At 44.4% G+C, this 144,179-nt stretch overlaps 2 protein-coding genes and 3 non-coding genes across 5 annotated transcripts; 3 read left to right on the forward strand and 2 right to left on the reverse strand.

Annotated features, from left to right (window-relative positions):
- Positions 1–5,082: 5,082 nt before the first annotated feature.
- Positions 5,083–109,003, reverse strand: ITSN2 (intersectin 2). Its single transcript, XM_049784465.1, has 39 exons — positions 108,943–109,003; positions 97,865–97,957; positions 95,331–95,394; positions 92,626–92,789; positions 91,091–91,297; positions 90,881–90,974; positions 89,918–90,057; positions 86,909–86,972; positions 85,160–85,297; positions 84,512–84,597; positions 83,250–83,512; positions 81,310–81,459; positions 77,309–77,449; positions 75,876–75,963; positions 67,814–67,953; positions 66,758–66,838; positions 59,806–59,942; positions 55,126–55,262; positions 54,059–54,159; positions 52,065–52,240; positions 51,412–51,556; positions 50,036–50,241; positions 48,185–48,249; positions 44,848–45,014; positions 41,896–41,941; positions 41,684–41,805; positions 38,490–38,586; positions 37,401–37,592; positions 18,077–18,198; positions 16,568–16,674; positions 14,454–14,637; positions 12,949–13,047; positions 11,113–11,280; positions 10,605–10,817; positions 10,315–10,436; positions 9,864–9,946; positions 7,236–7,319; positions 5,678–5,851; positions 5,083–5,420 (listed from the first exon to the last, which is right to left on the reverse strand). The coding sequence occupies exons 1-39, from the start codon at positions 108,971–108,973 to the stop codon at positions 5,263–5,265; spliced, it is 5,049 nt and encodes a 1,682-aa protein (XP_049640422.1). The 5' UTR covers positions 108,974–109,003; the 3' UTR covers positions 5,083–5,262.
- LOC126025191 (U6 spliceosomal RNA) lies at positions 39,315–39,418 on the forward strand. The gene has a single exon (XR_007501234.1). It is a non-coding gene; the product is annotated as a U6 spliceosomal RNA (small nuclear RNA).
- On the forward strand, positions 94,306–94,441 carry LOC126025364 (small nucleolar RNA SNORA72). The gene has a single exon (XR_007501374.1). It is a non-coding gene; the product is annotated as a small nucleolar RNA SNORA72 (small nucleolar RNA).
- A 29,767-nt stretch (positions 109,004–138,770) lies between the features above and the next one.
- Positions 138,771–139,602, forward strand: LOC126024279 (proline-rich protein 2-like). Its single transcript, XM_049784673.1, has 2 exons — positions 138,771–138,790; positions 138,888–139,602. Exons 1-2 carry the CDS (start codon positions 138,771–138,773, stop codon positions 139,600–139,602), a joined length of 735 nt encoding a protein of 244 aa, XP_049640630.1.
- A 2,412-nt stretch (positions 139,603–142,014) lies between these two features.
- On the reverse strand, positions 142,015–142,116 carry LOC126025126 (U6 spliceosomal RNA). Its single transcript, XR_007501172.1, has one exon. It is a non-coding gene; the product is annotated as a U6 spliceosomal RNA (small nuclear RNA).
- Between the last annotated feature and the right edge of the window lie 2,063 nt (positions 142,117–144,179).

The following is a 144,179-nucleotide window of genomic DNA, read 5'->3' on the forward strand; positions in this document are numbered from 1 at the left end:
CTTTTTCTCCTTCGACTCTCAAACTGATGAGAGCCTCTAGAAGGATTCCGCCCATTTTCGGCGTATTAGACTTACCCCAGTTTATTACTTTTCTCTTCTTCAAACAAAACCACGTAACTTGAACTAGCTAGTCCTGCCTCCCAGTTAGAGGGTGAAATAAGGGAGGCACCAAGACCAAAAAGATGCAAGACTACTAAGTAGTAGGCTAGGCACAGAGGGGACCACATATTCTAGCAGCCCCGGGGGTGAGGGAAGAGGATATGGAAGGTAGAACGAAAACAGAGGTGTAGAGAGGACAAATTGGTGATGGGAATCCCCCCTGATTTTATGTAAATATGTACCTAAAATATTATTGTCAACAATATGTAAGCCACTATGATCAAAATAAAAATTATATTAAAAAAAGGATATTAAAAAGCTGGGGAGATACACACTGTCACAATAGGGTAGGAGTGATGGCTTAAAGGGCAGGAGCCAGCTGGAGGCCCAAGTTCGATCCCTGGCACTACTGGTGCCCTTAGGATGGTTGCCAGAGCCCTGCTTGTGAGATGCCCCTCAAAAAGACCAGAACCAAGATGGCATGCCCTTCCACCCCTTTTCTTTTTGAATCAGATCTCTTGGCTGGGCAGGTGCAGTGAGACACCAAGATGGGTGGGTGGGTGAGAGGGAGGCCCTTGAGATTTCAGACTTGGAGTCAGGACAGGCTGGGAGGAGCGGGATCTTCAGGAGTAAGGGTCCCCAACCTACAGCCCATGTGCTACATGAGGCCCAGCATAGACATTTACCTGGCCTGCAGGTGTTTTTGCTGCTGCTGCCTGCCCTGCTTAGTAGCTGACTTGTCCCGGTTCTGCAGTGCTCATGGTGTGGGATGTGTGCCCCTTTCTCTGACTCCCCTTCTTCTCTCAGTCTCAGGCAGAGGGTCTTCAAACTATGGCCCACCAAAAACAGGCTCATAGTTCCCATTGAAATGATGTTAAGTTTGTTGATTTAACTTTGCTTGTTTTTCATTTTAAATATCGTATTTGTTCCCATTATTTTTACTTCAAAATAAGATATGTGCAGTGTGCATAGGAATTTGTTCATAGTTTTTTTTTTTTTTTTAAATGGGGCCAAAACAATAGCACAGCGGTAGAGCATTTGCCTTGCACGAAGCTGATCCAGGATGGACCTGGTTTAATCCCCGGCATCCAATATGGTCCCACCAAGCCAGGAGCAATTTCTGAGCACATAGCCAGGAGTAACTCCTGAGTGTCACCAGGTATGGCCCCCCCCAAAAAACAAACAAAAAAACTATAGTCCTGCCCTCCAATGGCCTGTGGGACAGTGAACTGGCCTGTTTATAAAGCTTGAAAATCCCTGTTCTAGAACATCCTCCCCCTACACTTCCTCCCCTTTGTCCTACACTGTCCCTTTCTCCCTTTCCTCTCCTCCCACTTTCCCTCCTCTTCTTCCTTCTTCTCCATTCTCCTCCCTCCTCTTCCTCCTCTTCCATACCTGGCTGGTTCTGTACTCAGGAATCACTCCTGGCAGTGCTCTGAGGACCGTATAAGATGCCAGAGATGGAATCTGGACTGGCTGCGTGCAAGGCAAGCACCCTACCCACTAAACTAGGACTTTGGCCCATTTTAGAGCTTTCTGCTTCAAGAAGCATCAGGTCCCCAGGCAAATATATGTGTGGCCCTGGAGCCTGCACACTGCTGAACCAGAGGACTGAGCACATGGCTTCTTAGGGGCAGCTTCTCCTTCCTGCAGGGACTCGGGTTCCAGATTCCCAGTGAGCTCTGGGTTCGTCAGTATTATCGGCAAGGCAAGGCCTGTGTCCCCACTTGTCATTGTGCGGCTTCCCCTCTTGTCTTGGTAGCCCTAAAGGCCTCTGCGTGGACAGCATCGAGTTGCTGGATGAGAAAACTCGAGCTGAAAGGAGCCAGGCCGCTTTCGAGCGTTCGTTTCAGGCGTCCAGGATCAGCGTAGGCCATCGGCGACTCGACAGAAGGGACATGGTGAGCGGTCGAGGCTGTATGGCCACTTCCCCAGGCAGCCTTTTCTTGCTCAAACTCAGAGGATCCCAGGTTGGGGGAGGCTTGTGGCCTTCAGCTCCCTCTGCCAGGTCTCCCTGGAACCTTCTAGCCCACTGGAAGGGCTCAGGCCTCGTCTGAGCTGGGGGAGAAAAAGTGGCCCCTGGGGATGGGCTGGTGGAGGTCTTGGGGCCGCCTCCTTCCCTGCCACTCTCTCTCCTGCCCTAGATGTGGGGCAGCAGCTGGCAAAGACCCCGATCCTTCGTGGTCCCAGAAGCTCAGCACTTGGAGCCCCCAGGAAGGCAGGTGATGACCTCAGAGGCCCTGGGCCAATATCTGGCCGCCCTGCAGCTGCGCCAGGAGCCCAAGGGCCAGCAGCCAATAAAGACCCCCTGAGCTCTACAGTGTCTCGCTCTCTTCTGTTCTGCAGGCTCCAAAGAGCTTGGGAGGGGCTGGCCTAGTGCAGCGTCTCAGGAGTGTCAGGCCCCCAAACCCCCACCCCACCTCCCGTAGAACGGGACCCTCTGGCTCAAGGTGTCTGCTCTTTCCAGGGATGTACATGGCGGAGGGGGCCCTGCTCATCACACTATAAGGAACTTCCTTTTTCTTCTTTTAGGGCACCCCTCCATGACCCCTCTCCTGGCTATACTCTGCCCCTGGCCTGTTGCAGTGCTGCTCGGCTATCCCATGGTGCTGGGGATTGAATTTGGGCCCCTGTGCACGCAACTCTGACCCTAGGTGCGAGTCCTAGGTGCAGATGTGTTTGCTTCTGCTCACACAGCCATGGACAGACTCCGAAGGACCCTCTGAGTTCTCACATGCCCAGTGGTGATGTGGGTGGTATGGGTGGGAACTCAAGGTCCCCAGGGGCCCGGGAGAGGGGTCCTTCCCGGAGGGGTCATCGGAGCCATTTCCTACAGACTGAGCCAACAGGAACAGCCATAGGCTGTGGTTTCAGGGGTCTCCAATGGCCTCTCCTGCATCACCACCAGCTCTGGCCCCAGTGCACAGACCTACTCCAGGCACACACTTCACCAGTGTGTGTTGTGCTCGGCAGCCGGTCTCCCCTTCCTTAAACAATCTAGTTTGGGATTTGCATGTGTGTTTGCACGTGTGCTGTGCATGTGAATTACTCAGCAGTGCTCTGGGCTCACTCCTTGTAGGGCTCAGAATCTATCTTGTGCTGCCAGGGACCAAAACTATGCATTGAAGTGGCTAATGCAAGGCTCCTGCACTCACTCTCCAGGCCTTTTGTGGACATTTTGGCCAGTTTTCCCAGGGATTGATCCATCCTGGGAAGAGTAAGCGATGGACTGGAAGGGTGGGGAGCTAGTGCAGGGGTTCAGGTTTTTGTTTTGCAAGTAACCAACCCCAATGGGATCCTTAGCACCGTATGGTTCCCTGAGCACCAGTAGGGATTAGTTTTAGACACAGAGTCAGGAATAATAGGGTCCTAAGCCACTTCAGGTAAAGCTCAAAATACATTGCACTTACTCCCTAAAGAATATTTTTACATTTTTGTCCTTTCTTTGCCCAGTGATCTGGTTATATAGAAATGGAGGATGCTGGGCTGGAGCGATAATGGCCAACCTGGGATCCAGGTTTCCTCATGGTCCCTTGAGCACCACCAGGCTTGATTCCTGAGTGCAGAGCCAGGACCACTGCTGAGCATGCAGCACCCTAAGCACAGCTGGGAGTGGCCCCCAAAACAAAGAGAAAATGAAATAAAAAGAAAAAAGGAAAAGAGGTGGGGGAGTTGGTGTGGGGTGAAGCCTCTTGTTCTTCCAGGTCCCAAAGACTTGCTTGCAGAAATCAGAGTCAAGTGTTTCCCCTGACCCAGGCACTCAATGTACCAGACTTGACTTGGTCTCCAGCGCTCTAGCATGTTTGTGGCTGTTGTGTGTGTGTGTGTGTGTGTGTGTGTGTGTGTGTGTGTGTGTTTCTGGAGCTGGAGGGTCCTGTGGGACACTGGTCTGTGCGTTTTCTCTCCTGAGGCTCCGACTTCCCAAGGCCTCCCAAGAGAGGTCTCCCCTCTGGCCGTCAGTCCAAGGCGTGTCTTTCCCAAACCCTACAATCATTTCCTCTCAGGTAACCTCCTCTGAGCTTCCTGCAGAATCAATCAGTCCAGCTGGGAGACATGTGACATTCATAAACTTATATATTTTAATCCTCTCTCTGTACATATTGGCAATGATAAAGCTTAAAGAGGCAGATCCTATGAAATACGCAAAAAGGGGGGAGGCATTTACATAAATAAGTTATATACTTCAGAAAATTAAGGTTGAAAAAATAACTTCCACATCATTAGAGTTCACAGTATTTGAAGTAGAATCAAGCTTCCCCCGGGGGTCCCCAACTCCCTGGGCTGGTCAGAGAACGGGGACCCGGGAGCAGGAGGAAGCGCAGCACAGCACCCGCCCGGGGCTGTGTCCAGTGTGCGGAAGACCCCGGCCTCACCTCCTGAGTAGCTGCAGCCGTAGAGGCCACAGGGCTAGGATGGCTCCGGCCGGCCGCCCCCAACCGCCTGCGGTGGGCACGTGCATCCCAGTGGACACATCCACTGCATCGGGCCCCGTTTCCACATAATACTCTGAATAGCCCTGAAGTAGAAACGGGCGCCAGCCAGCCCAGCCGGCCTGTTCGCACTAGGACAAGGCACCGCGTCAGGTCTGGGTTAGAGGGGGAGGGAGGTCGTGTTGCATAGATTCTAGGGGACAGCGTGAGGCCCCGGGGCACGCATGCAGCCCAGAATGGAGAAGCCGGATGCTCCTTGGGGCTGGGAGCCACCAGGCCCAGCTGGCAGAACTCCCAAGTCCCTACAGGAGTTTTTCTTTCTTCTTCTTCTTCTTCTTCTTCTTCTTCTTCTTCTTCTTCTTCTTCTTCTTCTTCTTCTTCTTCTTCTTCTTCTTCTTCTTCTTCTTCTTCTTCTTCTTCTTCTTTTCTTTCTTCTTCTTCTTCTTCTTCTTCTTCTTCTTCTTCTTCTTCTTCTTCTTTCTTCTTCTTCTTCTTCTTCTTCTTCTTCTTCTTCTTCTTCTTCTTCTTCTTCTTCTTCTTCTTCTTCTTCTTCTTCTTCTTCTTCTTTTTTTTTTTTTTGAGACACATCCGGCAGCACTTGGGGGTTACTCCTGGCTCTGCACTCAGAAATCACTCCTGGCAGGCTCAGGGAACCACATGGGATGCCGGGGATCGAACCTGAGTTGGCCGTGTGTGAGGCAAAGGCCCCACCGCTGTGCTACCGCTCCGGCCCCTACAGGAGGTTTTTCTGCTCGAAGAGTTGCAGGTCGAAGCGGACCCAGACCTCCCCAGTAGGAACTTCGTGCAGCAGGAGCCGGCGAGTGGTCGGGCCTTTGCTCTCCTGCTCCGTCCGGATTTTGGCCACAGGCATCTCAGTGCGCCCCAGGAAATCTGGGGGAACAAACCGAGAGAAGCCCTCCTTACCCCACGGGGCCCAAGAGAATAACCAAGGAGCATCTTTGAAGATTCCTGGGAGCCTCAGGCTTGTGTTTTTCGAGGCAGCCCATCCAATGGCATGGGGGTCTCCCCACTCCTGGGTGTGTGTGTGGCAGGACCTGAGCAGCACCCCTGGTTGTCCCAGCCCGATAAAGCCAAGCACCCTAGCTCCTCCACTCCAGTGGCTTTTCGGGGCCCCAGCTAGCCCTTACCATCGGGTGAGAACTGGTCCCTGTCGAACACGGTGAGGCACAGCACGTCTTGGTGCAGGTCCTTGAGGAAGAACTGGCAGGTGAAGTTCCACTTGGGGCTGAGTGTGTCCTGGAGGGTGCGGGTGGTGTAGGTCTGGGAGCCCAGGCTGATCTCGCAGTACGGGTTGCTCTTCCCTGTGGGCCGAGGAAGGTGCGTGTCAGCCCTGCAGGGACACGAGTGGCCACCGGAGCCCGAATGGCTGCCTACGGTCTTGGTGGTCCCCAGCTGATGGGCTCATAGTGTGGGTGCAACCAAGTGGCCCTTGGTTGACTCACCCCATGCCCTCGGTGCCTGCACAAGTGTGCAGTTAGTTGCTTTTTGTTGGTTGTATTTTGGGGTGTTCTGGCCACAGCCACAGGGTGGTGCTTAAGGACCATCCTGGCTCTGTGCTCAGGAGGGACCCTGTTCAGGGCCAGGGATTGAACTCCAGGGTCTTACCCAAAGTGACCACATGCCAAAAGTGCCCTGCCTCCTGTGATATTTCTCCAGCACCTTTTTGGTTTTGGAGGGGTCATGCTTTTCTCTTTGTTTTGCCACACCCAGCAGTGCTCAGGGGTTATTCCTGGCTCTGTGTTCAGAAACTGCTCCTGGCAGGCTTGGGGGACCATATGGGATGCCGGGAATTGAACCCAGGTCTGCATGCAAGGCAAACACCCTACCACTGTGCTATCTCTCCAGGTCCAAGATAGTGTGTGTGTGTGTGTGTGTGTGTGTGTGTGTGATGCTTAAGTGTGCTTAGTGTTGTGTATGTAAATATTTTAGGGGATTATTATGTTACTGACCCTACCCTGATAGGTGATTATGCCCCACCCTAGGGTGGTACCTGATTCTGCTTCCACCATTGGGTGGTACCTGATTCTGGGGGATAAAAACAAGGGTCTGTGGAAGGTGAGAGGCTTTTGGCTGGAACTTATGCTGAGTCTTTGGACTTCAGTCTTGTCCACTGAATAAAGCTAATATTTCCACAAGCCTGACTGTCTGAGAGCTGTTTACCCGCCGTTTCACCTCAGAACTGTTGGCTGGACAGGGTGGCAGACACGTGCTCCGAGCTGGAGGGGAAAGACCTCATCCTCCATCCTTCCATCAGTCAACCGCTTCAGGGACTGACTTGCAACACTTAGGACTTAAGTGTGCTTAGTCAAGACTTAGTCTTGGCTGTGAGATCAGGGATCACTTTAGGTGGGTTTCCTTAGGGCAATATGTAGTGCCAAAGACTGACCTGATGTCAGCAGCATGCAAGGCAGTGCCTTACAACTCCTGTGTTATTTTTTGTGTTTTTTGGGGTCAGACCTGGTGATACTCAGGGATTTTCCCTGGCTCTGCACTCAGGAATTATGCCTACTGGTGCTTGGGGGACCATATGGGATGCTGGGGATCAAACCCCACGTTCTAGGCAGAGTGTCCGGGGCTGTGTGCCAGCCCACAGGGCCTATTCAATGCCACCCAGAGAGTCAAAGCTCTTAAGTCTCAGAGCCCAGAGGGGCAGTTCCTAAGCATGCACAGTGAGGAAGCAGTTACCGTTGGGTTTACAGGCTTTCAGCTCAGTGGCTTCGATGATATGCACCATCAGACGCCCGATGCCTGAAGTCTTCTGTGAGCGAGCTGTGACAGAGGAAGGTGCAGTGATGACTGTCCACACAGCCCCCCACTGTGCAGCCTCCAGCAATGACCCCTTCTTGGACCCTCAGCACCTGGAGTTAGGCCAGGCACCCCTCCAGGCCTCTCCTGCCTCCTGCTGGAATCCCAGCCATGGGGCATGAGGCAGCTCGTCCACTCCGATCACCCTCCCCTGGCTATGCAAAGAGATTTAACAGGCAACACAGGATATGTTCAGCTCTTCACAGCAGCTCCCGGTAACTGGATACAAGTCAGGCACAAGCTCCACTGTTGGCACTGCCAGGACTGGATGAGGAGGCCCTCATACAGTCCTTCCCCATGGAGGAAAAGGAGATTCTACATGGCTACAGACCCTGGAGTTTCTAAAAATCACTGCCCTGCTCTCTTACAGGCCAGCACCCCTACTGAGGACTTCCAAAAAGGCCTGAAGGATTGGGCTGAAAACTGCTCTTCTTTTTGTTTTTGGGTCACACCCGGCAGTGCTCAGGGTTACTCCTGGCAGGCATGGGGGACCATATAAGATGCCGGGATTCAAACCACCGTCCGTCTTGGATTGGCTGCGTGCAAGGCAAACACTATATTCTGCGCTATCTCTCCAGCCCTGAAAATTGCTTTTTACATAGAAAGAGATGGGACAGGAACTCAGGTGTTCAAAAATGAACAAAATGGGGGCCAGAGAGATAGCATGGAGATAAGGCGTTTGCCTTTCATGCAGAAGGGCAGTGGTTCGAATCCCGGCATCCCATATGGTCCCCTGTGCTGGCCAGGGACGATTTGAGCAAAGAGCCAGGAGTAACTTCTGAGCGCTGCTGGGTGTGACCCAAAAACCAAAAAAAAAAAGAAAAGAAATAAAGAAAAAGAAAAAAAAAAAAAAAGAACAAAATGTCTGGAGCGAAGAAGACATTACAGTGGGTAGGGTGAACCCAGCTTTGATCCCCGGCATCCTATATTGTCCCCTGAGCACTGCCAGGAGTAACCCCTGAGCACCACTAGGTGTGGCCCAAACAGTACCCTCCCCCCATAAAAGAACAAAAATTCTTTTTTTGTATGTGTGTCACACCCGGCAGTGCTTAGGGGTTACTTCTGGATCTGCACTCAGAAGTCACCCCTGGCAGGCACGGGGTGCTCGGATTCGAAGCACTGTCCTTCTGCATGCAAGACAAACATCCTACCTCCATGCTATCTCTTTAAAAATCTCATTAAAAAATTCTTTTTTAGGGGCCGGAGAGATAGCATGAAGCTAGTGCATTTGCCTTGCATGCAGAAGGTCAGTGGTTCGAATCCCAGCATCCCATATGGTCCCCTGAGCCTGCCAGGAGTGATTTCTGAGTGTAGAGCCAGGAGTAACCCCTGAGTGCTGCCGGGTGTGACCAAAAACCAAAAAAAAAAAATTCTTTTTAATGTTTAAAAAAATCTTGGGGCTACACATGCTGCTGTAAGTTCAGGGACCACTCCAGCAGTGCTAAGTATATGGTGCCGGGGATTGAACCAAGGCCACTGCATGCAATAGATGTGTCTTATCCTCTGTATGGTCTCTCCTGACTTCTCAGCACCTTCTCCGGAAGGACCCCATGTGCCCCCGACCCTCCAGGGCTCGGCATGGGACGAGCACCGAGTGACACTCTGTGGAGGTCCCAAGAACCGAACACGAAGAAAAGACACCACAATGTCTACAGACTGTGGAGCGAATCGTAAGAGCAAACATTCCCGAGCCCGATTAGGGATCATTATATGCTTTTTTGCTGACTTCCCCACAGCAGGCCCTTCAAGTACCAGTACAATCAGATTTGATTAGTAAAGGTTGGTTCACCCAGGCCTTATATTTAACAAAATAAGGGAAACCTGAACGAAAGCTATAGCTATGGCTATAGCAAGGGGAGCCAGAGCAGGGTGTAAAGTTTCAGAGACCCTGTTACTGGTAACCCCGGTAACAACAATATGTAGGGGGGATTGGACTGGATTGATAAACTGTGCTCCCAGAGGCAGGGAGGGCACAGCCCTGCACTGAGCCAATGTGTGGGTGTGTCTATAGGGCCAAGTTGCCAGGAAAGGCAAGGTTGGTATGATGGCAGGCTCAGTAGGAAAGAGGGGAGAGACACCCTGGGGGTGTTTTTTCCCTGCACCTGAAAGAGGAATGGGGCAGCAGCTGTTCAGTCACGGCTTCCGCTGGGTCCCAGGAAGAGGGGATGATGGGGACAGGGAAAGACGTAGAGGAGGGCGTAGGGCTCCAGAGAGGCCCAGGGCATGTGGGGAGATGGGGTGTCTGACTGAGGCTCTGCTGGCTGGGCCAGGGAGTGTAGGTTGAAGGACCCAATGCGTGAGTGTGGGCAGAAACCCGGCCATGGAGAAAGGTGGGCTCAGGGCTCATTCTGGGTGCCCCACTCAGTGCAGCAGGGGGGGATCTGGGGAGACCCTGAGAGGCCCAGAACAGCTGCAGGGCCAAGCCATGCACCCCAGGCCTGACCTCTGGCGTCCTCAGCTCCACCCTGGCACTGCCCCTCACTCCTGAGGCTCCCTGGCCCCGGCTACCTTGATAGGCCTTTTCCCGCTTCTTCTTTTCGGTGTCCATGTACAGCTCAGACGCCGCCTTGATCTTCTGCACCCAGGCCGTCCTGGGGAGACGCGAGCGGAGCCATTGGGGGATCCCCACGCACAGCACCCGGCCTGCAGGAGCTCTGGAGCCCTGCCCCCCAGGAAGTGCTAAACAGCCCCCAAAGCAGGCCTTGGTTTAATTGCCAGACAGCTTAACTGGGGAGTGGGTCTGAGCACAGTCCCAGTTGCTACCACCCTCGGGGCAGAGAGAGACACAGCAAAGGGCCAAATTCATAGGGGTCAGAGCAGAAAGTGAGGCGCAGGTTCTGCCTCGAGGAAGCAGGACAAGTGAGGCACCTGGCACCTCTCCACGTGGGGCCCCACCCTCGAGTTAGGCCTCTGGGATGCCTAGCAGAGGGTATGGAATGGGAGGGGACCTGACCCTGACCTCTCATTAATGTTGTCCGTGCGTAGCGTGTAGACCCGGTCGATGTGGGAGATGTGGAAGACGGGCTCATCGCTGGACGGGTCGGTGGGCAGTTTCACCAGGACCTCATTCAGGAAAATGGGCTGCAGGAAGCAGGGGAATGCTGTGAGGTCGGGCCAGGCCGGAACCCAAAGCCTGTGTCTGTCTGCTCCCATGAGGCTGGCTGGGCAATGGGGACTCGTAGGGTCTGTGGCTTGGGAGCAAGGCACAGGCCTCTGTGGGGTCCCAGGAGTTCCCCCTTCCCCGCTCACCGTCTTGTACATCCGGAGCTGTACGTTGCACTTGGCGCTGAAAAGCTTGTCAGGGCCCGAGTTGGCGAAGGGGCGGGCGGCGCAGGTGAGCAGCAGGAAGTCGTTGAAGAGCAGCGCCTGCAGCTCCTTGTGGCTCTTGGTCTTGTACAGCTTCCCGCTATGCAGCAGCTTCCGCGGGCCCAGGCAGTTGGTGAGGGAGTTGAAGATCAGTTGCTAGAGAGAGAGAGAAATAAGAGTCAGAGAGGAGGGAAGGAAGGATGGCAGCGTGAGTCTTAGCACACACAGCCTGGAGAATTTCACCTGTTGACCCACCCAGCATGGAATCTTCTAGGTGCGCCTGGAAGGAGTCCATCTAAGCATGGGCCCTCCCTTCCTGTCAAACCTCAGTTCCAGCTTGTGAAGGATGACAACAACTTGTCCCCCTAAAGAACAGCCAGATCCCCATCGGAAGGGAGAAGGGGGCTGCACAGACACTGCTGTCCACCCCCAGCACCCTCCAGCTGCTCACCTCGGCCAGCCCGTCACACTGCACGTGCGCCTGGATCCATTCCAGCCGGTCTGAGTTCTCCTTCTCCCTCACGCCCTCGTTGACTTGGGAGCACAGCTCCTCGGCCTGCTCCAGGGCCAGCTTCAGGGATGAGTGGTCCACATGACTCTCTGGGGTGTTGTCCAGGATCTGCAAGGGAGCTGGGTCACGTGGGGTGCAGTGAGGCGCACCCTATGGTGGGGAGCACCGCACTGGGTCTGCCCCTCAGGGAGCTGATCTTCTTGCCTGTCCTGGGAGTTCCTGGGCAGCAGAGTCTGGGCACCTCACTGAGCTGCCATCTGACACGATGCCAGCTCCTGCTACTAAATTCACCAAGTGTCCTCAGACGGGTTGCCTGAAGCCTTGCTGGCCTCTGAGCATGGGGGGAGTGATGGCTCAAAGAATGGGAGAGGGAGGTTGCTCTTCAGGCCTGTGCTCCCCTCGGACACATCTCTCTCTTTGCTGCAGCTATGTCTGGTTCTTATCTTTTTTCCTTACCCTGGAGAAGACCATGTCCGCTCCTGACAGTATATTTCACTTCCCTCACATCTTTCTAAGTAACTTCTGTTTGGTTAAAAATTATTTTCCTGCAATGGACTCATGCAAATATTATATTCTAAAAATTGAAAAAAATATAAAATTATTTCATGGTGGGGCCAGAGCGGTGTCGCAAGGTGTAAGGCATCTGCCTTGTGTGCGCTAGCTTAGGATGGACCGTGGTTTGATCCGCCGGCATCCTATATGGTCCCCCAAGCCAGGAGCAATTTCTGAGTGCATAGCCAGAAGTAACGCTTGAGCGTCACCGGGTATGGCTCAAAACCCCCCCAAAATATATTTTATGGGGGCTGGAGCGATTAGGTAGGGTAGGTCATTTGCTTGGCATGCGGCCAACCTGGGTTCAATCCCTGGCATCCCATATGGTCCCCCATGCCTGCCAGGTGTGATTTCTGAGTACAGAGTTTGAGTAACCCCTGAGTACGCCAGATGTGGCCAACCAAAAAAACCAAATAGCAGCAACAACACAAAACTATTTTATGGTTTTTGATCTATAAAAAATTCGGAACAGCAATGACTTCCCCCTTCCCAGGAAGTCTGAGATGAAATACATCCGGAGCCTGTAGGGAAAACATTCCATTCATTCTGTGGTGACAGGGCAAGAGGACAGAGTCCAGAGCATAGCCCTGTGTGGTCACTAGTAGTGAAACCCAACAGGGAGACCCATCTCTTACCCCAGTCATTGGGCTCACAGTTCTGCTTACGATCCCCAAATGGGACGACACCCCGAAAGCCTATAATTTCCCTAAATGTTATCTGGGTGGTGAATGTGGCTGGCTGGATGCTCTGCCTGTGACTCCCCAGAGTGACTCTCCATGGGTTTGTGTATGGGGGGTGGTCCCAGCTTTCTGGGGTGTCATGGTATGGATAGAATTTGAATTCCTTTCTGAATCTGACGAACTTCTGAAAGAAGTGTGTGACGGGGGTCCGTGGGTGAGTGCAGTTCACTCATGTCTACTAGTGCCAACCCAAACACCAACGTTTATGCCAAGCTCTGGGGAAGGGTACAGAGAGGAAGTACTGCTGGGGCCTCCTAAGACATGGGGGGAAAGGAGAGAAAGGGCTTTGTGGGCAGAGAGGCCAGAGTGCAGAAGCTGCCCTGGACTCCAGATATCTCGGATAGCCACTGTGTCCAAGACTCACTGGTGCTTGAGGCTAGGGCTCTTTCCAGGCAAGTGGGGGACAGGCTGCTCGAGGACCCCAGTGGCCCCTTTAAAGATCTGCCCCAGGGTCCAGGTGATGTGGACTGGGCCCTGCACTCACGCTGCGTATGAGGAGTGGGTAGCGCGTGATCCTCTGCATGGGCTTGAGCAGGAAGCTAGACAGCGGCATCCCCTTGCAGCGTGGGTCCGAGGCCAGTTTCTGGAGGAGATAAGGTGAGGCGCTGGGGGAGGGTGCTGGAAACCTCACCCCCAGGGCTCCAAGCATTCCGGGACGCACACCTCCTCCCAACCTTCACACCCAGACCTCTCCCCGCCTGCCCCTCCTTTCCTTCCCTCCACTGGACAGGGACACTGGGTCCCCCCGCATGCATGTTCCAGGGGTTCACTTCTCTCCAGGACAACTGTGTCTGCCACACCACATAGGCACTGGCACCTGGAGCCTCCATCCTAGTCAACTCTGCCCGAGACCCCTTAATGCCAGCCCCAATTCCTCTGCTTCCAGCCCTGGCTCTATACACTCACTACCCAGGAGTCACCCCTGAGGCTCAAATAGTGGTGCCACCTCTCTGCCTGCCCGGCCCACTGTCCCCGCACACGCTCCTTTGCTTCAGATTCTTATTTCTGTTATTAGTCAGTCCCAGGGATCAAACCAGGGCCTCACACATACAAGCAAATAAGTGCCCCCAAGCACCTGTTCACTTCATCATTTCCTTCTTTCAGATTTTGGGGTCACTCACACCTGATTGGAGTGCTTGGGGGCTACCTCCGCTCTGTGTGGGAAGGTCACTCTGAGAGGTTGCTCCCAGGGAAGCTTGGGGACCGCATGGTGCTCAGGCTCTACATGCAAAGCGGCAGCATTGTTTATCGAGCCCTCCCTGGTTTTAAGTTCTGTTTCTGGGGATGTTTTTTAGTTTTTGGGTCACACTCGGCAATGCTCAGAATTTACTCTTGCCTCTGCGCTCAGAAATGCCTCATGGCAGGGCTCAGGGGAATATATGGGATATCATGGAGCTGAACCAGGGATGGCCACGTGCAAGGTTAAGTGTTCACCTGCAGGACTGTCTCTCTGGTCCTTCAGTTGTTTAATCTCATTGCATCTGATGCACTATTTTATATTTTCTCTGGAGTAAGATTGGTAAAAAATTTAAAAATGAACATTCTGGATGTATTTTTTGGAAAATACAAAGCCTTAAGAGAACCAATGCTGTAGGCGCTAGAGAGTTAATTTAGTACAGTGGAGAAGGCACTGGCCTTGCATGTCGCCAACCCCACTTCAGCCCCTGGCATTATTTTCGGTTACAGAGAACAGCTAAGAATCCCTGCAGCACAGACAGGGATAAAACCTGAGCACAGTCAGGCTGTTATTCCAGAACCAAACCAAACAGACGCAGCACAAACACCGCAATTGGAGCCATATGTGGAAAATCCTCCTCCTCTCAGTGCTGGAGAGAACTCGGCCATGTGCTCAGCCAGCCTGGCTTGGCCAGACTTGTTTTCTCTGGAAAAGCAAGGGGCTCCTGTTCCTCATAGCACGGGCTGCCTGACAGGCTCTGAGTCCTCACCTGCAGCTTGTGTGGAAGAAATTGTGAGGCCCACACGAGTTACCTTGAGGAACTCCTTGAAGTCGGCATCCTCGTCCGTCTTCTGCTGCAGCAGTGCTGCCCCGTTGAGCTGGCAGCTGCAGAAGCGGATGTAGGGCTGCATGTGTGCCAACTCGGCTGCCAAGATGTCCCCGATCATCTGTACAGGCATCTTCTCACCTCCCGTCTTCTTCCGCACCCGCAGGGCCCTGCCACACAGCAGCTGTCACTTACCTGTGTTTTTGCTGGTGGTTACTCCTGGCTCTGCTGCACTCAGGAATGACTCTATTTTTCTTACCATAAGATGCCCCTCCCCCCCAAGTGTGTCTTATGGAGCAAATGCCACCTGGAGTTGAAGTCTGAGTGCAGGGAAGGAGAGCATCTAAAAACTATGTGTGTCTTATGGTCAGGTGCATCTTATAGAGTGAAAAATATGGTACTCCTGGCAGTGCTTGGGGAACCGTAAGGGATGCCAGGGATCGAGCCCGGGTTGGCTATGTACAAGGCAAGCACTTTCCCCACTGTGATTCACCTTCACCGATGGGAAAGTGCTCTGGAAACAAGGGGAGATTGTCCAGGGATGAAAGCTTCATGGGAGGGAAGCAGTGGGGGATCCTAACACACACCCTGAAGCTCAAGCAAAAGCTGTGTAGGCCATGTGGACCCAGGGAAAAGTCTCACTCACTTCCGTTCCCTTTGACAACTGCTAACTGAGTCTTGGCTGAGTTTGCATACTCAGTTCCCCACCAGGGAGCTGGAGCCATGGAGGAGTGGAGGCAGTACGTGCACCCAGGAAAGGCACTGAGGTGTGGGAGACCTAGCATCCCACATATCAAAGGAACTCTGAATGAATTTTCCACCACCTGATTCAAGCCATAAAGTTTGCATAGCCCCGAGCCAAAAGGAAACTCTGCAAATAAATTTAGCCCAGCACACAGAATCTGGCTTAACCAGATTCCTTAACCTTTCCATGGAACCTGTTTTTGTAACTGCTCTCAAGCATGTAGTTATAGATAGGTTTTTGTAAGGTTTAAACTGTGATCCTTACTGCTTGCACAAAAGAAAGATCTAAATGAAAAATAGGCTAAACAAAAAATTGTATTTGCGTAAATATCAATTAGCTATTTGTTTAAAGATTTGCTTCCCCTCCCCCCATCCTGCCAGGTTCCTCTTTATCCTTCCCGCCATCAAAATGTGTTTATGCTCCCATTGGTTAAAATTGTTGTACTTGTACAAATCTGATTGGTTTATGTTTCAATCCTATGTTACTACCCCTCCCACAGGAGCAGGGCATAAAAACCCTGCTCTCCCCTCATTAAAGCCTCTTGACTGGAATACACCTTGAGCGTCTTACTAACTTCTGCAGCTTAATTTTTTAGGTGTTCACAAAAGAGCTTAACACTCGCGAATTATTTGTAGCTGCTTTCTGCCTTCTGTCCCGGTTGAGAGAAAGCTGCTGGCCAGAATTCTCTCCCAGTAAAGGACAGGAGCAGAGGCAGTTATACTGAGGCCCCAGGGGACATACAGTTTCAGCCACCTCCAGGCCTAACGGGCAAACTGTCCCAGAAACAAAATTCCTGCAACTGCCCATCCTGCTGGCCAAACTGGGCCCACGATGAGCTGCGCTTCTCTGCTTATTCTGGCTTCTAGCTAGTCTGGGGTCTGCTGCTAACCATTATGTGCTTTTCTTTGATCACAGAATTTTCCTTGTCACATGGCTTTACGTTCTTCAAGATGAAGCAGTTTATGGTTTCAGGGCATGCCATAAAATGATAGTAGAACAGGGGCCTGGGAATATAGTACAGCAGGAAAGGTGTTTACCTTGCACAGGGTTGGACCATATGGTCAACTGAGCACCAACAGGTGTGATCCCTGAGCACTGTCAGATGTGGTTCAAAAACAAACAAAAAAATGATAACAGGGGCCAGAGAGATAACACAGAAGGTAGGATGTTTGCCTGACATTGGCGGACCTGGGTTCAATCCTTGGCATCCTATAGAGTCTCCAGAGCCTGCCAGGAGTAAGTAACCTGAGTGCTACTGGGTGTGGCCCCCCAAAAGATAAAAAACAGAAGTGCAGAAAATGGCTGAATGCTTGGGGCTGGAGGTGCCAGTGGCAAGGCCAGTGTGCCCAACTCACTTGAGTAGCTTCGTGTTGGACATAATAAGTTCCTTCCAGTTCACAAAGATCAAGGCCGTTTCTCCTTCCGCGAGGAAGCCTGACTCCGCCATTGGTTTCTGGAAAACCTAAATACAAAACACATGCAAACAAGACAGGGTATGAATGGATGGCCCCAAATCACACACCAAATCTCAACAAGCATGTTTTAAAAAATTTCTATGCTTGTGAAACCTAGATGCCTCATTTCCCTCCAGTCTCTGAACCGCTGTCAAGGGCAAGTCTAGGCAGCAGCCTGAGAATGAAATGGGAGAGTCTAAGGGCAACCTCCAGGGCTGTTTCAGAGGTGATTGTGCCCTCCACATATAGCGCCAAGCCTGCAGGACTGAGGAAGCAAACCTGGCCAAGTCCTCAGCACTCTGGAAGCAACCAGAAACAGAGGCAGAAGGTCCAAGCACAGCAACAGAATTTCAGAAATGGATTCCACCTCCAGGGATTAGTTTGTTTTTTGTTTGTGGGCCCCAGATGGTCTAACTCCTGGCTCTGCGCTTAGGGAACTCCTGGTGGTGCTTGGGGCATCATATGGGATGCCGGAATTCAAACTGGGGAATACAAAGCAAGTGCCTTCCCCACTGTGCCACCGCTTGGGCTCCTGGTAGCATTTCTGGGGGCAATGGTGAAGAAGTGCGAGTGTCCCCTCGTGTCTCTCTCATTCACTCTGAGGTGTTCCCCAGCTCTCCCACCTCATTTTGCCTGTGACTTCCAGGCCAATGGCCCACATCTGTGTTTTGACGTGATTTGTGTCTGAAGCAGCGGATGTTCTAGTTCAGCGCTCCCTTTCCTCTCGAGTCAATGTGTCATGGCCCTCAGCTGAGGGAACCACTTTTAAGGAGTCACTTTAAGGGCGAGCAGGTGAACCCACAGCCCAGCAGATGTGGCTGGTGGTACGGTGCCCTGGGTGCCAGTGCAAGGAGCTGAGACTGTGCCAACCAAGGCTGCTGCTCCACCGGCACAGGCTGGACGGGCCAGACCCAGAAACCAGCTTCTCTCACAGGACCCTGTCCCGGACTGTTGGTGGGCAGTGTTCGTCCCCCAACAAGGCGAGGGGCACTTGTGAGTAAAGCCTGTGTCTCCTGACACAGACATGGCTATGCAGCTGCCCCTCCTTGTGGAAGGAGCAGAGCTGGGAGGGGTCCCGGGGAAAGCTGAAGGAGCTCAGGGGCTTCAGCAGCTCCTGCTAGTCCAGCCCTGACCAGAGTGGGGGATCACACCCCTCTGCTGGCCAGATTCGAGCAGGGTCCGGCCCTGTGCCACCTCCGACCAGTCACTTTATCACTTAAGCCTACCTTGCGGAGGGGGTGGTGTCTCTGCAACACCCCACCTCTGTGCTTCTACTAGCCCGAGGATGGGCCTGCATGAGAGAATGGGTGGTAGGTGCGATGTCCAGGCCCTCCAAAAAGAGGGGTGTGTGTTTGTGTGTGTGTTCCAGGGGTCCCGTCATAGGCCGCACCCCAACCTCGCCACACTAACCTCCACCACCAGCTGCAAGTCGCTCACATAGCGCTCCTCGGTCTGGATCAGCTCGTGGATGTAGCCCTGCCGCTTGCGCTCCATGGGCTGCATCGTGTCCAGGGACTGCAGGTCGGCACACCCTGTGAGGAGAGGGCGAGTTACTGAGCAAGGGGGAGCAAGGGAGTTGTGCCCAGTCCACCCCTGCTTTCCCCCAGCATGCAAAGAGCCGGCCCCGTGGGCCTCCTGGTGCGTGACTTCCGGAATCAAGCAGGAATCGGGGAGCTGGACCTGCGGGGCACTCTTGAGGGAATCCCTGCTCAACTCCCTTCTCTGGGGTTCTCAAAGACCGAATCATGAACCAAACCTGCGCAGAAGCCCTGCAGATCCCCAGTGCGGATCATGGGCCATGCGCAGACACGCTCTTCTGGCCCACTGGGGGAGTTTTATCCGGGGAAAGACTTGCTTAGCTATGATTTTGGGGGCAGTGTAATCTTTTGTGGGGGGTCTTCCTGGTGAATGCTGGGCCAAGGGTGCAGCACTATTTCACACCTACGTGATGCTCAAGGGCTACACCTGGTGATTTTTGAGGGCCCATGTTACTGGGAATCAAAGTCCACCGGCTATGTATTAGGCAAGTGCCTTATCCTCAGCCTATCTCCCCAGCCCCAGAGAGAACACAGAGCAGTGGAGACAACAGAAAAACTCCTGAAGTGGGAGAAGCAAGGAGAATATTTTTTTAAATTCATTATTTTTTCTTTTGGGGGGAATTCCTGGTGGTGTTCAGGGTCTACTCTCAGGCAAGGAATTTGCGGGGATCATCTGGTGCAGGGGTCATGCCTGGGGTTCCTCCTGCTAAGCTAGAGAGATAACACAGTCAGAGGGTGCTTGTCTTGCACACAGTCACCCCAGGTTCAATCTCCTGCATCCCTTATAGTCCCCGAACACTGTCAGGAGTAACTGCTGAGTGCAAAGCCAAAAGCCAAAAAACCCCTGAGCACTGCTGAGTGTGGACCCCTAAAAAGTATGCAATACACTCCAACTATTTTTTGTGTGGGGGAACCACATTTGGTGGCACTCAGGGGTTATTCCTGGCTCTACGCTCAGAAATCGCCTCTGGCAGGCTGGGGGATCATATGGTATGCTGGGAATCGAACTAGGGTCCATCCTGGGCCAGCCACATGCAAGGCAAATGCCCTACCACTGAGCTATCACTCCAGCCCTTGAACTCCAACTCCTAAGTATCTCCTCAGCACCCTGGATTGGGGGTTCTTGAGGTGAGAGAGAGAGAGCTCAATGGCTGACTTCAGGCTTGAAGTGGGAGGCCTGGGTTTGGTCCCTTGTCCCACTTATAGTTCCCGAAGCACAGTCAGGAGAGGCTCCTGAGCACTGTTAGTGTGACCCCCAAACTAAAAACTAGATAAAAAAGAAATGAACAGGGGGGGGGGGATGGCGAAGTGGCGCTAGAGGTAAGGTGTCTGCCTTGCAAGCGCTAGACCGAGGTTCGATCCCCCGGCGTCCCATATGGGCCTTCCAAGCCAGGGGTGATTTCTGAGCGCTTAGCCAGTAGTAACCCCTGAGCATCAAACGGGTGTGGCCCAAAAAAAAAAAAAAAAAAAAAAAAAAACCAAAAAAAAAACAAACCAGAGGGCCTCTTTCTGACTGCCGTGGAGGTTTTGTTATTGGTTACAGAAATGTGCTGACAGTCCTCACTCAGAGACTGTTGGTTTTTCATGTACACCTTGCCACCAACTGGAAGGAAACTTCTCCCACAGTCAGACACAGATGGAGCCAGGAGGGTTCAGTTAGGTCAAATGAACATGAGCTTATGGGGAACCATTTTATTCTGTTCTGCTTGACCTGGGAGCCCCTACAGGGCTGACCCAGGTCCTGCCAGACTGCCAGGGTAGAGATGAGGGCAGGATGCTTGTGGAGATGGCCCACCCTGAGTGATAGCACAAAAGGATTCTGACCTCTCTCAGTTGACTCAGATGAAGTTCCTGCTATTGGCTTACAACTTTAGCTCTAGAAGTTTTCCAGCATCTGCCTAAAACATGCTTGTGTTTGAGCCCCTTACATGGAGTCCAGGTCTGTGGAGCTGCTCTGGCCTCAGCCAGGCATTGACATGAATGGGCCCACCACCCTGCCATAGCACCCCACAGGCATGGAGGCTTTCCAGAGGTTCTGTCCTCAACTGATGTTTCTTATTTTCTGAGGCTCGAATGTATACATTGCTGGCTTATCTGAGTTTTTGTTTTGATTAGTTTTGGGGTAGGAGGTGCTCAGGGGTTACTCCTGGTTCCACATTCAGGAATCACTCCTGTTGGTGTCCAGGGGACCACATGGAATGCCAGGGATTAAACTCAGGTTGCTGTGTGCAAGGCAAACGCCCTCCCTGCTGTGGCTATCGCTTTGACCTCAACAGGCTGCTGGCTTGATCAGGATGAATGTAGGGACTGGTTTGTACTTCCCCCAAATCCAGTCCTTGGCTCTCACTGTGTTCTGACCCAAATCTCACCTTGCCTCTGCCCTATTGCTCTCATGTGCCGATATTCTTAGCTTGATGTCAACAAATGATGCTCGGCTCTTTCACTCTGTTTCTCTAAGTCCTCCTGGGTCTGGACTCCTGCTCCCCACCAAATCTTTATCCTTGGGGGTTTCTGCTTGTCTTCGTGGTTTCCCCCAGGCTAAAATGATGAAGTGTCACCCTCTATACCCTTAAGTAGAGAGGCTCCTTCTGTTAGTCCAGCTCCCTGCTGACAATTTGACATCTGCCAGATGTTCCACTCAAGGAAAAGCCCTCAGCTCTTCCTGACCCTTCCCTAACTGGGGGCACCCCGGCAGTGCCAGGCAGCATGTGGATGCCAGACTTATTTCCCAAACAAACAGAAGAGAATCTATAATGATTAGATCCAGAGAAACCAAGTCCACCTGAGAGTATTCTGCAAATACAAGGCAGAGGCAGCAAGGAACAAACAGGGTAAAGATGAAACACACACGACATGCAGGCGATGCTCGCTAGCTCCAGTGAAGGTAAGAGGCTAAAGCTGTCTTTTAATAGAGACAAAGAGAGACTGGGCAAGGGATGTGCTTATGTGGGAGGCCTGGGTCTCAGGCCCAGCACCGTTGGTTCCCCAAGCACAGTGTGACCCCAAAACAGAACAAACAAAAGATAGCCTTAAATAGATTTTTTTTTTGGGGGGGGGATAACCATACTCGGTGATGCTCAAAGATTACTCCTGGCTCTGCACTCAGAGAGCACCTCTGGCAGTGCTCGGGGGACCATATGGGATGCCAGAGATTGAACCCTGGGTTGGCTGTGTGCAAAGCAAGAGCCCTCCCTACTGTACTATGAATCCAGCAGCCCCTCTCGAAGGGGTTTAAAAAATTTAGCTCTGTGCTCCTTAGAGTGACCTGGACACCACAGAGGGGACTGTGCTGAGTGAAGTCAGCTGGAAAGGACAGATACAGAAATGACCTTTCACATGTGGGATTTACTCAGCCAGGTAGCAGCACAAGAACAGAGGCAACACAATAAGAGAACTGATGTGTGTGTGTGTGTGTGTGTGTGTGTGTGTGTAGGTTGAAAAGTGGGTTCTTGGGAGTCTGGTGGTAGGTGTGATGTTGGACTCAAATACATGGGAAATTATCAGTAACAGTGATCTTCATCACAACCTCAATCAAGTTAAAAAGTGAGGCCTCCCCCTCCAAAAAAAAAAAAAAAACAAAAAACAAAAAAAGAAAGAAAAGTGAAGAACAAGCAGGAGAGATAGCACAGTGGTTGGACATTTGCCTTGCATGAAGACAACCCAGGATGGACCCAGGTTTGATTCCCAGCATCCCATATGGTCCCACAAGCCTGCCAGGAGCGATGAGTACAGAGCCAGAAATAACCCCTGAGCACTGCCGAATGTGTCATCCCCCCAAAAAATATGTGAAGAACAAAGCCAAACACAAACTACATGCCATGATGCTTGGAAACAAATGTCCTCGGTTGCGGAGCAGTAAGGAGAAGCCAGCAGGAGAGCCTGAGAGGAGAGTGGGCGCTGGAGATTCCCGTGAAGAACAGTGACTAATCCCATGGGCTGAGTGTCGCTGTGACTGTGTGCAGCTCAGAGGTGAAACCATGCTGGGCCCTGCGCCCAGAGAAACGGGCAGCCAAGATCACATGGGACTCTGGAGTGAGACTAAACAAGGGGCTCAGATGACCATGCAGGACACCTGCTCTGAAAGCTTCTGAGGGCAATGAGATCTTCCTGTTTGGCAGACAGAGCTGTACCCACCGTGAAGCCACACACTTGTGATTTTGTTCCTATGCATTACATTATTTTTATTTATTTTTCTGGTTTTTGGGCTACACCCGGCAACGTTCAGGGGTTACTCCTGGCTCTGTGCTGAGAAATCACTCCTGGCATACTCAGGAGACTATATGGGACGCCAGGATTTGAACCACCATCCTTCTGGCAAATGCCCTACCTCCATACTATCTCTCAGGCCCCAAGTGACATCATTTTTTTTTCTTTCAGTTTTTGTGTCACACCGGGCATCGCTCAGGGGTTACTCCTGGCTTTAAGCTCAGAAATCGCTCCTGATGGGCCTGGAGAGACAGCACAGCGGCATTTGCCTTGCAAGCAGCCGATCCAGAACCAAAGGTGGTTGGTTTGAATCCCGGTGTCCCATATGGTCCCCTGTGCCTGCCAGGAGCTATTTCTGAGCAGACAGCCAGGAGTAACCCCTGAGCATTGCCGGGTGTGGCCCAAAAACCAAAACCAAAACCAAAAAAAAAAAAAAAAAAAAAAAGAAATCGCTCCTGGCAGGCTCGGGGGACCATATGGGATGCCGGGATTCAAACCACTGTCCTTCTGCATGCAAGGTAAACGCCTTACCTCCATACTATCTCTCCGGCCCCAAGTTACATCATTTTTTTTTTTTTTGGTTTTTGGGTCACACCCAGCGGTGCTCAGAGGTTACTCCTGGCTGTCTGCTCAGAAATAGCTCCTGGCAGGCACAGGGGACCATATGGGACACCGGGATTCGAACCAACCACCTTTGGTCCTGGATCGGCTGCTTGCAAGGCAAACACCGCTGTGCTATCTCTCCGGGCCCAAGTTACATCATTTTTTTTTTTTTGGGGTTTTTGGGCCACACCCGGCATTGCTCAGGGGTTACTCCTGGCTGTCTGCTCAGAAATAGCTCCTGGCAGGCATGGGGGACCATATGGGACACCGGGATTCGAACCAACCACCTTTGGTCCTGGATCAGCTGCTTGCAAGGCAAACACCGCTGTGCTATCTCTCCGGGCCCAAGTTACATCATTTTTAAGTGAAGCTGACAACTCTTGAGTTGGACAGACTACTGAGAGTAGGGGACTTGCACACAGCAGTCTGGTTCGATCTTTGGTATGATACTGAATCTCTGAACATTGACAGAGGTCAGTTTTGAGCACTGCTGGGTGCGTGTGGGCTCAAACCAAAGGAAATTGATTTCACTTTATTTACTTATTGGGGACGTCTGATGGTGCTCAGGGGTTACTCCTGGCTCTAAACTCAGGAATTACTCTTGGCAGGCTCAATTGAACCATGAGACACTGGAGATCTAGCCTGGGTTAGCTGTGTGCAAGGCAAATGCCCTATCTGCTATTGTTCTGGCCCTGAAAATTATCTTATATTTAAACCAAAGTGAAGTAACCAAACTAAAAAAAAAATAAAAGAAAACAATCTCTTGTGTTCTTTGCTGGCCCCGTCAGGTTCTAAGTCAGGTGTGTTTGCTGGTTTGAGTATAGGCTGTCACCTGGTACTGCAATCTATCAGAACACAAAATAGATGATCTAAAAACAGAAATGTTCTGGCACTTCGCTTCTGCATGTGACACTGTTACAAAGGCAAGTGGACAGGAGAACTTAATTACCTTTAGTCTGAATTTGGATCTACGGTCAAAGGTCTCCAGTTTAAAAGTAAGCAAACCCCTGGTAATGGCAGACAAAAGAGGTCTCAGCTGTGCTGAACTCAATGGGGGAAGCTAGTGAGTTGGTTGGGAAGGTGAAGAAAAGAAGGTACAGAAATTCCCCCAGAGGTGGATCTTGGCTCAATTTCCAACTCTGCTGCTTATTAACTCTGAGACACATTCAAGTGCTGAATTATGCAGTTTAGTGTGTGTTTGCTGGTTTTCTAATATTTCTAATATTTGTGTGCCAGACATGGGAGTGGGGCTTCCTAACTCCTGTTTCATCCATGATGCAGGCCTTAATCCTTTTTCTACAGATGAGATGAAGGCTTGGAGACTCAGTGCAACTGCCCGATAAGCTCAGGTCAGCTTCTCTCTGACCCTGACTACTGCCCTTGACAAAAATAGCTTTAGGGTGTCTCTCTTAAAGACACTTTTCACCCTCTACAATTGTGCTTATCGAAACATTAAAATATGACAAATAGGGGCCGGAGCGGTGGCGCAGCGGTAGGATGTTTGCCTTGCATGTTGCTGACCTAGAACGAAATGTAGTTCGGTCCCCCGGTGTCCCATAAGGTTCCCCAAGCCAGGAGCGATTTCTGAATGCATAACCAGGAGTAACCCGAGTGTCACCGGGTATAGCCCAAAACTCAAAAACAAACAAATAACAACAACAAAAAAAGAAAACAAAACCATGACAAATAGCCAGCACATCCATGAGAAGACACTCAGCACTGTTAGACATTAAGGGACTGTAGAACAAATCATAGCGTAACCACAGGACAGGGGTATGTAAGGCATCAGCCTTACATATGGCCAAAACCCTGGTTACAGAGCCAAGGAGTGAGCTCTGCCAGGAGTGATCCTCAAACCCCCACAATCACAGAATCACAAGTGTTGGTGAAGATGTGTACTGTTGGGGGAAGAGAAATGGTGGAGCTTTGGGGCTGCAGAGATAGTTAATGGGTAGGAGTTGCCCTTGAACATGGCAGACCTGGGTTCCACCTGGGACATCCCATAGGATCCCTCAGAGCCAACCAGAAGTGATCCCTGAGCACATCCAGGAATAAGCTCTGAGCATCACCAGGTGTGGACCCCAAACAAAAAACAAACAAGCAAAACCCAAAGAACAAAATGAAATAAGAAATGGTACAGCTTTGATGGAGTCTGGCAGTTTCAAAGTGAAAGATAGAGATCACCCTTTGACTAGGAGGGTCTGCTCCTACATAAGAACTCAAGATAAATCCAGGTGTGTGTGTCCTCGAAGGATCTCAAACACAAATGCCCATAGCAGGTTTTTCACAATATAACCGAAGTAGACATAAACCAAATGCCCACTAGATATGGAAAAAAAGAAGGGAAGCATGCAGAGAATGGACTATTTCGTCATAAAAGAAATGTAGTAGCCAAACCAGAGTAACATACCTAAATGCAATGGGGGTTCAGCTCAGGTAGAGCTTTGGCCTGTGTGTATCAATCCTGAGTTGCCTCCCAAACTAATTCCCAGTCCCCAAGCTTTTGTACTTGGCCTTCACTCTCTCTGTTCTGTGTCACTCTAATTCTCTCTCCTCTCCAAGCCCCAACCCCCCTCTCTAAGTCCCACATTCTCCATATAATTAGTATCCTCCTGCAATAAAGCTATTTTACTAGAGTAAAATAGAAACCAAAACACAAAACAGGAATAAAATATGAACCAGAGCACCTTGAAAACATTTTATGAGGTAAGTCCATTAAACCATCCACATACTTTATGATTCTATTTATATGACAGAAAGGGTCAGAACAAATGAGATTTTTAGTAGCCGCCAAGGGCAAAACCGAGAGGGGTCTGGGGATAGGAGGAGGGGATAAGGCTTATTATTTTTTTTGGATGAAATGTTCTAGAATTATGGTGATAGTGGCACAACTCTAAATATAGTGAAAGCCATTCAACTGTATGCTGTCAATGGGTGAACTGAATGATAGAGGAATTAAAGCTATTGCAGAAAACAAGTACTCACAGTCCGCTTTTTCTTTTTGGATGCTAGCCTTTTAGGCCACACCTGGAGGTGCTCAGGCTCAGTTCCCAGGACATCATATAGTGCTAGGGATAAGTTCGAATACCAGTCTTTTTTTGGGGTAAGTGTTGAGAATAGGACCCGGGGACAAATGGGACCCTATTATTTTAGATCACAACTGTTATTTTGATTTCTGGGACACATTTATCCTCAGAGATCACTCCTGGCAGTGCTCAGGGGCCCTTATGAAATGGTAGGGATCAAATCCAAGTTGGACATGTGCAAGACAAGTGTTTTACATGCTGTACTGTCACTTTAGCCCCTCTCCTAAATGTCATGTAACCTTTACCATTAAGAGGTAAAGGGATTTGAGGACCTTCAGAAGGCACAGGCATATAAAGAATACTCCCTTTTATTGACAAGAGATGGCTGTGGAACCAGAACTTCACTGTTTTATAAAAATGATGACACTAGCAACACAATATATATATATATATATAAAGTTTCTGGGCCACACCTAGTGGTGCTCAGGGATCGCTCCTGGCTCTGGACTCAGAAATTGCTCCTGGCAGACTCAGGGGACCATATGGGATGCCAGGGATTGAACTCGAGTCCGTCCTGGGTTGTCCACATGCAAGGCAAATGCCCTCCTGCTGTGCTATCTCTCCGGTATATGGTATTTCTTTTGTTTTTCTAGAACCACTGCCTCTTTTCCGCAGGGATGGGATGGAGGAGCTCCTTTTACTTGGAAGCCCTTAGCTATTGATGTATCTAAGATCTGGTTCCTCTCCTAAATATACCATTTCTTTGCATGGCTCATGGACACATTCATCCCAATAGCAGATACGTGTCTCCATGCTCTTCTCCTCAGACCCCCAGGTCTGATACTTTGTGGTCCTGACCACTCATCTTCCTCTGTGCCTCCTTTGGCCCCCCATCTGATTTTAGCTGCAATCATTATTCTTCCTTCTCATAAACACAAAGTTGGTAACCAAACCCATTCTCCAATCTGCCCACATCCTTTATACCCACACTCCCACCACTTTTCTGTTGGAACTAATTCTTAATGGTTTCTTGCTTTTCCCCACATTGATAACACCAGTCCCCTCTGGAGAGCTCTGAAAAAATTCCCATGCCTGGAGCTAGGAATTTCGAAATTTCCAAAATTTGAGCATCACCATCTTTTTAAAGTAGGCGATTCCAATGAGCAGCAAGCCCTACTGCCTAGGCCCTCAGTCTGCCTTTTAGCCTCAACTTTTACTGTTCCTGGCATTGCCCTTCCTTTTCAGCAATAATGCATGTCTCATGATCACACCTTCCCACCTCCGCCCAGGCTGTTCCTTACCCTTATCTTACTTCCCACCATCCCACCCTCCATCTGGATTGTTTCGTAGCACATGGAACTGGTGAGCTGCTTCCTTCAGTTGAGTCTCCAATTCACCAATGCCTGGCTCAAAGAGGTATTTCTCCCATGGTGGCCAGCAAACATCTCTCTCTCTGCCTGCTTAGCTGCGTTATCATGATGCGATTTGTGCATGCCTACTCATCAGGAGTTACCTGGGACTTGGACCATATGACACTCATTTTCCTGTTCTAGGACTCTAGTGACTGGGACCAACCAACTCTGGTTGGTTCCATTCAGTATTTGGTGAATGACTCTCAGATGAGGAAAGGCTTTTTTTGGTGCTGATTGACTGTAGGTGCCAGAGATAGCATCTAGACCTCAATGCATCCAAAGGTGTACTACCACTGAGCCACACAGTCTTGGCCCTAGAGAGAAGTGTTTAGAAAAAGGAGTTATTTCTGCTTCACTATAGATAAGCGGGCTGGATTTTGGCCCATATTTTCAACTCAAGGTGAAACTACCAACTCTTGCTCTTGTATTCCAATTCCTTTAATAAAGACTCTTATTTTAGACTTACAAACTATAATTTCTCATTCCATATTTGCAATGAGGATTTATTTATTTATTTTAGGTTTCTGGGCCACACTCACTGGAGTTCAGGGGTTTGCTCTGGCTGTGCTCCTATGCTCATATTCTGTTGTGCTGGAGTTGGTCACAGGCAAGGCAAAGTGCTTTAACCCCTGTAATGTTTCTTTAGTTCAAAGATGAACTTTTCTCACCTTCTTAAAAAAAAGGGGGCGGTTACAATAACATAGTGATTATTATTACTATTTTAGAACTTTGGATTCCAGCCACATGGTTTACCTTATCACTAAGCTATATTAATTGGCCAGAGTAGTCAATTTATAAGTATAATTACTTTAGGTTATATTTTCCTGGGGGCCTCACACCACACAGGGTTCTAGTAGGGTGCACTCTACTCCTGCAGGTGCTCAAGCCCATGTGAGCCTCCCAAAGTATTGATTGCTCTTTATTTACCCTTTGGGTCATCTCCCTGATCACAGGTCAAAGTTTCTGTTGCTTTGGTGATACGCATGATGGTCTCAGACCAACCATCTCACTGTTTACCATTTAAAACTTCTCTTGCCTCTTGTCTGATAAAGTGATTTACTGGCCTGTGACCCAAGGGAGGAGAAATTCCAAAGAAATTCAATCCCAGCTACATATAAACAATTTAAAACAAGCTTTAAAGGATCCTTCAAAAGAAATACACAATACAAATAATGGAGTTTGTGTCCTTTTAATAAACACACTTGCATAGTTATATTACAATTTTGTAAAAATAAAAACAGTTTACCTCATGCCAAGCGTGCCCAGCATTTGCACAATCTCAATATTTTTAACACTATAGTTTTCAAGACACACAAAATAAAAATTTAAGGCAAAAAACAGCACTTTGCAACCATTGAATAATTTATTACATTACAGTAGCATCACAGCAGCATCCAATAATGCCACGTGGGGCAAAAGTCTCTCAGGATTTTCATTATAGTCTCTATTTACAAGAAGTTGTAACTGAGTAAAACTCATTCTACGAGAACTTGGCAAGTAAAGCTTTGGACTGGAATTGGCATTTCTTTCTCCACTTTTCCTCCCCCCACCCAATTTATTTTAAGCAATCAGCATTCATATCGTACATTAGGGTACGTGCTGACGAAGCAAACACACTAAAAAAGTAGTTCCAGCATTTTAATAACTGTATTCATTTGATAAGATAAATTTTAGAAATTACACCATGGTTAGGGTTGATTCCAATTTCCTTAAAAAAAAAATCAGCTTTGATTTTAGAACTGATTTTACTTTTTCATTACGAGAAAACTTGTTAGGTTTAATTAGTCACATACTTTAATGATCATCAGATAGTATAATTTTTAAATAAAAAGATATATTGATTCTCTATCCTCTACAGGATATGGATTTACTCACTTGGGTCCCCCTTTACAATTCCGTATATATGACAGTCTCCTTTTCACATTCCTTCCTAAGCAAATTAAAAGCGGCCTTTTATATTGAATTAGGAAGAAAGCAAGGACATGGCTGCAAATGAGGTATTGCAAAGGAGTGCATGCACTTTTAAAAGGACTTCAATAATTATTTTATGTCATACAACTTCCTTTACTTGAGTTTTCTTGCATATATGTGACAAAATACCTAAATAAGGAGAGGTATTTTGGGATATACATAAATTCATTTCCCAGGCTGACATTCAGTGTAAATACATCGTTATGTGATTTAGTCCATAGGTACCCGATGAATGCATTATTTTCAAGCTGGTCACAGATGCTAAGCACTCCCTGAATACCGTTCTTAATAATTTTAACAATCAGTGTCAAAGTGAAGAGCTATAAAAATCTTTTCTTTGAATCAGGATAGTAGATAAGCTCAACTTCAAAATCAGAGAGATTATGTTTACTAAATCATATTCTCATATCCTATTATCTATAATCTGACTTCTGACCTCAGGGTTTAAATTGGATTTCAAGTAATCGTCATTTCTCTGAACTCAGCAAGGGTGCAACTAAAGCAGAAAGGTCAGAAAATAGGGGCCAGAGCGATAGAACAGTAGGTAGGGCATTTGCCTTTCAAGCGGATGACCCAAGGTTCAGTTCCCGGCATCCCATATAATCCCCTGAGCTTGCCAGGAGTAACCCCTGAGTGCCTCTGGGTGTGGCCAAAAATCAAAAACCAAAAAAAAAAGAGAGAAGTAGTAGTTTAGAAAACCAAAGGTGAGATTGGCCCCAGCCCTATGAAAGGCAGGGGAATCTTGCAGACACTGTTGGTGCTTCTCCCTACAATGACAGCAGCTAACGCATTCTCTACCTGCAAGGTGACATTATTACTGTCCTACCGATGCCACATTTTTAAATGTCTCACAGAGGTGGCACATAGAGGCAATCTAAGAACTAGAAGTCCCTGCTCCAAGGAGCACACACATACATACCCATGCCCAAGAGCAGGAAGTACTTTGGGACACAGATATCTGGACCTTGTGAAGGTCCGAGTAAACTGCTAATTCTTTCCCAAGTGCTGTCGAGTTAGGACTGAAGCAATGAAGTTAGGACTGGAATCATTCATTTATGATGACAGGCACAGGAACATAAATATTGCACAAAATATGCCTCCAACTTTAAACACAGAGATATGAAAACAGTTTCACTTTTTCTTTAAGAACTCTGTGAGGGAAGAAGGGAAGAAGACTGGTTGAATGTACACCTGTCCTGATAATACCCTTGACAGTCACCAACAGCAGATTGCACTGCACTGTGTAAACATTATTCATTGCATAAATTTCTCTCACCGATTGCCAAATAGAGTTTAATACTGTTTGCGAAATACTCTTTTTTCATTTCGGTTCATTTCTCTCTCATGTGTGTGAGTTCCCACAGTTATACACATTCATAATGTTTATCTTTAAGTGTTTCCCTTTCAAGGAAAAGGAAAAAAGGCCTATGCCAAAGGTGCTTATAGGATTGAAGAAAACTTTGGACCAGAGATATTGGGATGGCAAGATAGATCAATCTTTCAAGTCTCAAAGAGGTTTCCAGAACATAAAGGAACAAAAGCTTCGTCATTCCATTTGCTTGCCCAAAGTTATTTTTTTGTGGGGGTGTGGGGGAAAGGAAAGAGGAGTACACCTGATAGACTTTCCGGGCTTAATCCTAAGCCCTCTGCTCAGAGCTCACCTCCTGGCTCACCTGACTCCTGATTCCTCTGCTCAGGGCTCACTCTTTGCATGGTTCAGGGGACAGTATGTTCCCTGCTGCCAGGACTGAACCTGCTCCAGTCAGCCACATGCAAGGCAAGTACCCTATCCGCTATCATCTCTTACTAAGGTAAAACCAGCCTACGTGCTTCAGGTGACCTGAAACCCTCAAGGAGTTCTTGTGACTTTTACTAGATACCTTCAGTTAATGCCAGCCAGCATCCTTTGTGACCTGGGACATGTTGTAACCTAATTAAAATAGGTAACATGAATTGACTTCAGAACATATCAAGTGATAAATGCTGTTTAAGCGAGGGCAAGTTTCTAGCTTACAATCACAGAGTCTTTTAGTCCTCAAAAGCCACCTGTTTTTAGTTTCTCAGTAAAGCAGTAGCAGCAACATGTGCTAGCACCAACAGAGCTGTTGAGGAAGGAGCCGGCTCAGGGCAGAGACCCAGCCATGGCGGTACCCAGCCCAGGCCACTTTCCCATCAGAGGTGAGGAAACCCCTCCATTCCCCAGGGTTATTGCTTCCCCTTCAAAACACAGGAAATAGAGACAAGAGTTACTGCAAGTGCTTCTCAGACTTTGGACAAGCGTAAACAGTGGTACTTGCATTGGCATTAGAAAGTAATAAACAGTGCACACAGAGGAGCGAATCGCATATTGAACCAATGAAGCGCTCATCGTGATTGGAGCTAGATTAGACATAAGAGCAAAATGAGGCACACTTCATCGGAACCCATTACGAAATATACACGTTGTAGCAACAGTAGAAAAAGCATGGCAGCCCGTTCCAAACCGGCAAGGACAGTTGGTGCAAATAGTGGGTCTTTGTGTGTTCAAACTCCCACCACGACAGGGCAAACTCAATGTGCAATGCTAATGACCCTGGGATTGCCAAATTCAAAAAGGAAGAAAACTGCTCAAGGATGCCAGAGGAGAAAAAACCGCAGGGAAAGCCACACAAAAGACCCACTATACCTTGAGATGGTTACAAATAAATTTTAGCAGTAAATTAGAAACACAAAAGAAATAATCCCAAAGGTGGCTCTAACATTCAAACGAAGTTAGTGATTTGTGTAGGAGAGAATTGACCAGGGCTGCCGCCCTGTCTCCACGCTAGAGTCAAACTTGGATAGTGGGTCTCTGGGGTGCTTTCACACTGGAAGACAACACTGGGTCCTATAAAAAGAAAAACGAGGGAAAAAAAAATGAACATAATGCAAATTAAGTGGGGGAGAGAAATCTGACTTAGACATGCAGCATCAATTACACAAATTGGGACTATTCAGATTCGCGACCTCTAGAGAAATGCTGATTACTTAGAAAACTAATACTTGTCAGGCCGACGAAACATTACGTCGCAATGTAAAAGTCAGCCAGTTTTATGGACACAAGGAATTTGACCAGATAGTTCATTTCCAAAACATGTGTTTTGGCATGTAATTACAATGACTTCAAGTCAATTCCTGATTTTCTCAGGTTGAGCATTTTCTTACCTTTTTAAGTCATAAAACTTTAAGTTAATAAACTCAAGCATAATGTGAGTCAACTCCACAGCTATCAACACAATTTACCCTATTCTTTATTGTCTTAGGAAAAATAAAGCTAGATGATGACTCCTCAGTTTTGAAAATGATCTCAAGGAAACAAAATCAGTTCTCTACTTCTTGCTCTCCAGGGTGATTAAAGCAGTTTTGTTTGAGCCACACTTGGTGGTGTTGGGGTGAGGTGGGAGCTATATGCCTGGCACAGTTTCAACAGGAAGAACAGAGAGCCTCAGAGGAATCTAATTGAAATGGTCCTCACAACTGCCGAACTGAGCCCTTTTGTTCCAAGTTGCTTGATGAACCTTGGTTCATCCTTTTGGGTACAACAATAAAGTAACTCACTTTTTAGACATAATAAAACCGAAGAAAAATAAAAATCAGACTCCCCAGTCAGATGTGTGGTAGCAGACAAGTCACTGGTGATCCCTTCCTAAGGAAGACAGCTTGAAAACTACTCCCTTTTTAAAACGAACAGTCTCCCCAGTTCTCCATAGGTGAAATGAAGATGGACTAAGTGGTACTCTGTACCCGCTCCCAATACCCTTTTGCTTACTGCTCAGAATGTGCCTTTCTGGCCTTTAGTCACAAATCCTCTGTGGAAGTCTTTTCCCCATAAATGCCTAGGGGATCTTTTTCCAATACAAATTTGCGAAAACATCCATTAGAGCAGTTGTTGCACCATCTAAATCAGGTCGGGGACTCTGGTCCAGGCCATCTGCCTGTACTGTGCAGCGTGTGGATGACGTTATGAATATCCCCGTGGCCCTTGGGAGAAAGAAGTTACCCCATCATTGATCTAAATGCTAAAGCTCGTGAGATCAGCTACTTTTCATGTCTGCATCTTAAATGCCTGGTTATGCTTATGTAGACACTCAAAGAATAGTTAAAACAAATGAGCAAATTTCTATATTTTGGCAGGGGCAGGATTACTTTTGGGCCATACCCGGTAATGCTCAGGGGACTATATGGGATGCCAGGGATCAAACTAGGTTGGACACATGCAAGGCAAGCAAGTGCCCTACTGGCTGTGCTATCTATCATTCTGGACCCTGAGCGAATTTCTAAACACTGAGGAATGCAAACATTAAACATCTTCATTAAGTAAAATCTAAGGCACTCAGAATTTTTTTCCTTTAGCATCTGCAGTGAACTGATAAATGGCTTTTCCTTTTCTTATTTTTGTGTTCCAACACTGCTAGATTCTTTTTCATTCAGGAGAATTTGAAATTGGCTATTTTTCTAGAATTGTTCTTTCCAATACAATAGCAACCAGCCATAATGATATATTTAGGCTTATATTCTTATAATTAAATTAAAATTTTAGTTTCTAGGTCATATTTATTTTGGTAGGCTAGTCAAGTTTAGCCGTGGGAGTGGAGAAGGAACAAAGAAATCTGTAACTGGCTGTGATCAATTAATTGTAAATACCACTGCACTTGGACCAGCCTCTAGGTCATATTAACCTCACTTCTGGCTTTTATTTTGGGGGGGGCACACCCAGCAATGCTCAGGGGTTATCTGCTGCTCCACAGTCTCAGGAATTACACCTATAGGTGTTCAAGAGACCATATAAGATGCAGGGGGTTAAACCCAGACCATCTGTGTGCAAGGCAAGCAAGCACCTTCCCCGCTGTGCTATCACTCCAGCCCCAATATCAGCCATACTTTAAATGTTCAGAATACATGTGGTTAGTGGCCAGTGGCCTTGGCCTCCTCATGCTGTGCTAACTGGACTGGCTGCCCAGCTCTAGGCCAATTCTTCTCACACTAAAAGATGAAGTAGTTTCTGGCCAAAAGCAATTTCCAAGGTCAATATGTCCCAGTGCAATTAATTTATGACAATTCAATTTCTGTGTGTTTTTTTATTCCCTCCTCGAAGGGTTGTTTCTTCCCATGTTACTGGATGCCATCCAAACTTCACCTAGTGGTGCTTGGAAGGCCACGTGGTGTCTGAATCACACACACTCTGCCCCCTCGGTGATCTATTTTCTGTATCATTCATGTACAAACATGTTCTGGCAACCAGATTTTGGGCTTTAAGCTATGTACTCTTTAAAAGCAATGCTGTCAATTAAATTTCTAGGAAGGTGATTTTTCTAGGAGGTGGTTAGTGTTTTGAATGAAATAGATTTCTCTGGCAAAAAGATTAAAACTCATCTCTAGGGAATCTGAAAGGATTATTCTAGAGGAAGTAGAAAGAGGTAAGGAAATGCTAGGAGCTATGATTCTGGCTGCTCTTATTAGGACTTTAAACTTCTTTGTTTGCTTTTTGTTATTTTTCTGCTTTTGGACGGGGCCATACTCCATGATGCTCTGGAGATAATAAAGGATGCCAATGATTGAACCTGGATTGGTCATGTACAAGGCAAGAGCCCTACATGCTGTATTACTGAGGCTGCCTGAAACTATGCTTTTGTTTTTTTTTTTTGGGGGGGGGCCATACCAGCTGTACTTAGGGGATCATTCCTGGTGGGGTTCAAGGGACCTTATGTGTCAGGAAATGAACCAACAAGGTCAGCTGTGTACACTATCTCTCCAACTATAAAATTTGTATTAGGTGAGACTTCATTGGGAGAAAATAAAGTGCTCCATCACTGGAAAACACAATAATAAAAACACTTTCGGGAAATGACTTTCTCGCATCATAGAATGGCAGGGGCTGGACTTGGAGAAAGTGCTATCCAGATGCCCTCCCGCATTTTCAGCTCAGGGCCCCACACCCAGAGGCTGAACTGTCTCTCCCTCTCTCAGGCCCGGGGGTGGGGGTGTACAAAAGGTGCTTCTATGCCATTTCTAATGATCAAATAAAGCGGCAAACACCTCAAGAGCCATATCATAAGTGGCCCATAAACACCAGCATTCATTTTTTTTTTGGTAACCCAAATCGTTATAATTTTTCTTGATGCTTTTCCTAAAATTCTGAGGAAGTATTAATGATGTTCAAACCATAGAACTGGTTTCCTCCTAGCTCCAAATTGAAAAACTTAATTACTTTAACTAAAGGAAAGGAGGTTCCAGGAACCATCTTCACAAGTTCTAAAGTGAAAATAAGAGACACGAGTATTTAAAAATTATGCTACAAAATAAATTAACTCTGGCACTGAATTCTTAGTATATCTTAGCTTTGACTGGGTCACTATTATCAATATGTCCTTAATAACAAGTTCTAATGTCACAAATATGGTAAAAATACAAATCACAATGCATTTTGTGAGAAAAAGTTCCACAGAAAATATGTGTGTGTCTGTGTGTGACATCCATTTTATAAGGTTGAAACGTATTCCCAGATATTGTTTGTGTCTTAATTTACAATTACACTGTTGTTAAATATAAGGTAAGATCATTATAGAAGATACTTTCACTGAAAGTCAAGTTCATGCTTCGAGATCTTTTTTTTTTTTTTTTGGTTTTTGGGCCACACCCGTTTGACGCTCAGGGGTTACTCCTGGCTATGTGCTCAGAAATCGCCCCTGGCTTGGGGGGGACCATATGGGACGCCGGGGGGATCGAACCGAGGTCCGTTCCTTGGTAGCGCTTACAAGGCAGACACCTTATCTCCAGCGCCACCTTCCCGGCCCCATGCTTTGAGATCTTAACCCTTGTGCTAATAGTGAAACATTTTAATTCTTCATCTTTTCTACCATGAGGTATGGAAATAAAAACAAAACAACCAACCAACCAAACAAACAAAAAGCCCCAAACAAACAAAACCCAAAAACCACCTCCTAATAAACAAGCATTTTAAGTGAGCTTTAAATTTTCCTAACCTGGATGACACGTATATATGTAGAAATAAATAATTAGTGGCCAAATTGATGGCATATAGTAAGGGAAATTCTGAACAGGTGTATAGGGAGGTGGTAAATGTAGTGATCAAGGGAAGTTCCAGTCCAGACAGCTGTCATACTAAGGAATCGGTGAAAAACTTAAATTTTAGGGGCTAGAGAGATAGCACAGTGGCAGGGCATTTGCCTTGCATACAGCCAATCCAGGATGGACGGTGGTTTGAGTCCTGGCATCCCAAGATGGTCCCCTGTGCCTGCCAGGAGGGATTTCTGAGCACAGAGCCAGGAATAACCCCTGAGCACCACCAGTGTAACCCAAAACCAGAAAGAAGGAAGGAAGGAAGGAAGGAAGGAAGGAAGGAAGGAAGGAAGGAAGGAAGGAAGGAAGGAAGGAAGGAAGGAAGGAAGGAAGGAAGGAAGGAAGGAAGGAAAAGGAAGGAAGGAAGGAAGGAAAAGGAAGGAAGGAAGGAAGGAAGGAAGGAAGGAAGGAAGGAAAGGAAGGAAGGAAGGAAGGAAGGAAGGAAGGAAGGAAGGAAGGAAGGAAGAAAGAAGGAAGGAAGGAAGGAAGGAAGGAGAAGGAAGGAAGGAAGGAAAAGGAAGGAAAAGGAAGGAAGGAAGGAAAGAAGGAAGGAAGGAAGGAAGGAAGGAAGGAAGGAAGGAAGGAAGGAAGGAAGGAAGGAAGGAAGGAAGGAAGGAAGGAAGGAAGGAAGGAAGGAAGGCAGACTTAAATTTTTTTCCCAATAAATTTTCCTAATAAGATCTGAAACTAGGACAAGAGGATTAAAGGAAAGCAGAGGAAGTTTAGGTCTGGTGACAGGATTTCTTTTTTTTTTTTCCCTTTTCCCCATTAACGAACCCACAGAGTAAGCGGTGCCTTAAAGGCTGACCCAGAGAGCAGCCAAGTCAGGCCAAGTCCTGTGACGTGCTAGGTAAGAGGTAGAACAGAGAGAACTACTCACACTGCTGACTTGGGTCCGAGTCCGTTGTCATCTTCACGTAGTTTGAAGGGAAGAGGCCGGTCACCCCGTTGATCTCTCCTTGCCACCAGTCAGGATCATCTTTGTTCAGGACGTTAATAAGCTGCCCCTTGGAGAAATTGAGCTCGTCCTCATTGTTTGCTGTGTAGTCGTACATGGCGATCACCTGACAGACTGCCAAAGGGGAAAAAGATGGTTCACACCAATCACTATGCAAGAACCCAATGCTCAAGTTTCCTAGGACTTATGTTTCCCTTCAGAGGCTCTGAGCCACCAAATGCACCCCCGTCCCTGGTTATCAAAATTAATAATTCTCTGAAAGCAGTTTTTCCCCGGGCTCCCCGGATAGCTAGTCTGGAGCAGCAGCAGGTTGCTGGGCCAAACACTGGCAGCCAGGACCAGGTCGCATGTGTCTAGGAGACTGTGGGCCCCTGCACACTGCTGAGGAGTCCCTGACCCCTGGTCCCTGCCCCTCAACCCATGTGAACTGCTGCCTCCCTCCCCCCAGTGTTGGGGTTGAAGCTGGGGTCTCAGTCAGACACCCAAACCAAGTATTTTCCTGCTGAACCCTATTGCCAACCCAGAATTGCTCCTTCTAAGAAAGGACGATTCCACTTTGAAAACTGCCCAGTAAGGTACAAGTCTCACTGAACAACTGGCTGCTATTAAATAGACTTTTGAGAAAGGTATTCTCAGAGGCCTATAACTCTTAGACAGAGAAACCATAGACATTGGAGGGGGGGGGGGTGTGTGCCCCTCAAGCGATGCTCAAGGGACCTGAGGGCCAATCCCAGCAGTTTACTACCCACCAGACCCGAGGATGGCCCTGCCACTTGGTGCTCTGCAATTTTGGTAACCCAAATTGTTACCAATATATTATAAATTGTTACCAAGGTACCAGAACCACCATGGTCACAGCCTGCAGGATTTGAAAGGCTTAAGGTTCCAGGCACCAAACGGGTGGGCATAGCTTCAGGTATGCTCTTAATATTGTCCATCTCATCAGCTCAATCGAAAGTGCTGCCAAGCTTTAATAAAATGAAACAAAAACAAGTGAACCTGCTCTCATACCAGGATGAAAGGCAGGAGTCGTTCTTTCACTGCTAGGACCCAAAAGCTTCACATGGCTGGCCGGAAACCATCCTTTCTGCCGCTTTTTCCCTCTGGCCTGTGAAATTAATACGAGGAGAAAAATAAAAAGTAATTATTGAGACATATAGTGCAGGGGTGAAGCATTTGTCTTGCATGTGGCCAACCCCAATCTGATCCCATCATGTATGGTCCCCCAAGCATTGCCAGGAGTGATTCTTTTTCTTTTCTTTTTTTTGTTTTTGGGCTACACTTGGTGACGCTCAGGGGTTATTCCTAGCTATGCATTCAGAAATCGCTCCTGGCTTGAGGGGCCATATGGGACGCTGGAGGGACTGAACTATGGTCCGTCCTAGGCTAGCGCAGGTAAGGCAGACGCATTACTGCTCCGTGCCACTACTCCGGCCCCAGGAGTGATTCTTGATTTAAGAGTTGGATGTGATTCCTGAGCCCCCAAATAAATAAATAAATAAATAAATAAATAAGTTCTGCTGAGATAATCTACAATCTAATAATAATATGTATGATATATGTGAAAGCTGCTATACTCACAAAAGCTCTCATTATAAGAAACATTATTTATTTGTGGGTTAGGCTTGACAGCACAGAACTCCTTCTAGTGTTCAGGAACCATAGGACATTGGGAATTGAATGCAGGTTGAATACATGCAAAGCATTCACCCAGACTACTGAGCTAGCTCTCCAGCCCCAAGGAAACAAATTCTGACTATGAGTTATGATGGGGGTTAGAAGATATTTTGGTAACATTTTACAACATATCATGTATCAAATTCCGACATTCTAGTAGTGCTTCAGCAGCACATATACTAAAATCGGAACGATACAGAGAAGATTAGCATGGCCCCTGCACAAGGATGACACGCAAATTCCTACATTCTACACACTCAAGTTCCTTATTTTCTATCTGCGGTGCTCAGGGCATCATTTAGGGTGCTAAGGACCAAACCCAGATCGGCCGCATGTAATATAGCTGTCTACCCACTGTACTATCTCTCTGGCCCCTTAAAACTTTTTATTTTGTTTATTTTGGGGGGGGCACACCTGACAATGCTCTAGGCTTACTCCTGCTCTGCACTCAGGAATCACTCCAGGCAGGACTCAAATGTGGTGCTGCAGATAAAACCTTGATCAGTCACATGTAAGGCAAGGGCCTTACCTGCTGTACTTTTGCTCTGGCCCACCCAAATAATTTCATGTGTCACTTACTCATCACTAAGACAACAGCAAAATCCAACCTTGGCTCTTGTCTTTGGCCTCTGGGAGATCATCTCTAAACCTCTGGGATGTCCTGACTGCAGAGTTTGTTTTCCTGGGGACCTCGAGCAAAGAGTCTAACACTGGCTGACACTGGGAGCTCAGCTTTCAGTCTTGTGGAGTCCACTCAGCCTCCAGAAGAACCAGAGACTGAATGCACCACACTGGTATTCAGCTGTGTCTATGTGACAGGAGAACTCTGGACACCAAGGTTAAGGGAGCTTCTCTGGCTGGCACTGGCCTATCCTTCCATTCCCCCAATGTTGACACGGCCATGATAACAAAGTAGAGGAGAGACAAATGCTCTGACCTGACTGCCTGTGACATGATTTCTCTGGGCAAACATTCATCTATCTCTTTAACAACTCACACTGAGCGTATAGTTGGTCTCAGTGAACAGATGACCTGAGGGTGGTCTGGGGGCTCCCTGAACTCTGCCATCTGTCTACCGAGTCAATAGCGAGCAAATAGAAAACTCAACATGCCTCAAGTGTGCTGCTGAGAAGGGAATCTAGAGAAACCTGCTTGGGGCCTATTTCAAACACTCTTATATACCATAAAAGTTTTCCTAAAATACTCTTAGGAAGTCCAAATCAACCCTTAAAATGGGATACATAGAGTACATCAAGAAACCAGAAATGATCAGAAATTAATCAGGAGACCAAAAATGAAATTTGTGGAAAGTTGTGTTTCCCAGTTTCTTGGGTCAATCTTTAAAAGCACTTCAGATGACCCTGAAGTCATGCCTTCAGGAAACTGTGACAACAGTCTCTATTTATTTATTTGGTTTTTGAGTCACTCCTGGTGATGCTCAGGGGTTACTCTACACTCAGAAATTGCTCCTTCCAGGCTCAGGTGTCCATTGGGGTTCCGGGAATCGAACCACCATCTGTCCTGGATTGGCCATGTCCAAGGTAAATGCCCTACCGCTGTGCTATCTCTCCAGCCCCTATGGCCATAGTCTATAAAGCATTGCAAAAGTTAAAATTTCATACAGTTATCCAAGAAGATTCTGGATATTTATTTTGGTTTTTGGGCCACATCCGGCAGCTCAGGGGTTATTCCTGGTTCTATGCTCAGAAATCGCTCCTGGCACGCTAGGGGGATCATATGGGATACCTGGATTCAAACCACCGTCTTTCTGCGTCTAAGGCAAACGCCTTACTGCTGTGCTATCTCTCCGGCCCCTAGTTATTTATTTTTATTTATTTATTTATTTTTGGCCATAGGTGGTGGTGCTTGGATTACTCCTGGCTTTGCACTAAGGAATCACTCCTGGCAGGCTCAGGGCCCAAATGGGGTGCCGGGGACCAAACCCACATGTGCAATATGCAAGGCAAATGCCCCACCCGCTGTGCTATCATTCCAGCCCCTAAAGAAAACTTATTCTTTACTGATTATGGACAGGGAAAAGACTAGAAAAATTAAATAAATAATAAAAATAAATCATGATCATTATTGTGTTGCTGTTATTTTTGTTCGGGGACCACACCGAGTGGTGTGCAGGGGCTACTCCTGCTCTGTGCTTGGGAACTGCTATGGGTGGTGGTTCCAGGGAGCAAGGCAGGCCTCCTACATGCAGAGCTGTGGCTTGATTCCTCAAGTGGGGATTAAGGGATCAAGGGAGCTTCTCTGGCTGGCTATTGTCCCACTCTGGCCCCCTCTTTGGCAACACTGGGTGGTAGTCATGATCTACTTCTTGGAGTGGTGTTTGGGGGTAACTCCCACTGGTCCTTTAGGGATCATGCAGTGTTTCAATGAGCAAACCCAAGGCTTCACACATGTAAGGTAAGTCCTCTGCCACAGAGCCACAGCGCCAGTCCATGTGGTTTAAAAATTATTTTTAAAATAAATGTATGTTACTTTTATGAAACGAACTGATAAGTGTTCAAGACCATTACCTGTAACTCCCCCTGCCACCAACCACTCGAATTTTTCTTCAGTATTAATATCAACTGTCCTGGTGCTAGGCTCAGTTGTTCAGAACCAGAAGCCACGTATGCTGAAGTTACTTGAGCAATCTCTGAAAGAGGGAGGAAAAAACCCCCAAAACTGTAACTTCAAAAGGGCAATAAACAGTGAAGCAAGTTTTCAGTTTCATTATTATACATACCAGGTTTTTTGCTTAATGTTCCGGACTTGCTGGCACTGCCAAGACTCTGTAAAGGAAAACACACTCATCAATCATTTCCCAACAGTCCAGATGTGAAAACACGATGGTTGTTAGCAATTAGAAATCTCAATTTCCCTAAAACTCTGGCTTTTATAAGATCAGAATGACCATTATTTAACATTAGCCAGATAAGCTGAAACACCAGCACTTTGGGGAGATCTGGTTCGTACATGCAAGTCGATGTTGACATCCACAGGTTCCATAGGAATTCAGATCTTTTTATTTTATTTTATTTTTTTGGTAGTGGTGCTGGAATGAAACCCAGGGCCTCCCAAAAGCAAGGTTTTTGGTTCTATCATTGAGACCGAGATATTCAATTTCATGGCCCATGAGCCACATGAGGCCGGCCAAGGACCTTTAATTAATCTGCCAGATGTTTTTGCCGCTGCTGCCTGTTCTGCTTAGTGGCTGACTCGTCTGGGTTGGAGTGTGCATGTGTGGGATATGTGCCACACCCTTCAAATCCCCTCTTTCTCTAGATTCCTCCTCTCACTCTCCAGCAGGAGAGGAGTCCTCAAAATACACCCACCAAAAAAGCAGGCACATAGTTCCCATCAAAATACTGGTAAGTTTGTTGACTTAACTTTACTTGTTCTTCATTTTAAATATTGTGTTTGTTCCTGTTTTGTATTTTTACTTCACAATAAGATATGTGCAATGTGCATAGGAATGTCTTTTTTTTTTTTAATATAGTCCGGCCTTCCAGTGGTCTGAGGGACAGTGAACTGGCCCCCTGTTTAAAAAGTTTGAGGACCCCTGGATTAGACAAACCCATTTATCAGTAGGGTTAGTATCAAAGTCCGCCGCATACAATGTGTTCAGTATATGTAAAGGCATACGTGAGTTGTGCTTCTGTCATAGCAGAAGCAGTATTAGTATTAAAAAGTACTTGGGGGCCCGGAGAGATAGCACAGCGGCGTTTGCCTTGCAAGCAGCCGATCCAGGACCAAAGGTGGTTGGTTCGAATCCCGGTGTCCCATATGGTCCCCCGTGCCTGCCAGGAGCTATTTCTGAGCAGACAGCCAGGAGTAACCCCTGAGCATCGCCGGGTGTGACCCAAAAAACAAAAACAAAAACAAACAAAAAAAAAAGTACTTGGGCTGGTTTTTTTTTTTTTTGCATGTTTCATTTAGATATGATCTAATAATAAAAACTTACACCCAGAAGCAGCTAAGATGTTTGATTTTACAAAATAAACTGAGCCGACCAGTTTCCTCTTCTAAGAATTTAAACAAGAGGCCAGAGAGATAGCACAGTAGTAGGGCCCTGAACATGGCCAACCCAGGACAAATGGTGGTTCAAATCCCAGCATTCCATCTAGTAGTCCCCAGTGCCTGCCAGGAGCGATTTCTGAGCGCAGAGCCAGGAGTAACCCCTGATCGTCGCCGGATATGACCCAAAGACCAAAAAAATATGTATATAAAATAATAATTTAAACAAGAAACAGGAAGAAGCTAAACAAAAAAAAATTGGGGGATAGGGGACTTTAGAGGGGGATTTTCACTTCTGCTGGTGCTCAGGGGACCATGCAGTGTTAGGGAAAACCCAGAGTTCCGGCATACAAAGCATGTGTACATACAAAGCCTTCTGAGCTTGCTCTCTGGCCACACAAGTTTCATTCTCTTTTTCTTCCCTTTCCTTCTTGTTGCACTAATACTATGGGCCACACCAGCCAAGGTTTGGGGTGCTGGGATTGAATAGTGGTGAGTGTTAAGCAAGGCTGTGTTCTACCATTTGAACCTTGTTCCTGGCCTGAGTTTTCTTTTTTTTTTTTTTCTTTATTTTTTTTTTTTTTTTTTTTTGGTTTTTGGGTCACATCTGTCAGTGCTCAGGGGTTATTCCTGGCTCCAGGCTCAGAAATTGCTCCTGGCAGGCACGGGGGACCATATGGGACGCTGGGATTTGAACCGATGACCTCCTGCATGAAAGGCAAACGCCTTACCTCCACGCTATCTCTCCGGCCCCCTGAGTTTTCTTTTAGTGGACACTGCTAGAGAACAAATTGGTGCAGTTGGCAGTAGTCCAGGGGTCACATTTACTGGGGGTGGGAACTGGAGAGAGAGTACAGAAGGTAGCCTGGGTTTGATCCCTGGGCATCCATATGGTCTCCCACTAGGAGTGATCCAAAAACAAAAACAAAAACTCCTCACACCACTGCTATACTCTATGATTCAGAGGAGGGAAGGATGCAGATGCTGTATATATCCATATACCATAGGATGAAAGAATGATAGGATAGTCATCATAATGACAGCCTCAGCGAAGTGATGTGCACGATTTTTTATAGTGGGTCTTTGCAGGTACCCCAAAATACTTAAATCTCAGCTACCATTAGACCCGGTTCTAATGATGGTTCAGTTAAAAACTATGGGGCCACACCCAGAAGTACTTCTGGCTTTGGACTCAGGGATCACTAATCACTACTACCAATGCTCAGGGGACCACATGGGATGCTGGAGATCAAACTCAGGTCAGCCACATGTAAGGCAAATGCCCTACCTGCTATATTATCACAGTCCCATAATTTTTTAAATTAAAATTTTATTTTTAAAAACTGGGGGGGGGCTCCTATTAGAATTTCATAAAATCCTGTTTCATTTATTTCTCTGAAGAGGATTCTAATTCTTTAGTGGCACAGCCTTAAATAGTTAGGGCAGCTTAACCACAACAATATACAAGAGTCTGCTTTGTACAAGAATCTTGGGGTGGGGGGGTATGTGTCATAAGTGGTAGGGAAGAGACATTGTGCAGGTGAGGCATTGGTTCAATTGCAAATACCAACTGTCCCCAGAGCCCAGCTAGGTGTGGCCCCACCAACAGCAAGAAGAAAACAGATAGAAATGCAGATTTACAAAAATAGGAATGATTCCGTTTCTATAGCAAAACAACTACCTCTTGATCTTTCGGCTTGACATAATTTGACGGAAAAATCCCAGATCTATCTCCAATACTTCCAGTCCACCATTCTCCATCTTTCTGGGTGACCAATATCTCTTCACCTTCAGCAAATGTCAGATCTCCAGGTTCGACACTTGAATATGGATAAAGTGCAATATACTCTGTAAAAAAATAAAATCAAATAATTATTTTAAATTATTTTAATTAATTTATTTTATTTTAAATTTTTTCCAGGCCACACCCATTTGATGCTCAGGGGTTACTCCTGGCTAAGCGCTCAGAAATTGCCCCTGGCTTGGGGGAACCATATGGGATGCCGGGGGATTGAACCGCGGTCCTTTCCTTGGCTAGCGCTTGCAAGGCAGACACCTTACCTCTAACGCCACCTCGCCGGCCCCTATTTTAATTGTTTTAAAATTACAAAAGTAAAGAAAATCACATCAATTCCTAAGTTCACTGTAAAAAAAAAACATGTGACTTAAGGAAACTCAAGATCTGAAGTTAGAAATAAAAAAAGGAAGCATTTAATACTTTCTTAGTAAAACATTTTAATATCAATTGTCATTATATTTTTTCTTTCTTTTTTTTTTTTTTTGGTCTGGTGACACTTAGGTGATACTCCTGGCTCTATGCTCAGAAATCGCTCCTGGCAGGCTCGGGGGACCATATGGGATGCCGGGATTCGAACCACCATCCTTCTGCATGTAAGGCAAATGCCCTACCTCCACACTATTTCTCCAGCCCCTGAATCTATATTTTTTTAAATAATTGGGAAGGAAAGAGAACCAGGGAAAGAACCAGGTATTTTTAAACTGACTTTGTTTTTCATTCCTGTGCTTACTATAACTTAGAAGAAATAGCAAGTATTCAGGTTTTAGAAGTCTCCCTCCACATTTTGTCCCTTTCTTCTGCTCTTTTTTTCCCCTGGCCATACCCAGATGTGTACCTGGTGGGGCACAGGGGACTCTATAACATACTAGGGATTGAACCCACCTGCTTGGCAGGCACCCTAATCTCTGTACCATGTCTCCAGCTCTTTTGATTATCTTCTAGTTTTATTTATGTTTGCCAACAAGAAACTTAATTTCTTAATTTCTCATCGCTAATTTCTTCTCATAACAAGTCCCATTGTGAAACTTTTTCCTATTCATTTCCTATTCAAAGCACTTTTACTCAATGTGGCTGATTTTATAAAGAAAAAATAACACCCCTCAAAAAGGACTGCAAGGCTGAGTAATGCTGCCGTGGCGGAAGGGGCTTCCCCTTCTTGCACACTACTAGTTGTCCTGCCGCCTTCATGCTGGGCTCACTCAGGCCAGTCCCTAGTCCATGCCCACAGGAGCTCTCTTCCTTGGATACCAGACAGGTTCCCACTGTTAATTTAAGATCATTCAACAATGCCACCTCTGTGGATTCCTAGTTCTGACTCAAAATTGAGCATTTGATCACTGCTTATGGCATCTGAAAAATGCGTGCCTCTATTTTCCATTTTCTGCTGCAGGTTCATGTCTTTATTTTTACCTTTTTTTCAGAAAGAACTCCTAACATACTAGATTTTAAGTATATGGTAACTTAAGTAATGGTAACTAATATTACCAATGAACTGATTTTTTAGGCCCATACTTAGTGATGCGCAGGGTTCACTCTAGGCTTTGCCCTCAGAAATTTGCTCCTGGTGGTACTCAAGGACCTTACAGGGTGCTGCAGATTGAACCTGGGTTGGTCATGTGCATAGCAAATGCTCTACTCGCTGTACTGTCACTCTGGCCACTGCTAAATTAATTTTAAAATATGACTAATAAAGCATATTTTAATATGCATTAATTTTAACATTAACATTGGAAATACAGAATTCACTCTTAAGCCTGAGTGTTACTAAGTAAAAATATCTCAAATAAGGGTAGATGATCTTTTACCCTTTAGCAGGTTCAAAATAATTTCAAATATTTAAACAGAGGGCATGCACTATACACAGAAGACCCAGTCCACCGTAGGACCATCTGAAGCAACCCCCAAGCAGGCAGCTGGGAATAGTCCCTGAGCACCACCAGAGATGTGGCTTGAGGCCCCCAAATATTAATAATTTATAAATCAAATACAAAGGATTATACAAAAACTTTCTTTGTAATCTTTATAACATATACCTACATTTCAGATCCAACTGATCATTTATTTACTAACTTAATTTTGGTTCTGGGCCTCACACAGCAGCGCTCAGGACTTACTCCTGATTCTGAACTCAGGAGTCATTCCTGGTGGTGCTTAGGGGACAGTATAGGATGCTGGTGATTGAACCTGGATCTGTCTCATGCAAAGCCAGTAAGTATGCTGACCATTGTATTATCGCTCCAGCCCTACTTGAACATTTATGTGGCACACTATAATTAAAAAGGAACATATGGAATTTTCCATACATGACCATTAAACATATGAAAACTCCTTATCTCTCTCTCTCTTTTTTTTTTTTTTTTTTTTTGGTTTTTGTTTTTTGGGTCACACCCAGCAGCGCTCAGGAATTACTCCTGGCAAGCTCAGGAGACCATATGGGATGCTGGAATTCAAACCACCATCCTTCTGCGTGCAAGGCAAATGTCCTACCTCCATGCTATCTCTCTAGCCCTAACTCCTTATCGTTTACATATATACAACCTTGAAATAATCTAGGAATAATAATAATAAACAATAACAATAACATCTTCAGTATATCTCATTATAACACTTTGTTTCTGATCTTATTTAGTCAGGAGTCTGGGATTGGCTTGGTACAGAAAAAAAGCAAGGGCAATCTATAAATTTTAGTACTGTTTAAAACACACACAAAAACACACTTTAGTTTCTTTTTTTCTTTCTTTTTTTTTTGTTTTTGTTTTTGTTTTTGGGCCACACCCGGCCGTGCTCAGGGTTACTCCTGGCTGTCTGCTCAGAAATAGCTCCTGGCAGGCACGGGGGACCATATGGGACACCAGGATTCTAACCAACCACCTTTGGTCCTGGATCGGCTGCTTGCAAGGCAAACACCGCTGTGCTATCTCTCCGGGCCCTCTTTTTTTCTTTTTTGGTTTTTCGGCCACACCTGGTGACGCTCAGGGGTTACTCCTAGCTATATGCTCAGAAATTGCTCCTAGCTTGGGGGACAATATGGGATGCCTGGAGATTGAATTTTCAGTGTTGATTTCTAATGGGCTAAGTATTTTTAGACATTTAATCCCTGTATCCTCCATATTCCTAAGAAATAAAGAGGGACAGGTTTTCCTAATCCAGGGACACAGAAGGAAGTTGAATAACAACTATAAGAAGTCAAATTTTAATTTATCAACTGGCAAGAGCTTACCTTCCCCAACTGCATAGGTGGTGGAGGTAGGTTTCTTGTTTACAGCCGCATATAAAGATTCTGGTCTGCAAATAAACACAAACAGATTTCTGTTTTTGTTTTGTTTTCTTTTGGGGTAACATCAGGTGTTGTTCAGGGCTTACTCCTGGCTCTGTGCTAAAGGAGCTCTCTTGGCAGGACTTAAGGTACCAGTGTGATGTGGGGATTGAATCTGGGCCAGGCAAGTGTAAGACAAATTTCCTGCTCTACTATCTCTAAGCCTGAAAACTTTTTTGTTTGTTTGTTTGTTTTGTTTTGTTTATTTGCTTCTGTTTCCTGGCCACACCTGGTAAGGTGTCTTACCCACACTAGCCTAGGAGGAACCTGTGATTGGATCCCCAAGTGTTCCATATGGTTCCCCAAGCCAGAAGTGATTTCTGAGAGCATAGCCAAAAGTAACCCCTGAGCATCACCGGGTGTGGCCAAAATACCAAACAAAAACATAAAAAAGAAATAAAAAAAGAATTACTTCTGGCTCTGCACTCAGGAAATACTTGTGAAGGTGGTTGAGGGAGCATATGAAATTCCAGCAATTAAACCTGGGTTGGCAGAGTGCAAGACAAGTGCCCTACCAAATGGCCCCAAACATATTTTAATTTATTTTGGGATTTTGGGGGGGGTTATATCCAGGTGTTCAAGGTTTACTCCTGGTTCTGCACACAGAAATCACTCTTTGCAGGCACAGGGGATATGAGATGTTGGAGACCAACCCAGGTAGATCTCGTGTAAAGCCAAGTGCCCTACTTGCAGTATTATGCCATCAGCCCCTCAAATGCCTTCCTAAAGGAGCTAAAAGACACCAGCACACTGATTAAAGGGCAATTGTTTGGCAAAGCACATAGGGGGATTGGCTTGGTACAGGAAAAAAGCAAGGGCAATCTATAAATTTTAGTACTGTTTAAAACACACACAATAACACACTTTAGTTTCTTTTTTTCTTATTTGGTTTTTCGGCCACACCTGGTGACGCTCAGGGGTTACTCCTAGCTATATGCTCAGAAATTGCTCCTAGCTTGGGGGACAATATGGGATGCCCGGAGATTGAACCATTGGATCAGCCGCGTGACAGCAAACACCTTACCACTGAGACACATTTTAGTTTCATTTTCCAGCACAGGTATTGTTTTAAACTTCCAATAATGCTTAACTTTTCAACCTCTGGCACCCCATATGGTCCCCAGAGTCTGACTGCTAAGAGTGATTTCTGAGTGCAGTATAAAATAAGTCCTGAGCACTGCAGGGTGTGGCCCCAAAACAAACAAAATAAAGTGTTGACGATCAAGTAGGTTTTGTTTTTGTTTTGTTTTTTTGGGTCAAACCCGGCAGCGCTCAGGGGTGCCTCCTGGCTCTATGCTCAGAAATCGCTCCTGGCAGGCTCGGGGGACCATATGCCGGGATTCGAACCACCATCCTGCATCTAAGGCAAACCCCTTATCACTGTGCTCTCTCCGGCCCCGATCAAGTAGGTTTTTTCCATACTAGTTGTCCAAAAACTTAAGAGCTGAGGCTGGAGTGCTAGCACAGTGGGTAGGATGCTTGCCTTGCATATGGTCGATCTGGGTTTGATCACTGGCATCCCACATGGTCCCCTAGCACTGCCGGAGTAATTCATGAGTACAGAGCCAGGAGTAACCCCTGAGCATCATCAGGTGTGTCCCCTTCCCCCCCAAAAGCAATGAGTCTAAAATGTTAAGAACTTTAAAAACTTTAGGAATCTGAAATGAGATGAAGGCATTTCAAAAATAGATGGCTGATTCTTCAGTGAAAGAACCAACCACACTGTCCATCATGTAAACACACAAACATGCTCACTCTTTCCGCTTGACTTCATTCCCAGGGATGATCCTGACGTAAGATTTCGGAAACCATCCTCTTCCTCCATGCACCTCCCCAAACCACCAGTTTTCTTGCTGCTCCAAGACAGTAATGACGTCGTGCTTTGAGAAGTTCAAGTGGTTGTCTTTTTTTGCGGTCCAGGAACAAAGGGCCTGTGCTTTTAGGTTTTCGACAGCCTGTCCCTGTGAGTAGAAAACCACGTTAAAAGATAATGGCCGCCATGATTTCTATTTGCTAGCATGTGTTGAAATCCTACTCAGTTTGGAGCAATTGTCAATTGGAGGAAATATAATCTAAATCTAATAAGCCTATAACTATTGATGCTGTACAGGGCCAGGTAGGAAGTTTAGGGGGGTAAAGTGCTTTCCTTCCATGTAGCCAATTCAGGTTTGGTCCCCAAATCACACAGTTCCCCAAATACCACTGGGAGCACTGCCAGGAGTGACCTAAGACCCAACACCTCAAAACAAAACAAAACCAAACAAAACAAAACACACAAATCCAACTATATATGACAGTGAACCATATATAGTTATTTTTCTATATAGTTGCTATCTCTCCAGCCCATGGAAAAGTATTAAGAGGTTTTTCAGATCTTGGATAGTATACTGCTAAGCATCCACAGTAATTCTCTTAAATCAAAGTAATTTTTGGTTTGTTTTTATTTTGGTCACGTCAGCTATAATCAGAGCTAACTTCTGGCTCTGTGTTCAGGGATCACTACTGGTGAGCTTTGCAGACTATATGTGGTGAGTGAACCTGAATTAAGAGTATGCAAGGAAGGTACCTTACCCACTGTACTAACTTTCTGGACCAATAAATCATTTATAAGAGTGATTATGATTTGTTGAACTCACAGCCACAGAAGTCCTTTGCCTCTTATCATAGTTTGATATGCTATAGAAATATTTCCCCATTTTATCATGCAAGACATTTCTGAAGACTGTTTTGTTCTTGGGCTACCCATAGCGGTGCTCAGGGGTTACTCCTTACTCTGCGTTCAGAAATAGCTCCAGGCAGGTTCAAGAGACCATATGGGATGCCAGGGATTAAATGTAGGTGGCCGGGGTCAGCCACGTGTAAGGTGCTGTGCTATTGCTCTGACCCAGATTTTTTGTTTTGTTTTGTTTTGTTTTTGGGCCACATCCAGTGGCGCTCTTCCTGGCTCTGCATTTAGGAATCATTCCTGGCAGGCTGGGAAGACCATATGGGATGCCAAGGATTGAATTGAGGTCGGCAGCATGCAAGACATTGTACTATCATTCCAGCCCCATTACCCATTTATTTTTAAATAAAAGAATGAATCAGAAGCCAAGTCAGAGGATGCAGCACTTAAAACACTCAAGATGTACCTGGCCATGAATAGGTGACACAGATCCAGGGGACACAGTGCGAGTAAATGCTGATTTCTTCTGCCATGAAGCATTAACGGTTAGTTTTGAAAATGATACGTTTTGATAATCAGTCCCCATTGCTGGTTGATTTGAAGAAAGTGATCTGGAAATATAATGCTTGCATGTAAGTATATTTCAATGCTTAGAATCTAAGGAGCACTACCAGTTTGTCAAACTACACAGAACACACATTGTATTAAAACCCACGTTGTGGGGCAGCAACGGTGACAAAGCGGTAAGGTGTTTGCCTTGCATGCGTCTGACCTAGGATAGACCGAGGTTCTATCCCCAGGTGTCCTATATGGTCCCCCAAGCCAGGAGCAATTTCTAAGTGAATAGCCAGGAGTAACCCCTGAGCATCACAGGGTGTGGTTTTTTGGTTTTGGGGCCACACTCAGTGACGCTCAGGGATTACTCCTGGCTATGCACTCAGAAATCACTTCTGGCTTGGGGGACCATATGGGACGCCAGGGGATGGTCAACTGAAGCCCGTCCTGGGTCAGCTGCATGCAAGGCAAATGCCCTACTGCTGTACCATTGCTCTGGTCCCAACAATGGGTATTTAAATATCTGAAAAGCACTATAAACGTTATTACTGGCTAAACACTTACTCTGAAGAAGTTGAGGTAGCAGGTAAAGATACTGTGGGAGGAAGTAAGGCCTTCTTAGGAGACAAAGCCTTTTCACTTGACGGCACTTTTTCTACATAATTGCTTGGAAACCAGCCAACATTTCCTTGAAAACTGCCATAAAACCAACCAGGTTCTCCAATGGTTTTTTCATCAACCTATAGGATCATAATGAAGGATTAACAGCACTCAGAAGACCACATACCGACAATGAAAAGAGATGCAAACTACTATGCAGTAGCTCTGTTTTCAGAATTCAGTCTGAGACATCTTCTACAAAGGAATAGATGATGTATCTCCAGGAAAACAGTGAATTGTGCTTTCTGTCATAGATGAGTTTGTTTTTTAGAACTTGATAGAAATAAATCATACACTCAAGGCTGGAGAAATAGCATTGAGGTAGGGTATTTGCCTTGTATGCAGGACTGTGGTCTGAATCCTGGCATCCATAGGGTCCCCTGAGCGAGCCTGCCAGGAGCGATTTCTGGGTGTAGAGCCAGGAGTAACCCCTGAGCGCTGCTGGGTGTGACCCACCAAAAATATAAATAAATAAATAAATAAATCATACAATATGCATTACTTTTTGGGGGGGTTGTGTGTTTTGTTTTTGGGTCACACCCTGTGGCACTCAGGAGTTACTTCTAGCTCTGTGCTCAGAAATTGCTCCTGACAGGCTAGGAAACCAAATGGGGTGCCGGGAATTGAACTTGTCCGGGAATGCCGCATGCAAGACAAACATCCTACCACTGTGCTATCTATAGCTCCAGCGCCATAGTATGCATTTCTTTTTATTTTGGGTTTGGCTTCTTCCTTCACTTGGCCTACATTACAATATAAATTTCTTTTTACTGCTGAAAAATATTACACTGCACATATGTATCATAACTTATCTCATATACAGAGATGTTATCTGATCTTATGAGATCAATCCATGGTCAGCTGGCTGCAAAGCACGTGCCATATTCCCTCTACTATCCTTCCAGACCTCCAACATTATTTGTGAGCATAGGGGTAACAAATTGTTCCAATACCATGTGTCGGAAAGATATCCCATTCTATATTTGGCTGTTGTAAGAAAGAATCTACATATATATAGTCCTAGATCTAGTTTCTTCTACTCTCATCTATTTTCTTATCTGGAAGCTGAAACGCTTATAATTAACCATAACCATAAATTTAGGTAGTATGGAAACTTCAAATGTCTTTCTTTTTTTTTTTTTGGTTTTTGGGTCACACCCGGCAGTGCTCAGGGGTTACTCCTGGCTGTCTGCTCAGAAATAGCTCCTGGCAGGCCTGGGGGACCATATGGGACACCAGGATTCAAACCAACCACTTTTGGTCCTGAATCGGCTGCTTGCAAGGCAAACGCCGCTGTGCTATCTCTCCGGGCCCTCAAATGTCTTTCTTAATATTTTTTTTTTGGATGGGAATCAGCTATCAATTTCTATAGAAGAGCCTGGTGAGATTTTGACTGAAATTGTTTTGAATCTACAGAACAATTTGACATGAAGAATTCTTTTCTTATCAATACTGAATCATCCATGAACAGAGTAACAGAATATACCTTTCCTCTTATTTATTTGGACCTTTAAGCTTTTTCAACAGTATTTTGAAAAAATTTTTGGTTTTGTTTTTGTTTTTGGATCACACCTGGCGGTACTCAGGGGTTACTCCTGGCTCTGTGCTCAGAAATAGCTCCTGGCAGGCATGGGGGGGAGGGGGACCATATGGGAAGCTGGGATTCGAACCACCATTCATCCTGGATAGGCTGTATGCAAGGTGTGTAGAGCCAGGAGTAACCCTGAGCGCTGCCGGTGTGACCCAAAAAACAAAACAAACAAACAAACAAAAAAAAACAAAACCAAAAAAAAACGTGTCAGATTACTGTAAAAGAAAACAGTGAACCTTATTGTTACAGAAAGTAACCTATTACACTGTACTTCACTTATGATAAGGAAAAGAATACTGTTTCCTACCTGTATTATATCTCCAGAATTGAAACTCATCTCATCATGATTCCTTGCTTCGAAGCGGTATAATGCTCTGTAATTCACCAATGTGCTACCAGCTGGCACAACTAAAGAGAAAGAAAGTGTTATTATTTTCTAGTTCTGTGTACACACACTTCTGGCAATAATTTAATAAAAAAAAAAAAAAAAGACTGAGCTTCAGGCAGTATCGTGAGGCCTGTTAGATAGGATGTCAGTGTTCTGTACAGTGGCAGAAACAATACAAAGCATCTTCTAACAACTGGCCTGTGCAGGGCTTGGTACAGACAAAGGTCCGGGAGAGGCACAGGGAGGTGGCAACCTGTGCTGACCCCTCCAGAGAGAGGCTTAAGTGGAAGAGACGTAGTCTGATCCGGAGGCTCAGAATGTAAGGGATGGGGAAAAACACAGAAAGGGAGACCATGAACGAGAAGACAGGCTGTCAGACAGCGCTGATTATGAAAGAGCTACAGCCTATCGGTGTGGTTCAAAAAAGAGAACAGAATTCCCAAAAATACTTGACTTTGCTCATTTATCAAGTGATAAATATAAGCTTATATGACATTTTAGCTCATAAAGTTTCAACAATTCCATCACTGATCAATCAAGTTTCTAAACTTGTATCCCAAAATGATAATGTTTATTTTGGAAATGGACTCTGAGCTGGAAGAAAGCAAAGTATAGCTATCTTCTAAAAACATTTAATGTGCACAAATTTTTAAAAATAAAGTTTAGTTGCATCAACTGAATAAAACATTTAAAACTATTTACTTGAACTATAAACCCATGCCACGGTCTTCTCACAGAAAAAATGAAGTTAGAGAGGACAATCTGTTTTTCTCCATGATTTTTAAAGAATTCTATCCTCAGTCTGGTTTATTAAGCTTACTCCTTGTTCATGTTTGATTTAGACGAAGTATTTTCTGACCCCGAATTAACGTCTATTTAAATTTTCTTCTATTTTTATTTCTTTTCATCAGAAAGTCAGTGTTTTTCTTTACTTTTGCTATTTCAGAAAAATCTATTATTATTATGATATTGAGCCTTAGCCTTACATTGTTTTTCTTCAGTTTTCCGTTCCTCCACTTGAACTTTTTCTTGCATTCTTTCGTCCTGGAGTCGCTTTTGCTTTTCTTCTTCCTCTTTTCTAAGATTTTCTCGCCATAGATTTTCTTTTCCTTGCTTTGCTTTCCTTTACATTAAAAAGAAAAAAAGAGTTTGCATAAGGCCCTATCACTTATTTTCATACACGCACAAAAATAGAATGTCTTGTTCCTTCTATATTTTTTCTGTAAGTGGGAATAGTTATCAATGTCTTGAATTTCTGCATATGACATAATAAATGTGTGTAATAAAATGCATATATTTATATAAAATAGTAATATATATGCACATGTTTATATAAAAATGTGGCAAGGAGATTTTAGGAGGCCATGGAGAAATTGGGGACCATGAACAAAGGAGGAAAACAAACAAATTAAGTAACCAAGAGAAGAGTCTGAACAAAGACTGGTGAGCCTCACTGACATTTCCCGCCCCTAAGTTCTTCCTACAGTCAACTTGCCAACTCCAAGCAAAGGAGGAAATGAAACCATTCAGAAAAATATTTAAGAGCTAATAAACAATCCCAAAACAACAACAACAAAAAAACACCTCCCAATAAAAATTAAACAAACAAACAAAAAAATAAAAACCTCAGGGAAACAGCTCAAAGGGCTGATGTGCCAGAGGTCCAAGTTAGATGCAGGCCACAGGGCATTGCCCCTGAGCACTGCCACATGAGGCCCCAAAACCAAACCAAAAAACAACCCCCACCCAAAAACCCTTATGTGAACTCCCACCCCAAAACAAAGAATCTTAGGGCCGGAGAGATAGCATGGAGGTAAGGCATTTGCCTTGCATGCAGGTAGGAGGTTTGAGTCCCGGCATCCCATACAGTCCCCTAAGCCTGTGAGGAGCGATTCCTGAGCACAGAGCCAGGAGTAACCCCTAAGCGCTGCTGGGTATGACCCAAAAATCAAAAAAACAAAAACAAAACAAAGAATCCTAAATAAATGTCCTTCCCTTTTCTTCAGAGTCTTTGCAGCAACTATCTTGCAGGGGCCGGAGAGACAGTGGTAGGGCGTTTGCCTTGCACGTGCGCAATTCGGGACATATACAGGTTTGGTTCCCGGCATCCATATAGTCCCCCAAGCCTGGCAGGAGCGATTTCTGAGGGCAGAGCCAGGAGTAATCTAACCCCCTGAGCACCACAAGGGTGTGACCCCCCTCCCCCCAAAAATGAACTACCATGCAATTTTCATTCTCCCAATTCCAGTTCATAACCTTTGTTTCGGGGATTAAGTTATTGCTACGGAAATAGGAAATACTCTGGACAGATGGTTTGTGTTCTATATTACTGCTTCAGTCTCTTGTGTTCTTGCGTTCATCCACAGAACACTCCCTATCTGATCCCTGCTTTGATACATGTCTCTGCATCTGCACTGTTTTCTGGCTGATCCAGCTCACATCTGGAGTCAGGCTTCGTTACTTTGGGATTAGGATTTCTGTTTGTCTACATGGTTCTTCCTGATCTTATTAAGATAATAACATTCTCTGAGCCTCAGCACATGCTATCATGGGCAGTGGACACTTGCACTGAGTTCATTCTAGTATGTGTCCCAGGGAATCTTGGTTAATTTCCACATCTTTACTCCCACAATTCCTAAAATCTGAGATGATTAAAAAGAACTGTAGGTCACTTTTGTCATCAATCCTTCCTCCTCACCCCCCAAATTGTCTTTTCCTCTTCCTGGCTATCATCCTTGACTCGGCATCTTCTTCATCCTTTGCAACAACACCCAGAGCCTCTGCCACTTCACAGCCTACTTCCTCCAGCACGATCTGTTGCTGACACTGGCTCTGCTGGGAGGACTGTGTTTCTCTTTTGTTTTTTGGTTATTGGGTTATATCCGGCAGTGCTCAGGACTTTACTCTTTCCTGGCTCTGAGCTCAAGGACTCCTGGCAGGACTCAAGAGACCATATGAGGTGTCATGGATCGAACCCAAGTTGGCAGCATGCAAGGCAACCCTATACCTGGTTGGTTGTACTACTTAGTGGTCCTGCTCGTACAGTTCTTATTTTAACCAGTATTCTCGGTAGATTCCCGACACTTTCCTCCTCCTGAGATGACCCAGCCTAGCCATTATGTGAATTCTCATCATGCAATATAACACCACATCAGACTTTTTTTTTGGGGGGGTCACACCCAGCAGCACTCAGGGGTTACTTCTGGCTCTGCGCTCAGAAATTGCTCCTGGCAGGTTCGAGGGACCATATGGGATGTTTCTACATGCAAGGCAAACACCGTACCTCTGTGCTATCTCTATGGCCCCTGCAATCAGACTTTTTTAAATCCTTGTTGGGGATAAAGCGAAAAGCAAAAACAGAAAACAACTAGAGTTAAGAAAATAAAAAATTGGGCCCGGAGAGATAGCACAGCGGTGTTTGCCTTGCAAGCAGCTGATCCAGGACCAAAGGTGGTTGGTTCAAGTCCCCGTGTCCCATATGGTCCCCCGTGCCTGCCAGGAGCTATTTCTGAGCAGACAGCCAGGAGTAACCCCTGAACACCACTGGGTGTGACCCAAAAAACAACAACAACAAAAAAAAAATTTAGACTTTGGTCAAGGTTTTAAGTGATGACAAATAGGTCCAGATTTAGAAGATGCCTCAGAAGCCAAGGTAGTTTTACATGAGGAAAAATATTCCCGACAGCTTGGGAAACTATAATGTGAGCTAAAGACTCATCCTATCTGTGCCTCTATTCTGAATACCTGCCTCCACTGCAGTGGAAGCATGTGCAAAGAATACTGGATTAAAATGTGCACTGCTCTATGATCTGTGGGCCTGAAAGGACTTTGAGCAGGTGAAGATACCAATATGCCTGTGTGCCAGTATAGAATTCTGACACAATGGCCGTTGTGCAGCCAATGCATGGGGCCCATGTGCAAAGCAAGTGGCACAAGTTAAGTGGCAAATAAAAGGCTTCCTTTGAACTGCACTGTGGCTACTGAAGTATTCTAGTATCTCATGAGAGCAGGGGTTTAGAGCAGAGTACTTCAAGTATTTGCTTCACTTTCTAAATTGCTGGCTAGAATTATAAGGAGTCTGCATGTCAGGCTTGAGTCTGCATCAAGAGTCTCTTTCACACACCATGGGCCAGAGTGATAACACTACAGGGAAGGCGTTTGCCTTGCGCGTGGCCAATCCAGGTTTAATCCCTGGCCTTCCATCTGGTCTCCTGAGCCTGTGAGGAGTAACCATTGGATGTGGCCCCAAATCCAAATAAATAAACAAGTTTCCCCAAGTAACAGGTGACAGTGTGGGATGGAAATGGCTACTGTGACTCATTAAGAAGATAGTATTTGTCATATGGGGATGTGCGCCCTCCTTTTTTTTGGATTTTTTTTTGGGGGGGGAATCACACCCAGCAGTGCTCAGGAGTCACTCCTGGCTCAACGCTCAGAAATCGCTCCTGGCAGGCTCAGGGGACCATATGGGATGCCAGGATTCAAATCACCATTCTTCTGCATGAAAGGCAAACGCCTTACGTCTATGCTATCTCTCTGGCCCCCATTCCCTCATTCTTTTTTTTTTCCTTTTCTCTTTCACGCCCTCATTCTTTTTTTTTTTTCCTTTTCTTTTTCACGCCCTCATTCTTAAGAGCTTATTCATCCATTTTTCTCCAAGGCAAAGCAAGGTTAATTACATATTCTAGTTTCTGACACTAGAGAATTTGGGAAAAACAGAGAAATAAAATGATTGGTATCTTACAAAAAACAGCTGTGTGATGGGCCCGGAGAGATAGCACAGCGGCATTTGCCTTGCAAGCAGCTGATCCAGGATCAAAGGTGGTTGGTTCGAATCCCGGTGTCCCATATGGTCCCCCATGCCTGCCAGGAGCTATTTCTGAGCAGACAGCCAGGAGTAACCCCTGAGTACTGATGAGTGTGGCCCAAAAACCAAAAAGAAAAAACCAAACAAACAAACAAAAAAAAGAGCTGTGTTGTCTTTAAATAAATAATTCTCTAGTTCTGTTACTACAACTATTTTATATCTGTTTTATTATTAGTTTTTTTTTTTTTTTATTGAGATATGATACCAGGTGATGCTCAAGGATTACTCCAGGCTCTGAGCTCAGGGATTATTCCTGGCAGTGCTTGGGGATGACATGAAATGCTGGGGATTGCATCCAGGTTGTCTGTGTGCAAGACAAGAGTTCAACCTGCTATACTATCATTCCAGGCCCACATTTCCTGGCTTTAAAAGGGAGCTTTTGACATGTTCCAGTAGTACCAAGAGAATGACACCAACAAGACATTTTTTTTAGTCAGGCTTGTCATTTTATAATTGGCCATTTTATAATTAGCACAGAGTTGGGAGTAACCCCTGAGCATCACTGGGAATGACCCAAAAACAAAAACAAAAACAAAAGAATTTCTAAATAAAACCTGTTTTCATTAAAAAAAAATCTAACTCAAATCTAACTAATGAAACATGTAAGTGGCTACTATAAACTGGATTTCGAAAAATTTCAATTTTTAAAAAATTTGGAAAAACCAATATTTGAAAAGTTAGAATCTAATTAGTGGCCAAGGTAATCGCTTTACTTCCTTTATATTCTCAAACTAAAGATATGGGACCACAAAAATAAATTTCTAGCAGCAATTCAGTGCAATAAATTTGAGCTATTTACCTGGCAGCCTCATCTTCTAGTTTCTTTTTCTGTATTAGCTCTGATCTTTTCCGTTCCATTTCCTTCAACTTGTCATGTTTGATCTTATGAAGTTGTTCAAGGGCTAACTGCTGTGTATTATAACTTTCTCTCAGTTCCTAAGGAGAAAAAAAAGAACGAATCAATCTAATTGACTTAAATATTTTTGTCTCATACAATGTGGCCACTGCATCAACAAACATCCTAAAGCAGGTTAAACTAAAATGATTAAAAAACTCTAATATCCAAAGGATAAAAACATCTTTAATACAATAAATATGAAAGTCACGTTGCCACTGAGAACAAACACCAGTTAGAATGGTGTACTTTATATGAATTTCTATTCAAATAATACAATATCTTTCTTTCATAAGCCAGTTCCTTAAGGTATTGTTTCATTTGCCTTTTTTTTTTTTTTGGTTATTTCATTTTCAATACAAAAAAAAACCCAGCAGTTCATAAAACATGGTGAATCAATGTGCTTGTTATAACTTTTTTGGGTTTGTTTTTGGGCCACACCCAGCAGCGCTCAGGGCTTACTCCTGGTTCTGCTCTCAAGAACCACTCCTGCCTAGCAAGGTTCGGGGATGTTGGGAGTTTAGGGTACCAGAGACAGAGACATAACCCATCGACATGTACGGTAAGAGCTCTGACCACTGTATTATTTCTCAAGTCCTTACATGTAAAGAGAAATTTTCCTGATTCCTATTTGACTTGTGTAGCAAGTTATGCATTATTTTTACTCAGTAAGATCTTGAGCTAAACATAGAAGCAGTTATTAAATAATTTAGTTCAAACCTTGGCTAGAATGAGCACAACCATTACAGACAGACTGAAACAGACAACTGTTGAGCACTTACTTCTAATCAAAGTGCCATAAAGATTCAAAGGGGCTCCTCAAGACTCAAACTGTCTGACTCCCAAGTACCTAGTCTTTGCCACCAAACATCAACATCTGGCACTGAGAACGGCAGCAAAAGGTGGGCTCTAGCAAAATGTCTTAGCAGAACCCTTTGCGTATTTATTTGGCATTCTCTGCTTCCCACCCACCCCCATCTCCTCAAATGGTTTTGTTGAGTCTGTCAAACTTAGTGCACCTCTCAATTCCGTCCAGGAGTGGTCATTTAACCTGAATCTCACCTGTCACAGCACCTCACTTCCCTGGCTGGAACAACTGGCTCAAAGGACATTTACACCAACCAAGCTAGTCCCGAATGCTTTCCTGGGCTTTAGGTATACTAACCACAGACGAGTAGAGAGAGCAGTCTATGATTCTCTGAGCTTATTCCATAGGAAAATGGTAAGCCAAGAGCAATCCCCATGACCAACAAGGCCTTAAGTGGCAGGAAGAAGTCAAAAGGAGGGAGGAAGAGGTGAAGACTATAAAGAAGCAAAGAGAAGGGGAGTCCCGGGGAACTGGCTCTTCAATTTCTCCTCGGTAGAGGAGACCCTCTAATAATTAAATCAATGGCCCAGGGAATCTTCGAATAACCATTTGTTAGCTTACATATCTTTAATGGAATTTCTTTTAAAAATAATTCTAAATGAGAGAATAAAATAAGGAAACTGTACTGAAGAAAGGGGAAAAACATAACCCAAAGAGCCCCTGAAGTAATCAAAATAGGTTTCGGGAGGAAAAGTACGAGGCCAGACAGTATCTGGATAAAAATTTTTGGTTTAGGGGGCCAGAGCGATAGCACAGCGGTAAGGCATTTGCCTTGCACGCAGCCTGTACAGGATGAACCCTGGTTCAAATCCAGGTATCCCATATGGTCCCCCAAGCTTGCCAGGAGTGAATTCTGAGCACAGAATGAGGAGTAACCCCTGAGCACTGCTGGGTGTGACCCAAAAACAAAAAAAAAAAATTTTTTTTTTTGTTTACAGGACTGGAGCAATAGCACAGCGGTAAGGTGTTTGCCTTGCACGCAGTCAACACAGGATGGACACTGGTTCAAATCCTGTCATCCCATATGGTCCCCCAAGCCTGCTAGGAAGAGAACCAGAGAGGAGTAACAACCCCTGAGTGCTACTGGGTGTGACCCAAAAACCAAAAAAACTTTTTTTTTTTTAATTTTAAAAAATGTTCCAGAGGGGTTGACAGGATAACTTAAAGGGCTAATGCTCAAACTCTACATGTGTCAAGTCAGGTTTAGGAAAAAAATGTTTTGGGTATCTTCTGCACAAAACTAAAAACTTAAAAATAATACAAACTCCTAATTATTTTTTTCCACAAATAAAATAATTTACAAAATGATTCTGCAGTTACATCTTTTGTATAGCCGGGTTAGCCTCAAGCATCAAGAGCACTGGCTAGATTGATGAATGTAAGTTCTTATAATAGTAAGAAGAACAGAAGTAAATTCTCAAAAATCATTAGCCCTAGTTATTGGCTAAAGTCACAAATGAATGGGATTAGAATTGTCAAAGACGAATAAGGAGATGCCACGATAAATGCCTGGTTTTCACGGGGCTATGCAGTGAATGCTCCTCCTTGTTCTGAAATAATGGGTGCCCAAACTGTATGACCATCTGAGAACCTTTCTTGCGGGGTGTCTGAGTGAATGAGAGTTCCCATATGATTCCCAATGCCTGCTGAGCTGGGCCTTCCTCTGAGGGGTCTGACAACAGAAATGCCTTTCATCAAGGTATCCCCACCACCAGCAATCGGAAACAGAGCAGATACGTAATAAACGTTTATTGGATGGGCTTATGCGTATTATTAATAAGGTTTGAGGAAAACAAGGCTTGCTAAGAACATCTCTGCCTGATTACAAACACCCCAGAAATTCTCGTCATTGGACTCCTCCGATTTAAACCCGTCATTTTTTGTGTTAAAAGAAGGGCATTATTTTTCTTTCCCGGTTAAGGAAGTTCTCCTCTATTCCCAGTTCATGAACTGGTTTTTCCTTTTGGCAGAGGCTTCGACACAATGCTCAGGAAGCCCCAGAGGCTCTCCCAGTGACGATTGGCCTAGTAGGCAGCAGTTCCGGGCAGCGCTATCGTGCTCCAGGGCTACACCCAGGGATGCTTCGTAGCAGGTGTTGAACCTGGTAGAGCTGCTATGCCCCAGCTGTTCTCTCCCAGCCCTGAGCTTTTACATGTTAGATCATGAATGAACACTGAATTCTTTTCTCCTGGGGGTGGGGAGATTTGAACCACATGCAGTAGAACTCAGGCTCTTACTTGGCAGTGCTTGGGGGACCTATGCAGTACTGATGATCAAAGAGAGACCAGCCTTAGCACACAAGCCAAGAGCCTTAATCCCGGTACTACCTCTCTGGCCCTAGACTAAAATACTCAAATATTTTACAGGTGTGAACTTTTTCTTTCATTTTCTGATTTTTGCTGGGGACTAAACAGGTGGTCTCATGCACAAGTGTGCTTTACCACTAGGCCACATCCCCAGACTATAGATGTATGTTAAATATTGAAAAGATTTAATTATAGTTACCCAGTAGCTTATTTTTCTTCAGTCAGTTTTTAAAAGTTCTAATTTGCTCGTTTCCCTTACACTTTAGTACTCACGTACAGACCTTGTCAGACATCCTTACCCGTCTGTAGTAGCCATGTTTAGTTACATTTATTTTCCTTTCAATCCTAATTTCCTTTATTTCTATTTTTTGGTTTCCAACTTTTTTGGGGAGGAGATAGGAACACATACCCAATGGTGCTCAGTGGTTACCCTGGTTCTGCATTTAGGAAATACTCCTGGCAGTGCTGGATGGACCTTATAGGATGCTGAGGGTCAAACCAAGGTCAGCCATGTACAGGACAAGCACCTTTACTATCTCTCCAGTCCCCTTTTAATTCAACATTCTGTTTTGTTTTGCTTTGTGGCTGCACCTTGTTGTGTTCCTCTGGGTTCATTGATCATTGCTCAGGAGCTGATCCTGGCATGAGGGGTTGGTTCTGTTGTGTCAGGGAATCTGAATCTCCTGCAGAAAAGTGCTAATGCAGTTCACAGTGCTAATGTAAACATCTTCCCATTTAGCCTGGTCAAGACATCAGCCTACCTCCTGCTTTTCTTAACATAGGAACTTTATGGGTCCTGTATTGCATCTGGAGAGTGCTTTGTTCAGAGTTTAAATTTAACAATGTTAGTCCTTCCAATCCATGAATTGGGGATGTGTTTTTACTTCCTTGTGTCATCTATTTAATAGTAGATTCTAGGGTTGGGTTTTTGGGGTTGGTTTTTTTTTGGGGGGGTATAAATCTTCCATCTCCTATTTAGGTTGATTCCCATGTGATTATTTTGGGGAGATGGCCAATTAAAAAAAGGGCTAAAAATCTTTCCCCTTTCTTCTACTTCATTGTTTTCATAGAAATGCTAAGATTCCTGCAAAATGGGTGCTCAGGAGTGACTACTATTAACGCTCAGGGAACCATATGTTTATGTGGTGTTGGGGATCAAACTAGTTCTAGTGCAAGCAAACATCTACCCCTGTCCTATTTCTCTAGCCTGGGAAGTATTCTTTTTATTTGCTCCTTCAACCCATACGTCGATCCCTATACTTTTGTTGATGCTGCCATTGATGCTTTAGTTAGTATCTGAGATGTTCCAGCAGTCATCAGACTAAAATAAATTATATCTTATCCTACATTCTTGGGGAAGGGGGAGGATTGTACTGAAATCTAATTCATTTTTTATTTAGAAAGATTACATTATAAAGGTAAATTAAAATATCCAAAATACCTTAGGATTATATATTATCTTATTCTGCTTCTTGCAGAACAGTGTTCAGTTAAAAACATCTCAAGTTCAACCTACTTGTTTCCTCTCTTCCTTCCCTTCTTGTACTATATTTCCTTTATTAGGTCTTTCTTTTCTCTTCAATAAGTAGCTTTACTTCACAGAACAAATTACACGGAGTCAGAACTGTTCCAAACATCTGAGACACATGATTCTCTGCCTTTTTTTAAAACTAATTTCTTACTTTTTTCAGACAGGTCATCAAAGGTCTCCTTGTTGAAAAACCAATGGGCACTGCTCAGAACTATGTAAACAGATCATTCTGTTTCATTTTACAGTGATGACCACGGAGGCCTCTTTCTTGATTTCTATGACAACATAGTCTCCTGACCACTCGACCAGTATAGGTTTCATCCCCTTTTCAGCTCTTAAATTGCTTCTGGTGAAAGTGTTAATAAGCAGCGAAAGGCTGGAAGGCAGGAAGCAGAAGAAAGAAAGTAAAACAAGAGACAAGAATATCTGTCGGCCTGTGAAGAATCAAATGCTAACGGAAGAATCGGTTGCCTAGGTGTGAGGACACCCCACACATCATCACCAAACCTCTCTATAGGTGGGAAACTTAGGTTTGGGTTTGTGTGAATTGTAGCATAAGTTTTAAGATCAGTGAAGCTGATTATTCATGTTATAACCATGGAGGACAAAACTAATACATCTTTCCAATTCACCCTGCCTTTGTGAGGTAACACAGGAGCTTTACTTATCATGTTCCTGCATTACTGTCCTCCCTCCCTTTCAGTACCAAATAGAATGCATGAAGTCTACTAAGGCAGTGTTCCCCCAATCTTTTATTTTTAATTTCTGGCCACTCCTGGGAATGCTTGGGGTTACTCCTAACTCTGCACTCAGGAATGACTCCTAGTAGGCTGGAGTTATTCCTGGTATCCATATGGGATACGAGGAATTGAACCCATATTGGCTGCTTGCAAAGCAAGTGCCCTACATGCTAGCCTATTGCTCTGGCCCTGATCTTTTAACACTTATAAACTGGCATATGTCCTTCCAACTGGTCAATGAACCAGCAGTCACAACCAAGGTGGCAGACCAGTGGTTTTTAAAACATCTGCAGACCAACAATTGAAGAATACCAGGGTCAGCAAATGGAAAACTTAATACATCTTTCTTTAAACTATACTAGTTTAATACACTATTTAATACTCACGAATATTTTAAATAGTTGGTATGCTATACATGATTAAGGGAACTGTTTGTTTATAAATGTCTATATGTATATATATACAATTTTGTATGCATTATATACACTATATATATATATAGTGTGTGTGTGTATATATATATATATATATATAGTGTGTATATATATATATATATAGTGTGTATATATATATATATAGGGCTCACTGCTTGGAATCCCGGGGACTCCTCTGGCAGTATTGGTCCAGAGGTGCAGGCCGATGGTTGAGTATTGGTGTTAGGCAATGCATTATGGTACAGCCCTGGCCCAGAAATGCTGGGAATACCAGGACAACCCAGGCATTGTTTGGGAGCCAACAAATCTATTCCCAGCTGTGCTGGAGTGGAAAGACAGCTGTGAAGTACGAGGGACCAAACCCGGGGCCTTTCATACAGAACACAAGTACTCTTGCCTTGTCAATGATCTCTGCAGCCCTCAAAACTGAAGTGTAATCATAGTTCTAAACATGAGCTCAGGTAATTAGATGCAATGAAGCTGCTCCTGCATAACAGGTGAAGGTTTTCCTTAGAGCAGTGTAGGGAATCAGCTGTAGATAAAATCTTGGCAAAAGTTTACTCTAGATTTTGGGAAAATGAGTTTAATTTTAAACAACCATCTTCAGTAAAATAGGTGGATGATTTTATCTCATATTTCCTTTACTTTCCTCAGAAATGAATCATCGTATCAGCAAAACCAACTCACTGAGACTGAAGACTGGAGACTGAAGGGGAGCCAGGTAATATTCTAAATATCTCAGGCATTTCATAAGGAAGGTTCCTCAGGGAAACCCTACTGATTTCTGGCATTAGACTCAAAACAGGCAGTTAAGAGAGCAGAAAGATACTCAAGCAAGCAGAAAGAAAGAAAAAAAGTCTACAATGCATCTGTTATTTCAAACAAAGATATTCAGATAAATGCAAAGAATAGTCTAGTTAAAAAAAAAACAACAGTAAAGTAAGTCAACGAAAATAAGCTAGATATTAGAAAATAACCTTAAGTAAGAGGAAGAGGTTGTTGAGACAGCTTAGCAGAGACAAAAGGCACTGGAGAACAGAGTCATCCATACTCCCACACTGTAAGATAAGGCAGATAAAAAGCCAGTTAAACTATGAACGGTTACTTTTTTTTTAAAGTACAATGTTGGGAAGATAAGTTGACTGGCCTATCTGTCCATCAATGAAAAAATTATGGTCTATTTATTTTGTTCCTACAGAATATATGCTATATAAAAATGCAAACTTCCCCTCCAGAATTGAAGTCTTGATCTATCTCTTCACCATACCATTGACTCTCTAGAGGGTCTAATTTTAAGCTAGTGAGACAAAATTCATATGAAGAGAGTGAATTCACTGACAAACTATGTAATACTGCATGCTTTACAATTTTATACTCAGGTAGTAGAGCAATAAGAGAGGCAGTTTCCCAAATCACAATGATGTGTCCCTAGTCTGAATTTCAACTTTTGGGATCTTCTGTCATTGGTAGGGTTTGGGGACACTGCTCATTCTGCACAGAATATTAATCTTCAGATGTTTTAGGCATCTACCTTGCCACTGAAGCAAACAACAAATCACTTTCCATGCAGTTTAAAATGTAAGATTAAATTTTTTGTTTCACCATTAGCTGCAACACTTCCACAAAGATGCAATTAAATCGTGACAAGTAAAAAAAATGGCTTGTTAACAAAGCCTCGATCACTGGACTATTTGACCTTTTCCAAACTTCCCACTTCAGACTTTTGTGTTAAGATCAATTGTGATATTAAGAAAGGCAATTCTTTGTACAATGTATATAAGCCAATAAAAATAGTTACCCCAAACTGGAAACTGGTAAATGATGTCTTTAGTTACATGACACAATTTTTATAATATTTACCAAAAAAAAACAAACACATTAAGAACAATCTTGCATTTCTGGTATAACTCCTAATGATAAAATGAATTATAAAAATGTATTACATAAACAGCAGTGCAGTTATTCATACTTCTAAATTAAAATGAGATTAAGATGGCGGATAATTAAAAACAAGTATAACAGAAGATCAATACCTTTAGTTGACTGTTAAATGAATCCATTTCGGATAACTTGGATGCAGTTTCTTTTTCAAGAGCATCTAACTGTTCTTTAAGTCTTTGGCATAATTCTTCCTTTTCAGATGATTTTTTATTAAGTAAACCAATCCCTAGATCTGAAAATACAAACATCAGACATTTTACATTTGAGAGAAGTCCCAATGTTGCTACCAGTAGCTACTGAAATCTACTGTCTGTGTGCAGGGATGATGCGGAAACTAGAAAGCTGTGAGGAGCTCTCTTTGAGCCTTGTTTTGGGACCATGCCCCTAGGGAACTCACAAGACCATCCTCTTAGAGAACTCCAGGACCACTCTCCTAGGGAACTCACAGGAGAAATGGCCTCACACTAAACAGTAACAGAACTTGCAGTGACTCCATCGAGATCAATCTGCCTCCCACCTCACACAAGGGCCATCTTATTGCCTATCTCCTTTATGAAGTGGTGAGTGTAAAACGATGAGCAGAGTCTGGCCCCTTAGAAAATAGCAAACAGCAGAAACAGAGGAATAATCACAGTAAGGACTCAATAAATATTACAATGGAATTATTCAGAACTATTAGAAGATAAGAACAGAGGGTTTCATCTTATAGAAATACTTCTTACATATTTATACAGAGATAGAAAAACTAAACAGAAATTACATTACAGGTTATACCACATAGCAAGAATTAAAGTAGCAATATTACTATCATTTAAATACAGTTTTAATATATGTTATACAAACATTATGTAAATATAAACCCTTAATGCATTTCTTAGAGTACAGAAATTTTAAATTTAAACAAAATGGAGCCAGAAATGTAGCTTGGCCACACAGCACATACCTTCCATGCATAAGGCCCTGGCTTCTAGCCCCAGCATGGCAAAAAGAATCATTTCGGGGCCGGGTAGGTGGCGCTGGAGGTAAGGTGTCTGCCTTGCAAGCGCTAGCCAAGGAAGGACCGCGGTTCGATCCCCCGGCGTCCCATATGGTCCCCCCAAGCCAGGGGCGACTTCTGAGCACATAGCCAGGAGTAACCCCTGAGCGTCAAACGGGTGTGGCCCAAAAACCAAAAAAAAAAAAAAAAAAAAGAATCATTTCAATAGATGAAGCATAGGTAGGAAAAAGTTAAAAGGGATCTGCCCTTGGGCCAGAGATAGGCTGGATTGCTGCTTATCAAACCACACACGCATGATATCCAGGTTCTATGCCCTGAACCACATAGGCTCTCTGAAGTGCTACATGGAGTGAGTAGCTCCTGAGTACCTTGAGGTGTGACCCCAAAACAACAAAGAGCTCCCTTCATTTCAACCTCTCATTGATTCTCCTCTTAGGTGTATTGGAAATGTGCATAGACTCCAACTTTTACTTCCAGAGGGTTTTAATGGATTCTGTTTATTCATATTGCTCAGCAACAAGATGAGTTTTAGTTTTTTGGGGTTTTTTTTTGGGGGGGGGGAAGAGTTACGTTACACCTGGCAGTGCTCAGAGATTACTCCTAGCTCTGTGCTTCAGAAGTTACTCCTGGCAGGCTTGGGGATCATTTGAGATGCTGGGGATTGAACCTGGGTCAGCCATGTGCAAGGCAAACACCCTACCTGCTGTGCTATCACTCCGGCTTACATCTGCAACGTTTTTTACACGTACTCACACGTTTTATCAATCAAAACACACAGATTGGGTTCATTTTCTAAAACTTCGTCCCAGCAATGTAAATTAAGGCCGTTCCGTAACTTCTGTGATTATTCTCTTTTTGATTATCATCTGGTATTTTTTCTAATGATACACAAAATATTTATAATAGAATGTCCTTGTGGGGCTGGAGTGATAGTATAATAGGGAGGACACTTGTCTTGCACACATCTGACTCAGGTTCAACCCTCCTAACCCCCCTGTATGTTTGCTGGAGACTGCCAATAGTGAGTGATTCCTAAGTGCAGAGCCAGAAGTAAACACTGAGCACAGCTGGGCATGGCCCCAAAACCAAAAATAAATAAATGAACATCTTGGCATATAGGTATTAATGCTTATGTGAAACATACTGGAACAAGAGGCAAAGAAATTGCTATACAAAATTGATTTAAGCGCTCTACATTTTTAGACAGAACATCACATTTCCCTTCCCAAAAAGGTGAACAATAGATAATGCCTGCATTAGGGTACCTCTCTCATTAACATTAGATATTAATCTTTTCATCTTTAATTGCAGAAAGATCGTTTAACCTGCAACTTCTTGATAACTCAGCTATTTGAAGCTACAAAAACATCTATTTATATGTAAACCGGTAAATATCCTGAATTGTCTGGTCTCATCTCTGTCCACATTTTTCCCTATGAGTTGTCATACTTGCTAATTGACAGATATATAACTTATAGCTTAATTTATGTAACAATATATATTATTATATATGTAACATATATAATAATGATAATAACAACAACAAATAGATATATAAAGTATCTATAGATAATATAATGTGAAACATAAAGTATCTGTGAGAGATATATAAAATATCTACAATATACATTATAATATCTGTAATACAGATTCATCAAATCCATAGTTTCCTTTATAAATCTTATTGTTTGAAGAGACTTTATTCAGACTAAAATTATAAAAAAAAAAAAAAAAAAAGATGTCCTGTGAGTTTTTCTAGTTATTTTTGGTTTTCCTAGGGTTATTTTTATACACAGAAGAATTAAATTTCCCCAATATTTTGTTTTGTTTTGGGGCCACCCAAAACAATGCTCAGGACCACCTCCTAGCTCTGGAAGCCAAGGTTAGCTTATAATCAGGGTTAGCAGCATGCAAGGCAAGTGCCCTTCTCATTGTACTGTGGCTCTAGCCCCATCCCAACATTTTTTTTTTTTTTAGTTTTTTGGGTCACACCCGGCAGCGCTCAGGGGTTACTCCTGGCTCCATGCTCAGAAATCACTCCTGGCAGGCTCCGGGGACCATATGAGAGCCGGGATTCGATCCAATGACCTCTTGCATGAAAGGCAAACACCTTACCTTCATGCTATCTCTCTAGCCCCACATCCCAACATATTTAATAACAAAAAAAAATACTCCCAAATAACTTACTGAGTAGGGAATTATTGAAAATTCATCTGTTTCCCGCTATTGTTAAGGGCCAAGTTCATCTTATCCAAATTTGCTTAAAAAAAAAAAAAAAAAACCGGTCCTGGAGAGATAGCACAGCGGTGTTTGCCTTGCAAGCAGCCGATCCAGGACCAAAGGTGGTTGGTTTGAATCCGGTGTCCCATATGGTCCTCCGTGTCTGCCAGGAGCTATTTCTGAGCAGACAGCCAGGAGTAACCCCTGAGCACTGCCGAGTGTGGCCCAAAAACCAAAAATAAAAAACAACAACACCCCGCTGGGGGCCAGAGAGATAGCATGGAGGTGGGGCATTTGTCTTGCATGCAGAGGATGGTGGATCGAATCCCAGCATCCCATATGGCTCCCCAAGCCTGCCAGGAGCAATTTCTGAGTACAGAACCAGGAGTAACCCCTGAGCGCTGCCGGGTGTGACTCAAAAAACAAACAAACAAACAAACAAACAAAAAACTCTGACAATAGTCTCACTCATTTATGGGTTGTTGTTTTGGTTTTGGTTTTTGGGCCACACTCGGCGGTACTCAGGGGTTACTCCTGGCTGTCTGCTCAGAAATAGCTCCTGGCAGGCACGAGGGACCATATGGGACACCGGGAATCGAACCCACCACCTTAGGTCCTGAATCAGCTGCTTGCAAGGCAAACACCGCTGTGCTATCTCTCCGGGCCCCATTTATGGGTTTTAAAAAACATAAAAGACAACTGAAATAATTCCCAGAGATGAGGGCTGGAAGGTCTGGCTCATGTTATGAAACTCACCACAAAGAGGGGTGAGTGCAGTTAGAGAAATAACTACACTGAGAACTATCATAACAATGTCAGTGAGTGAGGGATGTAGAAAGTATGTCTCAAATACAGGCGGGGGTTGGGGACAGAGGAGGAGTTGGCCTGGTGATGGGAAGGTTGCACTGATGAAGAAAGTGGTATTCTTTTTATGTCTGAAACTCAATTACAATCATGTTTGGAATCATGGTGTTTAAATAAATATATTATTAAAAAATATGCTCGGGGGAGGAATACTTTGGGGACCGCAGAGATTGTACAGTAGGGCAAATGCCTTGCACATAGCTGACCCAGGACAGATGGTGGTTCGAATTCCAGCATCCCATATGGTCCCTAGAGCTAGCCAAGAGCGATTTCTGAGTGTAGAGCCAGGAGTGAGCAAGGCCGGGTGTGGCCCAAAAGCCAAAAACAAACAAATAACAACAAAAATAATTTGGCCTGTTTCTAAACTATTCAGTTCCACTGTTCAATTTTTGACCAATAGTTCATTGTTTTAGGGACTACAGCTTTCAAAACTTTTGATATTTCGGGGCCGGAGCGATAGCACAGCAGCAGTGCATTTGCCTTGCATGCAGCTGCCCAGGACGAACATGGGTTCGAATCCTGACATCCCCTATGGTCCCCCGAGCCTGCCAGGAGCGATTTCTGAGCAAAGAGCCAAGAGTAATCAATCCCTTAGCACAGCCGGGTGTGACCCAAAACCAAAAAAAGAAAGAAAAAAAAGAAAAAAACTTGATATTTCCTCCAACCAATGATTTTCTTTCTTAAGCCCCGACCAAAGGTGCACATTTTGTCTTTTAACGGATCCTGTGAAATCTCTTTCTAAATCTCATTTAAGGAAATATGAAAATAACCAAATGTATGATGCTTTTAATGAGCCAGTTCATTCAGGAACAAAATATATATACCTATGTACCCAAGAACCCTCCATATATACCAGTAAAAAATAATTTTTTTTTGTTTTGGTTTTTGGGTCACACCCGGCAGTGCTCAGGGGCTATTCCTGGTTCTACGCTCAGAAATCGCCCCCCGGCAGGCTTGGGATGCCGGGATTAAAACCACCAGTCCTTCTGCATGCAAGACAAATGCCTTACCTTCATGCTACTCTCTGGTCCCCATATATACTAGTAAACTTTTATATGGCCCTGATGGAGAGCACTCTTAGGCTAACAGGGAGCACTGCAGATAACCAATAAAATCATCCTATTTTGAACTCGACTGTAGCAAAATATAAACTACGAATTGGACCACGTTCCTCAGAGAGTAACTCCCACTTAAAGACATATTCTGTACTGTACACACAGCCCAAATACTACCAACAATGTGCTGGAGGATGAAGTACAAACAGAACAGGAGGACAAGCCCACCCAGAGAGGGTGGGTGGGCACTAATAAACAGTTAACAGTCCTCTGCAGCAGGCAGCCTAGCAGCAGAGGCTGTGAAACCTAGCCACAGTGGTGAGCAAGGCAGAGCTCTTCTAATCTGGTGCTTCTTCCCCATCAGGGGCCCTTTACCACTACAAAGTGTCTAGCTCTTTCCACTCCCTCGCTATTGGGTGAGCTCAACATAAGGAGTTTGGATTTTTCTTATCCTTGGCTTAAGCCACGCAGGAAACTGTGCCCTGGTTTTATTCAAGCTCATCCCGTTTCACAGGGGCTGGGCTCAGCTCGCAGATCAGCCAGGCTGATCATCGTCAGCTCTAACATGGAGACTGTGTCTTGCTCCTTTGTCTTTCTCCTCAATGGTTCAGAACTCAGGGAATTTATTAAACCTCTAAATCGTTTGGTTGTTTTTTTTTTCCTTTTTTTTTTTTTTTAATAAAAGCCAGAGGAGGGGAACTGACAGTCAATATTTTGAGTATTCAGACTATGAAATTTAGAAAACTATTTTTCTTCTGTTTTTACTGGCATATTAGCCAAACATAGAGATAATTTTTTTTTTTTTCAGTTTTCTAGTTGGGACTGAATCAAGAAAAATGTTAGGGGCTGGAGAGATAGCGTGGAGGTAGGGCATTTGCCTTGCATGCAGAAGGATGATGGTTCAAATCCTGGCATCCCATATGGATCCCCAAGCCTGCCAGGAGCTATTTCTGAGCACAGAGCTAGGAGTAACCCCTGAGCGCTGCCAGGTGTGACTCAAAAACAAAGCCAACAAACAAAAAAGTTATATTTCCGTAGGTAATCTTGGACTAATTTATTTCACAGATATTAGAGTCAAGCTGGTAAAATCCCTTCTGAGTCAATCAGATGCTGTGGACAGGCTGGGAAGGACAGACCATCCTGCTTAGGCCTCTCCCTTCTGGACTCTGGTCTCCTAGGTCATGTGACTGCCAGTTTGAACCATGACAAAAATCCCCTCCTAAACCATTCTCTACAATTTGTGCAGAATTCAGCCAAATGCACATACAATATGGTCAGAGACAAACCTACAATATTTGTCAGAGACATCTTTTAACAGATGCTTAAGATTTTATTTGACCAATAAAGTAAACATCTTTTTTGAGGTAGAAATATCACAATTAATTTCATTGGGGGGGGGGGTCATTCCCAGTGGTGCTCAGGGGTTACTCCTGGCTGGCTCTGTGCTCAGAAATCGCTCCTGGTGGGCTTGGGGGACTTTATCGGATGCCAGTATTCTAACCACCATCCATCAGCATGCAAGGCAAATGCCCTACTGCTATGCTATCTCTCTGGCCCAATTTCATTTTTCAATACTAAAAATATTCCAGCATCTCTAATAATATCTATTACCGTATTCTGAAGTCCTTAAATATAGACAAAAATTCTTTCATGACAGATGTTATTTTATTCAAGGGGGGAGGGAGTTGGGGTCACATTTGCTGTGTTCAGGGATTACTCCTGTGTTGGTGCTCGGGGATCGTTCCTGAAGCTATGTGGGTGAGCACATGCAGTGCTGGAGAATAGAGGTGAAGTTAGCTTCTGATAACTGCAAGGCAAGTACCTTAACCCTATAGAAACTCTTTAGCCCAGAAAAATACTATTTAAAAACTTACAGAATCTGACAGGCCTCAGAAGAATGGGCATCCTCCATTCACCCCTGAACCAGGGAAGCTATCTATGAATCATCCAAGGTTTTTTATAACAACACCTGGAAGCAATCCTCTACCAGGGAAGATCCTACCACTGCTCTGATATTGACCTGCTCAAAAGAGACTTCCCTTAGCACTAAGGAGACTTGACATCAACAACGACCTGCTTACAGGACAGGGCTCTCTGCATTGCCCTTTAATTGTGAGGTGAAACGATAGGATGCTCCGCACCATTCTGAATGCAATGTAGGATATGCAGATTCCAGGATCTTTAATACAGAAACATGATACCAACAACAGAGACTGTGTGAAAAATAAAACTGTATTGGCACTACAGATAATGACTTGGATTGGACAAACTAGTCTGCCAGGAGCCTAGAGTTGGTCTTATGCCAGAAAACTTCAGGGGTAGGGTCTCCTTGTATTTAGGCCAAGGCTTTTCCTTTCCATGACCCTCATATTTTGGTGGGCCTATGCAAACAATAATTGCCACTCTAACACCGTTTTTACTGTACTCCTTTGACTCTAATCCTTAAGAAAAACAACCCACTTAAACTTTTGAGGTTAACTTAAACTAATATGCATGTGCATGGAAATGTAAAAAAGTACTTTGCCTTCAATGTTTAAGGAATTACATAAGTTTTATGGCTTTACATTGCTTTGTGTGCTGCTAAGAAATATTATGTATTACAATCTGGGGACTTGAGGGACAAAGTAATTGTACATGGGTTCTGTTTTATTTTTCTTAATGTTCTTTGGCTGAAAGTTCAAAGTTAAGATATCAGCAAGGGGACTTCTAAGAATTCTGTTTATGGGTGATTGTCCTTCCAATGTAACTTTACCTTGTCCTCTTTCTTTGCATCTTTGCTCTCATAATTAAAAATAAAAAATTTAAAAAAAATTATAGAATCTGAGACCAGTACTTCATGTGGTAGGGCACAGCCTCACATATGTGAAGCCTTGTGTGTGGTCCCTAGAACTTGTTGGGTATAATCCTGGTCAAGAGTGGGTGTGATTCCCCAGCTCTGCGACAACAATAAATCCAGAATCTGACTGATATAGTCACTCAGAAAAGAACACAAGAGCGAAACAAACTTTAGAGACTTACCAGGTGTGTTACTAAGCTGCATGCTTTTAATTCTTTCATTTAATAACTGCTTCTCAGGAACCAAATAGATAAGCTTATTTTGATATTCCTAATAAAAAGAAAAAGGAGTGCCTGATTTAAAGTCTGTACTGTTTATGTTTCTGAAAACAAATATGCATAAAAACCACTCACGCTGTAACTGCATAGGAATAATACATAGATATAAACAGCTTTTAACTTATTAATAAAATAGTAAACAATATGCACAATTTTAAGTGGGAAGGTAAAGGGGTCAAAAAATAACTTAAAAGGGTTGAAGAGCATGACTGGCATGTTTAAGGTCCTGAATCCAATCCCAGCAACCTATGACCCTCGAGCCCCCTGGATATAGCTCTGGTGGCCCCGGTGCTGCTATGATGCTCTGAATAAGCATGTGTGCAGCAAAGCAAACCCAAATCTCAGGGATAGACAGGTAGATCAGAAATGTTACCTGGCCTGTGTCATTATTGGTAACCAGGTTAAAAACATATACAAAATGAATTAATTGCTAGATCATACAAAAAGAAAATTTGACACAAAGACTCCACAGAGATGCAGAAAGTTTCTAGAAACCTTCCTGCAAATTATTGTAACTACACCAAAACAAAATTACCAGAACCCTTAAGGATATATGCAACATTCTCACCACAATTTGAAAATGATGTGGTTAAAATCTCCCCAAATCAGAATAACCTAGGTTTAATGTGTAAGTATGTAAGTGTACAAATATGTACATAGACATAGTTATTTAAGATTTAAAAAAATCAAAGCAGTAAATCTGGTTTAAGAGTAAATATTAGGGCCCAGAGAGATAGCACAGCGGCGTTTGCCTTGCAAGCAGCCGATCCAGGACCAAAGGTGGTTGGTTCAAATCCCAGTGTCCCATATGCGCCCCCCCCCCCCCCCCCGTGCCTGCCAGGAGCTATTTCTGAGCAGACAGCCAGGAGTAACCCCTGAGCACCGCCGGATGTGGCCCAAAAACAAAAAACAAACAAAAAAAAAAAGAGTAAATATTAAGCAGACCTTGACTAGATGGTTAGTAGAGTTTTAGGGATTTCATTGTAAGGGAAATCTAATCAGAAATGCAGAAAAAGGGGCCGGAGAGACAGCATGGAGGTAAGGTGTTTGCCTTTCATGCAGAAGGTCGGTGGTTCGAATCCCGGCATCCCATATGGTCCCCTGAGCCTATCAGGAGCGATTTCTGAGCATAGAGCCAGGAGTAACCCCTGAGCACTGCCGTGTGTGACCCAAGGGGAAAAAAAAAAAAAAAAGAAAAGAAAAGAAAAAAGAAAATCATGCAGAAAAGGTTCCTGTACACCCAAAATGAAAAATCATTGTCAGAATTATTAATAGCCCCCAGTATTTAAAGATAAATTAGCAAAAAAAAAAAAAAAAAATAGCAGCAAACACCTTACCTGCAGATCTTGTTGGAGTTGCTTGATTTCCATAATTTCAAGGTCGCACTGCTTATCCAGAACTTCCAGCTCGGTCTTCTGAGTTTGCTTTCGGAGCCGGACATCTTGAAGTCGGCCTGAGATTTGCTGCTGCTTGCCATTCTATTGGAAGGGACAGGAAAACGTAACATCAAAGATTAACAGAAAGGCTCCTATCAGAGGCTGGAGCAATAGTACAGCGGGTAGAGTATTTGCCTTGCATGCAGCCGACCCAGGTTCAATTCTTGGTGCCCTAGAGGGTCCCCCAACCCCCCCAGAAATAATGCTGTAAGGCTACCCTGAATTAAGACTTAGCATAAGATTTTCCATCTTAAGATATCAGTCATTCTATACCTGCTGGCTCACCTCTCAGTCAATTCCCAACCAAGTCCTGGAACCTCCCCTTTTTGGAATGAGGCTTTGTGCAAGCAGAGTGAGCTGACCTTACAGTTACTTCCCAATCAGGTCCTGAACAAAGTGCCAATCCATCAAAAAGGAGGAAGAAACTGGTGGGCTGACAGTTCTCAAGAGTATGTGAGCAATATATCCTCCAGGTGGATCTAACCAATCATGGTGAAGAGCATAAGGAAATGGTGAGTTGCAGTTTCAGAGCATAAAAGGAAGCCCCTTATGCAAGGCCAGGGTCACTCTCCTTCTAAAGGCGCCAGACCTGACCAGGAAGCTTTGGCACTCAATGCTTGCTTGATCTGTGTTTAGTAAAATTCTTCGATACAAAGCCCTTTGCTTTGTGTGGCCTTTCGGATACTGAAGCCTAACAATCCCTGAGCAGAGTCATGAGTCAACAGCTGTGGCTCAACAACCAAAAAAATAAACAAACAACTTTTCGTGTAAATGATACCTATCGTGGGGGGGGGGGGTGTCTAGTGATAGTACTATGGTAAGGAAGCTTGCCTTGCACATGGCTGATCTGGGTTTGACACCCAGTGTCACATATATAGTACCTGGAACACCACCCGTGATCTTTGAGCACAGAGATAGGAGGAAGCCTGGGTAAAATAGGGTGTGTTCAATATAACAAAAAAGTTACTTATCAATCATTTATATATTTCTAAGATAAAAGTTTAAAATCAGATGGAGGGGACTGAAGTGATAGTACAGTGGGTAGGGTGTTTGTCTTGTATGCAGCCAACTGGGGTTTGATCCCCAGCTTTTCAGATGTTCCCCAATCTGCAACCGGGGCGATCCCTAAGCACAGAGCCAGGAGTAAGTCCTGAACATTCCTGGGTCACTCTCTTTCTCACAATTTTTTTTTAAACAAGAAGGAATTTTCTTTAGAACTAGATATGTAAAGAGAATCACAGCAGGAAAGGCGCTATTTTTACAATACTCAAAATTCCATACATTAAGATGAAAAAGTATTAACATAAAACTGTCTAATCTTGCTTAGAATTGAGCACTTAAACATAATTTCTAATATTAAAATGAGACAATCTCAGAATAATGAGGAAAATGTTTGTGGCATTTACTATTATCTTCTCTGAGCAATTAATTCTACTTCCCGCTTTGCCATCTCATCTCCTCTAATTAAACAATGTCCAGGGGGGCCTTTTTGCCACAGTTCTGTTCTGCACCAATAATCTTTTCCCTATCTTCTGAGATATGGGGGGAGAAAACAGCAAACAGAACCCAGACAGCAAAGGTTCTCCACAGAGATGAAGGAAAGTCAGTTTGAGGGGCCTCTCCTCTGCCACATTCATTCGCTGATATCCTAGTGCCTTAGGAGTTCAGAATGTGACAGGATTTGGAGAAAAGTCTTTTCAAGTGAGGGTAAAGCTCAAGTGAGGTCACTGGGGCACCCTTCATCCCAGCTGACAGGGCCATTGGGGGAGCACACAGCAACCCAGAGAGGACACAGTGAGAAGGTGGCAGCAGTCAGCAAACCTGGATAAACACTTCAGAGAAACCCAAGTGTTCTGACACCTTCATCTTAGAATTCCAGCCTCTTAAACTGTGAGAAAATTCTTGGGTTTTTTTGAGGGGAGATAGGGTCACACCTGGCATTGCTCAGGGGCTCTGCACTCAGAAATGGCTCCTGGCAGGCTCAGGGGACCATATAAGATGCCGGGATTCGAAACACCGTCCATCCAGGATAGGCCGCGTGCAGCCATATGCAAGGTAAACTCCCTATAGCTGTGCCATCTCTCCAGCACCTCACTTACTTGTTTTAAGCCACTAAGCCTGTGTTATGGCAGACAAGGCAAACTATTATAGTAAGGTGAGAAGAAATGAGACCACTGGTTAAAATACGATTAGAAGTCAAAAACGTTTTACCGAAAATTCTCCCTTAGACCAAGAAATACATGCTGTGTCATTCTTAGAACAGCTGTTACTATCTTAAACAGTAAATGAATAGGGGGCCGGAGAGATAGCATGGAGGTAAGGCGTTTGCCTTTCATGCAGAAGGTCATCGGTTGGAATCCCGTCGTCCCATATGGTCCCCCGTGCCTGCCAGGAACAATTTCTGAGCCTGGAGCCAGGAATAATCCCTGAGCACTGCCGGGTGTGACCCAAAAACCACAAAAAAAAAAAAAAACAGTAAATGAATAGGCTCAGGCATGTTCCATACTCTGTACAGAGAAATTTATACCACTCCTTGGAATATTACCCAGGTTTTGTTTTTTGTTTGCTTTGTTTTTGTCACATCCAACTGTGCTCAGAGCTCACTCCTAGCTAGGCTCACAGGATCACTCTTGGAGGTACCCAGAAGACATATGGAATGCTGGGGATCGAACCCCAGTCAGCCACATAGGAGGCAAGGACTCTACCCACTGCTTTATCACCCCAGCTCTGTAAACAATACTTAAATTTGAAGTTCCCACAGGATTATACATATAGGTTCAGAACCCTACTATATTAGGTCAGATGGAAACCTGAGAGTTATAAGATGGTAAGATATATGTATTACTCAGCCATATTCTGTAGTTTAAGCAAAGTTCTTTTTCTAAAAAGAAAAATCTGATGCTCTTGACATCTGATCAAGTATAAAAACTGGAAGGGCTGGGGACAATATCGACTAAGAACCAAAGTCAGCAGAACTCCTCAAAAATCACCCAAGATCATTTCAGTCAGCAATTTCAAATCATTTTTCAGTAGAATCTTCCTGAGAAAAGCAGATCTTGGATGGACTCTAATGAAGGGCCAGAGTGACAGCTCAAAGGCCTAGTGGGATAGGACTCGCATGTGGGAGCCATGGGTTTGATCCCTGGCCTTATGGTCTCCTCGATACCACTATGGGAGTGTCCCTAAAAAACACACACAGAGGGATCCACAGTGCATCGCTGGCAACAGCCCCCAAACAAATCACCACACACAAAAAAAATAAGCATCACTTAAAAGGGGGAAGGGGGGAGAGACAAATCAAAACAACTCTCAAAAAGAACAGGCAGATGAATGTGAGGGTACTCCCTGGTAATGTGTGGTAAGAACTGGGGAGAAGAGAGAGCACCATACCAGCTCCCACTTTCTGGTTCACCATCTGCAAACAGTCTTCCCAAGACAGTTTAAAATGCAGCATCCCTGAACGAGTGCCACCACCCCTGACTGCAGTGAAGGGTAAGGCAAGTGAGACAGAAAGGAAATGCCTTGACAAAGAATACCTGAATAGCTCTCAAAGCTGGGCTGGGAATGAACAGCTTATCAGCAACTGAACTGAGAGCATACCCATTCTCAGCTTTTGCTTTATCTTACTGTAGTCAATGAACCATCCTGTCCAGACACTCATAAAAATGACTATTTAACCCATTAAAACACAGAGTATTCAGAATTTTGTTTGTCTGAGGGTCACACGGGGCTTATCCCTGGCTCTACGCTCCAGGATCACTGCGGGCAGGGCTCAAGGGACCATATTGGATGCTGGATTAGCTGTGTGCCAGCAAATGCCCTACCCGCTGTACTATTGCACCGGTCGGTATGTAGGATTGTAAAGAGGCTTAAAACGAAGTTCACTCGCACGTGAGCCATACCAGGGCTTCCAGCTCGAGCTGAAGACTGTTCTTTTTCGAGTTTAACCTGACAATTTCTTCCTGCTCTCGATTCCTCTGATTGTGAAGTTCCTGTCGCCGGATCCTCTCCCACTCTAATCGGCGCTGTCGCTCCAGTTCCTGTTTTGCTGCCTGAAAATAACGAACTATAGTTAATGTTTATATTAATGATTTTGCATCACTCAAGAGCGGGTAGGATGACAGAGATAAAGATGAGGCTGCATTGAACTTTCAGAGGACTTGACTGAGTGCCTGGGATAATTAGGAGAACTTAGTTTTTGGTTTCCGTTTTTTGTTTTCAGGGTAGTTCCCTCCCCCCCCCCACCTCTACACACCACACTCCTTAATTCAGATAAACTCTGAATAAATAACTACATAAATTAAAACTCTGAAATTTTATTTTGTTTTGGGGTTATACCCAAGGATGCTCAGGGTTGGTTACTCCTGGCTCTGCTCTCAGGAACCACTCCTGACAGTGCTCCAGAAACAATATAGGTTCCTGGGGATCAAACCCAAGTTGGCTGTGTTCAAGGTAAGCAACCTATCCTCTGTGTTATGCCTCTGGCCTGGCAAATCTAATTTTTCTTTTTTTTTTTTTTTTTTGTTTTTGTTTTTGTTTTTGGGCCACACCCTGTGACGCTCAGGGTTTACTCCTGGCTATGTGCTCAGAAGTTGCTCCTGGCTTCTTGGGGGACCATATGGTATGCCGGGGGATCGAACCGCGATCCGTCCTAGGCTAGCGCAGGCAAGGCAGGCACCTTACCTCCAGCGCCACCACCCGGCCCCAAAAAAAACTTTTTTTTTTTGGTCTAATTTTTAAAGATAAAATTTCTACCAAAATGCCCACCAGACTTTTCAATTGTTTTATAGGCTCATCCTCTGGTATTAATTTTCTATTAATAATCAAAAAGATGGCTTCATACATTTAAATGTTAACAAAAATAATAACTTTACCTTCCACTCACATCATTTTAGTATGATTTATCGCCAGTACCTTTAGGCTGTGAGTCTACCTAAGGACTACTGGTTCTACTCCTAATGACCTGCATAAACTCAGTCCCCATAAGTGTCCAGATCATCAACCATCCTCATCGTACTGTCTTTCTAATTCCTTGGCCCCTTACACCTATTTCCTAAATTATTTCTGCTTGAAGACGCGCCTGAACCATATAAGACAACATGTGTAGTCCATTTAAAGGATAAAAAAATTGGCTTGGATGCAAGCAGTCGCCGTGTGAGCCCTCCAACACTCTGACCTAGGTAGGTTCCTAAAAGAGCTTCTCAGTTTCCGCCTCTGTCAAAGAGAAATAATACTAGCCACCACGTAGAAGTGTGTGGTAATTAAATTAATTGAGTTTAATACCAGCTAAAGAAAAATAAAAAATGTTTGAACTCCCTCCCTCCTCCACTCATTATAATCCTCCTCAGTTCTTCGCTCAACTCAGCTTTCTCATCAATCCTCAATCACATCAATTAATGTGATCACCTGCACACATGCCTTTGTACCAGCTGCCAACCCCCCAAACCCTCACAAATAAGAATACACTTTCTCTTCATAGAGAAGGAAGATCCAGATTTGACTAAAAGTGATGGGGCTGAAGAGAGAATATAGTGGGTAAGGTGCCTGTCTTGCATGCAACATACCCAGGTTCTAGCCCTGGCACCATATATGGCCCTATGAGCACTGTCAGGAGTGATGCCGGCACAAAGCCAGGACTTCGTCCTGAGCATCACTGGGTGTGGTCTCCCCACAAATTATAACATAACATAAAACAACACACCACAACAACCAACCTTTAGGGAAGACGGGGCATGGTCAGCAGCACTGAGGCCACCAGAGTCATATATAGCCCCTCAAATACAGTCACTGAATAAATGTAGTGAATTTTTTTTTGGGGGGGGGAATAAAATATCGCAATCACCTCTCTTCTTTCTAACTCTTTTCTCCTTTCTTCCTCCCGTTGTCTCTCCAGTTCCCTCTGCTTCTCCAGGCGTTTTTCTAATTCGAGCTGTTTCTTCCACTCTTGCTCCTGTAACTCTCTCTGTTTTCGTTCCCACTCTTCCTTTTCTTTCTGGGCTTTCCGCTCTGCCTCCCTCTGCTGCTGCTCCATCAGGACCTGGCGGCGCTTCTCCAGCTCCATGTTTCCCCGCTCGTAGTTGGCTTTCCGCTTGTCCTCGAAAGTCACTGCAAAGATACCTCCAGTCAGCACTCATGCACACTGCTGCGACCGTTTCCAACACACTCGTGCACTGGGTCCTGCGAATCTCTAGAGACCTCCCCAAAGGATAACTAAATTCTCGGAGAAATGGGGGCTACTGACTTTTTTCTGGGACTATTTCACTTTTCAAAAAAAAAATTCCTAAGTCGAACCCAAACCCCTAGAAAAGTAACTTTAGTATTTATATCAAAAAAAATAAGGGGGATGCCTTCACATGTTGCTTAAGGGGTGCATAGGTTATTTCTGGCAATTCTCAGCCCCGCAGGCCAGATAGCCGAGAATGAGGCCTGAAAGAGCAGGTGCTGCTTTGTGTTCGTGGCACTGGGAACAGGGACAGACACACCCCAGCAGGGCTCAGAGTCTCCAGTACTTACAATCAAAACTATGTATTTATTTTTTTTTTGATACCTGTCATTCATTGTCTAATATTTTAAAACATTTACATATATACTCTAAAGCCAACAATCATAGTTCTTCCCCTACCCCAATGAGTTTACCATTTGTTTTTACAATACTACATGAGTCTGGGGAATTGAACTTCATACCACGAGAAAGGTTTATGTTGCACTGAACCTACCACCAAAGTTTTAATTCCATTCACTGGCTTGTTTTGTTAAAGCTAAAGATATCATCTTTGTTAGGGCTAAGAACTTTCCCGAAGCGAGAAGAGCAATTTAACATGCACACACACTTTCCCAAAGCGAGAAGAGCAGTCTAACACACACACACACACACACACACACAACCCACACTTACTTGTCAAGTGCCCACATTGTCTTTTTTACCAAAACAATCATCTCAATTTTGACTCTAAATTTTGATTTAAAATCCATTCCATCCCTTAGTTTTATGACTTGACACATAAAATGTTAATGATATAAACTTACTAAATATTCACTTACTTTCTAAGGTCAAATAATTCAAGCAACCTTACTATAAACACAACTTAAGACATTTGATGTTACCTGGTAACTTTTTCTGAGGTGGTTCTTCCTGCATTTTCTGGTAGGAAGGCAGAGTTCCATTAATGGAATCTGTTTGTTTTCCTCCTCTGAGAAAAGCAAACAAAAGACAAACTAAGCAACTAAGAATCAAGAATTTTTAGACTAGACTACACAGACTACCAATGATTAGAGCAATTAAATACCAATTAAAGGTATTTCAAACAGGGTCAAGGAGACAGTTCAACTGGCTGGCACATGTTTCACATGCAGGAGGTCTGGATTTAATACCAGGCACCTTATGGTCCTTGGGTGTACTGCTAGGAGTGGCCCCAAACAACAACACAGTTATTTTAAAGGCAGTATGGTCTATACTTATAATAGTATAAAGCAGTAAATAGCTGTGAAGTCAGAGAGGCAAATTTATTCTTAATTTCTTTAGTCATTAGTTTCCTTCTCCAAAATCTGGTAAAAAAAAAAAAAAAAGAAACAAACCAAACCTATCTCTGATGAGTACTCTTACCCAAGGTAACTAATTGAAAACCCAAATTAAGTGGTGATATACACATTTAACTCCCGAAAGAAAGAGAACAGAGGCTTCAAGACATTCCAAAGTAATAATCACATATGTCCAGAGATCAAAACCCCAGCCCCTCACTCAGAGGCACTCACCTGAAAGAAGGGGGGACCAGCTCAGGAGGTAAGGTCAGTGGCAATGGCTGTCCAGCTTTGGCCATATCGGTGAGGTGCATCGCAAGAATAAACTCCTCTGCTTTGAGCTGTCCGTCACCATCAATGTCAGCCAGAGTCCTAAAGAAAATGCAAGTATTTCCAACTTAAGACAGGAAATTTCTTTGGAGTAAAATATTTTAAAATGGGGGGCCGGAGAGATAACATGGAGGTAGGGCATTTGCCATGCATGCAGAAGGTCAGTGGTTCAAATCCCGGCATCCCATATGGTTCCCTGAGCCTGCCAGGAGCAATCTGAGCCTAGAGTCAGGAGTAACCCCTGAGTGCTGCCGGGTGTGACCCAAAAAATGAAAACAACAACAAAACAAAACAAAAAAATTTTAAAATGAGCCAGAGACACAGTACAGAAGTTAAAGGTTGGGCACCATCCCCAGCAGACATCCCTGCCAAATTTTTATTTATTTTTTCAGTAGAGTGCGATAGTTTATTTTTCTAATAAAAAATTTTTAATCTTAAGAATGATTGTTAAAAAAAAAAAATGATTGTAAGGGGCCAGCGAGGTGGCGCTAGAGGTAAGGTGTCTGCATTGCAAGCGCTAGCTAAAGAAAGGACCATGGTTCGATCCCCAGTGTCCCATATGGTCCCCCCAAGACGGGCAATTTCTGAGCGCGTAGCCAGGAGTAACCCCTGAGCATCAAATGGGTGTGGCCCAAAAACCAAAAACAAACAAACAGATAGTAAAACAGCAGAGATAATGTATTTTAAAATGTGAATGAACACAGAAAAGTGACTTAATGTTTATGCTTAATTTTCATATCACACCACAACAGGGAAAGAAACTTTAAAAAAGAAAGAGAAATTTCTGCCTAAAAAGGCAGCGTGTGTTGTTTCATGGATCATTTATTCTTTAGATCACATTTAATGTTGTGTTTTTAAGTGATATATTCTCTAATTCCCCATAGAATGCATTAAGTAAAAGCAAACTAGTTCTAACTTATAAATAATTAAAATATCGGGGCCTGGAGAGATAGCACAGCGGCGTTTGCCTTGCAAACAGCCGATCCAGGACCAAAGGTGGTTGGTTCGAATCCCGGTGTCCCATATGGTCCCCCATGTCTGCCAGGAGCTACTTCTGAGTAGACAGCCAGGAGTAACCCTTGAGCACTGCCGGGTGTGGCCCAAACCCCCCCCCCAAAAAAAATAATAATTAAAATATCAAATTCTCAAAAAAAAATTCCACAATTTTATTTGCTTTCAACGATTATATTAACTTTCATATCACTGCTTTTATAGAACAACTCTGAGCCACAACTTTTGCAATCAAAATTATCTTTCTAGGGCTGGAGAGACAGATCTGCATGCTTTGTGTACAGAAAGTCTAGATTTGATCTCTGCCACTTCATGGTCTCATAAGCACTGTTAGGAGCAGCCCTTCAGTACAGTCAGAGAAGAGCAAAAAAACATAGAGAAACCCCAGAGCACAGCTAGGTAAGGCAGAAAAAAAAAAACCTATATTTTCTTTTCTTTCTTTTTATTTTTGGGGGGGAAGGGGAGGCATAACCATTTGGTGCTCATGGCTTACTCCTGGCTCTGTGCTCAGGGTCACTCTTGGAGGTACTCCAGAACTGTATATGGGATCAAAGTTCTGGACTCCCCCAATAACCATCCTTTTTTTATATAATAAAGAATCAAAACTTTAAAAAGAAATTAACAATTAATCGATATACTCACCAAATAGTAGCTAGCTGAGTTTGAGAAAGGTTTGATTGAAGGAGGGCATTTCTAGCTTGAAAACCTAGTGGAATGGAAAACAGTTGTGAAAAAAAAATACTCCCGTCTCTTTAAAGTCATGAAAATCTAAGCCATAACTTTAAACTTTAAGCCATAACTCTATTGCCGAACCAGAGAAAGAGAGTGAGCAAGCAAGAGAAAATAGGGGGTAAAGTGCATGCCTCACATACAGCCCACTCCATTTCCATCACAGCCCTACATGAGCCCAAGCATCACCAGGGGTAACGGAAGCCCCCAGCACCACCAGGGTAGCAAAGTGGGCAGCACAGGGCTCTGTATCAATGTAGCCGAACAATGAATAGCTGTCCTGGTGGCAGACAATCACTAGGCAAGGTCCCAGGGCCTCCTGAACACCACTTGCATCTGTCAACAGCAATTAATACAAACACTACCTGGCCAGGGGTAAGAATGGACAATCAGTGGGATCTAGTGCTCCCGGTTATTTCACAATGACCAAAGACAAAATCCCTCTCCTACAAAGGGATATGAGGAGCCCTGAGAGGACTAAGGGAAGCTCAGCTGAACAATGGTGGTGTGCCAAGCCTGCGCACAGATGCTCTCTATAGCCTGTGCCTGCAATACTAGTCCCTCCAGTCTCTGTTAGTCTAATGCTCTGCGAGCCAAACCAACTGTCAACTCTTCCATGAAGTGCTCCCCTTGACCCAGCAATCCAGGTTGGACCCAGCTTCCTTGATATCCTGAGCTAAAGCTGCCTTCCCTCCCAAGCTCTGAATGAATCCCCATGAGGATGTGACCTATTCTGTGGGTCCTTCAGATACAGATCAGGTCTTCTTACTTCTCTGCATGCCAGTGCCTCCCAGACTGCTGAGATCTCTGGTTCAGAAACTATTTGAGATGATGAATCAGTCTCAGTAAGTCTTGAAATGATTGAGAGTTTAGAGGTAAGAGAAGAGGAAGAGCAAAAGGAAGAAAATCATTCCTCCAACTGCTCCACTCTTTGGGCAAAGCCTAACCCATCAGTTTCATTGAACCCTGTCCTCATCTACATTGAGGACTCGCACTCATTTCAAGACAAAACCACACTCCTTCCAAAGACAACCTCTCCCTAACTAGAGATACAGAAGCTTCTTCATTCTCGCAGGCCTCACAGTAATAACTTTGTCTGAAAACAACACAATGAACAGCCCTTGTTTTTACGCTCTGTTCTGTTCTAGAGACATGCCACAATTAATTTTTCCAATTTTCTGCTGATGGGCAGACATTTGAGCTTTCTGTTTTTGAATGCATCTACTGTGAACATTTTGTACATGTACTTTTAATATTTTGTCAATAAAAAGAGAATGTGTTATGCAAAAGGCAGCCCCCCATGAAAAACGTTCATTTTTACAAAGAATAAGTCACTAGAAATACAAGTATACAGATATTCAAATATTATACTTATTCAATTAGGCAAATATACAATTATCCACAGTAGCCCCCAAAACATATATACACACACACAAATATTTAGAATAACAAAAAATAAACAAAATAAAGTCAAATTAAGTTTAAAATATTTAATAGAGGGACTGGAGTGATAGCACAGCGCTAAGATGTTTGCTTTGCACACTTGTCAGCCTGGGATAGGCCCGGGTTTGATCCCTGGCATCCCATATGGTCTCCTGAGCCTGCCAGGAGCAATTTCTGAGAGCAGAGCCAGGAGTAACCTGAGTGCCACTGGGTTTGGCAATAAATAAATAAATAAATAAATAAATAAATAAATAAATAAATAAATAAATAAATAAATAAATAAGAGAAAAAGAAAAAATAACATAAAATATTTAATGGAAAACTCCTTTTTTGGTTTTCAGTCCTATTCGATTGCTACTCAAGCACTGCTTCTGGCTAGGCTGGGACAGACCCAGTGCTGCTGAACCTGCCCAGCTCTCTCTCTCCAGCCCCTCTATCACTTTTCTTTCTTTTTTTTTTTTTTTTTTTTTTTTTTTTTTTTTGGTTTTTGGGTCACACCTGGTAACGCTCAGGGGTTGCTCCTGGCAGGCATGAGGGACCATATGGGACCCCGGGATTCGAACCAATGACCTCCTGCATGAAAGGCAAACGCCTTACCTCCATGCTATCTATCACTTTTCAATACTTATTACATTTAGTACTAAACTGCACTTTCTTTCTGAGTGAAGACAAAGGGGGGAAGTTAGAAGGTGGGAATTCTACTTTCTGATTACTGGTCTAAAAATACTAATAACAGTTACATCTTCCGCATCATCCTTAATTCGGAGATGCCCGGGGTATTTCCAGCATGGTCTCAAAAGTTCTACGGGAAATTCAAGTTAAGTTGTGGGAACCTATGGAAAGTTCCACATACTCTTTTGCCACACAGTGAGTCACCTCTATTCGATGCACTTAAGGATGAGATTTGATTTCTCTTGAGATCTTTCTCTCCAAAGTTGGGGTGTCTATCTGTATGCTTAGCTTGACTGTAAGAACTCTTGAAGGAAAAAATCAATCTTTGGAACTTTATGCAAATGTCTGCATTTATATTTACCAAAGATCTGCAAAAGCATTTGAATTGTAAAAACTTTGATGAGCTACAAGATAATAAGCTCAAATGGAAAATATCTATCCTTCAAAAGAAACCAGTTTTGAGCTGTCAGAATCTTTTGTGTGTGTGTGTGCGTGTGTGTGTGTGTGTGTGTGTGTGTTTTGGGTTACACCCAGTGTGTGTGTGTGTGTGTGTGTGTGTGTGTGTGTGTGTGTGTGTGTGTGTGTGTGTGTGTGTGTGTGTGTGTGTGTGTGTGTTGGGTTACACCGGGCAGTGCTCAGGGGTTATTCCTGGCTCCAGGCTCAGAAATTGCTCCTGGCAGGCACGGGACCATATGGGACCCCAGGATTCGAACCGATGACCTCCTGCATGAAAGGCAAAAGCCTTACCTCCATGCTATTTCTCCGGGCCCCGAGCTGTCAGATTCTTAAGCACCAAATGACACTTACCTGAGAGGTAGCCACTCATGCTTTTGTCAAGACTATTAAACTTCTGCCGGTATTTTAATCTTGAAGGCTGGGGAACTGCCCACTCGGCGGGTCCAGTTTTGGGCGAGTTCCCTGAGAGGGAAGCAGTTGAGGAAGTTGAGCTATAACAAAATTCATTAAAAAGTTGCTTACAAGGTATAAAATAAAATATATTCAAAGTTTGTCAGGCAAAAAATTAAGTATCCTACTTCGTATGAAGAGTATAAATGCACTTACTGAAGAGAATTTAAGCAATCATTCTTATTGAGAACTGTCTAAATCAGACACAGAGAAATATTTTTGTTTGCTTTTATTTTTGTTTTGGGGCAATACCTGTTATGCTCACGGCTTACTCCTGGCACTGTGCTTGCTCTGTGATCACTTAGGGTGGGGCCCGGGGACTATCTGGGGTAACGGATATATAGCCCACATAAGAAGCAAATGCCCTTCTTGTACTAGACTCTCCAATGCCATGAAATACTTTTTTTTTTTTTTTTTTTGGTTTTTGGGCCACAGCCAGTGATGCTCAGGGATTACTCCTGACTATGCACTCAGAAATTGCTTCTGGTTTTGGGAACCATATGGGACACTGGGAGATGGAACCGCGGCCCGTCCTAGATTAGTGCACACAAGGCAAACGCCCTACCTCTTGTGCCACCGCTCAGGCCCCAAAATACATATTTTAAGAGGAAAAATATGTAGCTTTGGTCAAAATACTGACTGATCCATAATATAATTGAGTATTTTTATTTTTGTAAAATAAGTTGTTTGATTAGATATTTGATTAACACATGTTATGAGTGTGATAAGTAGTCACCTTAATTATGTATACATTTGGCATCATCAAGTCATCATCATCATCTTTGGATAAATTCAAGAGTTTTTTAAGCCATTTTTTAAATAGTCAGTAGCATAAAGTGAACTGGAAGTCTAAAGAATTCATACCTACTAGATCCTAAATCAATCAGCGACTGGGCTTTCTGTATACTAGCACCACCGAATCCTCCCATCAGACTGTAAGATGACCCGTGAGGCAATGCTAGAAAAAAAAATGAATTTTAAATTGGTTCAAACTAAAAATGTCGCCAAATGAATGTTTTTGTATCCATAGTTTCTTCTTATAAAATACTGACCCACGAGACATCAGATACGTACTTGAAGAAGAGTATGGAATGGATAAAGGCTGGGCGAGGCTGGCAGTCCCATTTGGTAATGAAGAAGTGCTAACAGAAGGCACCAGGGGAGCAGGCATCATCAAGGGAGGAAGGGTGGTCCCTGAAGTCATAGCAGACAAGGGCGTTGCGAGAGGCGCCACTGGAGGCAACGGCTGAGGAATGGACAGATTGGGCATGCTCCCCATTCCTGAAGATAAACACACACATTTCCATAGCAGGTAAATTGAGTACCAGACACAAGGCAAAAAACAAGTTCAGGACACAGTGAATGAACTCTGTTTCTAGGAATACTCCGGGCAAACCATCGAGTCTTAGAACATTCGTCAAGGCTCCTTTGAGCCAACAGTGACAGAGATCAACTACTGTTTTCTATTTATTTTGGTTTAGAAGCCACATCCCATGCTCAGGAATTATGCTCGCTAAGGAGTTACTCCTGGTGGGGCTCAGGGGCCATTGGGGGTGATGGGGATGGAACACAGTTCGGCTGTACAGAAGTTTGGCACCTTCCCACTGTATTATATCTCTGGCTCCTAGACTTACTATTTTTAATACCAATACTCTGGCCTGTGTGAACAAAGTGATTATTTTACTATGAGTTAAAAATTTCTCTTCTAGGGGGCTGGAGTGATAGCACAGCATTTGGGCATTTTGCCTTGCACATGGATGACCCAAGACGAACTCAGGTTTAATCCCCGACATCCCACATGGTCCTCTGAGCCTGCCAGGAGCAATTTCTGAGTGCAGAGCCAGGAGTAAGCCCCGAGTGGAGCCAGCATGTTCAAAAATAAATAAATAAAAGAAATTGTTACTTATATATAATCTCTTTTGCATTCTATACAAAAGTACAAAGAAAAGTCAGTTAGAATCATGGGCATCACATACTTTCTGGACTGACAGGGACCTGAAAGGGACATTGACTGGACCAAAGACCCAGGTCACAGGAATTTTTCTGAACTGTTTCTGGACTATGGGGACCTGTAGGCGTGAGAGCTATGACAGTAAGTTTAATAAGAAATGACCACTGGGCCCGGAGAGATAGCACAGCGGCGTTTGCCTTGCAAGCAGCTGATCCAGGAACAAAGGTGGTTGATTCGAATCCCGGCGTCCCATATGGTCCCATGTGCCTGCCAGGAGCTATTTCTGAGCAGACAGCCAGGAGTAACCCCTGAGCACCGCCAGGTGTGGCCCAAAAACCAAAAAAAAAAAAAAAAAAAAAAAAAAGAAATGACCACAAATTTACAACCTGAGGACTGTCATTTTACAACAAACTCCTGTCTAATCTCTACTATATTTGGATCATTAAAGTTTAACTGTCAAATGCAATTAATATACACTAAAACAAGGGCCAGATAGAACGCTTGCCTTGCACATGTCTAAACTCGTTTTGATTTCTGGCATCCCATATGGTCTCTGAGTCCTGCCATGATGATCCCCAAGTATAGAACCAGGGGTAAACCCTGAGCATTGCTGGGTATAATCGAAAAATTTATAAAGTTTTTAATTAAGTGAATATACCAAAACGAGCAGAAATCAACGGCGAGAACATAGGAGGTTGCTTCATGATAGGAGGGAGAACCACAGGCAGCTGCTGGCCTTGAAGCTTTAGTTTGATGAGTTTCATAGCGATGGAGAACTCCTGCTGGTCCATCTTTCCATCCTTGTTCAGGTCTGATAAAGCCCTACGAGAATCGTAAGGAGTGAGGCAATATGAAGGATCAACATCACTTTTGAACAAGAGAAAAGAAAAACAAGACATGATGCTCACATATAGATCCGCAAATATGTGTCTGTGTGTCTTTCTATATGATCTTGTATGTTTTAACAAAAGTTAAAAAATGTATGCCTTTGGGACCAGAGTGGTAGCAAAAGCAATAGGGCATTTATTTGCCTTGCATGCGCTAACCTACAAGGGATTGCGGTTAGATCCCCTGGAGTCCCATATGATCCCCCAAGCCAGGAGCGATTTCTGAACGCATAACCATGAGTAACCCGAGCATCACTGGGTGTAGCCCAAAAAAGCAAAAAAAAAAAAGTATGCCTTTAAAAATATTGACCAGGGCCGAAGAGATAGCACAGGAGAGGGCATTTGTCTTGCACGTGGATGACCCAGGACGAACCCAGGTTCGATCCCCAGTATCCCATATGCCCCCCACCCCTAGCCTGCCAGGAGCGATTTCTGAGCATAGAGTCTAGAGTAACCCCTGGGCGCTGACGGGTGTGATTTCAAAACCAAAAAATAAAAATACTGAACAAAGACAGGAGCATCTAATAAGAGAAAATAGAACCTAATAAAAAGGCCTCTTTGCAATAAATGCTACCAGTGTGGATAGAAAAAAAAAATGATAGAATGTGGATAGAAAGAGCATAATCATTTTTTATTAAATGTATAAATCTGCTCAGATATTCACTGAAGACCTGCAGTGCCAGGTACTTTGCCAGGTACGGGAATATTCCAAGTGGAAAGAAATGTGGTGAAGGAGTTAATTATTGTAATAAATATAAAAAAACAAAACCCTGAGCTAGGAAGAGAGCTTATAGGGAAGAGTACATGTCTTGTATGTTCAGGTCCCATGTTCAACCCCTGGCACCACCATAAGGTTCTTTAAGGACTGCTAGGCAGAACCCCCCTACCCCCTGCAAGGCCTAGTCCAAGTAGTACTCGTGGGCCATTCTAACTGAATAAAGTGCTGCTAGACTGGTCGCCAGGCCCTTGGATCATTGCTTGAGACTTCTCTTAAATAGAAAAACAACAACAACACAAAAAACCAATTAAAAACAAAAACAAAAACCTCTACAGATTATAAAGAATAATTTCTCCTTTAAGGTAGAAGCAAATGTTTTGTTTAAAGCCAATGAAATAAATAAAACTGTAAAACAGCAGAAAAGAGCTTTTGACCTTGACATCTAATAAAGAAATATATTATAGTAGGGCTTAGGAGGCAGCTCAAAGGGCGAGAGGGCATCCTCTGCACACAGAATGTCCAGTTTGATCCACAACAACTGATGATCCTCAGAGCAGCACTCGAAGTGACCATTGGTGTACCACAGGGTATAACCCCTCCCATAAAGAGCAAAGAAAGATAATTCTGTGGGAAGACATATATGTCTTATGTCCTTGAAATTCTAAAATATATGTATTTGTACTATAGAACAAAATCTCAATTATTTTCAATTAAGTAAATTTTTATTTTAAAAATTTAAATTTTTTTTCTTAAAAATTAAAAAATATATCAGGGTAGGCTAACCGTTCGCTATATTAAGACCATGCATGTGTCCCCAGGCCTAGTTCTTTACCCACCTAAGTCTGGTTTTAGTAATGCTGGTGATAAATAGTCTGGAAGGCCCGAATATGAGTTTCTAGTTCAACTCTTCTAGAATAGAAGAGCTATTGGGCAACTGTAGTGGGGAGGGAATCATTGCTAATTTGAGTTTACCAGTTGCCAATAAATGTAAAATTGCAAAAAAAATAAAAATAAATAATAGGGGCCGGGTAGGTGGCGCTGGAGGTAAGGTGTCTGCCTTGCAAGCGCTAGCCAAGGATCAGGACCGCGGTTCAATCCCCCGGCGTCCCATATGGTCCCCCCAAGCCAGGGGCGATTTCTGAGCACATAGCCAGGAGTAACCCCTGAGCGTCAAACGGGTGTGGCCCAAAAAAATAATAATAATAATAAAAAATATGAAGGTAAGGCCTTTGCTTTCATGCAGAAGAACAGTGGTTTGAATCCTGGCATCCCATTTGGTCCCCTGAGCCTGTCAGGAGTGATTTCTGAGCATTGAACCAGGATGTGAGCGCTGGGTATGACCCCGAGCCTGCTAGGAGCCAGGAGCGACTTCTGAGTGCAGAGCCAGGAATAACCCCTGAGCACTGCCGGGTGTGACCCAAAAACAAAATAATAACAATAATAATAATAAATAAGAGGCCAGAGAGATAGCATGGAGGTAGGGCATTTGCCTTGCATGCAGAAGGACCGTAGTTTGAAACCCCATATCCCATATGGTCCCCCGAGCCTACCAGGAGTGTTTTCTAAATGTAGAGCCAAGAGTAACCCTTGAACGCTGCCAGGTGTGACCCAAATATCAAAAAAAAATTTAAAAACTTAAAAAATAAAAAAATAAAAATTGAATATTCAATAACAAATACAAGCTATATTAACATAGCATTAGATAACAAAATCAGACTATCAGAAATATAAGTTTAACTAGGAAAGAATACACTTTACCATATATCGGCTAAAATGGGAGCTGGTAGGCCTGACTGTAGGAAAAAGGAACGAGCTTGATCACCTGAAGGTAAAATAAAACAATAATTGAGCAGCATATCAGTAAATGAAATTATTTTAGTGACAGTAGACAATAGTAATAGCAATGTTACTAGTTCAATATAATTTTCAACACAATAAAGAATAAATTAAACACATTACCTATAAAAACAATCCCTGAACTAAATTTCTACCCATTAATCCAAGATGAAAGATCTGAATTAGTCATGTTTTTTTTCCTATGATAACTAGGGTCTTATTTGACAATACTTCTAGTTACTAAAATTTATAGTTGATAACACTATTCCCTACAAGAGTTCTGAGTAAAACACTGCATCACAGATATTGGTGGATGATACTGCTTATGTCCAAGCTGTAAATACCAAAAATTTAAGACATTAGCCGCTCTCTACCGAGGTCTATTCTCAGAGCTGGGTTTGCAACGAGCAATCGTGAGGGAAGAGGGGCTATCTCTCTGGGCCAAAGAACTTACTTGCTACAGCTGGCTGAAATATCCTGTTCCCACAAGCTCAGTATGCCTCTCCTATCACAGAGCCACTGTACATAGCATCCCCTGGGGTTCATCTTATCACCATAGGGGACTAGGGGACAAAGAAGTCAATGAACAGGATGCTAGGGCTGCCTGGGTAACACAATCCTTCACACTTGAATTAAGAAGCTCAGCTCTGTGCTGCCAACCAGGAAATAGCAATGGACCAAGCAATCAGCTGAGTGATCAATAACAATCTATTCAGGGAAGGTATTCTTATAAAACAACAAACAACATCAATAGTCACAAATAATTATAATGGTTAAAGGAGATGGATAGATCTTAACATCCGGGTAAGTAATTTCAAAACAGAGACCAACACTAACCATCCCTATGACCACAGGCAAGTTATACATCTTTGCGTCTTTCTACCATCTGTAAACACAGACAACAGTCACTACCTCAAGGGGTGTTGAGAAAAATGGAATGAGAGAAAGCATCTAATGCAGCATTCTGACTACAGTACTTGGTAAATATTAGACTATCATAGTTCTTAATTACACTATAATTACTATAAATAACAAAGGTTCATTGGCACATGAAAAACCTTATGAAATAAACTGAAAACTTTCTTTGGCAGGCAGAGGCTCCCAAGGACTCAGGGACTAATCCCAATGATGTCTGGCCAAGCAGACTGGCAGTTCAGTGCTAAAGGATGAAACACTATTCAATTCTTGTGGGACCCACCAAACTCACATCTAGCGATGCTTCAGATCTCCAGAGCTATACCAGGCAATGGTGGAAGGCATGGAGAGTATGATATGTGGTGCTGGAGATGGAAGACAGGGCAGGGCTTGTATAAGGTGTGCCGACCCTGTTAGGTAGCAAGAGTCAACTTCTGTATATCCTCAGTGCATTCGGGAACTGAAGACATTGCCTCCTAGCTAATGACCAAGAAAGAATGGGTCCTAGGCTGATGGCCAGAGACATTTTATTCCATTCCAGCAATGTTTATATAAAACAAGAAGAACGAGGATACATGCAGGATAATAGGACATAGAAGAAGTAAAAGTCTGGGTCAAGTGAGGTGCCAGGGAGAAGATAAGCAAGAACATTGGGGCTTAGGAATGCCTCAGGAGAAAGTGTTGACAGGTAATCTCTCCTTAAATCAGAGGCTTTTTGAGGGAAGAGGGATAGTCCAGAATCAAGCCCTATAGTAACCACTGATTGGGGACGTGACGCCCCTCTTTGTGCTGTCCTTCCCCATCTCTGAAGCTTTTTGCCTCAACATCCAGAGAAGCTGTTCTATGGGGTTCCCCCAGAACTTTAAGCTATAAGGTTCCATCTGCCAGGCAGTTCGGGAACAGCGTCAAAGAGGAGATTCAACACAGGTACTCTCCCCCTAAATTCTGAGCTTTTGTAGAAACAAAATGTTTAACTGAGGTAATATGGTTGACAATACTGTTATTATTTTTCCAGGTGTACAGTGCTGGGACACCAAGAACCTGAAACCACAACAACAACCCTTGTGTCACTTCTGATCCACCCCATCTCTCCTACGAGGTCATCTCAGTTCAGCTCTGTTGTCAAAGTCTCAGGGTGTTGAACGGAAACTCCTGACTATCATGTAACATCAGGAAAAGATCTTTTGCATGCCAGATCCAAAATGCCAAACTAAGGTAAAATAAAGCATTTAAAACATTTTTAGAACTGTTTGATGTCAATTTTCGGACAATACCAATTTGATGGCAGTCAAATTCAAACTTTCTCATAAGAATAGGAATCTTAGGGGCCAGAGAGATAACATGGAGGTAAGGTGTTTGCCTTTCATGCAGAAGGACAGTGGTTTGAGACATTCCATATGGTCCCCCGTAACTGCCAGGGGCGATTTCTGAGCATAGAACCAGGAGTAACCCCTGAGCGCTGCCGGGTGTGACCCAAAAACCAAAAAAAAAAAAAAAAAATAACAGGAGTCTAATCACAAACAAAGGAGACAAACACAAACCTGTTATGTAACCTCCTGAGGGTTTGAGGTTATCAAACTGCTTGTCATGCTTGGTGCGTTCTTCAGAGGTAATAGCCCACATGTTTGGCCCTCCTAAAACGTAAGTGAAAGATAATAAAATTACAGACCATATACACAAAAATATGCAAAATACAATTCCAAAATGTAAATATGAATTGCAAGTGCTGTTTAACGACAGTGACATGAAGAGCAAGCTTGGACATGATCCTTATACAGCGCTAAAAACGGTGAGGTTTTTCATTAATTTTTCCCAATTAACACTGACTGAGCAATTATCATCACCACTCGCTGGAAATAAAAAGATGAAGGACCAGAGATGGCCCAAAGAACTCATGTCTTACATGAAGGAAGCCTGGTTTAAATCCACTGAATGATCTCCTGAACACAGGAGGGAGCAACACCTGAATACTAGGTGTGGCCCAAACCAACCAAACAAACAAAAAACTGCAGGTGTGATTCTTGGTACCACGAGTCCCCAAAACACTGCTAGGAAGACCCCCCCACACACACACACACACACCAAGCTAGAACTAACTCCTGAACACTGCTGGGTGTAGTCCAAAAACAAAAAACAAAAGAATGGAAAAGTATTCCATTCGTCAAGGAATTCTTCCTGTACAACAGTGATTTTTCAACCACCACCACCCACAGACCAAGGCTCGGCCAGAGAAATTTCCACCAGAGAAAAAGCTACTGCCAGGGGGCCGGAGAGATGGCATGGAGGTGGGGCATTTGCCTTTCATGCAGAAGTTCATTGGTTTGAATCCCGGCATCCCATATGGTCCCCCGTGCTTGCTAGAAGCAATTTCTGAGCATGAAGCCAGGAGTAACCCATATTTAAAAAAAAGAAAAAAGAAAAAAAAAAAAAAAAGCTACTGCCACTCAACACGTGGTACAGCTGGGTCAGGAAGCAGCTACCTTTTCCAGGACCAGCAGGATCTTCCTGTCTGGGAAGGTCTGTGGACTGGCAGTTAGAAACCACCATTCTTGATCAACCAGGGAATTAAAATCCCTAGAACATGTCAGACACGCCAGAGGAGAAGATCACATACTTGGAGGCCATCACATACAAGATCAGAGAACCAATCTGATAGCAAAGGGAGCCACAATTGGGAAAAGGTTGAGAAATAGTCTTCCAGAAAAAGAATGTGAGCCATTCTGGAATTCACCTCCGAAGAATCCTCAGCAGATACTAGCAGATACTCTCGCTGTGCTAAGTTTGAGGCATCATGGAAATACAAGAAAGGCAAGACCAGGGCGTAGCCTTGCAAAGTGGCCTGGTTTATGCCATGTGAGACAGCAGAACAAAGCAGCACTTGACTCGAAAAGGGCAGAGCTGGGCCAGAGTGACAGCATAGCGCTAGTGTGTTTGCCTCGTGCTGCCGACCCAGGACGGAGCCAGGTTTGATCTCTGGCATCCCGTATGGTCCCCCAACCCGGCCAGGAGCAATTTCTGAGTGCAGAGACAGAAGTAACCCCTGAGCACTGCAGAACATGAGAAGTCAAAAGCAGGAACAAGGGGCTGGAGAGATAGCATGGAGGTAGGGAGTTTCCCTTGCATGCAAAAGGACGGTGGTTCGAATCCCGGCATCCCATATGATCCCCCGAGCCTGCCAGGAGTGATTTCTGAGCGTAGAGCCAGGAGTGACCCCTGAGCACTGCTGGGTTTGACCCTCCCCCACCCCCAGAATAAAAGACAGGAACAAAATGCTGTGGGTACAATAAACAGACTAAAGGCTCGAGAGCCAATCAAGGCGGTGGTTAGAAAAAAGGCACAATCAACTGCAAAGGGCCTTAAGTACCATCCTCAGTCTTACTCTGGAAATTATAGAAAGATATCTAATGTTTAAGCAAAATAATTAACCTTGGTCTGGAGTGATAATGTAACAGTAAGATGTAGCAGGCCTTGCACAAAGCTGACCTGGGTTCAATGCCTGGCACCACATACAATCCCCTAAGCACCAGGAGTAATCCCTGACCACAGAGCCAGAAACAACCCTGAGCATTGCCAGGTGTGGCCGCCCCCACAAAAAAAAATAATAATAACCGAATAATAATTTGCAGGGGATGTAGAGAGATAAAAGAGATGGAATGAAGATTCATGCCTTATATACAGCTAACCCTGGTTCAATCCACAGCACCGCCTGGTCCGAGGACTGCACACCTGTACCTGTTGGGGCTGGGACTCTTAGCTGTGGTGCCCAGGCATATTCTGGCCTCAGAGCTCTGTAAGGGTCACTGAGGTGCTCACAGACATTCTATGGGAGGGGGAGGGGGGTCACATTGCTGGCCTCCAGCTGCAGAGTTTGCTGGGCTGACACCCGTTATCTGCAGTGCTCACACGCACTCGGTTGTGCCGCAGCTGTCAGTCATTGGCCGCACCTCGACAGCAGACAGCAGGGTTGGCAGGAACAAACAGCAGAGCGTCCAAGACTGGGCTGGGGATACTCACAGCCCGCAGATGCCTGGAAGGTTGCCCTGGTGGCCACTGAGCATCCTCCTGGCCCCCTGTATCCGATACTGCCCATCAGAGCCCTTTGCAGAGGGCTGCAGCTCCACCTGGAGGTGCCCTTGGAGCTATTTGACTCAGGAGGCCTGGGAGGCTCTGGCGTCACAGTTCCACATTTGGGGCGGGTCAACTAATCAGGTGAGCAGCACCCCAAAAGCTTTCCTGCCAAGAGGAAATGGTGTAGTCACGAACACAAGACGGCTGGTCCCACAGCCAGGTGGCTGTACAGGAAAAGGACACCACGGGGGGAAAAAAGTTCCCTATGCAGGAAAATTTGTTTTTTCACTCCCCTGAAGAGAAACTATGAGATTGGACAAGGTTCCCCACAGCCCTTGGCTTTGTTCTTTAAAGGTTTGGAGGGGCTGTAACAAAGGGTGTCCATGGGCTACTGTGACTGCTCATCACCCAAAGGAAACCACGGGACATGGATTCCAGAACTGAATTGTCTGGATCACTGAATTTGGGTTCTTATGATAAGGGTCCACTCAGACTAGTCAGACTATTAAATCAGACTGACTCCATTTCTTTTGTTTCATTTTAGGGCCACACCCGGCAATGCTCAGGGATTACTCCTGCCTCTGCACACAGGAATCATCCTCCAGTGGGCTCAGGGGGGCCGTATGTGATGCCAAGGGATGGAACTTGGGTCGTTCATGTGCAAGGGAAGCATGCTATTCACTGAGCTAACTCGACCTCTCCATTTCCAATACAGAGGATAGCACTGTATGCAAGACTGTGTGTGTGTGTGTGTGTGTGTGTGTGTGTGTGTGTGTGTGCGTGTGTGGGTGTGTCCATGTGTGCATGCATGCATATTTTTGATAAGATCTCACATAATGAGGCTGCGGCAGCTGTGACTCTTGTCAGATTAACTACTTCTCCCTTTGAGGCCCTCTCAGACTACTGGTAGTGCTTCCAGCTGTTGATGTTTTATCAGGTTACAAATGAGCCCCAATGTCTACACTGATGGGCCTCTGAAATCAGCGTGTAGGGTTTGCAGCTTCCTGAACCATTTGTACACAGACACTGACACATCATTTATCATGGAAGTTGCTCAATAATTTGCTAACAGCTAACTCCCCATCCATTACCTCCTCCGGATTCACAGTTAAAACAAGACAGTGACGATCCCCACAAAGAGGTGACAGTCAACGTCATAGCTATTGCTTCCCAATGACATGGGCTGACAGTGTGGGCAGGTGAGAGGGGCTCACAGCTCTGAGGGTGGGTGGAGGGGTTCGGTGGTAGTGGACTCAGTTCCACTCTGACCACTGATGAACTAGACACATCTCTCCTTGAAGCAGCTGTGCAAGGCAAATGGCGCACCTCCATGGGACAACCTTATGATCTGGAGGAGCCACAGCTAATCCTGGTCAGAGCTAACAAAAAAAAAACCTTCATGTCCAGCTACTTGAACTTGGACCCTTCTGGAATACTGCAAACAGCTATGTGAAGGCTGAGGGAATGTCAGGCTTTGTGGAGCTGGAGCAAGTTGAGAAGGAAACAGCCTGGAACCCAGGACTACTCGGTAACTAAGAAGGGCAGTGGGAGAGGCTGTCCTGCCCTGGAGCATCCTGAGAAAAGTGCTGGCAGGAAGTGAACAGGCCTGAGTCTATCTGTGTTCTGTGCCCTACAGAGCCTCAGGCTTCAGCTGGATCCTCACCCGCACTGTCGTCAGCAGACCTAGGGCACAGGCTGTGGTAGCACCAGAGATTCCAGTTCTCTCTGCATCCACCCTGCAGCTAGAGCCAAACTCTCCAGTGTCTGTGCTAGGTCTTGGGAAGGGCCTCCCTGCTCTCCTCAGCTACTGGAATGAGTTCTGAGATCCAATGAGGCTTCCTCCCTTCCATCATGAGTCTTGCCTGTGTCCTTGGGTGAGTCATCATGGCCTAAGAAAAGGCTGCAGGGAAATGCACAGGACTGAGTGTCTGTCTGACCCCAGTGCCTCTTCCACCAAGTGGCAGCTGAAGTGGGGGCTGGGGGCCTCTTTCTAGTCTCCTGCGGTCATCCTCCTGCTAAGTACCAGGAAACAGCTTGAAAGTATCAGTTCCCCCTTCTGTAAGCCCAGTTAGTTCAGACTTACATGGCAGTCTGAGCCCTCACTTGTCTTCCAGCAGTTCATTAAACTTCCAACTGATTTTGCCACAAAACTCCTGCTTCCATCCAGAGTTAGGGGATCCATGTACCCACCTGCACTGCACGCACATGGGTACCATTCCCTTCCACCCTCAGAATCCAGCTGGTCCTGCCCCACCCCTGCTCCAGAGTTCTGCCAATTCAGACATTGTAGAGTTTGCTGCTTCCTGAACCATTTGCAGTGGATTTCCCCTGTGCCTCTGTGGAAACCTCTTTAACTTGCTTCCTAATTTCTAGAAACTTTTCTAGTTTTTCTCCTTCTTATAGCTACCTCAGCATGTTATTTTTAAGTTTTTTTTTTTTTTGATCATTTAAGCAGCATTGGGAAGGGAAGGGAAGAAAATGTGAATTTAAATCACTATTTGAAACCAAACTTGACTAATAATACATATATTAATTAATGAAGCAAAATTCCAGAGAATAAGAAGGGGCCTAGAAATAATACTATAGGAAGCTACTGGGGAACTAGAGATATTAAACTGCAAAGATCAAAGATTCAAGACTAAAAATTAAAGACAGTGGAGCCAGGGACAGCACAGCCAGTCAGGCACTTGGCTTTGCACACAACCAAACCTAGTTAGAACGCCACAAGTAGGGATATGAATCAAATGGCAGAGCACATGACTTATATAAATAAGCATGACAAGCTCGAAGTCTAGGGTTTGATCCCCACACTGCTGGGTCTCAAGCATGAGCACTATTGGTGCTGCCTGCATAATAAGTCAGGCAAATTATGACAGAAACGAGGAACCAGATCATTTCAAACAAAGGCTATTTCCAGAGGAGCCATCTGCTCTGGAAAGTCTTTAGTTATCAGAAGGATTAAAGCAGAGAATGGGCTCTCTCAAACCATGAGAAACAATAATCTCAGGATCTTTTTCCATTTGTTCTGAAAATGAGGCCCAGTCCCTACTTCCCGCCACCTCAGGTCACACTTCCCGCTTCCTGTAATAAAGAACAGCAGCAGGGAGGAAATGAATGGAGAGGGAAGGAACGGAGCGGCCTGTTCTTGTTCAGGTCTGGAGTTCGGGGGCAGCTCCCTTCCCCTCACTCACTCCGGGCCCAGGAGTCTTCCTTTCCGAGAATGGTGTTTGTACAGATGCTTTTTAGTTTAGTTTTGTTCTTTTGGCTTTTGGGCCCCACCCAGAAGTGTTTGGGGTTTACTCCTGGCTCTGTGCTCAAGAATCACTCCAGGCAGGTACAGGGGACTATATAGGGTGCTGAGGATTGAGTCCGGGCTGGCAGTGGGCAATGCAAGTAACCTCCCTACCACTCAAGCCCCCAGATGCTTCTAAGTCTGTTGCACATAGTACTTGGCAGGGCAACCCTAAGGGTTTCTAGGACCTGGCTGTATATTACCCAGGGAATTGGGCACAGGCTATTTCAACAGGCCAGTTAAAAGCAGAATCTCTGGGGGACATAGTATAGGCTTCACTGCTCTGGAAGGATTTCCGGGTCACCTGGCTGTGTAGCAAAGGTGGTACCACTGTGCCCTACAAACTGGGACAACATTGTGTCCTTCCAGCCCACTGCCCTGGCATTGCTCCCCTGGCATCTAGCTCTGGACAGTAAGCAGACAGTGCCCCAAAGACAGTACGCAGTGCCAGCTAGTCTTAAACTCCTGCTTTCGCCCAAGGATGACACATCCCTCAAATAAGTAGGCCCTGGCAAAGACAGATCTTGTCTAGTCACTCTTGTCTTCACAAGGAACACTCACTTGACAAGACCCTAAAATCCCCCTTCTCTAGCCTTTAGTTTCCAAGCCTAGCAATAATAACAAAGTATAATACTTATTAAAAACAACTTGGGGCCGGAGAGATAGCATGGAGATAGGGAGTTTGCCTTGCATGCAGAAGGTTCGAATCCCGGCATCCCATATGGTCCCCCGAGCCTGCCAGGAGCAATTTCTGAGCATAGAGCCAAGAATAACTCCTGAGTGCTGCCGGGTGTGACCCAAAAACCAAAATAATAATAATAATAATAAAGATACAACTTAAGAAGCATTAATTGATGACAGAAACCAAGCTAAGTATATTGCTATCTTTTTTTCTCCCAAGAAACAGTTTATAGCTTTAGAAATGAGGATTGTAACAATACTGGATGGAGTAGGACAAGGGGAAACAAAAAAGAAAAACAAGCACACCAAGTGAGGTCATTGATCACATTTAATTTTCCAACAAGCCCATGTATTAGGCTTTAAATATATGGCAGAAAACAAAGCCAAAGTCCGGGGCGGTCAAATAACCTGCCTGATGCCAAACTGCTAATATAATTTGCAGCTAGAAATTGCCCTATGAAAACAAAGTTATCCATTTAAAAAAAAATGACCATTCATGGGGGCTCCAGGAAAGCCCAATGGTATGACACTTTTCTCCTGACTAAGTTGACGAGTTCTATTCCTTCCACCACCTCACAGGCCTAGCGCATTCCTAATGGTGCTGCCATTTCTGATGCCAGGTACCACAACAAAATGTGTGATTTGGTCTAGAATGATAGTCTAAGCGGGTTGAGCCCTGGTCTTATATGTTAACAACCCAGGTTCAATTCTTAGCACCACATATTATCCCCGTAGGAACCAGGAGTAATCCCTGAACTTAGCACCATGAGTAAGCCCTGAGCACAGCAGGGTGTGACTCAAAACAAACAAAAATGCGTGGTGTTTGGCACACGGGTTCGAGGCAAGCAGCTCTCTATAAAGCGTGTAATTCCACATGAGCACATCAACAAGCATGTGGACACCGAAACCAGGCATGCGAGTCCAGGCCAACAGCTGTCCAGGTAAACATGTGCAGCTTCTAGTCACAGCAAATAGAGAGAGAAGTGGGGCAGGGAAAAATAGAGAATCTATGTAACCCAATGCAAATGTAAGTCTCTAAAACACAGCTAAAATACACACAGGACTTGAGTTTTCAACTATGGGAACTTGTCCTTGATAATACAGAAGAGCCCAGAAAGAGGGTCACAAGTAATAAACTACAGGCTGGAGAGACAGCACAGCGGTAGGGTGTTTACCTTGCAAGCGGCAACCCTGAACGGACCTGGGTTCAAATACCGGCAAACCATATGGTCCCAAGCCTACCAGGAGCAATTTCTGAGCGCAGAGCCAAGAGTAACCCCTGAGCACCACCAAGTGTTGCTTAAAAACCAGAAACAAAAAAACCAACAACAAGAAGTAGTGAAATGCATGCACAGATCTTTGTCAGTTCTGTAAAAGAGACTCATCCAAGTACTTTACCCGGAGAGATAGCACAGCGTGTTTGCCTTGCAAGCAGCCGATCCAGGACCAAAGGTGGTTGGTTCGAATCCCGGTATCCCATATGGTCCCCCGTGCCTGCCAGGAACTATTTCTGAGCAGACAGCCAGGAGTAACCCCTGAGCATCGCCAGGTGTGGCCCAAAAACCAAAAAAAAAAAAAAAAGAAGAGAGAGACTCATCCAAGTAATGCCAAAAACCTGCCCAGGGCCCCAGCCAGAGAGAGCTCAGCCATCATTTGCAGGAGTGAAGCCTTTAGGGGATTTTTGTCTGCCTACTCTGAGCTACATTTCAGACCCTTTTAAAATCCTTCACACCTCCCAGAGTGTCCCACACCCCTGGGAGCTCAGAGCTTTTCTTTTCTTCCTGGCTCAGCACTCAAGGACCATATGAAGTGGACTCGAGGGACCATGTGGGATGCCAGGGATCAAGCCTAAGTCAGCCACATGCAAGGAAAGTGTCTTATCCACTCTACTAAATCTCCAGTCTCCCGTTTTATTTCATTTTATTTGGCTTTAGGGACACATCCGGCATCGTCAAGGGCTTACTCCTGGCTCTGTGCTCAGGGGCCTCCTGGTAGGTTCAGGAATGAATAGATGAGAGAAACTGTGGGGGAAACATAACCGCTCTCTTCTGCTAAGAAGGGGAGGTAGGTAAGGAGGCCAGGGAACTCAGGCCTGTCCTGTGATTAGCACTTGCCCATCTCCCTCTTCCCCAGGGACAGAAGCCTCTCCCAAGATCTCTCCAGGCAGCATGTGATTCTTAGGGAGATAAATGGCATATGTTCCACATCAGAATAAAAGTCATAACCAAAAAAATTACTATCTCTATTCCTAGATACTCCTAATTATCTAAGTTGTCTGATAGTCTAAATTGCCTAGTATTTTAGGAGATTTATATAAATAAGTTTTTGCTACTCAAAAAAAAAAAGTTTTTACTACTGAGCATTGTATTTTCTTCCAATATCATTTTTTTTTTTAGTTTTTGGGTCACACCTGGCATCACTCAGAGGTTACTCCTGGCTTTATGCTCAGAAATCGCTCCTGGCAGGCTCGGGGGACCATATGGAATGCTGGGATTCGAACCGATGACCTTCTGCATGAAAGGCAAACGCCTTACCTCCATGCCCCCAATATCATACTTTTAATAATTATGCAATGAAATATACAAAGCAGACTGTACTTGTTTAAGGAAAGGAAGAGACAGAATGAAGTACGTCTGGGCCTGCTCTCTTTTTTGTTAATTTGCTTAGTATCATGCTTACTGTGAGGGCTGTAGTTTGTAAGTAAACTGTTCTATAAAGCAAACTCTTTCGTATGAAGCAGAGAAACTCTCAAATTTGTGTAGGACAGAGTGGGCTCCATTGCTATAATAATCACCTTGATTCTAAACAAATTATTTGACTTAAGAGTTGTCTGTGGGGGCTGGAGCAATAATACAGAAGGTAGAATGCTTGCCTTACATGCAGTAGACCCAGGTTTGATCCCCAGCATCCCTTATGGTTCCCGAAACCCCTGCAGGGGTCTCAAACTCGAGGCCCACAGGCCCTGCCCTAGAGGAATCTTTTTGTTTTGTTTTGTTTTGTTTTGTTTTAGTTGTTTGGGTCACACCCTCCAATGTTCAAGGCTTACTACTGACTTTGCACTCAAGGATCACCCTGACTTTGCCTCCTGCGGCCCCCAGGTAAATTGAGTTTGAGACCCCTGCTACAGGCATAATTTCTGAGTGCAGAGCCAAGAACGACCCCTGAGCTGCTGCTGGGTTTGGCCTAAATCCTTCTTCCCCAAAGTGTTAAAGAATTACTGACTCCTTTATTTCCTTATATTTGGAACTAATAAAATTTATCTCAAAATTAAGAATTTGAGAAGCTGGAGTGATAGGATCATGGGTACCCCAATATGGTCCCCCAGCACAGCCAAAATGATCTCTAAGCATAAAGCCAGAAGTAACATCCTGAGTACCATTGGGTGAGCCCTCCCCACCCCCAAAGAAAAAAATTTAAAAGAACAATTAAAAACTCAAAGGCTGGCGATCGAGTGATAGTACAGCGTAAGGGCATTTGCCTTGCATGTAGACAACCCAGGACTAACCTGGTTCAATCCCTGGCATCCCATATGGTCCCCCCTGAGTCTGCCAGGAGCGACTTCTGAGCACAGAGCCAGGAGTAACCCCTGAACACCAATGGTTGTGGCCCAAAATAACAAAAAATAAAAAAAAAATTTTCTCAGGGCTGAAATGATAGCACAGTGGATAGGGCATTTGTCTTGCAGTTGGTAGACTCAGGACCAACCGCCCCATACAGTCCCAGGGTGGCTTGCAGTAGCAATTTCTGAAAGCAGAAGCAGGATTAACCCCTGAGGACCATAGGTGTGGTCCGAAAACTAAACAAAACAAAACAAAACCCACATGGTTCCCTGAGCCTGCCAGGGGCAATTTCTGAGCACAGAGCCAGGAAAAATCCTGAGCACCACCAGGTATGGCCCAAACCCTCTCTCCCCTCAAAGAATTTTCTCAGTTAGTTCTAAATGAGCTAATCATAACCATACACAGTAACGTAGTACTTCTTAGGAATGATTAATTTACGTTTGGGAAAAAAGTTAAACATTAACATTTGGGAAAAAAGTTAAAGCAGAATCAGAAAAAAGAAGTTCTAAAAACTTACTCTCTAAATGGCATAGACACTTCTCCAACTATTTCATACTTAACAATCATGCGTACAGGCATACGTAATCATTAACCAAGGAACACTTAAAATAACTTTATATGTATATTACTAAATGAATATTTACCGGCTTCATCAGTTTACAGTCATCTGTGCTATCAAAAACATCTTTAAATTTTTCCATCTTCTAGCACTTTTTACCCTCCCACTTTCTATGCCAAATCCATATTCCCTTAGGCTGGTCTGACAGGGCAAAGGCAAGCACAAAGCCCAAATGATGCTGCAGAACAGGCATACAGAGTCCAGCCTTACCGGGGAAGCATTCTAACAAAAGATACATAAATAAACTACAAAAGTATTTTCAGCATGAATACCTTTAAGATTTGAGTTTGTAAGCTTAAGGGGAAAAAATCTAAATGGCTATTTAATAATCTCCACACACACGCACACAGTCCTATAACCTCTATCTTTTTCCCCTGTCACAAGCACAAAGCTGCTTACCATTCATAGCGCTGGGAAATTGAGCCATCATGGTCCTGAATTTCCCCTGCTAGCTCTCAGCCATCTGCAATATAAAAACATCGGGCCATTAATAATACAGCAAGCGAAGATCACAGCTCAGGGCACCAACCAGCTAAGCATCGGGAGCGGGAGCGTGAGTCCCCTTCAGCTTTCACTTCCAACAGCGAACAATGCAGAGAGGGAGAGAGCCTCTGCCACTGCTGAACAGGCAGAATTTGCATTTGGGGAAGGGTAGGAGACTTAGCTGGGTAATCACGCTCTCTTTAAAAAAAAAAAAGTCTGTACCACTGCAAGGTGGTACAGCAGGACGGCACTTGCCTTGTGCATGGTCGACCTGGCATCCTATATAGTCCCCGAGCACCACCAGGCGTAATCCCTGAACTGACAGCAGGGATGGCCCCAAAATCAAAACAAACAACAAAAATTATAAAGTTCTTAAATCGCATATTATTTAGTTAACAGTGATACTGAATTTTAAAACTCTTCCCATGAGTCAAAACTCATGCAGAAATTAACTGAGACAAGAGTTGTTACAACAGGCAAGAATTTATTTCAGGGGCCGGAGTGATAGCACAGTGGTATGGTGTTTGCCTTGCACACGGCTGACCCAGGACAGACCTGGGTTGGATCCCCGGCATCCCATATGATCCCCTGAGCCAGGTGCAATTTCTGAGGGCATAGCCAGGAGTGACCCATGAGTATCACCGGGTGTGCCCCCCCAAACAAAACAAAACAAAACAAAACAAAACAAAAAGAATTTATTTCAGATAAAGCAAATATATCAAGTACCGGAGAGTGGCACGGAACTTCATAATACCCTTATTTTTAAAAGTTTCCAAGCAGGGGCCGGAGAGATAGCATGGAGGTAGGGCGTTTGCCTTTCATGCAGAAGGTCATCGGTTCAAATCCCGGCGTCCCATATGGTCCCCTGTGCCTGCCAGGAGCAATTTCTGAGCATGGAGCCAGAAGTAACCCCTGAGCACTGCCGGGTGTGACCCAAAAGCCACAAAAAAAAAAAAAAAAAAAAAAAAAAAAGTTTCCAAGCAACAACTGGAGAGAGAGCGCACGAGATTAAAGCACTTGCCCTGTACATGGTCAATGCAGTTCAATCCCTGGCTCCACATATGGCCCTCCAGAATCCCCAGGAATGATAACCCCAAATGCAAAGCCAGAAAGAAATAAACCCTGAGCACCATGGGGTGTAGCCTAATCCCTCTTCTCTCAAAGTTTCCAAACAGAAAAAAAATGCAGCCCAGCTATTTAATCAAGTTCTACAAGTTTAGGGGCCAGAGAGATAGTACAGTGAGTTAGGTGTTTGCCTTGCACATGGCCAACTCAGACTTGTCCCCAGATGGTCTCCCAAGCACTCGCTGCCAGCAGTAATTCCTGAGTGCAGAGCCACGATTAACCCCTGATCGTAGCCAGGTATGATCCAAAAACAAACAAAAGTTCTACAGGTTTAGGGGGAAAAAAATGTTCTTTAAAATAATTATCAAAATATAAACTTCTTTAGGGGCCGGAGAGATAACACAGCGGTAGGGTGCTTGCCTTGCACACAGTCGACCCAGGACAAATGGTGGTTCAAATCCCAGCATCTCATATGGTCCCACAACCTGCCAAGAGTGATTTCTGAGCACAGAGTCAGGAGTAACCTACTAGAGCTGATGGGTGTGACCCAAAAACAAACAAACAAACAAAAACCCAAAAGACAAAAAACCATAAACTTCTTTAAACATTAATTATCTGGGCAAATACTCTGCAATTAAAGAGAAGGAAATTGGGGAAAAAACGCCTTTAAGACTAGTTTAAACTTTTGAGTTAAACCTTTTTGCGTTTCAGATTGGTTTTCTTCACTCCTTACCCAAAAATGTAATATAAGCTCCAGATATCTACATTATTTACTATATAGAAAAAAATACTTGATTTTTGCTGGGTTGTCAAGAACTAGGTGAGTATTGTAGATCTTTAAAGAATGAAAAAAAATAGTTATAATTGAGTGGTGCAAAAGCACAACATGAAGGGGCCGGAGAGATAGAATGGAGGTAAGGCGTTTGCCTTTCATGCAGAAGGTAGGTGGTTCGAATCCCGGCATCCCATATGGTACCCCAAGCCTGCCAGGAGCAATTTCTGAGCGTAGAGCCAGGAGTAACCCGAGTGCTGCCGGGTAGGACCCAAAAACAAAAACAAACAAAAGTACAACAGGTAGAATGTTTGCCTTGCACACAACCAATCTGAGTTTGATCCTCAGCACCCCATGCGGTCTCGCAGCTTGCCAGGAGTGATCCCTGAGTGCAGAGCCAAGAGCACTGCTGAGTGTGTCCCAAACCACACCCCCCACAAAGTTGTAATATTAAGAGTCCTAGACACGGACCTATAACTAACAAGGAGTTGTTCTGTTCTGTTTGAAGAGGAAGTAAGGAACAGTCGCTGAGGACCGAACCCAGGGCCTCACATCTACACAGCGAACACTCACCTACATTTGCAGGCCTCAACACGAAACCTGAAAGGCTTTAAGGAGAAGAACACAAGTAAAATTTCACTCACAGTAAGACCAAGACAAGTCTAAAGTGTGTGTGTTGAGGTGAGGGGTGCTTAGGGAGATGTGAGAACACTATGTGCTACTGATCTAGAACAAGAGCAGCAGAAATGGAAACGATGGGATGAACTGGAGAAAAAAAAATGAGCAGCATAAAATAGGAACCCAGGAATTCCTTAGGTCTGTGGAGTAAAAGGGCTCAAGAATAATGATTTCCCGCATCAGTTTGTATGAGTGGGGAGCTACGGTTAATGCTACCTTAAAAGAGTGGAAAGAAGGAAATCTCGCAAACCAAGTTATGACTATAACTTCCTCAAATGTAGAAAGTCTGCAAGCAAGTGTAACACTTTTACTTCCCCTATTTTAAATTAACATAAGCAATGTAAAGCAAAAATAAGTTATAGGTCCACAAAGAAAGTATATGCATGCAGTAACAAGGAGCCCATTTCACTTTTTAAAATGTTCCACTTTTAAAAAGGCTTAAATTTTTTTAATGTGGAGAGAAAAAAAAAATCCTCAAAAAGAGCATTATGGAAGCCGGAGCAATAGCACAGAGGTAGGGTGTTTGCCTTACATGCTGCTGCCCAGGATGGTACTGGGTTCGATACCCGGTGTCCCCATAAGGTCCCCCAAGCCAGAAGCAATTTCTGAGCAAATAGTCAGGAGTAACCCCTGAGCATCACTGGGTGTGGTCCAAAAACAAACAAAAAAGCATTATGTACAATGATTTTTTTACAAGTATATACACAGCAGGATGTGAAGTCAAGCAAGCACAGACAGAAACAAGGAGTCAATTCAATCTAAATGGAATATTCACAGATCATCTATCTAGGTCCTCAGGCTAGTCATCTTCACTCTGTGAATAACAAATGCTCAATAACCACAGCTCTAATCCTGAAATAAAATCAAAGGTGAACCCAATTATACAATGGGAGGAAGAGGAAATCCCTTCCATAAAGCAGAAGGGATTACAGGACTTTCTTTAATGGTTTGGGATTTAGTCATCCAAGCACATTGATACCACTGTATAACATTTATGTATAAATGTAACAACTGATTTACTGTGGTACAGGCTGAGTATGGTAGCAAACTTTGTCTAAACCTATAACCATCTAAAGAATCCCATTTCTTTTTTTGGGGGGGTAGGGGCCACACCGGGCAGCCCTCAGGGGTTACTGCTGGTTCTCTGCTCAGAAATAGCTTCTGGCAGGCTCAGAGGACCATATGGGATGCTGGGATTGGAACCATCATTGGTCCTGGGTCAGCCGCTTGCAAGGCAATCGCCCTACTACTGGACTATCTCTCTGGCCCCAAGAATCACATTTCTGAGGCTGGAGCGAGTGAGTTTGCAGCAGGTAGAGCATTTGCCTTGCATGCAGCTGAACCAGGTTTGATCTCCAGCATCCCATACAGTTCCCCTGCCAGGAGTAAATTCTGAGCACAGAGCCAGAAGTAACTCCTGAGCACTGCTAGGTGTGTTTTCCCACCCCCTATCCAAAAAAATGTGAATACCATTTCTTTCTCTTTAAGGGTGGAGTGGTGGGGGAAGGAGGGTTTGGGCTCAGTCTGGCTGTACTCAGGGCTTACTATTGGATCTATGGTCAGGGATCACTCCTTAGAAGTACTCAAAAGACTACATGTGGTACCAGTGATTAAAATGGGATCTGCAGCGTGCAAAGCAAGTGTCTTAACCCCCATGCTTTCTCTCTGGTCCCTAAGGCATACCTGTTCACCAAGGTAGAAGAAGGTAGAAGTTTAGCACGTAAGGCACTTGTCTTGCACATAGCTAATCTAGGTTCAATCCCTGAACCACATATGGTCCCCTGAGCACAGAGCCAGGAGTAATCGATCCCTGAGTACCACTGGGTATGGTCCCAACATCAAATTAAAAGCATACCATTTCATATTACATTTATATCACTTCTCTCTGCCCTGTGACTTGTGGAATAATTACCTTGCTCTTAGTCCTTCTATTAATCTGCTTGCCTATAACAAAGGTTAACTGAAATACTGAAAAATAAAACATATATTTGGTTTCGCATCCAGCAATGCTCAGGACTTATTTAGCGCTCAGGAGACCATACAAAGAGTCGAGACTGAACGAGATGCAAGACAAGTGTCCTATCTGCGTCCTGTTGCTCAGGCCCCTGGTTTTTACCTTTTTAAAAGATCAACTGTTTTGTAATACCAGCTAAATTTTTACTGTTTACAGTGAATGCTATATGCACCTAACAAGCACCTCTTACAGACTTATTTAATACACCCTGAGAGCCAGATTTGCTCCAAGAGGAGCTTGAGACACAGAGGAGGCTGCAGGCGAATCCCAGTAACAGACTACTACACATCTTTGCTAGTACTAACACTTTCTCACAATACCACCACAAAGTAAAAGGCACTGCGAGAACTTCATTTCACAGATGAAGGAACTGAAAGGTGAAACACTTTCTGGAGCCAGTAAGGGATGGCGTCAGCACACAATCCCCATCAACTTCCTACGGGGATTCTCACCTGAGTGAGTCTGTGATGAGAGAGTAGGTCACTGGTTCCTCCTGCAAGGAGCACGACCATTAAAGATTGGTGTGAGAACAGGAGAAAAATAAGCCAGAGATGCCTTCCAATACAAAGGACCTTATCAATCATACAAATAAATAAGCAGGTACTCATCATTTTTTTACACCTTCAGTATCTATATATAAAATGCCTTGGGTGAAGAAAAGAGGTAGAAGCGTCACCCCAGTTCTGTTCACTGTTTACCTCAAGCATACGCTTTCCATTCAGAAAACACGTAATCTTAAAAGTAACCTTTGGAGCTTGCAGTTTACAAGCAGTATGGACATTTTGTTCATTAACTATGGCTTTAGAATATGCCAGTTAAGGGGTTGGAGAGAGGGCCCTTGCCCTGCATGCAGCCAACCTGAACTTGATCCTGGACACCCCTAATGGTCCCTGAGCTCCACCAGGAATGATCCCTGAGCACAAAGTCAAAAGCAGGCCCTAAACGCCTCTGGGTGTGGCTGGGTGGAGAAAGGTCTGGGGGGGAAAACATGGCATGTTTAGATTTTCCCGCTTGCGAAAATTAATGAAAAGTGGAATTGCTACCTTTTTATAAATTAAGAAAATACGTGTAGTAGATTGCAAGTCTAAGGAAAAGATGACGACTTCAATTTAATTTAGTCCAAATATGGGTTGGAAAATATATTCATACTAACACAGAGAATAGAAGAAATGCTTGAAAGGAAGTAGGAAATTCTTCTACAATGGGTCAATAAAAACCCAAAAGAAAAATGCTTGGAGCCATTCTAAGTAAAAAGTAGCTCAATTGGGGCTAAATTTGTTTGTTGGTTTGTTTGGAAGCACAGAATTATAGAAAGAAGTACGGTAATTGTTTAGTCCAACCCCCTTGATTTTCAGACGAAAACTGTGAGTCAGTAGCCGGGCTGGTCTTAAAAACCATCTCTCCCCTGTGAAACACTCTGCCTGCTCACACCACCTGTAGCCCCTGCTAAGCTACAGAATCCGGGGTCCTGTCACCAATGTGACTTCCTAGGGACTTAGGGAAGGAACCTTTTTTGGTGGGGGAGGCCACACCCAGTGGCACCGCTCAGGAATCGATCCTGGCAGGCTCAGGGGACCAAATGGGATGCCAGGAATCAAACCCAGGCCCGTTCTGGATGGGCCGTGTGCAAGGCAAATGCCCTACATGTGTGCTAGCTCTCCGGCCCTTTTATTAGTTTTGTTTTGTTTTTGTTTGTGTTTTGGCGCTACACCTGACGATGCTCAGGACTTACTCCTGGTTATGCACTCAGGAATTACTCCTCAGAGTGCTCAGGGGTCTAGATGGGATTGACTGCCAGGGATCAAACCTGGGTCAGCCAGGCGAAAGGCAAGCACACTCCCTACAGTGCTCTCTCCAGCCTGATGGCAATGAACCTTTTAAAATGGTTTTCCTGCCTTGAGCTCCTTTCAGAGTTAGTTGTTGCTGCTATTGTTGTTTCCAAATTTAACTGTATTTGACTGAAGCTCTGACCATCCAGCAAGATAATTAAGTTCTCAAAATCATATCTTAGAAAACTTAGTCAGTGCCCAACAAATGCTATATGCACACACTGAATGCTCAAGACTCACTGACTAGCTAGGGGAATATTCCCTCCTAACCTGATTCACAAGGAGATCAAGAGCAGCTCAGGAGAGAACTGTCAGAGCAAAATGACCTGTTCAGTTTCTGCAGTAGTTACGTGTCCTCCACACTCACTCCCTATTTAGCCATTCCTTCTTCCACTCATTCCTTTATTCTTTAAACAGGAATAGTCACTGAGTTCTAAACTCTGATGAGGCCTATGGCAGAGGGGATCCCGTGCAGAGTGAGACCCTGTGGAGGTCTGAGGGTACTCGCTACTGCAAAGCAAAGACAATATCCAGACTCAAGTCTGGCTGCAAAGAGAACATCGGGTCGAGCAGAAGAGATTTTCCTGTTCAGAGATGCTGTGACTGCAGAGCTGCATTGTTTTAAACTCAAACTCAAACAAGAGTTAAGAGTGGGACAGAGGATTAGGACAGTGGAGGGTAGGGCACTTGCTCTGCACTTGGCCAACCTGGGTTCAAAAACTGGCACTACAAATGGTCCCCTAGACACTGCCAGGAGCAGAGCCAGGAGTGAACCCTGAGCAACACCAGGTGTGAACCCCAACAAAAGACAAACAATGTAAGAGTTAAATAAGAAATCTGGTAATTTGTGGGTAGGAGGAGCTAACTCAGGACTGGAGGAGTGTATGTCTTGCATGTGGAAGCCCTCAATTCAATCCCAGGCAATTAGTGGTCCCTTGAGCATCAAATGGGTGTAACCCTGATGGTCCCCAAGCATCAATGAGGTTGTCTTGGATCCCCCAATTGCCCCCAAAACAAGAAGAAACCCATTTGTTTCTAACTGTGCTTCTTGGAGTTCTAGTTCTTTGAAGGACGACACAGCAGAGGAGGAACAGAGGGCCAGCAAAGACATCAACTTCAATGAAAGCAGCTCTGCTTTTGTACTTTACACACTGAAGCTCCTCTAAAATATTTTAGCTGATGACTTAAAAAATTTAAAAACACAAAGAGTTGGGGGACGAGAGACTGTACAGCTTTTAGGGTTCTAGTCTTGCACACAGCTGACCCAGATACACACCCTTTGGCATCATATAAGGCTCCCTAAGCCCTGCCAGGTTTAAACCCTGCATATCATCCAGTGAGTTCCTAAAACCAAACTAAATAAATAAAAGTAAGAATTAAGGGCTGGGAAATGGCTCAAGAGATTTTTTACATGCAGCAGACCAAGGTTCAATTACTGGTACTGGTACCACATGGTCTGCCAAGCACCACTGAGTGTGAACCAAACAATTTTAAAAACGAGTTAAATATACCAGCGTTTTTCAACCACTGTGGCTGTCTGGTGGGAAAAATTCCAATTTGATCCGTAACATGCGGCTTCGGCATGATTGATCTATCTGTGAGCCGAAGCGCATGTTATGGACTATAAAAACCAAAGACAGAGAGACTGAGAACTGTTGAAAAGCTATATGTGTGTGTTTCTTCGATTCCTGCCAGAATATCAACTTTGTGTTCAGCCAAACAGGCCCAGGTTTCACACTGAGTAAGTAAACAGAAATATGAACAATTATAAAATACTTTGTTATGAAATTATAATTATATAATATGAAATTATAAAAATAATGTCTTTGTGTTTGATTCTTATTCAAGAGAATTACTTTACATATAGTCAATATAGGGACAGCGTTAAATTCTTTTAACATTTTCTTTTTTTTAATTATCTTTATTTAAACACCATGATTACAAATATAATTGTAGTTGTATGATTACAGTCATGTAAAGAACACCCCTCTTCACCAGTGCAGGATTCCCACCACCAATTTCCCAGATCTACCTACTCCCCACCCCACCCACACCTGTACTTGAGACAGGCTTTCTTTTTCCCTCATTCATTCACATTGTTATGATAGTTTTCAGTGTAGTTATTTCTCTAACTGCACTTATCACTCTATGTGGTGAGCGTCATGTCATGAGCTGCACCTACATGGGAAGATGGGGGGAAGTAATGATGATGTGCCTTGTGATTTTTTTTTTTTCATGAAAAAAGTGTGCCTTTGCACAAAAAGGTTGAAAAACACTGAAATACTAAAATATACTAACTTATCTTCCCTTCATGAAACGGTGACATTGGGTCTCTCTCCTTTCTTTCCCCCTCCCTCACACACACACACACACACACACACACACACACACACACACACACACACACACACGCAGAGTGAAGGCTGCCTTGCATGTGGCCAACCCAGGACTGATAGTGGTTCAATTCCAGGCATTCCACTGGGTCCCCCAGAGCCTGCCAGGAACTATTTCTGAGCATAGAGCCAGGACTAACCCCTGAGTGCCACTAGGTCTGATCCAAGAACCAAAAAATAAAAATAAAGACAGCAAAAGCAGACAGCACTAAAAGAAAATGGGGACCTCGAACACACATTTCTGATTAGAAGTAAAATACAGATACAAACTTATTAGCAAGGAAAATGAGAGTTAGAAAACGAAAGTACAGATTTGAGGGGCACAGAGCTTAAACACATTGGAGCATACATAGGCTTTGCATGTATGAGGTCCCAATTAGGACAGAGTTCCCAGGCACTGCTTGCCCAAATAAATACATTAATTAAAATAGAAAGAAAAGAGGCCGAGCCATAGCACAGAGTGTAGGGCATTTGCCTTGCATGCAGAAAGTCGGTGGCTAGAACCTCGGCATCCAAAAAAGTACCCCGAGCCCGCCAAGAGTAATTTCTGGTGCAGAGTCAGGAGTAACCCCTGAGCACGGTCAGGTGTGGCCTGAAAATCAAAAAAAAAAAAAAAGAAAAGAAAAGGAGAAAACATACAGATTTGCTTTGCAACCTTTTTCTTTGAATCCTGACAAAAGTTCAAAGGCAGAACAGACTCTGATTTCCAGGTTCCTCAGGGCAGTGACCTGGGTTCAATTTCCAGCACCTCATCAAGCCCTCCAGGAGTGGTCCCAGAGTACATAGCCAGAAATAAGCCCAGACACAGCAGGATGAGGCCCCAAAACAAAAACAAAAGTCTATTTTCAAAGATTTCAAGTCTCTATACAAATTGGTGGGCTTTTAGAGAATCTGTGTATTCTGTAATAATATGTACAAGTCGCCATTTAAGAAAATATTAATGAAAGTGCCAAAAAAAAAAATCCTTCCAGTTACATAATCTATTTGTTCCCAAACAAATTCTCCTAACAGTTCTGGATAATGTACAAGTACAACTGGGTGACCCCCCCAAAAAAACTCTGTGGGTGAGTATATAATAGTCACACAAAACTAAAATACTCCACAAAATTAAATTTAACATTGTTGTTTTTGGTAAATGCTATATTAGCATTCCTTTAAATCACATTAAATTCAAGATTACCACCAATGATACACCGAACAGAGTATTATCCGAGTGTGGAATGCACAGAAAGAATTTTTCAATGGTGCTAAAACTTTGTAAAGCTAACGGACTTCTCGGAAGAGAACTAAATTCAAGATCTCAGAAAACATGAGAAATGGACTAATTTAAGTTTCTAAACACTGAACTTTGGCACTCCTTAACACCCCAGATTACCAGTAATATGTCATTATCACTTATACCAACACAGAAATATATCATGGAAATGTATCTGCACTAATAAATATCAAAGACTAGGGAATGGAGTAGCAGTAACCTCTAAGAATTGAGGAAATCCCATGCATTTGGGTTTAAGTTAGGAATGTGTTTAAGCAGTCAAGTATTTGCCCCAAAGACTGGGTACTGGGTTTGATTACTGACACTGCCCACCCACCCCACTCCCAAAAAGGAAAAAAATAAATAAATGGGGCTAGAGAAAAATCTAAAGACTGGAACACATGCAAAAGATGAAATTTAGATTACCACCTCAAGATCCCTGGGCCAGGAGCAAACCCTGAGTATAGAGCAAAAGGAGTAAAGCAATACTAGGAATGGCACTAACTCAAACAATACCCACGAAAAGTGTCCTGTGTGTCCAGAACCACAGTAGGAAAGCAATCAACCACTTTCTACAGAAGTTCTTTTTTTTTTTTTTTTTTTTTTTTTTTTGGTTTTTGGGCCACACCCGGCGGTGCTCAGGGGTTTACTCCTGGCTGTCTGCTCAGAAATAGCTCCTGACAGGCACGGGGGACCATATGGGACACCGGGACTCGAACCAACCACCTTTGGTCCTGGATCGGCTGCTTGCAAGGCAAACGCCGCTGTGCTATCTCTCCGGGCCCTCTACAGAAGTTCTTTATTTTTGTTTTGTTTTATTTTGTTTAGGGCCATACCTGGCAGTGCTCAGGAGTTACTCCAGGCTCTGCTTTCAGAAATCACTCCAGGCAGGCTTGGGGGACCATAAGAGATGCCAAGGATTGAACCCAGGTTGGTAGCATGCAAATGCCCTACCAGCTGTGCTATCGCTCCAGCCCCCTAAATAGAAATTTTGTGTAACATAACATGGACATGCAACACTGGTAGTCCAGAGGGTTAGGGGTGGAGGTATCGGATGCATGCTGGGAAGTATGGTGGAGGAAGGTCAACAATGATGGTGGGAATGGTCCTGATTCACTGTCTATGTGCCTGAAATACAACTGTGAAAGACTTGTATGTCACAGTGGTCTTAAAAGAAGTTCTGTGTAACAATTCATCACTGGTATAAAACTCCTAAGCTGGACCCCTCTTCAGCATAGATCACCATATGACAGCAGTTCCAACCGTAGGTCCAAATTCCAGAGAAATCAAAACATGACACTATATCCACAAAGAACATCATATACAGATGTGTAGAGAAGCAGCACCCACAACAGACAAAAAGGGGAGACCCCCCCCAATATGTCCATTTACTGATAAACAAAATGCAGATCCACACAATATAGTGATGTTTGGCCATAAAAAGGTCTGAATGACTGATAGGTCCTACAACACGGATATACCTTAAAATGGTATGATGAGGGGGTGGGAGAGAGTATAGCAGCAAGGGGGGCATGCCTGGCATTAGTTGGAAGCAGAATCTGATCCTCAATGCCACTCAGCTCCAACTCATCACCTGAGGTTCCTAAACATTACCGAGGTGGCCATGGTAGCCTCCCATACCGAAGGGCCCACACAGAAATGCATCCTCAGTAAACCACCTCATTTTGGAGCACCCCCACATAAAAATAATCAATAAAAGATGGTAGCAAAAGATGATGTATTACATGCTGTACTTATATAAAATACCTAAAATTGGCAAATTCATAGAAAACATTCATTGCTGCCCAGAACTTGGGATACAGGGGAAAATGAGAAAGACTACTAGTGGATAGGAGGTTCTCTGGGAGGGGAGGGAATGCTTTAAGATTTCATCAGCAGGGGCCCCGGAGAGATAGCACATCAGCGTTTGCCTTGCAAGCAGCCGATCCAGGACCAAAGGTAGTTGGTTTGAATCCCGGTGTCCCATATGGTCCCCCGTGCCTGCCAGGAGCTATTTCTGAGCAGACAGCCAGGAGTAACCCCTGAGCAACGCCAGGTGTGACCCAAAAACCAAAAAAAAAAAAAAAAAAAAAGATTTCATCAGCAGGGGCCAGAGCGGTGGTACAAGCGGTAGGGCATTTGCCTTGTATGTGCTAACCTAGGACAGATTGCAGTTCGATCTGCCTACGTCCCATATGGTCCCCCAAGCCAGGAGCGATTTCTGAGCACATAGCCAGGAGTAACCCTGAGTGTCACCAGGTGTGACCCAAAAAGGAAAAAAAAAAAATTCAGCAGCTGGAGTGATAAGCACAGCGGGTAGGATGTTTGCCTTGCATGTCACCAACCTGAGACCAAACCAGGTTTGATCCCTGGTATCCACATGGTCCCCCGAGCCTGCCAGGAGCAATTTCTGAGCGAAGAGTCAGAAGTAATCCCTGAGCACTGCTGGGTGTGGCCCAAAAACCAAAAAAAAAACTTTCCCCAGTAGCTGTACAATTCTACAACTACTGAGACCTACTGTACTGAAACCCTAAAGAATTATAAACTTTTGTTAAATGTCAAGAAAACTATTATTCTAAAACATTAAATTTCCTTCCATGGAACACAAGATTTTGTAGGCTCTACCCTGTGCCAATTTTTCCAGCATTGGAAAATCACATCTCTCAAACCCATTTCATTTCCATTATCCCCACACCACCCCCAGTCTATAGAACTGCTCACCTTCCCAGAGACCATCCCACCCATGATGACTCTGTCCCTATATTATCTCAACACCACCTTCAATACTCAATGTCACCTACAATAGTCAACCTCAACCTGACTCTACCAATTTGGTGCCACTACCTATAGCATTCCAGTTATTTATAACAGCATCATATGTGGGGCCGGCGAAGTGGCGCTAGAGGTTAAGGTATCTGCCTTGCAAGCGCTAGTCAAGGAAAGATTTCGACCGCGGTTCGATCCCCCAGTGTCCCATATGCCCCCCCCAAGCCAGGGGCGATTTCTGAGCGCTTAGCCAGGAGTAACCCCTGAGCATCAAACGGGTGTGGCCCGAAAAAAAAAAAAAAAAAACAGCATCATATGTATTTTCTCCCTTTAATTATGTTTTGAGGGGGAAAAAAAGTTACTATATTCTTACGAAGAGACCTAAACAGGGTCCTAAATACATGACTAAATCAACACCTTTTTTTTGTTTGTTTTGTTTTTTGGGGCCATACCCATTTGATGCTCAGGGGTTACTCCTGGCTAAGCGCTCGGAAATTGCCCCTGGCTTGGGGGGACCATATGGGACGACAGGGGATCGAACCGCGGTCCTTCCTTGGCTAGCGCTGGCAAGGCAGACACCTTACCTCTAGCGCCACCTCACCGGCCCCTAAATCAACACCTTAAAGAAGGGTCCAGGGACTGGAGCCTTGCATGAGGCTGACCTGGATTCAATCCTTAGCATCCCATATGGGCTCCAGAGCAACACCAGGAGTGACTCCTGATTACAGAGCCAGGACTAATGAAGCATCTGAGTATTGCCAGATTGGCTCAAAAACAAAAAAGAAAAAAAAAAAAAAAAAAAAAAGATGGGTCCAGGCTGTGGTGCAGAAGCAGAGTGGCAGTCTGCCTGCCCTGAATACAAGTCCCACACTGCCCCACCAGCAGGGTACAAGTAAGGTGACCTTGAAACAATGCACCCAAGTATGTGAGTACCACAACCAAGTATGTTGTGATGCGCAAATGTGTAAGATACTCAGACATGAACAATGACAGCAGCTCAACAGAAGAGAAGGAAAAAGAAGTTAATTTTTTGTTTTGGTTTGGTTTGGTGTTTTGGGGGTTTTGGGTCACACCCGGCAGTGCTCAGGGGTTACTTCTGGCTCTGCGCTCAGAAGCCACCCCTGACAGGCTCGGGGAACCATGTGGGATGCCAGGATTCAAACCGGGGTCCGTCCTGTGTTGGCTTCATGCAAGGCAAACGGCCTACTGCTGTGCTATCGCTCTGGCCCAGAAGTTAAATTTTTTTTTTTTGGTTTTTCGATTTTGGGTCACACCCAACAGTGTGCAGGGGTTACTCCTGGCTTTATGCTCAGAAATCGCTCCTGGCAAGCTCAGGGGACCATACAGGAATCCGGGATTCGAACCACCGACCTTCTTCTACATGCAAGGCAAACACCTACCTCCGTGCTATCTCTCCGGTCCCAGAAGTTAATTTTTTTACACAAATTTAGTTCTTGACCTTCAACTCTGCAACTTCAGCTTAAATATCTAAATGTAAAGATTAATCTTGTACTTTTACAAATGTTAACTTACAAAGGGGCTGAAGAACTACTACAGGGGGTAGGGTGATTGCCTTGTTTATAGTCTACAAGGGTCCAATCCCCAGAATCCTATATGGTCCCCTTGGCAATGCAAGGTGTAATTCCTGAGTGCAGAGTCAGGAGTAACCCTGAGAACTTCAAGGTGTGCCCCCTTTGCAAAGAAAAAGAATCAATCAGTAAAGGGCATCAAAGAATGGGAGTGGGAAACTACTATTGACATTGGAGGCTTCTGTTAAGTCAATTTTAGAAGAATTAGTCAACAACTTTGAACAAGACGTTCACCCACACGTAAAGGGGCGCAAGCACACCTAAGAATAACTGTGACTCAGGCACTGCAGTAACGGGAGGGTGGGGACCAGCTATTTGGCCTATTTTCTTGTCTCACATCAAGACAGCAATACTAAAGCAAAACTACTAACTTGAAGGATGTGAAATGATGGAGGGAATTAGGGTAGATGCTTCCCCCATTTAAGTAAAATATCATCTCACTGAAACAAACAACCTTTTTTTCCATTTAAAGTTGCTTTTGGGGCTGGAGTGATAGCACAGCGGTACGGCGTTTGCCTTGCACGCTGCCAACCTGGGACTGACTCTGGTTTGATCCCCAGCATCCCATATGGTCCCCCTGAGCCTGCCAGGAGCAATTTCTGAGAACAGAGCCAGGAGTAACCCCTGAGCGCCGCTGGGTGTGCCCCAAAACCAAAAAGAAAAAAAAAAACTGCCTTTAAGGCACTGTGATTTACAAAGTCACTCACAATTAGCTGAGTTTCAGTGATACGATGTCCCAATACCAACCAATCCCTTCACCAGTGTCCGCTTGCCACCACTAGTGACCCCAGCAAATAATTTGTTGAAGAATGTGCGCACTGTAATCCTACGAGCAGCCCTGGTGTGCCATATCCAAGCAGGTGCCACCCCCAGCCGTCGTTAACACGAACAAGAGGGAGGAGGTAGAGGGAACAATGAGAAATAAGTACAATTGATTTAATTTTTAAAAATGCAGTTGAAGGGGCCAGGAATGTGACTCATAGGGCAGTGTGCAGACCTGGCACAGGCGACGCTGCATCGGATTCCTGGCCCTGCTCGCCTTGCGCCCCCAGCACGCCCCTGCACCATCAGTGCTCAGGCGCTACCAATGATGGCGCCTATTAAAAAATAATTAAATAAAATAGATAACGATAACTCAGAGACCTCAAAAAAGCAGCTAATTTTCCAAACACAACAGAAAACTGGCTACTAAATACTCACAAATAATCAAGAAAATGCAAATGAGATTTGGATTTATTTCTGCTCACAAGTGTCTTTTTGCTTTTTCAAAAACAGACTTTGGCTAATATGTAGGAGAAAGGGAAGGAGAGTTTAAAATTGCAGCTATGGGAGGGCACATAGTCCCACTCTTCAGAAGGCAATTTAAAAACAAATTAACAGAAACTGTGCCAATGCTCATGACTTCCTATAAGACAATCATTTACTTTGGGGAATCTGCCATATGGAAATATTTTTTTAATGTGGGAAATACCTATTCCTCCATATACTCACAGTAGTATTACTCATTATAAAATTGGAAATGAGTGTCCAATGATGGATGATAGATACACTGAGTCAGGTGCAACCACTTGGAATCAGATTCATAATGTATCTCAATAAGCCTAGTTTTGTTTTCTATTTTTTCTTAAGGAGGAGTCGAGATTTAGAGTCTCATTGATCATACATATATCTCTCTAACACCACACCCAGCACCAGAGAACCCCTTTGTCTCTACCTGGGTCACACAGGTTCTCCTAACCCTCATGTAAGTTCAGTTCTATAGATAAAATCATCATTTTCGGTTTTTTTTTTGGGGGGGGCACATCCAGTGATGCTGATCCAGTGATCCTAGCTATGCGCTCAGAAATCGCTCCTGGCTTGGAGGACCAAATGGGACGCCAGGGGATTGAATCTCAGTCCATCCTAGGCTAGCGCTTGCAAGACAGATGCCTTACCGCTAGCGCCACCGCTCCAGCCCCCAGTTTCGGGTTTTTGTTTTGTTTGTTTGTTTGTTTTGGTTTGGTTTTTGGGTCACACCCGGCAGGGCTCAGGGTTACTCCTGGCTTTATGCTCAGAAATCGCCCCTGGCAGGCACAGGGGATCATATGGGATGCCAGTATTCGAACCACATACCTTCTGTATGAAAGGCAAACACCTTATCTCCACGCTATCTCTCCGGCAAGAATCACTTAGGGCCAGAGAGATCACCATGAGTAAATTAATCCCAGCTGGATTCCAGCATCACATATGGTATCCCAGGAGTGGTCTCTAGGCACAGCCTGGCATTGTACCTGAGTACCAATGAGTGTGATTCCCCTAAAAAAAGGGGGAGGGGGAGGACAGAAGTGATAGCACATTGGGATAGGGCATTTACCTTGCACACAGCTGACCCGGGGTTCAATCCCTGGCATTCCATAAGATTCCCCAAACCCGCCAGGAGTAACCCCTGAGCAACTCCAAGAATGGCCCCAACCTCCTCAAAAAGCAAAATTCAGCTAAACCCTGAATAACATGGAAATATTGGGTGTGTTCTTATCTAAACTTGCTCTAAATTTATTTTTGTGACAATAATAGCAGTCAACAACCACTGAATACTTCTCTAAGTGGAAGGCCTATTCTCAGGAAGGTCTTCATGTGTAGGCCTTGTTATCTTATTAACACTGACATCATTATTAGCAGAATTTGCTAGTCAAGAAGAGTTTGCCTTGCAGGAGGCTCCTCCCCAGCATCCCATATGATCCTTCAAGCACCGCCAGGAGTAATTTCTGAGTGCAGAGCTAGAAGTAACCCCTGAGCATGACTGGGTGTGGGGCACCCCCTCAAAATCAAAAAAGAACCTGAGGCCCAGGCCTTCTCATCAACTGTGGGAGTTGCCCAGAGTCAGTTAGCAAAGTAAAAGAGCCTTCTTGGGAGCCCAAATGCTCTGCTGGAGAAAGAAGCTCTAAGCGCCTGATGGTTTAGCCCAAACTTTTTTTTTTTTTTTTTTTTTGTGGTTTTTGGGTCACACCCGGCAGTGCTCAGGGGTTATTCCTGGCTCCAGGCTCAGAAATTGCTCCTGGCAGGCACGGGAGGACCATATATGGGACGCCGGGATTCGAACCGATGACCTCCTGCATGAGAGGCAAACGCCTTACCTCCATGCTATCTCTCCGGCCCCATAGCCCAAACTTTTTTCTTTTCTTTTCTTCTTCTTCTTCTTCTTATTTTTTTTTTTTAATAAAAAGGAAGCATCCTGGTTAAACATTTTCAAAATCTCCTTGGGAATCTTTCCCTACCCCACACGGTTTTTTTTGAAATTGAGTTTTAGTTATTTCAGAAACAAAAGGCATCATATTCCAAACTGAAGAGCAGCCCAAAGCAGCAGCTCCAGCTCAACTAATCAAAAGACTCAAAGGGACACTCTTGAGTGTCCATTCACAGAGGACTTATCCCAAGATGGTCCTGTCAATCTCAGAGCCATGTTAAGCTCTTGCATCATTATAACATCCATGTGGGAAAATATTAATAGAAAAATGCCTACTTCTTTTTTCCTTCGGAGAAATGCAACAGAGAGGGTAAGAGGGAATCTGGGGACATTGGTGATGGCCAATGTGCACTGATGAAGGTTGTTGTATACTATATGACTGTAATTCAATCATGAACAACTTTTTTGGGGGGAAGGGTGATTGGGGCCACGCCCAGGGGTTACTCCTGGCTATGCGCTCAGAAATCACTCCTGGCTTGGGGGACCATATGGGATGCTGGGGATCAAACTGAGGTCCGTCCTGGACCAGTAAACACCCTACTGCTGCACTATGGCTCCAGCCCCAATGAACAACTTTATCTGTGGAAAAAAACAGCCAGTTGTATTATGAACAATCTTGTAATCACAGTGTTTAAATAAGAGAGAGAGAAATAATTCCTCTAAATAAATTGCTGTCCCACAACAGGAAACACCCATGTCTGTTTTGCCTCTCTATTCTGTTTATTCTCTGGTTCTTATTCTCTTTCCCTCTCCTTGAGGCTCCACTGACCTTCACAGCCCAATTCCAGTGCCAAATTCTCAGTGTCAATTTTCCTTATTTTATATCTCAGAAGGTTGAATCCCTTTCATGGAATCAATTCAAACAAAGATGCATAAAGCCTATAAAAAAGCAGGACACAGAAAGGAGTAAGAACCAAACCCTGGATTCCATGTAAATGAGACAGATACAAAGAAAGGGCCAAAAATAGACACGTAACCTCACCTTAGGGAACCAGATAATGGACATGAGCAATTCTAGAGGAAATGACTCTTAGGAATTAAGACTGAAAATGGACTAAGATAAAGAGAAAAAAACCTGGAATTAAAAAGAAAATGTCAGAGGGTTTTGTAAATGGGGTTAATATATCAGAGGGATGCTATAAAAACTCAGTTGATAATTTATTCAACAGTGCTATAATGGGAGGTCATTTATAACTGTTGGTTATAATCATTTATAAAAATTAATAAACTAAGAAAAACTGAAAAATAAAACTTACCTAATTGTAAAAAGTTACAACTTCTGGGGCTGGCGTGGTAGCACTAGATAGAGGTAAGGTGTCTGCCTTGCAAGCGCTAGCTAAGGACGGACCTCGGTTTGATCCCCCGGTGTCCCATATGGTCCCCCAAGCCAAGAGTGACTTCTGAGCGCATAGCCAGGAGTAACCCCTGAGCGTCACTGGGTGTGGCCAAAAAAAAAAAAAAGTTACAACTTCTTTTGGGGAAGTGGGGAGGACCACACCAGAGGTGTTCAGGGGCTAGTTATAGCTCCATGTTCAGGCATACCTTGGGCAGTGCTTTGGAGACCATATTTGGTATCAGGGATTCCAACCAAGGGTTAGTGGAATGCAAGGCAAAAACTCTGAGTACTGCTCTCAGACTCCTCTTACAGGCTCCTTAAAACTATGTTTCAAGGGCCAGAGAGATAGCACAGTGAGTGGTAGGGCAAGCAGCCAATCCAGGAAGGAAGGTAGTTCGAATCCCAGCATCCCATATGATCCCCTATACCTGCCAGGAGTGATTTCTGAGCACAGAGCCAGGAGTAACCCCTGAGCGCCACTGGGTATGATCCAAAAACAACAAAAAAGAACATATTTTTTAAAGAAAAAAAACCTTAAATATAGACGTACTGCTGGTACCAGTGTGATAATACAGCAGGCAGGGCACTTGCCTCGCACATGGCCAACCAGGGTTCAATCCTCAGCATCCCATGTGGTCCTAAGCCCATCAGGGGTGACCCCTGAGCACAGAGCCAGGAATAAGGTCTAAGCACTGCTGGGCGTGGGCCAAAAATAATAAATACAACCTTACTGATACTCAAAATTTGAGATTTAAAAAAAAAATTCTAGTGTTTCTGAGCATGGGAGACATAGGACTAGCTTCACTAGGGGGCACACTCTAGTGATATAAAGGGTTTGTTTGGGGCAGTGGAGGAGGGGAGCCACATCTGGCGATGCTCATGGGTTACTCCTGGTTCTGTACTCATGAATAACAACTCCAAGCAGTGCTCGGAGAACCATATGGACCATATACATCTGTACGGCACGTGCTCTACCCTCTGAACCAGCTGTCTGGCCCCTGCACTGATAAAGTTTTTTGTTTTTTGTGGTTTTTTTTTTTTGGTTTTTGGGTCACACCCGGCGGCGCTCAGGGGTGACTCCTGGCTATCTGCTCAGAAATAGCTCCTGGCAGGCACAGGGGACCATATGGGACACCAGGATTCGAACCAACCACCTTTGGTCATGGATCGGCTGCTTGCAAGGCAAACGCCGATGTGCTATCTCTCCGGGCCCAATGAAGTTTTTTTAAGACATCTTGGCAATATATTTACATTAGAAAATTTCCACCCCTCTGATCCAATATGAGAACCATTTGACATATATTTTATGGAAATAATCATAGCTACAAAAAGAGATTACAAAGATGTTAACTATGGTACAATTTAAAATAATAAAAAACCAAGTTGCACTAGCTCAGTATCAGGAACCCCATATGAGATCAGGACACGTACCGAGCAAGGATGGAGTATGAGTGTTGTTGACAAGCTGTGTTTACCACCTATGAGCTGTGGTATATGAGGGAAACCGCTTCCAGGGGTCTTCAAACTATGGCCCTCGGGCCACATATTGTATTTATTCCCATTTTGTTTCTTCACTTCTAAATAAAATATATGCAGTGTGCATAGAAATTTGTTCATAATTTTTGTTTTTACTAAAATCTGGTCCTCCAACAGTCTGAAGGACAGTGAACTGGCCCCCTGTTAAAAAAGTTTGAGGACCCCTGGACCTGTCCTTGCTCAATTTTCTAAACTGTATAGAGACTAAAAACTGAAAGACTGAGACTATGCAGAGTGTTCCAAAAGCCACTAGGCTATAATAATGTTCAGTAAATATGGGCATAATTAACATTCAGTGATAGCAAAGATGTATTATTTAGCCAACAAAAATGATCAGCAGATAAATAAGTAACAAGATAGATATGAGTCTTTGATGGATGTTAGTAAGCGAAAAGTCAGGTTACAAAGCCTAACATATAATTCAACTTCTGAAAGGAAAATTTTCTTAGAAGAGCTACCAAAAGTTCAGTACCGAATATTTATTTCTCTGGGTAATATAACTATCAATTAAAATCTTCTTTAAACTTCCCTGCCGTCTTCTAATTTTCTACAAGGAACATTACTCAGCACAGTAAAAATTTTTTAAACTAAGCAGGACATAGTATTTAGTATACAGTGCAAAATCCATGCTTTGCCAGTTCAATCCAGTTCTCTTAGCACTGCCAAGGAAGATTCCAGAACAGATCCGGACACAGTCCCCTGGGGCACCAACAGGTGTGGACCCTCCCACCCCAAAATGCATAATCTTAACCTTTTTGGCATCCTAAAACCTCTGCTCTTGGTTCAGGCTGTATCTGAGAAACAGTTCTTCTGGGTTAAGTTACTAGAAATAGAAATATTCAGATAACTGCTGGGTGCAAATCAAATAATAAAACTAAAAATGAACAATCTTCAGGCTAAAAAATGACCTGAAGTCCTACAGGTACCCCTAAAAAACAAGCACAGCGTTCTTCTCCCCATATTGAATCCCTTAATAATAACCATAATTTTGATCAGCAAACCTACTCCTCTAAAGCACCTTCCTTCCCCCCCCACCCCTTTCCCACCTACCCACACACTCCCTATCTGCAATTTCCACTTTGATTTTCTCCACCACACTCAGCAAATACAATCTTGGAGACTTCTTGCCTCCTTTCTCCTTTCCTGAATGGAAGTAGTACAACTGCTGGGGTGAATATATTCTGCTCAGTGCGTCTATATTTATCTGAGACCACTTCCAGGATGTAGGCACCCAATATCTCTTCAATGAAAGAATGAATTCAACACAATAACTTACGAATTATATCTACTATTTTTTCCTTCGGTTTTTTGGGGTCATACCCAGCGTACTCAGGAGTTTCTCCTGGCTCTATGCTCAGAAATCGTTCCTGGCAGGCTCAGGGGACCATACAGGATGCCGGGATTCAAAACACCGTCCTTCTGCATGCAAAGCAAACTCCCTATCTCCATGCTAACTCTCCGGTCCCAAATTATATCTACTTTTTAAGGAGAAAATGTGATGGGCAGGTATTTTCCTTTAGAAGCAAATCAGGGTGGGCCATAGCACAGTGGTAGGGCATTTATTTGCCTTGCACACATGGCTGCCTGAGACAGACCTAAATTCGATTCCTGGTATCCCATATGGTCCCCTGAGCCTGCTGAGAGCAATTTCTGAGTGCAGAGTCAGGAGTAAACCCTGAGTGCCTGAGGGCCAAGTGTGGCCCCAAAACAACCAAACAAGTAAATCAGGGACACAGCATCAACACTAATCTCAGAAGAGATGCCAAATTGATATAACTGCTAGGAACAGGGGGCTGAAAACTCTAGGGGGTTTGTGTCCTGCCAAAGCCAAGCAGTGCCCCAAACCTCTGCAGCCTCCAACATCCAAACAGCCCCACTTCCCTGCTTCAAGACTTAGAGATGCCAAGCAAGTAAATATAACCCCAGGCCTAAGGGTCTTTGGTGGAAAATATGAGGCTAAATCCTCACGATTCTACAGCTCTACACTTCCAAATTCAACGATACTGATATTCCAGTAAGAGCACAGCAAATTAGATGGAAATATACCATAGAACTCCACTAGGCTCAGTAAACAGAAAGAAAACACAGAAGGCTTAACTAGCAACAAATAGTACACTAAATCCAATGAAGACTTTTTTTTTTTTTTTTTTTTTGGTGGTTTTTGGGTCACACCCGGCAGTGCTCAGGGGTTATTCCTGGCTCCAGGCTCAGAAATTGCTCCTGGCAGGCACGGGGGACCATATGGGACGCTGGGATTTGAACCGATGACCTCCTGCATGAAAGGCAAACGTCTTACCTCCATGCTATCTCTCCAGCCCCCCAATGAAGACTTTTAATAACATTATTGTGAAATAAAACCATATATTACATATCTTCTTTTACTAAACTCTTTTGATAACGCCATTTACCATTTCGTCATAACAGCAATATAAAATACCTGGTAAAATGTCCCTCCTAAGGTGACAGACTTGAGGAGTGGGTAGGAAAAGCAAGCCAGACCAGAGGGTAGGGTGCTTGCCTAAGGAACACAGTATCAAAAGGACTAATTAGGGGGCCGGAGAGATAGCATGGAGGTAGGGCATTTGCCTTACATGCAGAAGGATGGTGGTTTGAATCCCAGCATCCCATATGGTCCGCAGAGCCTGCCAGGAGCGATTTCTGAGCATAGAGCCAGGAGTAACCCTGTGCTGGGTGTCACCCAAAAATAAAAATTAAAATTAAAGGACTCATAGGGATCTGCAGTGTGCTTTTACCTTACAGGGTACCACCAGGCTACAAAGACAAGATATTTCAGACTCTGGGACACAGTGAAACCCTGAAACCTATTTGTATAAAATAGGATACAAGAGGAGACAAAAAAAAAAAAAAAAAAAAAAAAACCTCCAAGATTAGAATCAAGAAATAAAAAGGGCCAGAGATAGTACAGTGGGTACGGCAATTGCCTTGTACCTGGCCAACACAAGTTTGATTCCCAGGATCCCATATGGTTCCCTAGACCATCACCAGGTAATTCCCAAGTGCTGAGCCAAGAGTAACCCCTGAGCACTGGTGGGTGTAGCCAAAAAGAAAAAAAAAGAGAAGAAAAAAGAGTCAAGGAAGGAGAATCAGACACCAGGAAGCAGACAGGCAGGGAAGACTTCCAATATGCCAATGCAGGCTGCCTCTGCAGCAAGACAAAAATCAGCTTAGAAGCATTTCCCCAGAACAGAGGGCGAGCCAGAAACACCTCCAATGAGAAAGTAAACGGAATTTAAAGCTCAGATCTTAAGGACAACTTCACTCCTACAGTTCCGGTTTTCAGGATTTAATATAGTGTTGATTTGCTACACACATTATTCCTGGTCCTTAGAGTACACTTCCTTCATCTTGAAATTCTCATTGATATCCCCCCAAAAAATATTTCATGCTGAAGCAAATGAAAGTCAACAAATGTTACATAAACTGTGAAACATCTTAAGGACCTACTTAATTCCAGGGTGTTGGAAGTCATTCTTAAACTCAGAGGAAGGGAGTATCCAAATACCTAAGACAATGCATGTAGGTAAAAAAATGAAATAACAAAGCAGCGTTGCCAATCAGAAAAGTCAGAGCAAGCCCTGCAGGCTTGCGACCTTATCTGCTGGAATCTGCTGTGTGACTCTCCCTGCCAGACCTCCCCACAAGCAACCTCACACCAGCCAAGCACTCCTCTGGGAACCCTCGTTTCAGCACCTAGACTCAAGCCTGGGAAGTACTATCTGAAAGAAGTTTCTTTTGCAGATACAAATGCTTTTTTGGGGACTGGAGAGATAACACAGCGGTAAGGCATGCCTTGCAAGCAGCCAGCCTAAGAAGGACAGTGAATCCCGGCATCATAAGGTCCCCCAAGCTTGCCAGGAGAGATTTCTGAGTGCAGAACCAGTAACTAACCCCTGAGCACCATTGGGTGTGGCCCAAAAGAACAAACAAACAAAAAAAAAATGCTTTCTTCCTTTAGGTTATAGTTTTGGTTTTCTTTTTTTTTATAATTTAATTTTTTTTAGATATTTTATTTATTTATTTAATTTGGGTGAGAGCGTTTTGGGCCACACCACAGGATGCTCAGGGGTCACTCCTGGTTCTGCATTCAGAAATCACTCCTGACAGGCTCAGGAGACGACCATAAGGGATATGAGGAATTGAACCCAGGTCTGCCCAGGGTTGGCCACATTCAAGGCAAAGGCCCTACTGCTGTGCTATCTCTCCACCCCTATTTTTGCTTTTTCTTACCCCAATTAAAAGGCAAATAAGGAAGGGTGGATGTGGCTCACTGGTGCATGCCTCTCAGGATGAGGCCCTAGATTCAATACCAGCCAAGAAAGGGGTGTGGCATGACATGGCATTTATTGGAAGTTGGGATGGTGGGTCAGTTCTTATTTTCCAGTCATCTTATATGAAATGTTTGATACATACATTAATGGATAAGAAAAATCAATTTCTCTTTTAGTCATTAGGCTAAAAAAAAGATCAACTGAACTAGTTTAACATGAAATGTTTGTGGTCGGCACGTAGTGGACCTGGGTTCGATCCCTGGCACTACTCAGGAGTGATCCCCGTGAGCAAAGAGCCAAGAGTGAGTAAGTCTTGGGCACCACTGAATGTGACCCAATTTTTTTATTGAAAAAAAGAAAAATAATTTCTCAGGGATAGATAATTTGTACAATAGGTAGAGAGTCTGCCTTGCATGCAACCAACCAGGGTTCAATCCCCGGCATCTCATATGGTCCCCCAAGCACCACCAGTAATAAACTCTGAGCATGGCCAGGATGTATTTCACCCTCCCAAGAAACACCCAAAAAATAAAAGCATATAAAAACAAAATCTCTTTAATAAAAGGCAAAAGAATTATGCTATCTGGAGAGAAACCAGAGTATAAAATAAATAAAATTTCTTATGGAATCAAGTAAGAACAACAGATAACATTAAGTACTCATACTAAACAGTAGTGCTAAATATATGAAATACAACAATTCTAGAAGATAGGCACTTCATTACCTCCATTTTACAGATGAAGAGACAGAAGCAGAGAATTAAAAATAACCTTTTCCGGGCCCAGAGATAGCACAGCGGTGTTTGCCTTGCAAGCAGCCGATCCAGGACCAAAGGTGGTTGATTCGAATCCCAGTGTCCCATATGGTCCTCCGTGCCTCCCAGGAGCTATTTCTGAGCAGACAGCCAGGAGTAACCCCTGAGCACCGCCGGGTGTGGCCCAAAAACCCAAAAAAAAAAAAAAAAAAAAAACCTTTTCCAGGTCATTGAGCTATTTGGTGCTGCGATTCAGTACATAAGATTTCACTTGAAATTCCATGCTCTTATGCTACTGTAGTTCTACTACAAATGAAAAGTTTTATTAAACTGCATATGCTTTTCCTAAAATGAACAGGCACAAGTGAACAAAATGATCTAAGAAACACAAGTCAGCTGCTTAAACAAAGCAAGCTCAATCTCCATGATCTGGCAATAAAATCCCTAAATACCAACCATAACCAACTGTGAACAGCTCCCAAAATAAATAAATCTGAATAGACCCATGAACTTGAGGGCGGGAAGGAGATGCTGAATGGCACCAGAGGTGCTCAGAGCTTAGTTACTCCTGCCTCTGTGTTCAGGGATCAGTTCTGCTGGTTTCAGGAAACAGTATGGGGGTGGGGGATACCAGAGATTGAACCTGCTAGACTATCTCTCTCCAGGCTCCGAACTTTTTTTTTTTTTTTTTGGTTTTGGGGTTTTTTTTTTGGCTTTGGTTTCAGTTTTGGGGCCACATCCAGTGATGCTCAGGAGTTACTCATGGCTATGTGCTCAGAAATCGCTCCTGGCTTGGGGGACCATATGTGACACCAGGGGATCAAACTGCAATCTGTCCTAGGTCAGCCACGTGCAAGGCAAACCCCTATGACTTGCGCCACCTCTTATGAACTTTTCTTTTCTTAAGCCAATCAAATTGAGCAGGGGGGGTTTTATATATCAACTTTTGTGATACTAATGTTAGTAAGTTCTGATAAACCACTGCCATCGGACCAGCCTGAACTTATTTTTAATTGAAACTCTCAAAATAATACTATCAATCAGGTTGGAGAAATTGTACAGCAAGTGGGACGCTCGGCTTGCATGTGGCTGAGCCCTGTCCAATCCCAGCATTCCATATGAGCCCACACCAGGCATGATCCTCGAGCACAGTTATATGTGGGCCCAAAGCCAAAAGGGGAAAAAAAACTTTCTACAAATGAAATATGCTGCCACCTTCAAGCTATAAGAAATATGCTATGTATTAATGTATTCGGGGTTCTATTTGTTTCGTCTACTCCCCCACCCTAGCCTTCCTCCACTTCATTTTTGGCCCTGCAGATCCTTTCAGACCATTAAGCTCAGGAATCCTTCTAAGCACACTTGACCCAGCAGGAGTCTAATCAGTGACTGCTCTATGGATAGACTAAGCTAAAAACAAACTCAACTTCAAGACTCTGCATTTTGGAGAACTCTTCACATTCAGATCTGCTCACTTAACAAAATTCTAAACAGCTATTTGTTATTTCACATCTGAATCCTGCCTTTAACTCTGAGCACATTAAAAAAAAATAAATAAAAGCCCATCTTTCTTCCAAAAATAACTCCACGAGGTTTTCCATAAATTAGTTACTGAGAAGACCAGAATAAAACACACACACACACACACACACACACACACACAAAAGCAGGCATGGACTTGGCTGACGGGTCACAAATATGTCACGATCTTAGTAATTTGATTTATTCTGTCATGTCTGAAACTCGCTCATAAACTGTTTTACAAACAAATGTAGTATATAAAAATGGTAGATACCTATCACTGGACAGACATGTACATGCATTCATTTGCTCAACCAGTTTTTAATTAATGCTCATCTCTTTTTTAAAAAAAAATTTCTGAACCAAGACAAATGGCATCAGATAAGGGCACACAGGTGCTGATGTTGGTTTGATACTGGATTCTTGAGTCTAACCCAAAAGAACTAGAGTTGACTCCAGGTTCAATTTCAACCACCTATGGAAGAGGGTCTTTGTTGGCTTAAAATGATTATGTAAGCATAGGGCCTGTCTTGAAGTAAGAACATGGTAAACATACTTTGATGCAGAAGAAAGCAGCAAAGGGATGGCTCAAACGGCTGAGACAGGAAAAGGGCCCTGGCTCCATTCCCCCATCATATAGTTCTTAGAAACCCCCCTAAGCACTAATTGGAGACCATCCCACCTTCTCTGCAAAAAAAGAAAAAGAAAAAAGAAAAAAGTTAAAAGAAATGGATAATAGATTTGCCTTTGTAGGAAAATAGGAATTTGTGAAAACTGCAGTAAAGATCTATTATGAATAAAAATTAAGAACTGAGGAGGTAATGACTGATCCACGTATTTTTTTCTAAAGTATCACCGGTGAATGAAATAACTTAAAAAGATCTGGCTAAAAAAATAAAAATCCTGAAAGCTACTAAACTTGAATTAGCAGAGATTTTCTTCCTTTATTTGTGCAAAATGTAAATTTTTAAAATCATAATTCCATTCCCCAGAAAACAAGTCTCACATTTCCTCATATTCGGGAGATCAAGATCAGGATTTTAGCCCTGAGCTACGTGGAGCTAACAATAGTCCCTCCCTGTTCAATAATTCAGCACCGGTCAAGTTTTCTCAGACAAATCTCCCTTTCATTACAAAGGTGAGCAAAGGGAATTTATAACACGCAGTTCAGGGCGAGATGAAGGCTTCCTCCACTGCTTCTTACCATAAAGCAAAATATAAAAGCACCAGTGCATTTTTTTTCATATTTTTCCATGTTCTTCAAAACTTTCGAGAAGACAAAGGATCTATACAATAGCTATAAGATAACCCTATGTCAATAAGGGGGAGGCATGATAAAGAAATCACCAGGATCCCCACACACACACAGCAAAAGAAATCCAACCGTTCCCACCCCAGAGTTGCAACTACCCTTAAATGTTGAGGGGTGTCGTTATTAATGGATGGAAGGTTTCTCCTACCGTTTCAAGATCACGTCTTGGGTTTTAAGCACTTAATTAACCAACCACGCGACCAAGGAGTCCAAGGACAAGCGACAAACTCCTCGTGGGGGGAGCTTTAAGCAGCTTAACCTACCCAGGCACAGCTCGGAAGGACAGACAATACACGTCAAGATCCACCTGCCTATTTATTTCTGGGCAAGCCAAGTAAATGCCAGCTGCAAAAACAATAACAAATTAAAAAATAAAAATAAAAAAAAAGCAGGAGCTTAAGCAATAAATAGATATATAGTCCAGCGAGCAGGGCATTTATTTGCCTTGCACGCCGACAGCCCGGGGTTCCATCCTGGGCATCCCATATGGTCCAGTGGAACCCCTCCAGGAGTAATTCCTAAGTGTAGAGCCAAGAGTAAAACCGTGCACACTGCCAGGTATGTCCCCCCAAAACAACAACAACAACAACAACAACAAGACCTCATCTTGGGTGAAAACCTTCAGTCCTGCCCTCCATGAATGGAGCAGTGGGGCTGCCTGTAATCAGCAGCACCCTCTCCGTGCCTTTCTCCCCCAATCCCAGGAAGCTGACTTGCCCCTGGGCAATCTATGCAACGAGCCAGCAAGGAGTCCCTGAGCCTAGGTGCGTTGGCAAGTCGTGCCTCTATTTACCCATTCGCGCTGCAGAAGCAGGAACCAGGAAAAGAAAGGGGGGGGGGGGAAGAAAGAAAGAAAGAAAGAAAGAAAGAAAGAAAGAAAGAAAGAAAGAAAGAAAGAAAGAAAGAAAGAAAGAAAGAAAGAAAGAGAGAAAGAGAGAGAAAGAAAGAGAAAGAAAGAAAGAAAGACAGAAGAAATAAACAAAGAAAGAAATAAAGAAAGAAAGAAAGAAAGAAAGAAATAAAGAAAGAAAGAAAGAAAAGAAGAAACAAACAAAAGAAGAGAAGAGGAAGGAAACGAAGGAAGGAGAAAGGAAAGAAAAGAAAGGAAAATAAGAAGAAATGAAGAAAAAAGGAAAGAAAGAAATGAAAAAAGAAAAAGGAAAGAAAAAAAGAAAAGAAAGAGGAAGGAAGGAGAAAGGAAAGAAAATAAAGGAAGATAGGAAGAAATGAAGAAAAAAGGAAGGAAAGAAAGAAAGAAATGAAAAAAGAAAAAGGAAAGAAAAAGAAAAAAAGAAAAGAAAAGAAATAAGGAAAAAATAAATTCAAACTCCGGCCTCAGACCCCTACATCCCTCCCCCCTGCACCCCCAAAGCTTCCTGGGCGCACCCCGAGCCTCCCAGAACGTTCGCTCAATGAAGCCCAAGGTGACCACGTATGTCCCCAGTTGGGGGAGGCAGGCGGGCGAGGTCCCCCCAGTCCTGAGCAGGGGCTCACCGGACGCTCTCGAGCCCGGCCCCCGGCGCCCCAAGAGCCAGTCTGGGTCGGGAGGAGGAGAAGCGGCGCCCCGCAGCCCGGCCGCACCTGCCGGAAGAAGAGGCCGGGCCGCGCTCGCCCACCCAGGTGTCGGCCCTGCGCGCGTCCGTCCGTCCGTCCGTCCGCGGCGCCTCCCGCGCACCTGGCCAGCTGCGCCCCACCTGCGCCCCTGGCCCCGCGACCCCGCGACCCCGCACCTGGCGCGGCGGAAGTCGGCTCCGCGGGCGCCGCCACCGCCTCGGCCGCCGCGAACCTGTTGCGCAGCCCGTCACGGCCGGCCGGGCGCCGCCTCAGCCGCCTCGGCCCGCGACAACATGGCGGCCGCGGCCTCCGCAGGAAGCCGCGCCGGGGGCGGGAGGAGGCGCCAGGCCCGGCCGAGGCTCCCTCCCTCCCTCCCTCGCTCGCTCGCTCGCTCACCTCCGCCGCGGCCTCGCCAAGCTCCTCCTCATCTCGCCGCCCGGGCCCAGCTTTCGGGGAGCCGAGAGCAGCCCCCAGATTAGACATGAGGCCTCCCCGACCCTCCCCGGCCCTCCCCTAGACCCACCTGGCTCCTCCTTCCTGCTTCCACCCTCAGGGGAGCAGACCGTCGCCTCTGCGGGGTTCCTGCCCCCCGCCGCGTGCACACCCAACCGAGCGAGGGAATTGGGGAGCGGAGGAGGACCCCGAGTGTGTTTGGGGGTGCTGCACCTCGCTGGGGATTCGGGGATTTGAGTGAGCCTCGCCTAAGAGCCTGGGTTCTTCTGGAGTGGGAGAGGGAGGTTGCACACACAAACACAAACACACACACACACACACTTGTTTTGGGGGCATGTCCCCAGGCTTTTCACACACACACACACACACACACACACACACACACGTATGTTTTGGGGAATGTCCCCAGGCTTTCACCCCTTCACCCAGTCATCCAGACCTGGGGGACTCTGAGCATCTATCTGAGGGTGGTCACACACACAGACACACACACAGACACACACACACACACACAGGAGTAACCCCATGAAACGGTGAAGTTGGGTCTCTCTCCTTTCTTCACACACACACACACACACCCAGACCCCAGGACTCTGAGCATCTCTCTGCTCATCCATCCAGTGGTCCACCAGGTGGGGCCTCTATCTCTCCACCCAGTGCTCCCCCCCCCCAGGACAGACACCCCCTTCCTCTCACACAGTACGCAAAGTACCCCTTTTCTCCCCAGATTCACTCACTACCTGAGGGCTGCCCAAAATGTTCTTTATTCCCACACCTTCAGCTTCTGGCACTGGAGGCCCGACTCAGCTGTGTCTCCCTTCCCTTTCTTTGGCAGCTCTTGATTATGGGCCTTAAAAGACCAGACTTCAGTTCAAGTCGCTTCCTTCTACCAAAGACACAGACTTTGTGTTCCTTGGAATTAGAGGAGGTATCTGGAGGCTTCTTTGGCGTTAAAAAATAAAATTGGGGAATGGAGGAGTCAATTCCCCAGACTTCGGTTGGCTTTTAGAAGCAGAAGAGGCAACTGGCCAGTGTGTGAAACTCATGACCTCTGGCACCCTGTGGCTAAAGCAGAAAGCTGCGCAGATCACCAAGATGTCAGCCAGGCCTTTGGCTGTTATCTTATCTGTCGGGTTCCTTACCTGTAGTGGCTCAGGTGGGTAATAGAACTGCCTTGGGAGAAATGGCCCTAAATCCTCTCTGAACTGGCCAATGAGCTCATGTGAGGAACTGAGTAAATGTCAATGTCAATGATGATAAGTGACTTTCCCCGCCCTCATACTCAGAGCTTTGATTAGGACCTGATCGAGACAAGACAGACAGGTCCTGAGCTCCAGTGTCATGGAGGGACCTGATCCTGGAAGAGGTTAACCACCTTTATGGGAGTCAAGGGGGAGACTGTCCCCATTTTCAGACGCAGCCAAGTGCACTCGACAGCACATGATTTGCTCCCTGGACAGACATCACCAATTAATTGTGGTACTTCCTTTCGGCGTCCATCCTCAAGAGTCTAAGGCCCCGGATTTTTCTCACCACCATCCTAGAGAGAGCTGGCTGTAAAGGGAAACCTCTCTTCTGTTCTGATCTTCTGATCGGCAGAGTGCCAGCCTTCATTTGCCTCTGTCACATGGTCAATGTCATTTGTTTCTGGTTTCTGGGCCTGATGCAATTCCCCGCTAGTCATCTTTTCTTTCAGAAAAAGGTACCGGGAAATTCTTGGCAAGACAGAAATAGAATTTATGGAAAAGGATATTTATAATAAAGAAAACAAGCTTTTTTTAAATGTCTTCCTAAAATGAAGACACATACTAGCAACTTCCAGTGGGATTTGGGCCTTGTGTACTACTGGAAGCCTATAATAGTAGCTAAAAGACTAACTTGGTATTCTGTTCGGAAATTGGAGGCCAGTTTGTCCCATCCTGTCCTTTCAGTATTCATGATTCACATAGGTGACACATTCCCATCCCATTTCTGACTTCCTCTTCTCCTCATAGGACACTCCTTGGAACTGAATCTGCAAATTTCTTCCTAAGTGTTTCCCTAATGCTACATCTCTGTTCACCTCCATCACCAACTGGAGAGAAACTGAATCTTACTTGAGCTGTGAGACATTCCCATCAAGTACTAATAGATTGAGGAGGGGAAGAGGTCAGGGTGGGGAGGAGGTCTGTTATATGTCTATCCAGTTCTGCCACAATTTAGGATAGGTTCCTAGGTCTGTTTCTGATAGCCTAGCTTTCACCATGGGAATGTTTCCTCTGTTTTCCTTCCCTACAAGACTTGACCTCCTCTTTCCTACGTTCCATGCCCCCCTAATGTTAGTTTTCTGGGCTTCCATCCTTTACCTCCCTCTGCCACCCAAACCTACCCACAGTGAAAGAAAGAGAAAAGCCACAACTTCAGATTCTTAGCGTCACATACATACAGTAGGAAGACTCAGTCCTCATGTCTCCTCTAAGATAATGCCATCGATCAATGTATAAATAAATTGAGTAATTTCTAGTAAAAACAGGAAAGTGCAATCAAAAAGTCTTAATTTATCCAGAAACTTGCCATTTTTGGAGCTTTTTGCCCTTACCTGATAACCCCAGTTTCCATGAGATCATTTCTTCCTTTGAACCTCGAGCACTTAACATTTTTTTCTTTTGAAAAAATATGGAACACTTCAAGAATTTGCGTGTCATCCTTGTGCAGGGCCATGCTAATCTTCTCTGTAGCGTTCCAATTTTAGTATATGCGCTGCCAAAGCGAGAATGAGAACTTAGGTTTTTTTTGGAGTTAAGGTCTATTACCCGCAGTTCGGAGTTTTATTTTGCCTGAAAATATTACTTTCCTTTCATGCTTGAATGACATCCCAGAATCAGAGAATTCTGGATTGACAGCGTGCGTGCGTGTGTGTGTGTGTGTGTGTGTGTGTGTGTGTGTGTGTGTGTGTGCGTGTTCATGCCTTATATACAAAGCCTGTACTGTATTATTGAGCAAAACTCCTTACAGAATGTTTTTTCTTCTTCTAGGGGGATTAATATGAAGGGGGCATCCTGGTAATAATGTTCAAGGCCTACTGTGCAAGGGACTGCCCACTCACAGTGGTGTATCAGGGACCATGTGTTCTTGGGGCTCAAACCAGGTTTGGCCACATGCAAGGCAAGTGCCTTAATCCCTGTACTATCTTTCTGGCCCTAGGATATTTTTATTTAACTTTTTTTTTTTTTTTTTTTTTTTTTTGGTTTTTTGGGCCACACTTATTTGATGCTCAGGGGTTACTCCTGGCTAAGCACTCAGAAATAGCCCCTGGCTTGGGAGGACCATATGGGACCACGGTCCTTCCTTGGCTAGCGCTTGCAAGGCAGACACCTTACCTCTAACGCCACCTCACCGGCCCCTATTTAACATTTTTAATAAAATCCCCCCATCTTCTTCTGACCTTGATAATTCCTAAAGAACTTCGTTATTGATCAAACCATTTTCTTGTTTCTTTTCAAACTTTATGTTTTTATTTATTGGCTTTTGGGCCATACCCAAAAACTCAGAGATAACTCTTGGCAGGCTCAAGGAACCAAATGGTGTACTAGGGATTAAATCTGGGTCAGCTGTATGTAAGGCAAATACCCTGTCCACTGTGCTATCACTTTGGCCCCTTTACCTTTATTTTTCAATAATTTGACTATGAGATGCCCAGTATAATCTTTGTGTTTATTCTGCTGGTAATGGGCGGGGTGGGGTGGGTGGTTGTGTGACTCGAGTAGGAGCACACAATCTTTTTTTTTTTTTTTTTTTTTTGGTTTTTGAGCCACACACGGCGGTGCTCAGGGGTTACTCCTTGGCTGTCTGCTGGCAGGCACGGGGGACCATATGGGACACCGGGATTCGAACCAACCACCTTTGGTCCTGGATCGGCTGCTTGCAAGGCAAATGCCGCTGTGCTATCTCTCCGGGCCCCAGCACACAATCTTTTAAGTGTAAGGCCCTAGGAAACTCTGGGAGCTCTCTGTGCCTCTCCTCAAACACCCCCCTGGGAAAGTCCTGGTAGCTCTGAGCTCCATTGTTTTGATTCTTCTCAGTATTCACTTACACTTTCAGTTATTTACAGTCTTGAACCTGCAAACTTTACCTTTTATCAGGTGGTAATAAATTTTTGCCATTCTTTCTTCAACTCCTTTTACATTTTTTCTACTATCTCTCATCTCCTTCTGGCACTTTAATTCCATGCATCATTGACTGTTTGAGACCATTGGGGGATCATGTCAGGTGTGCTCTGCCTGTGCAAGCAGATGTCCCACCACTAAACACAAAATTCTGGCTGCAGCCACCATGGGGCATCTGGAGCCAGAACAGGGAACTGAATATACACTTTTTTGACTGTCTCTCTCTGCTGGAACTAATACACACTGACTGTCAGCAGCTGTGCTTTCTGCCCAGGTTGTCTCCTCTTTTCAAGTCTAAATGATCTAAACCTCGCAATCTCTCCCCTTCCCATATCAACACACACACACACACACACACACACACACACACACATCTACCATCTTTCTGTTTCCATCCCAAGAAAAAGAAGGCAGGCAAAAGTTTCTTCCCTGGCTGGAACTATAGCATAGCAGAAGGGAGGGCTTTTTCCTTGCACAAAGCCCACCAGGGGTCAATCCTCAGCATCCCATTTGGTCCCCAGAGCCTGCCAGGAATAATTTCTGAGCCAAGAGTAACAACCCAGGAGCATGGCCTGGGGTGACCCTCCCCCCAAAAAAGTTTGTTCTCTTCCCCATCTCTTTGCCCTGACCCTGCTTCTGAGAGAACAACAGTGTGTTCTTTTTTTTCAT

This window comes from Suncus etruscus, chromosome 12, assembly GCF_024139225.1.
Source record: "Suncus etruscus isolate mSunEtr1 chromosome 12, mSunEtr1.pri.cur, whole genome shotgun sequence".
Classification (NCBI taxonomy): Eukaryota; Metazoa; Chordata; class Mammalia; order Eulipotyphla; family Soricidae; genus Suncus; species Suncus etruscus.

Bases quoted from the DNA above. Each gene is read 5' to 3' on its own strand.
- LOC126024279 (XM_049784673.1), top strand. From the start codon at position 138,771: ATGAAGCCCAAGGTGACCAC. The intron at 138,791-138,887 runs GTATGTCCCCAG...CGGCGCCCCAAG, and splicing joins ATGAAGCCCAAGGTGACCAC to AGCCAGTCTGGGTCGGGAGG.
- ITSN2 (XM_049784465.1), bottom strand. From the start codon at position 108,973: ATGATGGCTCAATTTCCCAGCGCTATGAATG. The intron at 85,298-86,908 runs GTGAGTATATCG...CATTTTCTTTAG, and splicing joins ACTCAGCTAGCTACTATTTG to GACTCTGGCTGACATTGATG. The intron at 38,587-41,683 runs GTAATGGTCTTG...TTAATTTCACAG, and splicing joins GGTGGCAGGGGGAGTTACAG to GCCAGAGGGAAAAAGCGGCA.